This window comes from Musa acuminata, chromosome BXJ1-9 (genome assembly GCF_036884655.1).
Source record: "Musa acuminata AAA Group cultivar baxijiao chromosome BXJ1-9, Cavendish_Baxijiao_AAA, whole genome shotgun sequence".
Taxonomy (NCBI): Eukaryota; Viridiplantae; Streptophyta; class Magnoliopsida; order Zingiberales; family Musaceae; genus Musa; species Musa acuminata.
This window is the reverse complement of record NC_088335.1, coordinates 12,166,125-12,307,947: the sequence shown is the minus strand read 5'-3', so window position 1 is coordinate 12,307,947 and position 141,823 is coordinate 12,166,125. Positions and strand designations below refer to the sequence as shown.

At 37.1% G+C, this 141,823-nt stretch overlaps 12 protein-coding genes and 1 long non-coding RNA gene across 25 annotated transcripts; 8 read left to right on the top strand and 5 right to left on the bottom strand.

The window, feature by feature from the left end:
• The first annotated feature begins 7,532 nt into the window (after positions 1–7,532).
• LOC135593277 (uncharacterized) lies at positions 7,533–14,468 on the top strand. Its single transcript, XM_065083181.1, has 2 exons — positions 7,533–7,685; positions 12,467–14,468. Exon 2 carries the CDS (start codon positions 12,496–12,498, stop codon positions 14,410–14,412), a length of 1,917 nt encoding a protein of 638 aa, XP_064939253.1. The 5' UTR covers positions 7,533–7,685; positions 12,467–12,495; the 3' UTR covers positions 14,413–14,468.
• Positions 14,469–18,985: 4,517 nt separating this feature from the next.
• On the top strand, positions 18,986–22,563 carry LOC103998219 (uncharacterized). The gene is made up of 8 exons (XM_009419628.3): positions 18,986–20,020; positions 20,115–20,209; positions 20,304–20,407; positions 20,530–20,630; positions 20,714–20,814; positions 20,890–21,327; positions 21,440–21,571; positions 22,162–22,563. The coding sequence occupies exons 1-8, from the start codon at positions 19,754–19,756 to the stop codon at positions 22,313–22,315; spliced, it is 1,392 nt and encodes a 463-aa protein (XP_009417903.2). The 5' UTR covers positions 18,986–19,753; the 3' UTR covers positions 22,316–22,563.
• Positions 22,564–23,517: 954 nt separating this feature from the next.
• Positions 23,518–31,317, bottom strand: LOC135584001 (probable protein S-acyltransferase 17). 3 transcript variants are annotated; one of them, XM_065083177.1, is made up of 10 exons: positions 31,076–31,317; positions 28,991–29,084; positions 26,524–26,618; positions 26,272–26,439; positions 26,114–26,186; positions 25,884–25,936; positions 24,418–24,509; positions 24,286–24,338; positions 24,075–24,200; positions 23,518–23,991 (listed from the first exon to the last, which is right to left on the bottom strand). In XM_065083177.1, exons 1-10 carry the CDS (start codon positions 31,285–31,287, stop codon positions 23,719–23,721), a joined length of 1,239 nt encoding a protein of 412 aa, XP_064939249.1. In that variant the 5' UTR covers positions 31,288–31,317; the 3' UTR covers positions 23,518–23,718. The 3 variants fall into 3 exon arrangements, with proteins under 3 accessions (XP_064939249.1, XP_064939251.1, XP_064939250.1); XM_065083179.1 differs by lacking the exon at positions 24,075–24,200 and having other exon boundaries at positions 23,518–23,982; XM_065083178.1 differs by lacking the exon at positions 24,075–24,200 and having other exon boundaries at positions 31,076–31,313.
• A 2,404-nt stretch (positions 31,318–33,721) lies between these two features.
• Positions 33,722–49,056, top strand: LOC135593273 (squamosa promoter-binding-like protein 9). Its single transcript, XM_065083176.1, has 10 exons — positions 33,722–34,478; positions 37,286–37,461; positions 40,383–40,621; positions 40,739–40,813; positions 40,915–41,022; positions 41,615–41,732; positions 44,285–44,420; positions 45,002–45,185; positions 46,101–46,664; positions 48,406–49,056. The coding sequence occupies exons 1-10, from the start codon at positions 33,919–33,921 to the stop codon at positions 48,709–48,711; spliced, it is 2,466 nt and encodes an 821-aa protein (XP_064939248.1). The 5' UTR covers positions 33,722–33,918; the 3' UTR covers positions 48,712–49,056.
• Positions 49,057–55,667: 6,611 nt separating this feature from the next.
• LOC135593269 (sugar transporter ERD6-like 5) lies at positions 55,668–65,687 on the top strand. Of its 2 annotated transcripts, none has more exons than XM_065083171.1 (19): positions 55,668–55,788; positions 55,909–56,072; positions 57,223–57,285; positions 59,018–59,107; positions 59,209–59,268; positions 59,444–59,509; positions 59,906–59,971; positions 60,042–60,117; positions 60,926–60,990; positions 63,588–63,680; positions 63,764–63,844; positions 63,927–64,011; positions 64,594–64,640; positions 64,712–64,774; positions 64,878–64,937; positions 65,020–65,073; positions 65,153–65,212; positions 65,294–65,408; positions 65,496–65,687. In XM_065083171.1, the coding sequence occupies exons 2-19, from the start codon at positions 55,932–55,934 to the stop codon at positions 65,618–65,620; spliced, it is 1,410 nt and encodes a 469-aa protein (XP_064939243.1). In that variant the 5' UTR covers positions 55,668–55,788; positions 55,909–55,931; the 3' UTR covers positions 65,621–65,687. The 2 variants fall into 2 exon arrangements, with proteins under 2 accessions (XP_064939243.1, XP_064939244.1); XM_065083172.1 differs by having other exon boundaries at positions 55,669–55,821.
• A 2,486-nt stretch (positions 65,688–68,173) lies between these two features.
• LOC135593268 (branched-chain-amino-acid aminotransferase-like protein 1) lies at positions 68,174–94,615 on the top strand. The gene is made up of 19 exons (XM_065083170.1): positions 68,174–68,334; positions 68,514–68,612; positions 68,922–68,993; positions 71,355–71,447; positions 72,587–72,724; positions 76,890–76,948; positions 78,939–79,041; positions 81,474–81,662; positions 81,755–81,855; positions 81,967–82,021; positions 82,174–82,260; positions 82,382–82,433; positions 82,652–82,737; positions 88,334–88,387; positions 88,499–88,582; positions 88,664–88,735; positions 89,872–89,952; positions 93,350–93,385; positions 94,333–94,615. The coding sequence occupies exons 1-19, from the start codon at positions 68,251–68,253 to the stop codon at positions 94,465–94,467; spliced, it is 1,680 nt and encodes a 559-aa protein (XP_064939242.1). The 5' UTR covers positions 68,174–68,250; the 3' UTR covers positions 94,468–94,615.
• A 1,026-nt stretch (positions 94,616–95,641) lies between these two features.
• On the bottom strand, positions 95,642–102,075 carry LOC135593270 (glutamine synthetase leaf isozyme, chloroplastic-like). 3 transcript variants are annotated; one of them, XM_065083173.1, is made up of 14 exons: positions 101,905–102,075; positions 100,127–100,407; positions 99,813–99,852; positions 99,580–99,683; positions 99,457–99,505; positions 99,234–99,340; positions 99,003–99,090; positions 98,168–98,296; positions 97,666–97,740; positions 97,313–97,366; positions 97,198–97,235; positions 96,376–96,535; positions 96,201–96,261; positions 95,642–96,115 (listed from the first exon to the last, which is right to left on the bottom strand). In XM_065083173.1, exons 2-14 carry the CDS (start codon positions 100,381–100,383, stop codon positions 95,976–95,978), a joined length of 1,302 nt encoding a protein of 433 aa, XP_064939245.1. In that variant the 5' UTR covers positions 100,384–100,407; positions 101,905–102,075; the 3' UTR covers positions 95,642–95,975. The 3 variants fall into 3 exon arrangements, with proteins under 3 accessions (XP_064939245.1, XP_064939246.1, XP_064939247.1); XM_065083174.1 differs by having other exon boundaries at positions 100,127–100,398; positions 101,905–102,064; XM_065083175.1 differs by having other exon boundaries at positions 100,127–100,389; positions 101,905–102,051.
• Positions 96,443–101,533, top strand: LOC135593272 (uncharacterized). 2 transcript variants are annotated; one of them, XR_010479482.1, is made up of 3 exons: positions 96,443–96,582; positions 96,708–96,844; positions 100,759–101,533. It is a non-coding gene; the product is annotated as an uncharacterized LOC135593272 (long non-coding RNA). The 2 variants fall into 2 exon arrangements; XR_010479483.1 differs by lacking the exon at positions 100,759–101,533 and having other exon boundaries at positions 96,708–97,516.
• Positions 102,076–102,724: 649 nt separating the features above from the next.
• LOC103998262 (uncharacterized) lies at positions 102,725–105,372 on the bottom strand. The gene is made up of 2 exons (XM_009419684.3): positions 103,379–105,372; positions 102,725–103,164 (listed from the first exon to the last, which is right to left on the bottom strand). Exons 1-2 carry the CDS (start codon positions 105,221–105,223, stop codon positions 102,736–102,738), a joined length of 2,274 nt encoding a protein of 757 aa, XP_009417959.2. The 5' UTR covers positions 105,224–105,372; the 3' UTR covers positions 102,725–102,735.
• Positions 105,373–106,787: 1,415 nt separating this feature from the next.
• LOC135593266 (endo-1,3;1,4-beta-D-glucanase-like) lies at positions 106,788–111,972 on the bottom strand. The gene is made up of 7 exons (XM_065083169.1): positions 111,730–111,972; positions 111,548–111,569; positions 110,173–110,299; positions 107,833–107,923; positions 107,561–107,650; positions 107,367–107,467; positions 106,788–107,174 (listed from the first exon to the last, which is right to left on the bottom strand). The coding sequence occupies exons 1-7, from the start codon at positions 111,878–111,880 to the stop codon at positions 107,019–107,021; spliced, it is 738 nt and encodes a 245-aa protein (XP_064939241.1). The 5' UTR covers positions 111,881–111,972; the 3' UTR covers positions 106,788–107,018.
• A 1,009-nt stretch (positions 111,973–112,981) lies between these two features.
• Positions 112,982–115,697, top strand: LOC135594280 (organelle RRM domain-containing protein 2, mitochondrial-like). Of its 2 annotated transcripts, none has more exons than XM_065084681.1 (5): positions 112,982–113,323; positions 114,575–114,643; positions 114,752–114,858; positions 114,955–115,014; positions 115,237–115,697. In XM_065084681.1, exons 1-5 carry the CDS (start codon positions 113,077–113,079, stop codon positions 115,444–115,446), a joined length of 693 nt encoding a protein of 230 aa, XP_064940753.1. In that variant the 5' UTR covers positions 112,982–113,076; the 3' UTR covers positions 115,447–115,697. The 2 variants fall into 2 exon arrangements, with proteins under 2 accessions (XP_064940753.1, XP_064940754.1); XM_065084682.1 differs by having other exon boundaries at positions 112,989–113,323; positions 115,328–115,697.
• Positions 115,698–122,759: 7,062 nt separating this feature from the next.
• Positions 122,760–130,135, bottom strand: LOC135593265 (endo-1,3;1,4-beta-D-glucanase-like). Its single transcript, XM_065083168.1, has 7 exons — positions 129,875–130,135; positions 129,693–129,714; positions 128,316–128,442; positions 123,807–123,897; positions 123,535–123,624; positions 123,341–123,441; positions 122,760–123,148 (listed from the first exon to the last, which is right to left on the bottom strand). Exons 1-7 carry the CDS (start codon positions 130,023–130,025, stop codon positions 122,993–122,995), a joined length of 738 nt encoding a protein of 245 aa, XP_064939240.1. The 5' UTR covers positions 130,026–130,135; the 3' UTR covers positions 122,760–122,992.
• Positions 130,136–130,656: 521 nt separating this feature from the next.
• Positions 130,657–135,566, top strand: LOC135593264 (glycine-rich RNA-binding protein 4, mitochondrial-like). 6 transcript variants are annotated; one of them, XM_065083163.1, is made up of 7 exons: positions 130,663–130,973; positions 132,194–132,262; positions 132,372–132,478; positions 132,575–132,634; positions 132,948–133,136; positions 134,089–134,277; positions 135,230–135,566. In XM_065083163.1, exons 3-7 carry the CDS (start codon positions 132,471–132,473, stop codon positions 135,420–135,422), a joined length of 639 nt encoding a protein of 212 aa, XP_064939235.1. In that variant the 5' UTR covers positions 130,663–130,973; positions 132,194–132,262; positions 132,372–132,470; the 3' UTR covers positions 135,423–135,566. The 6 variants fall into 6 exon arrangements, 5 of the variants coding, with proteins under 5 accessions (XP_064939236.1, XP_064939235.1, XP_064939239.1 ...); XM_065083167.1 differs by having other exon boundaries at positions 130,666–130,973; positions 135,164–135,566; XM_065083164.1 differs by lacking the exon at positions 132,194–132,262 and having other exon boundaries at positions 130,657–130,973.
• The last annotated feature ends 6,257 nt before the right edge of the window (positions 135,567–141,823 follow it).

The window sequence follows — 141,823 nt, the reverse complement described above, 5'->3', positions numbered from 1 at the left end:
ATTCTGATCATTTTGGGTTGCATAGATCTGGACCTTGCACTAAGGGAAGACCAACCCGCTTCTCTTACGAAAAATAGTACTCATGGTGAAAGGAGACTATATGAGAAGTGGGTCTAATCGCATGAGTCTCATGATTATTAAGCATGACATTCTGAAAGCCTTTAGGGGTGCGGTATCCGAAGAGATTACAAAGGCCAAAGATTTCCTTATCAAAATAGAAAAATATTTTCTTAAAAACAATTAGGTAGAAATAAGCACTCTACTTCAAAGCTTGATTTCCATCAGGTACAACAGCAAAGGAAATATAAGAGAGTTCATCGTGGAGATGTCTAATTTTACTTCAAAGTTTAAAGCATTAAAATTTGACTTATCAAAGGACTTACTTGTCCATTTGGTTTTGAACTTATTTCATATTGTGTGCCAAAAAGAAGAAAAGTTGAAGCAAGAAAAGACCGAAAGTACCAACTTGGCCAGCACCTCTAAGGACAAGGGCAAGAAAAGAAAATACAAATATGGAAAGAATGAGGCTGATAAAGGTTTAATATAAAAAAAATAAAATAAGGATGATACTTGTTTCTTCTACAAGAAATCTAGGCATTTGAAGAAAGACTATGCCAAATATCACTTTAGCGTGCTAAAAAATGTATGTTCCTTACTTTGGTTTATTCTGAAGTTAATTTAACTTTAGTACCTAGAAACACTTGATGGTTAGACTCCGATGCAACTACTAATATCAGTGTTTCAATGCAGGGTTGCTTGAGCTATCGAATGCTCAATGATGTTGAGAGATGCATTTATGTGGGAGATGAAAAATTGATAGATATGAAAGCTATAGGCACATTTAGATTGTTATCGTATACTTAGATATTATTTGGATTTGAAAATATTTTTGTTGCACCATCATTTGACAAATCTAGTTATTCATTTCATTTGAAAATAATCAGTTTAATTTGTCTTTAAATTCAAATACGATTGGAACTAGTTCACTTATGGTTTATGACAATCTATATTTGCTTGATACTATAGTATTCTATCATCAATCCCGAAATATAGAATTGTGAGTTACTAAACATAAAATTAAAAATTCGTTCAATTATGTTTGTTTTTTTTTGCTTTTCTTGCCTTTTCCTCTTCACAGTATGCACAACACACGGTATTAGAGTTCCTATTGTTGTTTATTTTCATGTTGCAATGCATAAACCTCCTTGCTGCAGCGCATCTTCAAATTTATTTATTTTTTAACACCTTTGGATTTCATACAATTAATTAAATTCGTACAAATTTAATTAATTGGATAAAATCTAAAGGCATTAAAAAAAATAAATTGGAAGATGCACTATGTTGAATCTAAAATTTTGATGATGAAATCAATTGGTAAATTATTTGATCTAATCTATGTGTTAAGATAAGTGTGCAAGATTAACTACGATAGTGGTAAGGCATAAAGCATATGATGGGCCGAAATCGATGATTCGAACGATGTACCAGGAGTTTGCTGGAAGATCGCCAAGAGTTCGTCAGAAGTTCACCGAGAGTTCGTCAAGAGTTTGATGAGAGTTCATTGGAGTTCACTAGAAGCTCACTGAAAAACTTGTCGAGAAGTTCGTCGGAGGATCGTCGAGAGAAAACTCGACATACCGGATAGAGATTGCTTGCCTTAATCGTAGTTAGTATATTAGTTGAGTTAGGATTGGAAAGTAATCCTACTAACTCAGTTAGAGGTCAACTGGGCCCTAAACAATGTTGAATTAGGCTGGTTGAACAGCCCATTCAGCACCTGAAGTCACAACCGGCTGTGGCACCACTTGGGACTCAGTCTTCTAAGTGTTCTAGGCGGTGGTACCGCCCGAGCTTGGTCTCCGAGCTCTGTCAGGCGGTGGTACTGCCCAAATTGGACAGTGGTACCACCTAGTGTTAGTTTACAGGTGATAGTACCGCCCAATAATGGTAGTGGTACCGCTAGTACCCCGAAATCCGAGGATATGATACTTTTTTACTCCAATTCTGAAGTCATTGGGGCTTATAAATATCCCATCATTTTCTGCATGAAAGGACATGAAAGTGTGAACATAATCTTAAATTCTTCGGGTGCTAAAAGTGTTGTAAAAGTATAAAGAGTCCTCCTCCTCCCTTTCTAAGTGTTGAGATCATTTAAGAGAAGTGTGAGACTTGTAAGGGTTATCTCCTAAACCCGTGAAAAAAATAAATCATCGTAAAGAGGTGGTTGGTCTTTGCCTATTGAAGGAAGACCATTAGTAGACGCCGATGACCTCGACGAAGGAGGAATCATAAGTAGATGTAGGTCACAATGACCAAACCACTATAAATTCTGGTGTGCTCATTTCCCTTCTGCTTTTCATTACTGTCATTACTTTCTTAAATAACTACTAGTTCTTTCATTCTAAAGCCAAGCACTTTCCAAATTTAGTTTTCGACGAACGAAATATTTTATAAACTACTGATTTTCTCCGCTGCACTAATTCACCCCCTCTCTTAGTGTCGCTCTTGATCATAACACACTATAACAAAGAGGTTTATGTTAACTAAGAAGAGGGGGGCGGGGGGTGTGAATTAGTACTTCTGTAAAAATAATGATTTAGAAAAACTTCGTTCAATAAAGCGCATATCGAAAACATGCTTAACTTGAAAACATTCATAGAATGTAATGAGCAATAAAATCAATAAGCAATATAGGAAAATAGCAAATGAAAAGAGCACACCAGATTTATAATGGTTCGGTCATCGTGATCTACTGTCATAGATTTAGCTGGTTTAAGTCGTGTGGTACCATTGTGTGTCCATCCGTAAAGGTCAGCCTCCCTGAGACCTCCTATAATCCCTTAGAACCTACGAAAGAGAAAACGAGTTAGAGAAAGCGCCTCACTCGGGATACATAAGCAATCATTTCATAAAATATTTCATAAATAATGTAAATTATAAAAATACTTCATAAGCTCTGAACAGTCACACAACAAAGGATCTAAAATGGTCCACTACAAACCAAAATCTCCCATAAGTATCCACATGACACAACCTTTATTTATAAGCCTAAAATGATCACTAAACCCAACTAAATTAGGGCTGTTAAGCCTTCGATCGTCCCTCTACGTGTTGTACAAAGCATGAACAAACCAAAAGACACGGACATATATGAGCATTACATTAAACACCCTGTTTACAATTTTGTCCATGACATTCTCCTTTACTTATTCCTTTGACGTCCTCGTCAAAGCCTTTGCCGACACTACAACTCTTTGCCTTTGCTAAGTCTTCAATCTTCTACTCTAGTTGCAATGCGCCTCTTGGCTCCTAGCAGTTCTCTACTGTTGTTGTTGAGTAATCGAACTTTTGATCCATCATGCTGCTTCAACTCGCCAATGATTCTGACTCTAGTGTGGGGTTAGCTGAGTTGTATTAATCTCTGTTGGTTCTTGCAGATCCTTTGGATGAAGGAAAAGACTATGCTTACTATGCGTTAATCTCTCAAATGCCTCATGCTGCTTGAACTTGGTGGATACTTGTTGGAGCTTTAACAAGCATTACCTTGTAAACTTTTGAAGTTTTTGGGTCTTTCCTCTACAAAATTTGTCGATCAACTCTTCTTTCATTTAGTTGTCACTTCCAAGTATGTTCGTATCACTTCCGTTTTCGATTAGCATTCTGTTGGGAAATGAAGTGGATAATCTACTCTCAGTAGCACTGATCACCATTGGTGAGGATTTGACAAATGTTGTCTTCCATTTGGTTTCTTCGAAGGGTCTTTGAACATGTGCAAAGCTCCTCTACTAGATAGATAAGAGAATTGGGGTACTCAGTTTGACCCATTCTCTTAAGAGTAGAGAAGACAAAGGTTATTTGACTTCGCTTGCCTCCTTGAGGGTTGTACTACATGCATCGAGCTGGTTACTAGCCTTTGCCTGCTCTTTGCTCACACTTCTAAAGCACTCGAAGTGTTTGCACTCCTTGTGTTGAGTTAGCTACTGTGATTCACCTTCTTAATGCCATCGAACTTCTGGAATGCAAGAAGTTTTTACCCCAACTTGGAATAAGTCTCTAATAGTTTTGGCCACCTTTGGGATTATACCGTATCTCCATCAACCCTACCGCCTACTCCATTGAGTAGCAAAGGTATAACATCATATACTACCTACTTTGTTCCTTTGTCATGTACTCTTTTATGACCCGAAGTCATTCACTTTTGACTATCTTGATGAGAAGCTCGTTGACACCGGTCTTACGAAGTTCCTTGGTCTCTGCCCTTCAATCTTGTCTTGGTACTTGAAGTTTGCCTCCGTATGCTCCACCTCCTCAGTCCCTTTCACGACCAAGCACTCTCCCTCCATGAGAGCAATGGATCAATGACTTCACAAAAGTCTCACCTCTACAGTACCATGGCGCTGCCATGCCCATGGCCCTACTATCCGTCGCCTCACATCTGTATCCATTTCTTTATGATTAGTAGATATGTCTCTGTGGCACTCCTTCGAGTCCATCTCTATTCTAATCGATGCTTAGTTTTGGGTAGCTAAGTCCCGATGGACTCATCGTCGCTTCTTCACCCCTTTTTACCCTCTACTTCAACACCTATATGTTCTATAAGCCCTTGATCAATAGAAAAATAGACTGCAACTCTCATATATGGCCTTTGCCATCATGTTATATGGTTTGCACTTATTCTATTCTTCTTAACATCCTTGGTAGCAACGTTCGCTTATTCGGCCTTGTCCTTTGACTTGTCAAGCTCCCTTAAGCGAATATGAGCTATAGAGCAGTCCAACTCTCCAGTTACTCTGATTATACCTCTACATAATCAAGTTCCTCCCATGGGACTTACTGGTACTTGCATTCGAACTTTTCCCTCAGTGATACATAACCCCCATATGCTGATGACCAAGGCTTTCATCTGATGCAAAATTCGATGCACATACGGAAGACCTGCCTCTATAGTACCATGACTTTTACTCATTGAATCTATTGCCCTTCTTGTCGTCATGCTGTTCACCGAAGTAGAGCTCTCAATAGCTCCTGATCATACCTCTATATGATATAGTCTCTTACGGGACTATATTTGTGTGTATCGCATTATCATGAACTATTCCACCATGATCTATTGTACCATGTCACCTCCTAGTAACATCTCCATTGCATTCTGATCATCATGGGATGAACTCAGATTGTGATCCCTCCATTTGTGGCCTCTACCAACACATTACAGGGCCTTTTTCATCTTCGATTGTATTTGTTCATTTGACAATCGACCTTCATCCACCCGCTCTCGGGTCACTCCTAGACGAAACACCGCTCTAGGACAATCCATCGCCTAGTAGCTCCCGAAGTCCACCGACTTCTCTAAAATTAATGCACCATTCTTTGGATCCTGGGTCTCTGTCCCTACCAGCACAATCTCCGCTGTACATCACATCCTTCATGGCAACTTGAATGGTAGCATTGTGACATATTCTTCAAGAGTACATGCCTTTGTGTCCTCTTGCCTCGTGACAAGGTCTTTTGAACCCAACTTCGCCTCTACAAGTTGAGTCGCCTCAGTTCCTCTGTCAAATGCTTCTATGAGGTAAGGTGCATATGCCTCGAAGCTCCCTTCATCTTTAGCACCATGCAGGATGGACCCGCTTCATCAGAATGAGAGACCCATGGAACGATATGATCCCGCTCTTGCCTCTATAAGAGTCCATGTCTTTGACCTCTATCGAAGGAAAGCTCTGTACCTCTACTCCATATTTCATCTTCTATGTCAGCTCCCTTCATGCAGCTTGGGTACTTCGCCAAGTTACACCCAAGTTGCTCCACTCCTTAATTTGCATTAAGTTGATGATGGTCCTCATGCCCACCATTCCACAGGTCAGCCCTCCATTGAGTCTGATCTCCATATCGACTCCAAGTGTACCATCATTTGTGTTGCCTTGAATCACTCCCCCACTTGATCTCGCAATGCATCCCTCTAATGCACTATCTCAAGCGAGATTATGCGATGACTCCTCGTCACTCGCTCAGTATGTTGAGCTTTATGAAGTTATTTTTAAGGTACTCCTTCTCAACATATGCGATCAATTGCACATGGTTCTCCCTCTGGAGAGCTGGGACTTATCCCTCCTAGATATATATCCTATTGGAGCAACTTCTCTTTTCGCTTCCTTCTCTCTGAAAGTTTCAGAAACTACCATCCCCTTATTCTGCCTCTTGCAAACGCACATGCTAAATTATGACTCCACGTAAATACAACCCTTACTGCACCCCTCAAGGCCTAGCAACATACTGAACTCGCTACACACTTTAGTCTCCTATAGACGTATCCTTCTCATGCTGAAGAGAAAGTTTCAATGCTCCATAGAGCCGAGTTTCGGTCGCCTTGGGATGACCACAAACACTCTATCGTTCGCATAAAAGCCTTTGTATGAGTACCAAATTCTTCAAGTTAGCAATTTCCCTCACCTCTGTGAGCTTTGCACAACTCTTTCGATCGCTGAACAACTCATTCCACCTTACATGGTCTCATCCTTTACCAAGTCCCTCGCTTGTCTTGAGCACTATCAAGTATGGTTGCCAATGTTGAGATGTAGCTCAAACTTAGCCATCGCAACCTTTATGCGCAATGCATTCTTCCCAGCTTGCTTGTCCTCATGGTACCTCTTACGTGAAGGGTTGGTCATTCCTCTGAATGTCAATCTCATATGCCTGCTCCTCTGAGCGACTCCTTTTTCCCTACATCTCTATGCCTATTTTCCCCCAAACGGTCATACGTGTTAGCTACCCTCAATGCAGCCCCATTAAGTCCCCCATATTAACATGTCAAGTGTTTTTATAAATAGTATTTACTTTTTATTCAAGATGGTGTGATCTATATCTTTTTGTTAGCCAAAATTTTTATTTTACAATTGTGTCTTTCAAGGTGTGAAAGTGTTGCCAAATAATTTAATTTTTCTAGGGTTAAAATTAAATTTTTTTAAAGATATTAATGCCTTTCGGTTATCGAAAAAATATATTTATCTCAAATTTATATATATATATATATATATATATATATATATATATATCCATGACTAAAAATAGTTAATATTAACTAATTAAAATAAAACGTAATATCCGTCAACCACAATGATACATAGCGAATGAAGATTAACTAGCAGTAATATATCTTGTAATAAATATATATTCAACTAGAATCCTAAGGGATGAATATAATAAACTCATGACTAAATATAGTAAATGTAACTAATTGAGTTGAAAATAATTTAAATCTAATATTCATATAACCAAAATGAGATTGTAAAGGTTACTAATGTCTTTTAAATAACAGTTAGTGAAATGATAATTAGCTAAAGAAGATTAACCACAATGACTTGTTTATTTTGGTGGGGGGATATATATATATATATATATATATATATATATATATATATATATATATATTTTTTTTTTTTTTTTTTTTTTTTTTTGCCCCTAAATTTATTTCAAGGAAAAATCCGGACCCCAAACTTTCTCTCTGTAGTTGCGATTTAATGATCCCCTCACGTCCGTGCGTCGCCACCAACAGCGAAATAGGAGCGGGCGAGGAAGACGAGATCGAGAGAAGGAGCTTCGCTCGTCCCACCCAGTTGTCCCATTCGTCGAAAGCCCCTAACTTTGCTCCTCAGGCGATCGATCCCGTCGTCAGACCCTGCCCCCAGGTTTACGTCCACTCCTTTCTCCTACCCCGTTCCTATTGCGACGCATTGATCTGCTCTTGTTTCTTTTGCTATGGATCTTGTCTCGATTTCCGTTTAATTGCTAAGGGTTGTATTTGTTCTGCGTAGATTCTCGGTTCCATTTGAATTACGCCTTTTCTTCTATGTTTCTCGTGAGGTTCATCGGGGCGGATCCTCTTGGGGAATCTCAATTAGGGTTTGGATTGTGGGGGCGTGGGGCTTTAATTTGATTAATTATGTTGATTTGAATTGTTGATTGCTCGAATTTCGATGGTGAATCACGGTAAGAAAATTTCCATTTAGCGGTTGTTTTCTTGACGTTTCGTGGTGTTTGGTCTTTTGGGTGTGACTGTGAAATCTCGTGGCTTTTGCTAAAGAGGTTCCTTTTCCTGTGTCAAATGGTTAAGTCGGGATGTGTCTGCATCTACGTTTAAAATATGGTGTTCAGGGCTCTATAAAATCCTTTCTGTTTGTGATAATTTTTTGCTTGTTTGAATCATAAAGATTTGTCTATTGGTGTGTACACATGCTTCATAGTTTCGTCCAGAGTGGTTGTTAGATGCCGTTCAGCTCTTTGTGCTTAGATTTCCGTTCAAATTATGTGTATCCGACATAGAATCTTTACAGCTGGATATTTTGCATTTCGTAATGACCACTTAGTGTATCTGTTTATTTAACTTCACTGAATTGTTACTGATTGATGATGGCTGTGGAGTTTGATATCATAACTTATGATTTAGCATCTCTCTTTTGTTTTTCTTCTTAAATACCTTGCTTTCTCGGTGCTCATGCTTTGATGTGTAATAGTGATTGATTGACACTCATGACATGCACAATGAAGCTTTGGCAATCTATAGATGTAACCATTTAGTAAAATAATTCTGTTAAATATCTTTTAAACTTTTGCTTTTACTAGGGAAATTGGAGATTCCAATATATATAGTGAACAATTAAGAAATCTTGACTCCTTATTTGTTGATGCAGTACAACTTGATTTTGAAAGAAATGACATTTTTTTATGTTAGCCATTTGAATTAAAACGTACATTGTTTGTGGATTTGTCTGCTTTTTTCTCACAAATTATTTATTTCTTGTGCAAGTACTTTTAGTTCTTGATTCAAAAAGTAAAATGTGGAGAAGTATGTTAATAGAAAATAAGCATTTTTAGTTCAACATGGCTTCAAAATATCCAAAGTCCCTTTGCTCCTTTGCAAATATATTACAAAGTAGGTAGATATATGTTCGTGAAACATTCAGCATACTTAACATTATCTACATAATTGCTATCCATTTACAAACCTGCTTATTGATCGCCTTTGGTGTAATTCATGTACGATTCTGTACATATATTTCTTTTTCTTTCTGTCCACTTATTATATCCTTTCTTTACATGAATGGGATCATTTGAAGAAAGTATCTGTCATCTTTGAGATGCAAATAGTTGTTTCTTCAAAAATTTTTGGATCTCTTCTCCAACTAGTTTATATGACCAAGGAAATGCTAAGACCCCAAATGAGAAAGAATGATTAATTATTTTTCTAGGACTTGTCTGAGCACATTGCATCAACTCTTGGACTTTCACTATAAGTGCTTCTGTGGCAATAACCAATTGCTTTGGGTATATTCTTCTTTGCTGTAAGTATTATTCCAATCCAATCATGAATCTGTGTGGATCCCAATTGTCCACAGTTCATTTTGTTTTAAATGTACAAATGCTTTGAGTTTATCTATGCATGTGTTGTGTCTGCCGGTGACTCAATTTTTCCAAACCTATTTATCCACATTTAATCTCATTCTTATCAAAAAGAATGTACCTAGTGCACAAGGCTTTCACCAACATGGGATATGCTATTTTTGTGACTCAAACCTTAAGTCTTTCCGGTCGAAAATGAACAACTTTACCATTGTACCAAAGCATGTCCTCTAATTCAGTCATTTAAATAGGGGCTTGGGCGCTCAAGCAAGGCAAGGCCCGAGTGCCTCGTGTGTGGACCAGGCAGTGCGCTTCAATGAGGCACTGCTAGGGCGCTCGCCCGAACCCAAGTGTTAGGCGCGTCGGGCGAGCACCCGGTTCAAATAAGGCCACCGATCCAGACTTTTTAAGTTTGGTTCAGTTCAACAGTAGTTAGTAATGCAGTTCTTACCCTCAAAAGCCACCCTTCATGCTCGCGACCCCGAGTCAACCCTAGCATTGCTTCTACCTCCGCCGCCGACACTTTCTATCGTTGCCTCCGTTGCATACACAGCAGATCGAGCCTTCCTCTGTCGCTGATGGACGGGTTCGACGGCCTAGCAAGAGCCTGTAACTTCCTTCCACTGTCACTTCGTGTGCAATTCCTTCCATTGTCGAGGGAGAGGATCGCAGGTTCCTTTGCCGCCACCGACGGACGCCCTCTAGAACTTCCACCGTTGTCGTTGCTGCTGTCCGCAGGTTCCGTCGTTGCCGTTCTCAGTGTTGCCATAGCTGTCTTAAATTAATCCTCCACCATTACTGCTGTTAGTTTCTCAACGCTGTTGGTACCACTTTCCATTATCGGTTTCCACTGTCAGTGACCCTTTTATCCCCCTTTGTTATTGTTAACGATTCTTTTCTCCCCCTATAACTACTATTAACAATAAGTAATATATTGTTAACATTAGATTTTTAATTTACTGTTATATTTTTATTTAAATAATCATATTTATTTAATTATATTATATATTTTTTATATTTTAATATTTCAGAGAAACTTGCTTCGCTTGGGCGAGCGCCTAACGCCTCAAGCGTTTTGGGACCTTGGTGTCTTTTGACGTTTAGTGCTTTGTAAATCACAACCCTAATTTTATTCTTGTTGTTAAACACAAAAAAGAAGAAATCTAAAGATGGGCCCTTGCAAAATTCTCTTTTGATTTGTGAAACAAGAAGAGGATGAATTTAAACCAATTGCCTAATGCATGAGGCTTCCGTCAATCGAGGGGTCAAGGGAGGGTCAACATATGCGGTCTTTTAGGTGCACAAAGACGTGTTGTTTTTATAACCTCGCTTGTGAAGAAGAAACCCTTACTGTAACTTGAGTTGGTCATCCAAGTCTTACTTGGACTTGTTTCATCTTTAAATGACTTTGTCAATTATGATAAGGTAGGAAATTGTTAGGACCATTTCGGTACTAAGATGGGGGGGTTAGTTAGTGCTTTCGTAAAAATTATGTTGATTCAAAATTTTCGTTCGATAAAGGCCATATCGAAAATGAGTTTAACTTGAAATGTTCGTAAAGTAATTTTGTTTGATAAAGGTCGTATCGGAAATGAGTTTAACTTGAAACGTTTGTAAAGTAGTGAGCAAGTAAATTAGTTAGTAATGAGAATGAATAGTAGAATAAAAATGCAAACCGAGTTTATAGTGGTTTGGTTGTCGCGATCTACGTTCACTCCCGATTCCTCTTCCGTCGAGACCACCGGCGTTCATTAACGATCTTCTTTCAATGGGCGAAGATCAAATACTCTCTTACAACTCTTTTTCTTTTTCACAGGTTTAAGAGATAACCTTTACAAGTCTTACACCTCTCTTAGAATGATCACAAAACTTTGAGGAGGAGAAGCACATTTAGCACTTTTTCATAACTTTTCAACTTAGAATCACAAGACTTTTTATTCTCTTTTCATGCTTTTTCAAGCAGGAAAGAGTGGGGTATTTATAGACCCCGAATGATTTCAAAAATAGAGCCAAAATATGTCTCATCCCCGATTTCAGGGGTATTGGCGGTACCACCGCCTGCACCCTTGACAACTAACGATACTATCGCTTGACACAATCTAGGAGACTGTGTCTGGGCGATTCCATCGCCTGACACTAGTGGTACCACCGACGTGTCTTTCGAAAAAAGTACATTTCGTACTTTTCCAACTTATAGACGGTTCGATTGCCTGGTCTGGCGGTGCCACCGCTTGACCTAACCCTGGGTCACTAAATGGGCCTTCCAATGAGCCTAACTCAGCCCCAAATCAAGCCCAAAGGGCCCCTAATTGAGTTAGTAGGGTTACACCCAAAACTAACTCAATTTACGACCTAACTACGACAATTAAGACCTAACTATGACAATTAATACTTCAACAATTTTGAGACATGAAATCTAAGTTGTTCAGCATGTCATTTGTTCATCCGAACTCCTGGCGAACTTCCGGTGCGTCGTCCGAACCTTTGGCTTATCGCCCGACCCATCGGCATGTTGACTCTCGCAATGTTCGATCTTGGCACAATGTCCGATTATTTCGTTCTGATGCTTGATCTCTGACTCTGGCCCAATGTCTGATTCTACTACTATAATTGTTTCACCTTTTTATGATCAAAATTAGTCCTACATTACTTTTCTCAATGGACAGATTAGATCGTAAATTCATAAATTGATTTCATCAGTAAAATCCGGGATTCAACAGAAACTTGTTGAGCAGTACTTACAGCAGGACATTGTGTTCTACTTTTTCTTTATATGCTATGTAAAAGATGCCCCATTGTAGCAATTCATCTTGCCCTTATTCTCTATCTCGTGTGGATTAAAGAGTTGTATTGTGATTGTGAAAGAGAATGGGTGACTGTATCATTCATTCTTTTTTGTGTTGTGTTGTCTTTTTGGATGCACTCATTTCACTCTAATTTTTTTATATATGGTTGAACATTTGGTTGATATCCTTTCCTGTTCCTCTGTCAGGGTCCTTGTAGTGCTAAGTGATTGAATCATTTGAGGGTGGCCCAGTTATTAAGCAAATTATCCCTATTCTTTTTGCAGGAAGTTTACAGTGGTTAAAATCATTAGGAATGTCGCCAGCATCCAAATCTAAGTCAAAGGACAAATTGTCCACCAAGCCAGCCAAGGAACAAGCAAAAGTTTCTTTAAAACCCTCTGCTGCTCCTCTTAACTATGGAAATGGTGCTCCTTCAAGTGCATACAATCCAGATTTAGGGACATTCCATGCTTTTGATACAATGATCTCTGGTTCCTTGACAACAGGCCAACACAATGGATGTTTTAGGATCATAGATGAAACAGAGGAGCATTCTTGTAGTTCATTTGGTACAGCAGGTGACTCTGACTCAATGTCTAACCATAATAGCTATTCTGGTGAGTCAGAGGATCAGAAGGAGAAAATTACAACTAGTAATGCAGCTCGCATAGAACCTGTAACCGATTGTGATACTGACAAGCGTGAGAAGATTCGACTGAAAAATGAGAGAAAGCATCAACGTCAAAAGGAGAGACGGGCACAGGAGCTACACGAGCGTTGTAGTGGGTACCTCATGTCTAGGAAACTAGAGATGCTTGCTCAGAAACTAGTAGCAATGGGCTTCTCTTCCGAACAAGCAACAATGGCGCTTATTCAAAATGAAGGACGTGTTGAAGAGTCCATTGCTTGGCTCCTTGAAGTTGGGGAAGAGAGTAAACAGCAAACCACTGTGAACATAGATGGTGGTGTCAACTTGAAAATTGATATCACCATGGAGCTTGCAAAAATTTCAGATTTGGAGGTGAAGTTCAAGTGCGCGAAGCAGGAGGTTGAAAGGGCTGTAGTTGCATCGGAGGGTGACTTGGAAAAGGCTGAAGAGACTTTAAAGACACATAAACAAGAATCAAAAGCACTTCCATCAAAGTTGGAAGAATCAAGTGACCCTGTCATAGCAAGTGGTCTCGACAATAAAACCATAATTTCTGTCCAAAATGCAGCTTTAAGACCCCAGCAGAAGGAAGTGGCTTCGTTTCGCACTAAGCAACAGAGAAGAGGTGAGCGAGATCTAAACCATATCAAAGCAGTGGCTGCGGGAGCTGTGGAGTCCTCAAATAAGAATTTGCAGTCTTTGAGAAAAATACAGCCTAAGGCGGACTGGGGAAAACCACAAGTTGCTGCCCCGATGGAGAAAAGGTGGCCGAGTACCGCCTCTGCTCCATCAATTTCAAGCTCTTCGCCCTCTTTGCAGGTAGCCGCACCTCCAACTAATCAATGCGCAATGGCAAGCAGTGAAGCAAAGGCCATCATGCCAACAGGAACATTGAGGGAGCCTGTTATTGTACTGCAACGCCCCCATTCAGTCACAGCTAAGCAAAATCCCTCTTCCACAAACCTCGGCAGTGCTTCCCCTCCATCTTCCACAGGATGGTATTCAAATGGTATCTCCAGCATGGAGGCAATGAAGGTGGCGAGTAAGGGTCACGGACAGAACTTACCCTTCATGGGCTTGAATGGTTCTAGCGCCCAAGAATTCGCTCCCAAGAACCATTTCCAAACTTCCGCTACTAGCGCTGCGGAATCATTTGCGACAGGAGGGGGTGGCTCGTCGAACAACACAAGTACATCACCAGCATCACTCGCAGCGCCATCTTCACTTGGCCTCTTCACCGGGTCTGGGTCCTCTGTGCCATCGCCACTGGATTGGAGTTCGGGTGGATATGCACCTTGTGACTACACCTCCATCGACTGGAGCTTGGACATGACGCTATTGAGGCCATCCTTGAAGAGCAACCGCTTATCCTCTACATGGTCAACGATGTTTATGGGCGGAAAAGTTGCAAGGCCAGTTATGAGTGTAGCAAGCAGCGCCTACATCCCAGGGTTGCAGGACGGTAGTGGCCATGTAATGGACTCTTCATATCCATCAGGGTCGCATGAGTGGTCATCCCCTTTCGCAGGGAAGGACCTGTTCAGTGTTCCCCGACAGTTTGTCACTAATTTCTCCCTCTAGGAAGCGAGAGATGTATGATGCAATAAAAATAAAATGGATGTGGCTGGATCCGATGCTGTTGGTTCTTGTTGCTCTTTTGTTTGAAAGGTTTCATGGTTCCCATGATGATTCTGTGCGATTGGCATTTTTGATACTCGTGGGAGAATGATGCAGTAATGCATCTTATTGATGCGTACGTTGAGCTGTTCTATATACCCGTCGGTTTGGGCAGTTTATTCAACTACCACGGATTGCACGTGTTCAAGCATATGGCCCTATATAAAGGTAACTGATATATTCTTTTAATTATCCTCAAATCTTATATATATATATATATACATATAAAAGAAAAGATATCTAGAAAAACTGATACATTGTAGTCTTTTAAGTACCCTCAAATCTTTTACTTATATATACATACAAAAGAAAAGATATCCAGGAAAACTGATACATGATATTCTTTTAATTATCCTCAAATCTTCTTTTTTTATTAAAGAAGATTTGTTGAATACTTTACATTACATTAGTTATAGATCATAATGTATAGAAAAGAAAAGGGAAAGGGACTTACTTAGTTAACATGATCATAATGTAATACATTACATTAGTTATAGATTTGTTGAATACATTAGTATGTAATGTTAGTTCAAAATATTGTAAAGATGTTATTGTCTCAAACTATGGCCTAAATGGTCGAGTTGATGTATGAGCATTATGAATACTATTTCATATAATATTTTTTTAATTAATAAAAAACACTTAATGATCGAATCTAAAGTAATAAATAGTCCACAGTTTGTAGCCCTAGAATGGACTCGTCAAGTGAACCTCTTCATCTCCTTAGTTTCTCTTGTTTGCTTCAAAATTATGTAGCATTGCAAGCTACTATGCTTCTCCCACATCCAACACAATGGACACATTGAAGGCAGAGACGTCGGCAGTTCAACTATTGCTGCAGTGCATCGAACGAAGAACGCGTCACAGCCGTCACATTCAATACCTTTTTCACAAGCTTCCTTTTCAAGAACAATGTTCACGAGTTTTGTGACGAATTGGAGTTGTTTGAATAGCAGAACGTCCAAAGTAAGTTATACATAAATTTAGTCTACATTTCCAAGGTTGGGTGTTTGACTCCTAACAAAGACAAAAGTTAGAACCAAAGACAAGATGTCTCGGTGGGGAAGAACAATGTAGCGGTAGAACAAAGGACAAATTTCTTTTCTTGTTTTGTTAGTCTAGAATTTAATTTGGGGTTTGTTTGATTGGCTGCAAGTGTTCTAAGTCAAAGTGATACGACCTCACCAAGAATTCGGTTGTTGTTGGTTGATGAACCTCCATCTTTTCTTTCTTTTAACGAACAAAACTAAGAAGGGCTTAGTGATCATCTCCTGAATTTTCAATTCCATAACTTTCCGACACAAAGATCATTCAGAATATAACCTTCCTACTCATTTTTGTTTAAATGTTTTCAAGTTTTTTTATCTATTTTCAAGATGAAGATGAATGAATGAATGAGCTTTTTATTTTGTATGGCACCTCCACCAAGTCCTTATAATACAAATTTAATTATTGTCTAATTTCCGATATAGGCTAGACTAAGGGTGTTATGTCTATTTTATTTATTGGTTTGTCATTGGAAATTAAATATTACCTTTATTCAAGTAAGCTATTTGAGATAATGCGGATTAAGAAATTTACCAAATGAATCAATCAATAGTATGTTGTTTCAAAAAAAGAAAAAATTTACTATATCAAACTCAATAATTGAAGATTAAGTAAGAAACCTAACTCTTTAATCTCATAGAGTGTTAACTGACATTAACATGATTCTGAAACCAACCAAGTGAATCAATGGACTTTTTTTCTTGTCATAAATAGGTTGGTGGAAGCTGCTCCTTTAATTGGCACAAGAAATTCTTCTTGTCCTTGAAGAATTTTGTTGCCATGGCATTTATTGATTGACACATATATCATCATATAAATTTCTTTGTCAGAGGAGGCAGCAAATTGACCATGGAAGAAAAATCTTCAGTGACAGATGATTAAATCCATCACAGAAATAATTGTGCCAGCCAGAGATTCCTGACAAAGTTGGCTGAAACAAGATAAGATTACAATATCCACATGCTGTTGAATGTTTCTTAGCTCTCTGCATGTGGTTGGTGATTTGATGCTTTATGTGACCTACCCTTTGACACTAAAATGAATGTCTAGCCTATTCTGGAATGTTCTACCTATTGCAGAAAGTAGAAATCTTCAAAAAGAAGAAATATATTATTGGTCAGTGATTATATTAGAAGTTGCTGCAAGTGTGTCACTTGACAATGGTTTATACAGATTCAGATAGATTAAATGACAATGTCAACCTTCCAAAGTGGAATCACACAAACAAGAGTTGGATTGGAGCTGAAATGTGAGGATAATATTTGGTTTACTGAATCTGTATATATTTTTTCTGCACCAACAGAGTTGCTGATGAGCACTGTTTTCTGATCTTGATACAGAAGTCATATCAGGTCATAAAAGCATGTACAGGTCATGTAGAAGCATTCTGAATTGGATCTTCACATATAGAAAATGTTTTTGACTCTTTAAGAATAATCCTAAGATTGTTTTTAGTGACTCATAGAGCTTAACTAAACTAATTCTTCAAGCAACTTATCTCTACTATGTGTCAAAGAGAGAGAGAGAGAAGCAACCAACATGTGATATATAGATTCTTCTTCCAATCCATCTGATCCTGTTATGGAAAGCTGCATTCTGCAAACAAAGCCTTTCATGTTCCATTATGGCATCACAAGATGGGCCATGTTTTGCCTGCAAAGATAACCTCATTTTACAGCAAATTGGAATCAAAATTAACCAAAGTCTAAAATAAGGTAAGCAAACTTCATTGATTTTTCCCCTTTAGATATGGCAAGAATCTTAACTTGCTCTCCTACTTGCATAGATTGAAAGGGATATGGTTATCTGTCCACATCTATCAGAATCAGCAAAGCTAAACTTATCTGCTATTTCAATCTCTTAAAAACAGAACTTTATAAGCAACATTTGTGCCTTCTTTCAATGGAAAATTAAACTTCCACATTTAACACCAAACAAAAGGGAAACAAAAAAACTGATTTGAATGGCTCTCTCAATTTAGCTGCCAAGAAAGCATACATACACCTCCACTTGTTGCCTGAAGAACTCATCTGGCTCACAAACACAGTAGGCAATAAATAAAACAGCATCCACCATTATTAGCTGTGAGGATAAGATAAAGCTGGAGGATGGGGATTGCTTCTGACTCAGGTTTACCCCCCCACAAAAACCAGACAAGCAAACAAACACCATTATGTCCCAATCTTTGACTCCCATTTCCAAACAAACACAACTGGTAATCTACTAGAGAGTTAAATATACATACATACATACATACATTCTTCTCTTCCAAGAAACCACCGTAACAGAAAAACAAAGCCATCCTCATAATTTTGGTAGATATAAACCTTGATATTATGTTTACAAGTAAAAAGAATTATTTTGATGACTCAAAACATTTATATCGTAAATGACTAAGGATAAATTCCCGATAAAATTGTATATCTTAACTATTTTTTTAAAAACTAACATCCTATTTTCATTTTTTTTTTAATATAAAACATCATTTTTATTAACTTTTCAACCTTACCCCTCAAAGAGTTCCTCAACCTTTTTTTTTTTTTTTTCATTTTTGTGTCTTTTTCTTGACTTGATTCAGTGTATGTTTGATTCAATAAATTTCAAATTGGTTCAAATAAATTCAAGGTAGTTTGATAATTTTTATTTATATAAACCTACAAATTATTAAAAAGAAAAATTTTAAGAAATAAATTTTATATTTTAACATAAGAATAGTAAAAAATTATAAATTGATTTAGTACATATCAGAGTAAACTTTAGATATTTATATCTTGAAATAATATTTTAGTACAATGCCTATAATTTTTAACAGAATTAAAAATATTTCTAATAGTTATATATCCTTAAACGTTATTTTAAAAATAAGGACTTGGATTATACTTTTTTTATGCTTTCGAAATAGTTTCTAATGTTTGTAATTTTTAACAAAATTTCAAATTTATTTTTTTTTTCATATTATTACATTTTTATTATTAATTTGGTTCAGTTTAATTTATTGGACTGATTATTAGTGCCTCGAATCTGACTAAGAAAAAAGCTAAAAAAAGAGAGGGAAAATAAAACACAAATATTTTTCAGATCAGAAAAAGTAGAAACGCTCTATGGATAAAGAAAAAAATAAAAATAAGATGTCATTCAAAAAAGAATAAAAATCCGATAGCTTTTTCTTGTCGAGAATTCATCCAAAGATTCAACAAAAATCTATTCCCACACTTTCGATACCAAATCTATTGAATGGGCGCACAATCTTTGGTTGTTGGGTGCAAGAGATAGAGAGACAGAGAGGCATCGGTGGGTGCCACCCATGACACATGCCATACTGGCCCACAGGTGGCTGCAGCCAATCACTGACCGAGCTGCGGGAATGATAGCAAAAACCAACAGAGCAATTGAATGGGAGAGGGGGGAGAGAGAGAGAGAGAGAGAGAGAAAGGTTGATTGCTGTAAGGATTGTGGCAGAAGGTGTGCGTGTTTCCTAGCTTCCCACCCTCCAAAGGCCATGCTATATATAGAAGGTAGTCGTCTCTCTCCTCCCACCTTCCTAGCTTCCCATGGATGTGCTATGAATAGGAGGAATAGTTTTCTCTCTCCTTCCTATCCCAAAGGTAAAAGATGTTGTGTGATGTGATAGGAGAGAGGGAGAGGAACGGCAGGAAGGAGGAGGAGGCAGAGGTGGAGGAAGTCCGTTAGCCATCTTCCATTTCTCTTTTCATCCTCTCTTCAGTGCATTCGTTGCCACAAGTCCTTGTTGTGGGGAGGAGGAGGAGAAGGAGGAGGAGGCTTTGCGGAAAGAGAAGCAGGAGGAAGAAAAAGGAGTTATTTTATCTCTCTTTACCTCCTCTCTTTATTCCATTCATTTCAAGGTGGAGCTTTATCGACTGATATCTTGTAGAATTCTTTTGAGGAAAGAGAAGCAGGAGGAAGAAAAAGGAGTTCTTTCATCTCTCTGTTCCTCCTCTCTTCAATCCATTCATTTCAAGGAGGAGGTGGAGGTGCTTCATCTAGATATATCTTGTAGGATTCTTTGAGAGAATAGCAGGAGGAAGCAAAGGAGGAGGAGGACTATTACCCTTCGTTCATTTCGCTCTTCCTCCTCTCCTCGATCCATTCGTTCCTAAAAAACCTTGTTTTCGGGCGGAGGAAGAGGAAAGGTGGCATTTTGCATAGGGAGACAGAGAGTAGGAATCTTCGAGGAGAAATGGCGAGGCTGTCGATCGGCGTCCTCGGCCTGACCGAGCTCTTCGTCAGCACGGCAGTGCATGTGCTTTTCGGCTTCTACATATTTAGCACCGCGGTGGCATCCGACCTTTCTCAGGTCCTCACGGACTGCCTCAAGCCCAACGTTTTCGGCCTGGGAGCCAAAGAGATGGAGGAGCAGAGGACGACGAAGGAAAAGGTCGCAGTGTTAGAGGGCTCGCCGCCGCCGATCGTGTTGGTGCATGGGATCTTCGGGTTCGGCAAAGGGGTATTCTTTGCTTGTCCATGTGGCATCTCTTGAATGCTTAAGCGTGTCTCTCCGTTCTTGCAATGGCGCTCACCTGTTCGTCACTTGATCGCAGAGGCTTGGAGGTTTATCCTACTTTGCCGGCGCGGAGAAGAAGGATGACCGTGTTCTCGTGCCGGATTTGGGATCCTTAACCAGCATCCATGACAGGTAAATGTGTTTGTAGTGGATTGGAAGGCTTTCCATGGCTAAGAGCTAATCATTTTATCCGCTAGAACAAAATTTCTGTGCTCTATGATTCCAGGGCAAGGGAATTGTTCTACTATTTGAAAGGAGGGCAGGTGGATTATGGAGAGGAGCATAGCAGAACTTTTGGGCACTCACAATTTGGGAAAATCTATGAACAAGGTGAGATAGAAGCAAATCTTTGCCTTATTGTAATCGATGATGTGGTCATGTAGAATGGCATGGTCATTAGGCCTCAGAACTTCATATTTTGTTCATCCTTTGCTGTGTTGATTGGGGTGCAGGGCACTATCCTTCATGGAATGAACAACATCCAATCCATTTTGTTGGGCATTCAGCAGGCGTGCAGGTCATCAGGGTGTTGCAGCAGATGCTTGCCGATAAGGTGCTCCATTTGATTCACTTCATTTCTCTCTCATCTAATTGCTGGCAATAGTAGGCAATCAAGAACATGTATGTTGTGGACAGGCCTTCAGTGGCTATGACACTTCTGAGGACTGGGTAATGAGTGTTACTTCCCTCTCTGGTGCACTCAATGGAACCACTAGAACATACTATGATGGGATGCAGTAAGTACACGCTTTGTTTTGGCGAATTCAACACACAAACAGTTGTTCATGAATTCTTCATGAATTTTGTTTCAGGCCTGAGTGTGGAAGATCAATGAAACCGATATGTCTGCTTCAGCTCTGTCGCTTAGGAGTTATAGTTTATGACTGGCTTGACATTGCTTGGTTTAAAAACTACTACAACTTTGGATTTGATCATTTTCAGATGGGGTGGAGAAAAACTGGCATTACAGGTCTAGCTGATCTACTCCTGGGTAACACCGGGCCTTTCGCTTCTGGCGACTGGATCCTTCCTGACCTCACACTGCAAGGTTCACTTGAGCTCAACTCCCGACTGTGTACCTTCCCCAACACATTCTATTTCAGCTATGCAACTAAGAGGACAAGAAGGATTTTTGGATTGACTGTTCCTTCTAGCATTTTGGGAATCCATCCCTTGCTCTTTGTTAGAGTGTTGCAGATGTGCCAGTGGCATTTCCCTACCAATGCATCACCACCCTATAAAGGATACAGGTTCGTGATTCTTCTTGCTACTTGGACTCATCACCCAGAGATGGAAATTCTTGATAAGTAGATTTTCATATTTGAATGCTCATGTGAGATCTATCATGGAGTGTTGGCACAGGGATGAAGATTGGGCAGACAATGATGGAGCCCTGAACACAATATCCATGACTCATCCTCGCCTACCTATTGAACATCCAAGCCTTCTTGTTGTGGATGACTCAAAGTGCCATCCTCTGCAACCAGGAATTTGGTTAGTAGTCCTGCTCATCATCATTTTTTTTCATGATAGCATCATATGTTTCCATAAATCCACAATCTTAGAAAGCCAAAGTACACAGCTTTACCTTTCTGTACAACATTGCAGCATCCAAGTGATCTTCTGCAACCTTAGAGTAAGCCACTTCTACCCATTGTAGTTTTATGTTGTTGAAGATTTCCAGTATATCATCCAATCTATCTTACATGTAAATTCTTGATTCAACTCTCTCTCTCTCTCTCTCTCTCTCGCTCTCTCTCTCTGTGAATCTGTCTTTGGGGAAAGGTTGAACAATAGCCATGCAAGTTAAACTAGTTTAGAACTTGCGATTCAGTGAATTTCATCGATATGATAAATTCCACAGAAGTTGTGCAGGTAGAAGCATGGTTACAAGCATTACTGCTTTTTATACTAAAAATCAATGTGTTCAACTGTAGAAGTCATACTTTAGTTTCACTTGTTTGATTTTCTTCATAAACAATGCTTTTCGAGTTCTTTTTTCTTTATCAAACATAAACCATTTTGGCTTGCATTAACAACTGATTCCATAGGTAATTTGTATCAAGCAAAATTTGTTCTTGCAGGTACTACAAAATCATCGAAGCTGATCACATCTTTTTCATAGTAAATCGGGAGAGAGCAGGAGTACAATTCGATCTTTTGTATGATGGCATATTTCAGCGATGCAGAAAGCATGTCGTCAGAAGCAGCACACCGATATTACCAACAACACACTGAAGCTATTCAGATGATACACATTTTCTCAGATGAATTTCCCTGAAGCTCCAGTGTATATCTATGCCATCGGCCGATTTCCCCTGCATAATTTCCTTGAGTGTTTCACATACAGTGGGTTCTTTTTCCCCAATTTTACCTTTAGCAAATCTAGAGCTTTTGCAGAGCACATGTACTTATTTTTGGCATTGCCTTTTTGTACATATATCATTGTTGAATCAAAAGCTATAAAAGAAAGCCTTTCAGTTGTATTCTAGCTGGTAAACCACATACTTTTATATGTACAAGTCTTTGTCAAATTGTACACCAATACTCTTGGCTTATTTCTTATAAGTTGTCCTTTGCTAGGGTGAACTTAATAGAGCGTTCACCAGTGTCATGCCAGACAAAAGGGCAGCAGAACAATTTGAACCATACAAAATGCCAATAATGGTGAGCAAGAAGATGTCTTTGTTTGGTGGATAGCTGTCATTTTCTTTCATTTAAACAAAGGAAAAGAACAGCACAGAGTTGAGCCATGGCATGCTAAATCAATCCCCAGTTTCAAACTGGCATTACATGTGCATTACTTCATGTTGTGTCTGATTATTTTCTTTTAGTTTCACAAAGGCTTTATAGATCTGATGGATGTGCCACCTCCAATTTACTGATGCAGAAGCTCATCCACAAGATGAAATGAAAGCTTAAATAATCCAAGAACTGGGGGGTTTTAAAGGTAAATCAGTAAATTCCACTGATGGTTCTTTTTTTGGAAATGATCCCTCATTAAATTCTACTAATCCTTGCTGACAACTGCATCAAAGTAAATAAACCATTCTTTGAAAATGTAATGGCAAGAAGAAATATTATCCGACTCACAAGGGTAAAGGAATTCTAGGGACCTTAGAAAGAAATGGTTGGAAATAAGAACAGATCTCCTAGTACGACTCACCTTGTATTCCTTTGGCACTTCCATCTACCCTTGTGTTTATTCCAAGGAATAGAACCCATGCACTTGAAAAGCATAAACTGGATTTGGGAACATTAGTCATTCCCATGTACCATCTAAAATCTCAAAGGCTGGACACCCTTAAAGAAAAATCAGTTGGCTTCAAACTGGACTTCACTAGTCAGAAGTTGGATGTTTTGCTAGAAGGATTCCTAGGTTTCACCATCAATCTCTGCAGTACTTCTAAATTCCAAATATTTCGTATGAACAGACACAATGGCAAACTGTATTCCAACTTCTTAACAAGATAGCATATCAATTTTGTCAATATGTTGAGACACTGTTTCAATTGCCAACAAGCTACAATCTCTGTAGTATATGACTGGCCTCAAGGGAATGTTGAGACAATAAAGAGAGAAATTTACATTAGGTGATAACTTTATCTATCATATAAGAAAAAGAATCTACAACAACACTCTTATTCTGATTTCCTATGAGAAAATGACTTCCTGGCAGATGGAGGGAAAATGATCTCACAGACATTACTGATTATTCCCCGATCATACAAGTTATTCTTAACAATCACTTCTTCAGTCTGCAGTGGAGACTTGCGGAAAAAAGCCCTCCATTTGCTTTCAGGAGGTTTTGCTTCTCCAGTGATTGTCTGTATGCTGGCCTTCAGTGCTGCAGCACTTGCCTTGGCTTCATTCAGTTTCCTCTTCCAGCTTATGTAGTCTTGCCACTTAAAAGTCTGCTAGCTCAAAAACATAAAGCATCTGTCAGAAATTAGCTTAGACCAACTTTCTGCTGGAGGGAAGGTAGAGAGGAGTCAACCTCATTTGTAGTAGTATTCGTCAGGCAGAGATGTGCATGGTATCCAAAAAACCCAGCCAGCAACAATGAAATTATAGCCAGAAACATTATTAGAAGTATTTGTGTGTTATAAGAACCCAGCAGCCACTGTAATATTCCATTATCATTTTACAGAAATTTTCATAACAAGAAACTCAATAGATCACGGGAAAAAATAAAAGTCAAATCTTACCTGTACTACATGTGGAGATAGTCTGGAAAAGGAATGCTCAACGCCATAATAAACTGAAAACGATGGGTCATCAAGTAAACACAACAGAAACTTGACATACAAGCCAAATGGATTAAGCAAACATCATAGTACCAGTTAGAATGTATATTATATTGTGCTCTTTCAACTGGCCAGCAAGTATTAATCCAAGAAGAACTGCTCCGTACAGACAAATAAGAAAGTGCCTGCAAGTTCACCAGATTAAAAAGAAGAGGATTCTGTAGTGGAGACCCCCATGTAAACGGAATTGACACTTACATTTAGTAAAGCAATACTACAGAAAGTTTAGAATGTTCAGCTTTTCACCAGCCAGGGATGGCCAATGCCGAAATGTTCCACATTTGAGTAGATTAAAAATATTTATCCACGGAAAACAAATGACGACAAAGACAACAAATAGATGAAAAGCTTAATGCCTAAAATGTAAACAAACAAACTTCTACATCAAAAGAATAGGCAACTGGTTGGCAAGTTCGCAACAACAATTTGTCCGTAGACAAATGCTTGAGATTGTAATTTTGACCTCATTCTTGTTAGGAGTTATGCTAGTAAAGAGGAATAAAAAAGCCAACATTTTGACAAAGTATTTAGCAATAAGCTGGAAACAGAGAGGAGGGAAGATAACAAACTTATGTGTTATCATAACGCGTTGTCATGGAACTAAAATGTCTTTCATAAAACAAGAAACCTTGAGTAATAATGGCCGAAAAATTTTGAGGAAGTCACAAGACTGATCTTGACCAAGAATCAACAAACTGAATGGACCGATACATACCAGTTCGTCCATGGACCAGAACATGGATTGTGCAATTTTGGGCTGTTCACAGGTGAAATAGGGCTTCCTCCCCATGAGCCTGTGAACCAAACGAAACAACCAATTTTTTTCTTTAAAGCCTAATAAACTCTCTCTCAAGCAAGTAGGATTCTCATGCCATCCACTGCTGTCCGCCACTCCAGGCCCGCTAAATGGTAGAACCGGTATTCTACTCCTCTTCTTCTCCACTGCATCTTCCCCTCTTCTTCTCCACTTTCTCTTTTCCTTCTTCCCCTCTCCTTGTCTATCCCGTCATCATTAACACTTGGCCCAGAACAAGTTATTGGTATAATATGTCCTAAGGTAAATAGACTAAATATTTACAGCAAAGCAGCAGAAAAATCTGCTGTAACTTAAAGTTTCTTGAATAAGAACTAGTGGAGATGCATAATTTGCCAACGAACTTAAACAAATGATGAACATTTCACTGGGCAACTTAGTCAAGAATGAAGCAATGTTGTGAAAGAAGGTTCAATCAGCAAATTATTAAAAAGAACCTTTGTTGTAAGGGATAGCTTGTTCAACACCAACAGATTATGTAGCAGATCTCATTAACTCATGAAGTGAAAAAAGTGTGTATGGATATTGCAATAAGCAAATAGAAGAAACAAGATTACTATCCGAGAAAGAAAAAGTAATTAGGCTGTCCAGCAGAGAAGACTGTTTCAAATGTAGATTATGTATGAAGTAACTGGCTGATATACAAGATCCCAGAATATCCAACACCAGTTAGGTAAATACTAACCAGAGAAGAAAGGCCATGAAGTAGCGTGTGTTTTTCTCACCAATGCAATTATTCTGCATTCCAAATGAACTATGTTAGCAGGTGTTTTTGTCACAAATGGAACTACTCTGCATTTTAAGATAAACCAAGTTAAAGCATCTAATATTGCACAACTATTCTTAGAAGTGGCACAGATATTGTCGGACAAGCAAGACTATGATGTCAAGGAATGTTATAGAGTAAGAGCTAACCATCCAACCGCAATGGTGGTCGAATCGGGCAACACATCTATTACATATACCACAATGTTTAGATCTAGCAGGTCTGCATTTTAGTGCAACTCCTGTTAGGTAATATAGAATGCAAAGAGAGTGCAATGGAAATAGTAGCACAAACACCATAATCACACTTTAGGATCTTGCAAGTTGAACATTCTTTCTCCACATATATGATCTCATCATAAGGAAAGGCAGAGATGTATTTGGAGACATTCTCAGCTGTCACAATTCCAGGATCCGAAAAGCTAGTCAATAGAAAAAGGAGAACACCCACACCTACAGCTATCATGCTTGTGTACCTGCAAGATATGATTTCTTCTGCAGAGAAAACTCAGAAAGCTTTATGTCATCATACTAGTTGCAAAAGGTACTACAGATATTACCAGTGAAGTTCACTGACATAATAACCAGGAATGTATCTGAAGGACGACTTTCCAATGATATAGTATGTCACACCAAGGATGACCAGATACAATATCTGCAAATATCATGTTCATGGTCACTGTAATAGAAATTACCAAAGCAAAGAAACATTCTTTTCATCTTAATATGCCGTCATTGGCAATGGTCAGCTAGCACTAGCAGATACTAAAATTTACTAAACTAAAGCAATTAACAACTCAGAAAACAAATATGAGAATATGTGGACCAGAATTCATTGAACAAAAACAAAATTAGTCCTTGCTTCCAATAATAGCCTAATCAAACACATGGCAAAAAAGAAATTTATTCAAATCTTACCACTACTGTGAAAGCTTACTTCCACCTATATTTTCAAGCAAAAACAAGCTAACAGTTATATCATCTCATTCAAGATTTCTATCTAGATGCTTGATTTTATAATTCCATAAATGACAGTAGTGGTTCAGTTTCCCTCAAAAATTGTGAAACAACTACATGCATTTGGTAGATAAATTTCACACTGAACTCTTTTTGGTGTACCTTCATACTATTAGAAGCAGATGATGGCTCCCTTCAACCAAAGAAGGCTCAGATATGGATATATGCCTTTGGTAGTAGAGCTTTTTATTTTTAGTTAAGTAGGTGACACTCGATAAATAATGCACATGATGACTTGATTTATGAAGAAGATTCTGAACATAGATCAAATATGAAATCAAGGTTCACAGAATCTGAATCAGTGGCATAAGCCACGGAAATTGGATTGAGTCACCAGAATGGAATTTCAACCTGCCCAAGTTGGATATGCAGAATTTACAATTTTCAAAGACCAAAAAAATATCTCTGGGACATGTGCACATGTATATTGTATTCTTATGAAAATACGCACATCCTAAAGATCCAACATTTTCATGAAAATGGTATTCCAGGCTTTGCAAGGATTAGTTCAAAATTTCAGACTTTTATAGGAATATAGTATGTGAAAACTATCACCTCTTTTTCTTCATCCTCCTCTTTGGTCCTCTATCTATCAATCATACACAACAAGTGGTAGCAAGAAATTATCTATAAAAACATATTCTTAATGAATTAGTTATTTTTCCTATACCTTTTTCACCTCTATCTCCTCTATTCGCTCCACATTCCTTGTCTCCTTTTCTCCTTCTCTTCTTCTGCCTCTACTTATTTTCTTTTGCTTCTTCCCCTTATTCTTACATCTCCTACTCTGTCTTAAATCCTCTTTATTGAATATTGTTGCTGATGGCCAATTGAGTCAATTGCATTATTGGCTCCAAACTCAATTTTACTGAAATCAGCAATTTCTGCTGATCCATGCCAATCCAAATTGAATCAGCCAATATTAGGATCAGTTAGTTTCAAATGGAATTGACTGAGTTGGACAGATATCGGATGAGTCCACTTAGTTGCAAAAATGTCCAAACCATAAATCAAAATCTCAGTCCAGAACTAGTACCAATTGTCCACCAAACTAGTACAGTACCAGTAACATACAATGTGCTAGATGTCAATTCAGGTTGTTACAGATCATAACCAACATATACAGCGAGAGGAGAAGGAAGTGAAGGAGGCAGAGGAGTTGTACTATGCGGTGGATGGGAGGTGATGCGACACAAATGTGCAAGGAGTTTACACCAGGGGCAACAGAAAGGAGGTGGTGATGCAGAAGGGAGGAGGAGACAAAAAGCAACAGAGGAAGAGAAAGGAATAAAGAAAAAGAAGGATGAGTACAGGTACCAGCAAAGATTCACATATCGATCAGCCCAGTCCTTGGATCAATAAAAACCAAACGTACAAACCACTACGATCAAGATTTGAATCCATAGTCTAACCAACATCACAAGGGCTGATGCTGGACAATAACCACAGTTAAGATGGAAAAAACCAATTGGGGTTGTTCTGGCCTAAAATTTAAAAGAAAAACAAGTGTAAACAAGCACAAACCTAGAAATATCATACAGAGTCCCGATCAAGAATGATTTCCAGAAGGTCTCACAAAATATGCATTTTTCACCTGTAAAATAAAAAATTTCCATATCAATTACTCAGAGCCACTACAGACTGATATGTGCCATTTCACTACAACCATTATGGTATTACAGATTCTGCAAAGGGTGCACCAAGCCTCCTGTGGTAATATGATTGTCACTTGTACCAGTCAGGACAACAATGTATCAGTCCACCCAAGAATCAGTGCATTATAAGTAGGCAGCACATGAAACAGTAATGAGAAATATATTAAAGCGATAACAATATAAAATAGATTCAATAACGTGACTGGATTTATTTTAGTTCCTTGATATCACCAACATCTAAAAAAGAGAAACAACTCAAGAGCTTAGGAAAGTTCATGCATATCTAAGGAATTAAAGAGTGCATATTATACTGAAGGTAGTGAAGGAAAAATTGAGAACAAAAGAGGTCAGGTACCTGTAAGATTGGATTTGGCCGTTCACAACAATAATGCTCAACTGTGACAAAGCAATTTCTGCCGCTAGAGCCAAATACCGCTACAACAAATCGTCTGCAAGAAAGTGAGAGGATGGTTAGCTCAAAGGGTGAGCATGCAATCCTTTAAGCATACGAAGTAAGCAAAATTTTTTAACCACGTAAGGTCACCAGTAAAGATCAGAAAACTTCTTGATTTCTGAACCTTCAATGCTAAGTAATAAATGACCATTTCCTACTTTCACTATTAGTAAATATTTGATCCAAACCTAAGATGAAAAACACATTTACCCAGTGAGAAAAATATCAAAAAAAATAAAAGATGCTCAAGTTCTGATATTAGAATGCACTAAGAATGAACTAAGTCCCTTATAAACAAAAAAGTTTGTGGTGCCACCAATAAAGAAACAAATGATTTAGAAAAAAACATTTTTACTGACAGTTAGTCTACAAAATATATATCAAAAGAAGAAGTGCCATCAAATATTAGGAACATGGCATACATGTGGCAAATGTAAAAGAAAGAATGGTTGAGATCTTAGATAAAAGTTTGTGAATGGATTTTCTATATGATGCTCGTTTTATGTCAAATCTGGAGTCCATTATCAAATGATATCCTTTGATCTATCTTCCTGCTGAATTACCATTATCTGAAACAATGCATGTTCTGAATTGTAATATTCTCAAGGGATGTGACACACCACTTCGCTTGGCCCATGGTAGATATAAGTAAAATTAGTTAGTTTGCAACTTTGCGTCATCAGACACATTAAATTACTAGCTAACGGACTGCTTACAGCATTCTGTATCCAAGTCATAGCAAAGAAACAAATAATAGATGTATTTAATCCTATCCAAGTGAAGTAGGAGAAGAATGTTTGTTAATGCTAATTCCTAATTGCTTTGTACCCATGGCAACAGTCGGACAGAAACCTGTTCAGTTCTTAATAAATTATTAGAAAATAAAGGACTGTTCAGTCGTTATAAGGAACTCTATTTTAATTTTCAGAAAAAAATAAATTGTTTCCAGTAGTAGTCATCTGAGAATTGTTTTTGAAACCTACTTTCTAACAATAGTGATCACTTACTGCAAACAAATTTGAGTCGTTCCCATGTTCTCAGATTTAACCAGAAGTAGGAGCACATTGCCTCTCTCAACCAAGAGTCACGGCTCATCACGTCTGTCAACCAAGAATTGCAAGTCATTACATCTCTCAACCAGGGGTCACAATCCATCATATCTCAAAGTTGTTCCCAACAGGAGTCGTGAGCCATTCCATCAAAATTGCTACGCTGAGAGCTGCCCCATATCATGGACGCCAACTTAGGCAGAGTTGTTCTCAACTGGATTTGTGATCCATCTCATCGCCATCACCTCTTTAAGGCAGCCCAACTTTGTGGTTGGTCTCTTGTTTAAGCCCACCGCTACCTTCATGAAGACTACTGCCGCTGCCACCTATACCCTCTCCCTCCTAATCTGTAAGCTGGGGAACAGCCACACCCTCCTCCTAAAAGAACTGACAGCACGAGCAGAGGTCACCTGGGGTTATCCTACCTTCCCACTACCACCTTGCCCAGACCCTATGCGGCCTTCGACCCCTCTCTCAATAACCATTTGAAGCCTTTTAAGTTTCCAAGGCAAGATAGAATCCCTCCCCCCAAGAGACATGCTTGAGAACAATTCTCAAGAACCATTTAATTTGAAGTTCCGAACAGTCCCTAGTTTCTACGAATCCTCAGATTTCAGATAGCTTTGCTTCCCATGTCATCATTTCCATTTGCATCCAAGGACAATGGCCAAAGAATTAGAAAAGGGTCCAGCTCGACAGCTTTCGTTCAACGGGGGTCCAACCAAAAGCCAGCACTTGCTTTCCCTTGCAAAACATTTCAAGCAATTCTACATATTTAAGCCCCAAATAGGAGGAAAAAAAGGGAAGCAAGCATTCGTATCAACTTAACCTGTACTTCTCTTCAATCCAGACTCCATTAATACAGAAAACGAGATAAAGAAACCTAAATAAAGGTATCAAAAGTTCAAGAAAGAATCGATCTTTAGGGGGGTCTCACAGGAAGTAATCGTAGGCGCCGAAGGTGAGGAAGTAGTGGATTTTCTCGACGAAGGTGCCGCTGAAGATGGGCCAGTGGCCGCAGAGGAGGGACACCACCACCAGCATCGTCACCACCACGTGTACCACTAGCACCCACTGCACCGCCATCTCCCCCGTTCCTCCTCCTCCTCCTCCCACCGATTTTTGTTCGTCTTCTGGTCGCGATCGCATCAGATCGAGAGAGCCATCCGAATGGACGAAAGAACATTAAACACAGTAGCCAATATTATTATTATTATTATTATTATTATTATTATTATTATTAATGATTTTCCTTTGATAGCTCAGTACTCATATTGATTTTTTTTAATTTTTTTAAAATGACAAAACTAACCTCAATTATTATTTTTTTCTTTTTACGTCATTTTCAAACTCATTCAATTTAATTGGTTGAATCCATCCAAAAACTTAAATTGCTTCAAATTAAATATTATTAAATTATCTATATATTTCATGAAGAAAATTATATTATTAATTGGTTATTTATAATAAAACTAACAATTTTTTTTTGGTTCAGTCTGATGCCAATGGTTTTATGTTAGAAGATAAATTAAACTAAATATATCACAAAATCAGATGGATGATTAGTTACATTACAGATATAAAGAAGCTGACTTGGACTTTATTACGTTACAGTGTCTGTTTCTCCAATTCTGCCATCACGTTCCATGCTATGTTTGTTTCACATCGTCTTCGTTCTTTGAGATATCTTTATGTCTTTATTATTCAACCTCCCCTGTTTTTGTGTGTGTGTGAGTGTACGTTCTGAAAGGGTTTTCCAGTTTATCATAAACTTGGTTTCCAGTTCTGATGTTCTAATTTTCTGCTTCATTTGGCTTTCATCTTGCATTTTTGGTCTTCAACGTTATCCAAAAAAGCTAAATGATGTCTTGGGGGCGTCAAGAAATCGAGTGTCCTCACCTCTGCATTTTTGGCAGCCCATCAGGTATGCTGCCAAGTAAGTGTGGAAGGACTCCTTTGTTGATATATCTATCTTCTCCTACAGGAAAGCTCAGCTGTTCTTGTTGCCCGGAGGAACTTTCTTACATCCAGTGATGGTTTCTGGATTACATATTATCAATAAGATGGGAAGTAGTTGTGATGTGAAGCTGTGGTTGGATTACTTGATGATGGTCATCCATCAGGTTCATGAACCTGTGTTCATCGGCCGTCTTATTGATATAATTGCTTGGGATCATCACTGACACTGACCGAATACGACTAAAAACAAGCTTAATTTGAGGTTGTGTTTTCTCTACTCCACAAGTGCTTCCTCTGCCACCTGTTCTTCCTTAGAAGTCAAACCATGTAATGTTTGCCTTAACGATGGAAGATTGATTGCAAAGGTTGCTTTGGAAGGCAGATGTCCCAGAAAAAGGTTCCTTAGTTAAGTGCTAAATGTTTGAGCAAACATTTATGTGGATGTTGATCTTTTGTGAACTATTATTGTATGGTAATCTAAAATTTTATTTTAAAATAGTTAAGTACATATTACTTTTATGATATTATACAATTCAAGAGAATCCAAAACACTAAGATGATCAGTGGATTTAACTACCAAAGTCATCTCTTTATTTAGTAAAGTCCCCTTTTTATCAAAAAACAAAAATAAATTGCATGCTATTGTTTCATATATTTTAAATACTTACTATATCACATTTTTAAAAGTAATATCAATAATATACGCTATTATTCATATAATCAGAAAATTAATTTGAAAAAAAAGGTTACAAATTGGGAAATAATTTTCCAAATAAATATACGGAGGAAAAAGTAAACTGGAAAATGATATCTTAACTATTTGCCCCTAATTGCAATCATCAAACTAAAAGTTACCTCGTGATTAGGGATACTAGTAGGGCCACTCCGGGACCCACAGTGGGAACCACTGTTGCCTCCAATAGTAAGACAGGTGAGTTAGTGGTTGAGATGAAGGAAGTAGTACTTGGTTGTCAACTTCTTGCTTGCAACCACCGCCACCACCACCCAACACCCTCCGTCCTTTTTTCGTAATTTTATTTACATTAAGAATCATATCCGCCTGTACAAACTCGTCCTTTCCTAATCAAATCACGTTGTGGTCGCCACACGCCGATCCATAATTTTACTGCTTAAATTACATATATAGCCCTTCGAAATTAATGATTTCTTTATCTGCACTTTAATTTTTTGTTTAAATTAAATAACCTCGCAAATTCAAAACTGTCATATGTATGACACGGTCAGTTATTAAAACTTTATTTTCAGTATCTTAATCGGAGTATATTATAAATAGATGTTAGCAGAAGAGGATATACCAAAGATATAAATATGTTAATGTTTAGGGGTAGATATGTAATTAAATTTAATGAAATATTTTAATCCAGTTATATAATTAATTTTTATTTCGTAGTGTTGATTGAAAATTAATCTATCCACACACACACACACACACATACACACACACACACACACACACACACACATATATATATATATATATATATATATATATATATATGATTTGTTCCCCTCAAAAATCTACCCACCTAATAGACGAGTGGACCCCGCTGAGAGTGATGATTGGATAGCCTGTTCGATCTCGTAGAGAGTTCTCCACCCCATCCTTTCGGACGGCCAAACCTTAGGCTTCAAGATTCCACCCGAAAGGGATCCACACTCCTTTTCTTCCCAAACCACCGCTCGGCTTTTTAGACTCTTTTGTCTCACCAAATCTCGAATTACAGAGGCAGGCCTCCAAATCTAGACCTCGTGGCCGCGGCGAAGCCCTCTCTCTTCCCTAACTCTCGCCGCCTCGCCCCGATGGAGACCTCTCCGGCCTCGGAGGCGGAGCCGGTTGCGCCGGCGGCCGACGACCCCGCCGCGGCGGCGCCGATGTGGGACTGGGGAAACCTCCTCGACTTCACCATATACGATGACGAGCCCCTGATCCTCCCTTGGGGCGTCACCGAAGAAGCCCAGACACCGTCGTCACCTTTCCCCGCGGAGCTGCCCCCGATTCCTTCCCCAGAGCTGGCGCCCTCGCCCTCGACGACCCCGGATGGGACGAGCCGGGTGAGGAAGAGGGACCCGAGACTTGTTTGTCCAAATTATTTGGCCGGGATGGTGCCGTGCTCCTGCCCCGAGGTGGATGAGAAGGCGATGGAAGAGGAGGAGGTGGCGGAGGTGGTGACCGGGACGAGGAAACGGTCCAGGACCGGCGGGGCGTCCCTCGTGGTGAGGTGTCAGGTACCCGGGTGCGAGGTGGATATCAGCGAGCTGAAGGGGTATCACAAGCGTCACAGGGTTTGTCTCCGTTGCGCGAATGCTTCGTCAGTGGTTCTTGATGGGGAGCACAAGCGGTATTGCCAGCAGTGTGGCAAGTAAGTTGCAACATGGTCGATCTTGCTATTAATTTCTGTTAAACGCTTTATATTTGTTAGCAAGCCTGTAAGACTTTTCCTGCATAAGAATAATCCATCATACATATTCTTTTTCCCAATGAGGGTGGTATGCGTAATTCTTGCTATTTTGTTTCTTTTAATAACCTCGAGATCTTGTATTTTCCATCATGCTATTATTTGATCATCTAGTTAGTTGACGATTTCAAAAAAATTTCCTGCATATAATAGTCAATTTTGAATTTCAAAACATTTTATTGTGGTAAAAAACTTATGGTTGCCATAGTGCCATTCTGACCATATTTTCAATTTCAAGAGGCACTATTACTAATTTATTTTCAGTAATCACTTTGGGCACCAAAAGATGAAAATAATTGTCTCCTGTGGAGTGCATACTGACTGCCTCCACTTCTGTCGGCTTGGTTTTTTTTTGTTATAATTTTGTTCTGGTTGATTCTTCATTTATGGTAACTCAGAAGATTATAGGTAATAGGATAATATGTTTGGCATTGACAGTTAGATTCACTGAGTAGTTTAATGGGCAGACCCATGTGCAAGGCTTTTGCCAATGTAGGATTTAGGGAGAGTCGATGTACACATTCTTATATTTGCAACTAGAGAGGTTGTTTTCATGACTAAAACTTTGCTTGCCTAGATCATAAGAAGCAATTTTACCATGACCGGAGGAAATATATTGACAGTGGATTTGCTGTTCTACCATTTTGAATCCAATATTGTAAAAAAAGATTACTGATGTTATGTACATGACCACAGTAAAATTCCACAACTTTGACAACTTTTATTGCTTCTACTCTGGCAATGTTATGGTGACATAATGTCACGAACGATCGTCGCGCACCCGCAACAACTCTGTTCAACGAACCGTTCGTCGCTCACACCTGCATGTACAGCTGCTTGACAGCATGTTTTCTCATAGTTTTGGGTCATTTTGCTTGTAAATATGTAAGTTCGAACAAGCTGCAGCGTTGCAAAGCGACCGCTCACCGAACCGAGCAAAACAACCCCAAAACAACTCCGTTTTCGCGTGCCGCGAGAGGTGAGCGGAGAACTGCCTCCGCTCACCAAAACGTTAGCCATCTCAGACCCCAGGAACCCGCCGGGTGGCACAGGGCTGGATGGGGCTTCGGTTATATACCGGGCGTTGAGATCTCTTTCGCAAGTTCGCACGTGACCTTTACGGGAACTTGTCTTTGCGCCCGGGACCAGGTGAGCGGTTGTTTGTGGGCTTGCAGCTGTTCGTTCATCCTTGAAAGCCTTGTTTTTCTCCCTCTCCCTCTTTTCTCTTGTGCATACAGGGTGTTCGTCGAATTGCTTGTAAAGCTTCCCTTTTCGCGAGACTTTGGGACTTGTCCGTTGCTCGTTCTTTCAAACTAACTTCTTTCTCTTTTACAGGTCCTTAGGGACTTGCGAGAGGTTACAAAGTGGGCTGATCCCTGCGGAGCAAGATCGCAAGGGCGAAGCGCGACTTAGGCAACGCAAGCTAAGTTTGCGTCTTTGCCACAAGGGTGAATCGCGACTTAGGCAACGCAAGCTAAGTTCGCGTCTTTGGCCGCAAGGGTGCCTCACACCTTAGGCAATTCCAGCTAAGGTCGTGACATTGTGGTATCAGAGCGGGCAAGCTCTTCAATCGAACAGCGAACGAACTTCGCAACTTCGCCATGGCAAAGCATCGTGGCGAATCAAGCAAGACGGGGCAAGCCGGACCCTTGCCCCAAGCAGCCGTAGGTGGGCTGCATGTGCACACTCGCTCTCATGCTGTTGGAGCCGCTCAAGAGGAGCGTGGCAGCGAACAAGACGAGCGAGAAGTTGGCAACTCTCCGCGAGCGGAGGAAGCGCAATCTGGTGCGCTAACTGGGAAAAAGAGTCATAAGGAGAGACTCACGACGGCGGAGACCCGCATGGATGTTCTGGAAGCGAGCATGGAGGAACTCTACCATGACCAACAAAGACTTGTTGGGGTAGAGAGCTCGCAAGAGGAAGCAGAGTCTAGGATCGACAAGGTCGAGGCCCTAGTCGATCGACTGTCTGATGACACCAAAGACTCCGTGCAACACTTACAGGATGTTGTGGCGGAACTCACTGCAAAGGTGACCATGCTTACAAGAACACTAAATGCGGGAGGAGGCAACACCCGCGCGGCACCGCCACAAAATTTGAGGGCACCTGAGCCTCATGGATATGGAGGGGCCAGAGATGCCAAGGAGCTCGAGAACTTTCTGTTCGACATGGAACAATACTTCCGAGCTACAAGGCCCGATTCTGAAGATACCAAAGTTTCTATAGCAACAATGTATCTGAACGGAGATGCGAAATTTTGGTGGCGAACTCGTTGGGAGGAGATCCAACAAGGTCGGTGTCGAGTCGACACATGGGAAGACTTGAAGCGGGAGTTGAGAACTCAGTTCCTACCGGAGAACACAGAGTTCGTCGCAAGAAGGAAGTTGAGACAACTCCGCCAAAGTACCACCATCCGAGACTATGTGAAGCAGTTTTCTGTATTAATGCTGAACATACAGGACATGTCCGAGAAGGACAAGTTGTTCAGCTTCCTCGATGGTTTGAAACCATGGGCTCAACAGGAGCTAAATCGAAGGAATGTTACCGATGTGGTCGGGGCAATTGCTGCTGCAGAAAGGCTCACCGACTTTGTTTCCTCTGAAGACCCAGCGAGAAAGAAACAATCTTCAGGAAATCGCCCTCCAAAATATTTACTAAGTTCCTCTTGCTATAGCCTATAATTTTAATGGTTCAAACTTTTGGTTTTCCAGGTTTCATGTTCTGCCAGATTTTGACGAGGGCAAACGTAGCTGTCGGAGAAAATTAGAACGGCACAATAAAAGAAGACGAAGAAAGCCTAATGATTCAAACAGTATAGTGGAAAAAGATTTGGAAGCTCAAGAAGACTCACTGCCTGATGGTACTTGCGATGGTGAACCCTTGACAGGTTTAATTCTTACTTCTCAAGTATTAGAGATATCTTGTTATGTTTTGGTTTCTGGGTTTATTAGATGGTAGACAGTGACATGCTTAGGTTTGTAGCAACACTGTGGCTAACATCTGTTTTTGTGAAATAGATGTTACACTGATTAGTGGAAGCGGTCACTTTGTATAGATGTGTAATTCTGAGTCCACCTAACCTTGAAAGAATGCTCGCAAACTTGATGCTTCATATAATGTGTGAACATGGTAAAACTGTGATGCCAACACATATAGTCAAATCATTACAAGTCCAAAACAGAAGTAATAATGCAACAAATTATGATTGTTGTACACATGGTCACTTTGGTGATATGGAGGTGTGAACTAAGTGCAATAGAGTTGTGCATTAATTTAACTACAATGTACAGTATTCTGATCTGACCTGGCTGAGTTCTACCTTATCCAGATTAGTTGGTCAATCCCAATTGCACCAATTGTTCATGTAGATCCTTATCAACTTTTGACCGATCTTGGCAATTAGGTTAGTTCTTGATCGGTTGATCCTTCTCATTCCCTGTTTCTGCAACTGATCATGCTTTTCTAATTTGGTTTCTAGCGAACCTTGCTGACTATTGGTTATTCAGGAATAGGAATAGATTTGATCCAACCAGCTGATCTGGTCGATCCGAATCAATCCAGACCCTATTCCATGGCTAATCCCAAATCCAAATCTTGATCCCATGAATCTTGGTTCTTGTTGCTTTTGCACTTCTTTTTGTGCATCATATCTAGCAATACAATCATAGTTGTTGCTTGTGTGTATTCTCCTCCAACCTAAAGCAACTGTAATTTATTGTAATACTATGTAATTTTAGGGTTTCACTAGGTATAATTAATTAGATTAATAATTTTTATTATTCAGATTAATAAGTAGATTTATTAAATAATTAAATTTAAAGAGACAATATTACCTCTAATGACATAAATTTAGTAGTTGGACAAAGGAGTTTTTGTTTTTTTTTTTTTTCAGTTAAAAAGACCTCACACTTCTCTTTCTTCGTCCTAGATTGTGTTGGAGTCATTATTATTGATGCTTCATCCTTCTCAAGACCAAGGAGCTCCAGAGTTAGAGAGGGAGGAAGCATAGCCCTATGGCCCGTGGAGGAGATTGATAAGATTCAATACCCTCTTTTATAATATTGTATTATTGTTATAATAATTAAAAGTGATTATTATAAAATAAATCTGCTTCCTCTTAGATTTTCCAAGTCTTGACCAAGGCCAAGTGTGTATATTATGATCAGATCTGAGGCCATGTTTAAGGCAAGGTATGTAATTTCGAATAACACCGTCCAGTACGGGCGGGTACATACTGGTCTGTCAGCTTACCGGTACACGGATCGCTCGTTACCGGGTGGAACGGAAAAAGAAAAAAAAAAAAAAAAAAAAAAAATATATATATATATATATATATTATAAAATGCGACGTTGCTTTTTTCGGCGACGCCGCCTTATATATATATATAAACGAGGCGACGTCGCCCCGTGTGGGAGAAGGAAAAGGCGATGTCGCCTTTTATAATATATATATATATATATATATATATATATATATATATGCTGAGTGGTATACCGAACGGTATACCGCTCGGTATATAGTTTCGTACCGTACCGAGCGAACGTCGAAACTTCGGTACGGTACGAAATTGCATACCTTTACTTTAAGATATCATATATGAAACATATGTGGCTGTAGGCTTGTGCACAGTGCACTTGCTAGTTATGCACATGGATCATGCAAATCTGATTAGGACACCTTGCGAGATGTGTGATGCATGATACAATAACTCTTTGGCTTTGTCTCTCCCTCTCTATTTGATCAACTGTCCTTAAAATAAATCCTCTAACAGTAACATATTTGAACTAATTGTCATTTCAAATCAATGCTTGAATAAGACTTGAATCTGAGACAATAATCACAAGAGGCATATTCCTTCAAACTATTATATGAATTTTAATAATCCTTTTAAGATTATCTAAAGATAGAAAACCTTAAAGGAAAAGATTTTATTTGTTTTATTTTTGTAATTAATCATTTTTAATTATTATTATAAAAGAACGGAATGGAAGCTTCTCAATCTCCTCCTAGTAGCATTCTCTCTCTTTAATTTTGGGCTCCTCGATCCTCGACGATGATTCGACATAATCCAGGAAGAAGAAAGAGGGGTGCGAGGGTCTCCATAAATAGAAAAACTCTAACCCCATTTTTCCAATATCACCCTTACCAATCTCCGAACTCATTATAGGACCATGGAGGTAATATTTTCTTTTAAATTTAATTATTTATTAAATCTACTTGTTAATCTAATATGAATTATTAATCTAATTAATTATACCTTGTGAAACCCTAAAATATTAGTAATTATTAATCTAATTAATTAGATTAGATTAATAAGAATTATTAATCTAATTAATTAGATTAGATTAATAAGAATTATTAATCTAATTAATTATTATTCTAATTTAATTATACCTAGTGAAACCCTAAAATTTCCTAGCATTACATTTATTGATCCACTTTGTTCCTTTTTACCTTGCATACTTCTCATCTTGATAGGTAGAGACACTGGTTCAAAAGATCAGCGGCTTCATTTTGGATGACTATATTTCTTGAACAATCTCATTGAAATATAGTTGTACAAGCTCATTCAGTTAAGCACTATTGTAATTTTCACTTTACTTTCTTAGGCATGATTTGTTTGAGCAGCACCAAAGATGTAGAATTGTAGATTAATCTTGTTGTAAACATTAGTGGCAATAATCAATAAAGGTTTTGTGGTCGTTAGTCTATTCTTCTTGTTTATCATGTTTTCCTTTTTTACTCTAATGTAGCATAAAATTGGCCTTTCTTTTCTACTGTCTCATTCTGATTTAATGGCTTTCTAGAAATGTTGAATGACTCTATATGCCACACAACTGAGACAGTTGTGAGCATCAAAGTTCTGGCCAGAGGAGCAGTAGTAGAGTCTGAAGGTGGGCAAGGTTCTCCCATTGGTTCACATCCCAGCTTTAAAAATGATGGGTTAGCAACTTCCTGTGAAGTTCAGAGAGCTGAAAAGATTACTAATTCAAAGTCTGCCCTTTCTTCTCCTTTTTGTGAGAACAAGAGTACTTATTCATCTGTGGTAGGCTTTTTGATATCTCTTGGTTTAACAAATTCTGGTTTCAGTTGGTGATTTATGTATGTTGCTATCAACATATTGTTACATGTGTTTGGATTGTGATGCATTACTTTATTGTAGTGTCCTACAGGTCGAATATCATTCAAGCTTTATGATTGGAACCCTGCAGAATTTCCTAGACGATTGCGTCATCAAGTACTCTTTTGTGTTTTCCATGAAATGTAGCTGAGAAAAGCTAGCTTATTCATTTAATTGTGAGTGAGACCATAAGCTGTTGTTTTTCTTTAATTCTTCAGATATTCCATTGGTTGGCAAATATGCCAGTTGAGTTGGAGGGTTATATTCGTCCTGGATGTACGATTTTGACTGTATTCATTGCAATGCCACAGTTCATGTGGGAGAAGGTATGAAGTTCTGCTTTTAATAGTTCTATTATGCTTAGTAATGTCATTTTTGTTCTTAGAGTCACAACAAATGCAATGCTCTTTTACTGCTTTTTTTCAAGTGTATTACTAGTTCAAACTTCAAAATTAGAAGTTTGCTTCACTGTTGGCTAAATTGCATTGTATCCAGTATGAGTTCCATGTGCTATTTGTGGCTAGCATAGTGTAGACAATGAAAATTTGGACTTAAAGAAGGAGAATCTGTATAGATGTGTAGACAATGTGGATTAAGATTTTTTTTCGGCAAAGGATCATCTAACTAAAATTTTGCTAAACATATTCATCATAAAATTGTGAATTCGCTTTGCATCTTGTAGTAACTTGATGTTCTAGCTTGCCACTTGCTTTATTCACACTTCTCAACAGTAAATAATTTTGGTTAATATGTTGCACCAGCATGAATTTTATGCTTTTCTTTTCATTTTAGGATGAAGATTCTTTCATTATTTTGGCATGATCTTCCAGTATTGGTTCTCACCAATAGGAACTTCATGTGTATTTGTCAACTGGCACAGCTAGCTTTATTGACAATTATGTTCATTTTCTCTAACAGTTATCTCAAGATGTGGCTCATTATGTTAGAGACTTGATTAATACACCTGAAAGTTTGCTGTTTGGAAGAGGCACTATTCTCATTTTTCTTAACAATATGATAATTCATGTTCTGCAAGGTGGGATTTCTTGGCCCATGCCTAAATTGCTATATCAGTAAATTTAAGCTTCATTCAACTTGCTAGTTATCTTGTCTTTAGTAAGATAATGGCAGTCTGTTGCTGTTTTTTTTTCTTAATATTTAATTCATTGTGGCTTGGCAATATGGCATGCTTTATTTGAATAATCAGTTATGTTCAGTTGTTCTTTTTCATTTTTTTATTAGAGATGTTGTTTTGGTGTGGGGGTACAGTGGTATGAATCTGCATGTGTGCTGATTGGATGACCAATTGATGTTGTTTTAGAATGGTTTGGTTGCCCACCTAGCGAAGGGTGTGGTTGGTCATAGGCTGTTCAACTTTATCCTGAGCTTGTTGCTTTGGGTTGATGTATATTGATGGTTGTTTAAGTCTATAGGCAATGACCAACTGGCACATTTAAATGCGCTCCTAAATGTTGTAAATGAATTGGACTGTGTTGATTTGACTAAAAGCTTTTATATTTGTTAACCCATAACCATATAAATTATAAGATGCATCAACTTCTCTCCCCATGCCTTTCACTGGTATCTGAAGTTCTAATTGTAAGTGATGGAATGATGAACAAACAAGTTATGGTGCTTTTCAACTGCCAATTAGTTGAAGGCTCTTCTTCTTTTTTGTTCTCTGAATTTTTTCCCTTGCCAATAAATTAAAATTCGGTTCAGTATTAGTACAAGAACCCAGTTAGATCATTAGAATTAGTTGGTGTGGTACAAGTATCGATTAGTGCTTTGGTCAAATCTGGTTGTCCCTAATGTTGGATGGTCAGAGGTAACCTGAGCTTCTTTCCGTGAAACATCTGATCCACTTTTGAAGATCTTGAACCAATGACCTCTCAAGACGGAAAAAAAGGAGGGTTGGAATTAGTTGGTGTGGTACAAGTATCGATTAGTGCTTTGGTCAAATCTGGTTGTCCCTTACGATAGATGGTCAGAGGTAACCTGGGCCTCTTTCCATGGAACATCTAATCCACTTTTGGACCTTGAACCATTGACCTCTCAAGACAAAAAAAAAGGGAGGGTTGGAAATGTTCCCAGTGGGTCTCCCTTTTGATGCTAAACAAGGTTGGACAGTGGGAAGTGAAGTTGCAGAGGAAGTGTGAGTTAATGGAATGAATCTTTATCCATATTTTTACCTCATGTGTACGAAAATTTCTATGTACTATGTGCTGGACTGTGGGTTCTCATACCTATCCGGATGAAACCACAAGTTGATGGTGCCATGGTAGAGGCAAGTGCTTGGGATGGTAATGAAATGCTGATGCCACATGGGGACATCACTGTGTGCAGAAGAGAGCACCATGTGTAGGGTTAGAATTAGGCCTGCAATGGGCTTATTGTCTTTCTTGGGATTGCCACATTCCATGCCAAGATTGGGTTTTGAAGGGATCTATTATGAACTCTTATCAAAAGGTACACATATAAATAATTAATAATAGTTTAATTGTATTTGGTTGGTAGTTGGTAGTAGATAGTTGATACCATGGTACACAAGTGTACCATTACTGGGTTGGACAGGTGTGTACCAAATGATAAGCCTGGTATAAGATGGTCTTTAGTTCCTTTTTGCTTTCAGTTCTTTATTTTTTGAAGTTTTATATTTTTGTAATGTGAATGGTTGTTCTGTCCTTTGCCATGAGAGAGAGAGAGAGAGAGAGAGAGAGAGAGAGAGAGAGAGAGAGAGGTTGGGGGGAGCGCGGGGGTGAGGGCGAGGAAGGAGGGAAAAAACCATTCAAAAGGGTCAAAAGAGTAAAGATAGCCTGCCAAAACTAAGAAAAAGATTAAATTAGAATTGAACAGGATCTTTCTAGTCAAAGAGTAAAGAAAGCCTGTCAAAACTTTAGAAAAGATTAAACTAGATTATTTTTGAACATGATCTTTCTAATGCTTTAATTGAGGGTGGGCTTACTGCCTGGTTTAGGTCCGATAACAGGCAAAAACTGAATGACAAGCCTGTTTCTGCTGGTTACCAGACGGTAACTATCCTACTAGACTGGACCAGCCAAAAATTCCTAGTCCACATGCCCATTTAAGGCTAGACCGGTGAATACTGTGTTGCGAGTGAAACCATCAAATAGTCAATCTATTAAACTTAACAAGTATCAGAAATAATGAAATATATGCAACAGAATTACATATTTTCTAGGACAAGGATTGGGCAAGAGTAGTGATGGCTTGAGAAAGTTAACATTCTTCTTGAATTTGTTAGGTAAACTTATTGTAAATTGGATCTGAATGGTTCCTGAATTTGTAACTGGTAAAATTTTAATAGATCCATTCTGGATTTGGGAAACATGTGGCAGTAGCCGGATATGAGAACCTTTCTTTCAGGGCATCATGATGCAAGTCATTTGTTCCTAGTTGCTAGTTGTACGGTTGAGCACATATGCTGAGATTTTTTTTTAATTCCTTAGAATCAAATGCTTTCTATGTGCATGCTTTTGTAGTATTTCATTTTTTCCTCCTTAAACTATTTCATCAAGGGTAAGCATATGTGAAAAAGTTTCTAAGGTGTTTCACATATATGTTCAGATGGAACAACATTGACAAATATCAAGATGGAGGTGCAGGCACCAATACTTCATTATGTTTATCCTTCTTGTTTTGAGGCTGGCAAACCTATGGAGTTTGTTGCATGTGGCAGCAATCTTGAACAATCCAAGTTTCGGTAATCTATTTCTATTTCCAGTTTTCCTATAACTATTTCAGATTATCATGGTTGTAGTAATTTTTTTTTTGCAATACTAAGGTTTCTTTATGCTTGAGATCCTCTGCAATCAATATATCTAATGTTTGCTTCTGCTTGACTTTGTTATAAGGCATATATAAGTATATTGTTTGATATGCTGATATGCAATCAATATATTCTGATATGCTTGTCTATTTTTTGTATTCACATTTGGACATGCATCTCAAATCATGTAAAATTTCAGTTTGAATACTTTTTACTTATACATAATATTCTCCACCTGTTCTGTAACCTGACTTCAATGGAACTCAAATTGTTCCTGCTGTACACTATATGTATGGCAGGGAAGAAAAATCTCCACAAGAGTGACGCTGGGTTGCATATCAGAATTTTCCCAAGGATTGCTTGGCTTAGATAGCTATAGGATACAACCTCAGTTGCTGTGTGACATACCCTCATGTTCTGCCATTATATGTGTAGAGATTTAAGTGTAGTCAGCAGAATATTTTGTGTCTTGGAGAGAGAGTAGCTAGCCTTATCATGAATGTTTATTGTGGCAGGTTTCTGGTATCATTTGCCGGAAAGTACCTAAAACATGACTCTATGCGTGTTACATCTACTCGAAAGTCCAGGTCTTATGATGGAAATGATGAGGTGGAGTGCATTGAAGGTTCTGAACATGAGATGTTCATGATAAAAGTAACTCACATGGACTCTGAAATTTTTGGTCCTGCATTTATTGAGGTGAGTTTGCTTAATGAAGTTTGCAGACTGAAAAATTATGTTCTATATTTGTTCTTTACTAAATTGACTTAATTTAATGATTGCCATTATCTAGCAGAATTTGATCTATTCATTAGTTATTATTATCTCTCTAACTATGGTCTTCCCTTTTGTTTCTTGTTTTTAATTTCAAATGTTATCGTCTTATATCTCTATATGATGTGGAAATCAATGTATGCAATTTCGTACCGTACCGGAGCGGTATATCGTTCGGTGTGTGTGTGTATATATATATATATATATATATTAATAAATATATATTTATATAAAAAAGATTATATATATTTATAAATATATATTTTTTTATAAAAGGCGACATTGCATCGCCTCGGCGACGTCGCCTCGTTTATATATATATATATATATATATATATATATATATATATATATATATATATATATATATATATATATATATTTATATATTTATATATTTATATATAAAATATTTTTATAAAAGGCGACGTCGCATCGCCTTTTCCTTCTCCCACGCGGGGTGACGTCACCAAGGCAATGCGACGTCGTCGCCTCGTTTATATATATATATATATATATATATATATATATATATATATATATATATATATATATTTCGTTCTGTCCGGTAACAAGTGGTCTGTGTACCGGTAAGCTGACGGACCGGTATGTACCACCCGTACCGGACGGTATTATTCGAAATTGCATACCTTGATGGAAATTGCCTACCAAACAAACCTATGTGATATTGTCGAATCTGTTCAGTCAACAATTTTAAGTTGTTGACGATTGAGAAAAGATTGTATATTTTCATCTTATTCTAGTTGGTATAATATCAAAATCATTTTACTTGATTAAAAAATTATCCCTGCAGCATTACCATTCCATCTACTTTTGTAGGTTGAAAATGTATCTGGAATATCCAACTTTATCCCTGTCCTTGTTGGTAACAAACAGATATGTTCCGAATTTGAGAGGATGGAAGGGGTTTTTGCTGACTCCTATGCCAGTAGCATTATATCCCAAAATGCGACTACTGATTCCTCTCCAGGCTCATGTGACTTTTTTGCATCCAGGCAATCTGTGATGTCAGCACTTCTCTTGGACATTGCATGGTTAATGAAGGCACCTCATTTGGAAGATAAGGAAGCTTTTCGGAGTCTAACAAACGTCCAGAGATTAACTTCTTTGCTAAAATTCTTACTCCAGAATGAGCTTTTTAGTGTTCTTCAAGTAATAATGCATCATCTGGATAGTATTGTTGATGTCGATGGCTTTGATAAGCTAGACAAATGGACTGATGTTGACCAAAAGCTATTTCATGAGTACCTTAACCATGCAAGAGAGATTCTTTATGAGAGAACACATGACATGAGATCAGAAGCAGAAATGAGAAATCCAATCTGTGGACTTATGCCACAAAGCTCTCAGAGTAATATGTGTGGGGAGATTTATACAAAGCAAGTAAGTTATGATGTTTGCTTTTTATTTGTGTTATTCTGAGAATTATGTCTTAGTTCCAAGATTTTAGTTGAATGTTTTCTGTATGCTTTACGTGGTATCTTGATTCTATTATTATTCATTGCAAGCAAATAATGCTAAATCATGATTAACATTGGCAGTTATTAAAATAGATTAAAATGCATTTATGTGAAACAAATCTAGTTACAGCTATGCTAACTGTTTAGATAATGTATAGGTAATCTGTTGCCTATACAAAGATAATGGTTCCTTTGCAGATCATGCATAAACATCTAATTAATTGATTGATTTCTCTTTCCTATCTCGTAAGGACAAAGTCAAAAGCAACAATTCCAAAAAATTTCTACTTTAGTTTTCTAAAGCCAGATGGCCATTTATTATTTGGAAAATTTTTTATTGTCTGAACCAACTATGCAGTTTCGGATACTAGACTCATGTAGCAGTACAGATCCAGTCCATGCCAGCATATGGATCCTTGGTGTTATCGGTATATATACCATGACACGAAGAGGAGGGAGGAGAAGAACCAGGACACTCATGAGTTGACAAGTGATAAGACAAAGGAGAGCAGCGGGTGGGCACCATCACAGGTGGCAGACCCGCCCCACATGTGTTGCATGCAAACCCTAAGGCCTAAATGCCTAAGCAGCATTTAAAAAAATAAACCAGATTGGACTATCTGAAAAGGGGCAGTCCTTGTCCCAGTACATGCACAAACTGATAAAAACAGGCTCGAACAAACTGGTCTGGGCAAAATGGAGTTCCATGGTTTGAGCCATTTGTGCAAATAATAGGCAGTCAAATTAATTATCAGGATTGATCTTCTTTACTAGATTGACCTTTTTGATGCTCTTGCAATTCATTCATATGAATGTGAAACATTTGAACAGGCCTAATATGAAATTTGCTCCTCCCGAATGTTCAATAAAATGAGCACATGGAGTAATTGTATGTGTCTGCATTCACCTAATGTTGTTTCTTCCATTTTAGCTTTGTCTAAAATCTATGCCTTTTCAGATCCTTATGTGTCTAGCTCTGACATTGTTAGGGTTACAAGACATCAGATGAAGAATCTTGGCATTTTTATGCTCAGATTATGCTGATGTCCCTTGATCATACAGCAAAACTGATTAAAATATATGCTGTTCCCTGATTCTTTAAATATTCTCATCTTGTAGTCATGTAACACATGATAATTTATCCCTTTGTGTAGGATATTTGCTTGACAAACACCCTTAAAGATTCTTCATCTTTTAAGGCAAAAATGTTCAAACTTTAAATATAAAAGGCTTTTCAAGTAACCAAAAATTGAGTAGAATTCTTGGACAAACTAGAAAAACCAACTTTTGCTTCTGCTTGTGTCAATGATCTATAGGTAACATCTATATCTTTTTTAACTCTAGTATGTTAAAATTTATGGGTTCAAATTCCATGTTACCTGCTCTCCTATTTTTAGAATCATGTAAACTGTGGGGCATGCTGAACCTGCAGAGACTGTTTTCGGTTCTCTACGTCGCACCCAAGAATATCTAACGAGTGAAACTAGGTTTATTAGTAATTTTGCATGAGAATATTGATTCGTAGGACATAGTGTTGGTAATACTAGATAAATTAGTAAAGAATCAGGGAAATGCTATTGAAGATTACTGGAAAATTTCATTCTTTTCAATAACCATTATCCATACAGTAGCTAAGAAAAAGTGTCTGACAAATCATATTGCAGGGAAATGAAGCAATTAAAGATTGCTTATTCTTAGACTCATTTCAGCCGGCTGTGGAGCATGATGTGAATGTTCTGCTTGTGAACGAAGAGATCTCCCACAGGCAGCACTGTCACCATAATCTGGGCAAGAAATGTGCTTTTGATGATATTTTCTCAAACAAGATCACGAGGACTCGCTTTCCTTTGTTTGTAATAGTTACCGTTGTTTTGTGTTTAGCAGCATGTATCATCCTCCTCCACCCACACGAGGTGGGGGAGATTGCAGTTTCCATTAGAAGGTGCATGTTTGGTGGCTCCCCTGCATGAAATGAAATTAACCCTTTTTGTTTCACTTGTGTCCTATGTACAGTGTAGAATTGTTTAGCTTGCACTGTTTGCAAGCGGCATTCCCCAAATTCTACGTTCCATTATTTGAGTTCAAGGGAAGTCTGAACTGAAATAGAGAGCACATCTTGCAATATGATGCTTTTGCCTTATTGTAAAGGTTTAGGTCAAAGAATCATGAGTAGGTCTGATATAATCCCCATGATTATTGTATCTTTAGGGAGACTAGAAGTCTTATCAATTTTACTTGATAAGAATGCCAGTTTTCTTGTTGATGAGTGACAGTTTCATCACTTTGATCTATGTTTTATCATGTTCTTTCTTAGATGACTTCTGAGTTATCATGATCAAGATAGGCAATACCGATTGATACCGTCTGATACGGGTGGTACGTATCGGTCTGACGATATGTCGGTACATGGATCGTTTGTAACCAGATGGAATGTTTAAAAGCGTCTTATATCGGATGATACGGGATAATATCATGCAGTAACGATCGAAATTTCGATCGTTCTCGCTCGGTAATGATCGAAATCGATCGATACTGTATTGTAACAGTGCTATAGTGCTCCAACGGTCAAATTGATCGTTGGAGTCCTTTCTCATAGTATTTAAATCTTTTTTTTTTCATATTTCAGTCCATTAGATTCTCATGCTTTTTTAAATTATTTCAAACTTTTTTTTTCTCCTAAACTCTACAAAACAATGATTTGTGAATTCAATCGAGGTTAATTAGAGAAGATTAAGAAGAAGAATTTTCTAATCAAGAGGTATATATTCTTTTTTTTAATTAGAGAGTAATTAAGATCTTTAATATTATGATTAGTGTGTTTTATACATATTAAATATTAAAAAATATTTATGATATTACGATTTATCATTTTAATGATAATTTAATCAAAATTTATTCGATTTTATGTTAATTTAATGTGTTTAATAACTATTAGGGTGTTTGTCATACTTATAGTGTTGAAAAAGAAATAATTAAGTAAAAAATTAACTATGTTAATCATGTAATCAGTATATCTAATGATGATTTTATCATAATTTGAATCATATTGGATCAAAATTATATATTTAATGTTTCTTTTATGTGTTTAACATATATATGATGGTAAAATATGTTTAATTAGGTTTAATTATGTTTTATTAAAGTTATTTAATGTTGTTATTTTAATGATGATTTAATCAAAATTTGTTTGATTTTATGTCAATTCAATGTGTTTAATATATATTAGGGTGTTTGCCATGTTTATAGTATTAAAAGAGAAGTAATTAATGAAAAATTAACTATGTTAATCATGTAATTAGTGTATCTAATGATAATTTTATCATAATTGAAATCATATTGGATTAAAATTAATATTTAATATATTTTTTTATGTGTTTGACATATATATGATGGTAAAATAAGTTTAATTAGGTTTTATTAAAATTATTTAATATCATGATTAGTCATTTTAATTATGATTTAATCTAAATTTGTTTGATTTTATGTTAATTCATTATGTTTAATACCTATTAGGGTGTTTATCATGTTTATAGTGTTGAAAGAGTAGTAATTAGTGAAAAATTAATTATGTTAATATTATAATTAATGTATTTAATAATGATTTTTATCATAATTTGAATCATATTAGATCAAAATTATATATTTAATGTTTCTTTTATGTGTTTGACATATATATGATGGTAAAATAGGTTTAATTAGGTTTTATTAAAGTTATTTAATGTTACGATTAGTTATTTTAACGGTAATTTACTCAAAATTTATTTGATTTTATGTCAATTCAATGTGTTTAATACTTATTAGGGTATTTATCATATTTATAGTGTTAAAAGAGAAGTAATTAGTAAAAAATTAACTATGTTAATCATATAATTAGTGTATCTAATGATGATTTTATCCTAATTTGAATCATACTGGATCAAAATTATATATTTAATGTTTCTTTTATGTGTTTGATATATATACGATGGTAAAATAGGTTTAATTATATTTTATTAAAGTTATTTAATATTGTGATTAGTTATTTTTTATCGATATTTGATCAATTTAATATGTTTATACTTTATAGTCTATTTGATTTAAATTTAATAGGATCATGATAACAAAGTAATAGCCACATGATGATGTATGGGCTCATGCCCGAAAGATAGATGAGAACCGTTATTATTGGCAATTTATTTATTGTGACTACATTGACAAGTGTGGAGGAATAACTCGGGTGAAAATGTATTTGGCTGGCAGGTATCCTGATATTGCAAAATGCAAGAAGGTTCCGACGAAGATCCGTAAATTATTTCAAAGCAAGCTACAACAAGCAAAGGAAGATACATTAAAATAGAAGGCAAGAGTTGAGGAAGAATATTATAGGGCTACACAAGAACTAGTTTATGATTAGTATGAAGGTTGCGGCGATCAAGTCGACTCGGATCTCATAGTTGGGATTTGTGCATCATTGGAGCATCAATATATGGTCAATGAAGCAATGAGGCATCGACGACTTGACTCACAATTGGAGCATGATAGTGGTAGTGGAATCCAGAGGTCGACTAACGTGAGGCAACCAATTGCTCCTTCTCAGTTAGGTCGAACTAGTAACATGAGGTATAGTGGACTCCGTAGTTTTATGATATGTCTTAGTAAAAAGTCTGCATCAGATGTTATTGATATTGATCCGTAAGCCTATCCCCCACAAACAGCGAAACAAACACGGATTGACGATGTATACACAAAAGAAAAAAACAAGATATTGGGAATGCAATCTCAAATGGTTCAACTTCCACAAGATTCCAACCAACATAGCCCAAGGTCCATATTATCATAGTATAGTCTCTTCTATTCAAAAGTCTGGCATGAGGATCCAACCTCCAACACCGAAAGAGATTTACGACGTGTACTTAGATAAGGAGGTGGCAGAACTAAAGGATTGGATCAAATCCTTCAAGAGGCAATAAGATGAATATGGGGTGACTCTGATGAGTGACAGTTGGACATGACCAACAAGAATGAGTATCATCAACTTTCTTATTTATTGCAATAGAAGAGTGGTGTTTTATAAGTTCGTTAATGCTTTTGAAAAGATCCAAGATGCAAACTACATTGAGAGCTTGATGGACACTATAGTAGAGGAGATTGGACCACAATATGTTGTCCAAATAATAACCGACAATGGAGCGAATTTCAAAAAGGTCAGTTTTAATTGATGGAAAAAAGAAAAAATTTGTTTTTGACTCTATGTGCAGCTTATTGCATATATCTAATGCTGAAGGATATTGGTGAGTTGGATGTAGTCAAGAATTGTGTAGCTCGAGCACAATCAATTATAAAGTTTATATATAATTATTATTGGGTCAACGCTTTAATGTAAAAGTATATAAACGGTGAGATACTCCGACATGGAATTACTCGGTTTGCTACCAATTTTATTGCATTAAAGTCATTATAGCAAAAAAGACATAGCTTAAAGGCAATGGTCACCTCACAAGAATGGTCTGAATCTAGATATTCGAAATTGAGTGATGGAAAGAAGATAAAAAAGTCTATTCTTTCCTCTAGATTTTGAGAGACTACGACAGAAATCATAAAAGGTGTGGAACCACTTTATATTATCTTCCGTAAAGTCGATATGGATAAGCGTCCATAGATATCGTATCTTAAATATATGCTGATTTCAACAAGAGAGGAGGTTAGGAGAGCATTCAAAGATTGTTTTAAGGTCGACCAATACGTACGAATCATTAATCATCAAACCGAAGTTCATATGGATCAACTTATCCATAATGTAAGTAAATTCATATTCAGAATAATTTAATTTATTATTATTTAAATAATAAAAAAATCATACTAATAAAATTATGTCTTACAATATATTATCTAAACCCGGTAATTCAATATCGATTTGCTCTCAAAACGTAAAATGATTTCCTAACGACACTACGAAATGTTATATTTCGGCTCTCGCTAAACACCTACTGATGCAGCCGATGCTCTTATGGAGGGTCGATTATTTTGAGAAACAGTTGGTTTATTCTCCAATGTTGTAGTTGTATCGTGTCATTACACTATAGATCCTAGTGAGGAAAAGTTATACATATTGATTATCAATTATATTTAATATTAATTATTTGTTATGCTAATAAAATCTTTTTTATATCTTTTTGCAATCGAGTGGTGGTTATAATTTGGAGGGGATGCACCACATTTAAGGAAGGTTGTCATTCATGTACTTTCACGGACAACAACATCTAGTGGTTGCGAACGTAATTGGTCAACGTTTGTATTGATTCATACGAAGATCCACAACAAACTCTCCTATAGACGGTTAGAGAAACTAATATATGTTCATTATAACATGCGGCTAAGATTGCGATGTGCTAAGTTGGATAAGGAGCTAGAGGAACTAGATATTGATCCCATTGACCTCCAATTCTACAACGAAGATTCAGAGCCAATGTTAGATTGGGTTAAAGCAGTAGAGAACCAAGAGGATCCTCTACTTGATTAGGCGGGAGATCCTTAGTGTCCTTCATGTTTTATCACTGAGGCAATAGAAGAAGAAAAAGCACAACCCCAACAGGTGGAAACCCCCCCTCGATTACAACGTGGCAAGAGTCGAACAACATCGAGTCAAACTGCTCGAGGAAGTACAAACACCCAACGGTCACAGTCGTCCGCCCAGCATACAAAGGCAAAGGGGAAGGCAGTAGCATTAGTTGCATCGTTGGAAAGAATTGAGTCGAGCGACGAGACACATTCATAATCACATTCAATAACTCGCTCGGTCGAAAGAAAGACATGACAGTAACACGGATAGCAGTCCTTCGACGGATGATGGCGGTGATGCCGAGCAATCGTTGGTCTCGTTTACACAACTTAGGGTGGTGTATGGACTAAGGAGCAATATTTTACACATGCTACCCAAGATTCAGATTATGGAACTCGATAAGGTATTGGTCAAGTTTATGCGCGGAAGGAGAAGAGAAAGGCAGTGGATGAATTTGAGCAAATGCGACAAAGCCTACATGATATAGACACAGAAAAAAGCTCATCGTATTCACAGCCATCGTATTATGGAGAATCATACGGGCAACAACAGTATGGTGATAATTGGTCATTCTTCTTTTAGCAACAGTATGATACGAAGCAGTAGATTAGTATCGAAAGTAGAAGCTATGACATTCACCAATATATGCCTCAAGAGCTGTCTCGAACAAATATGATTCATGACAATCAGCACCACATTGATGCATCAATGGCATACAGTGTATCAATACACTATGTCATGTGATCAATTTCATGATTGGGTCCAACAAACATATCATATTGATATGCAGATGTATAGGATCGAGGACCTCGATCCACCACCCGTGGAGGCCCATCGTTCGTTTTGGTGGTAGAATCAACAATCAGGTATATCTACATATGTGATTATTTAATTTATTTAAATTTTAGAGTAAAATAGTTTAACAATTTAAATAATTTTTTTTGTAGATATTTCAATATTTATGTAAGAACAATTCGTAACAGACTGAAATACGAACTTGGTATAAGACTATTTCTCAAAGCCCAAAAAAATTATGTGATACTATTCTTACCTAATTTACATTGATTTTGCTAAACTTATACTATTACTATATTTATTTCTAACTTAAAAACTCTATCCTAACTTTTTTTTTTCAAATAATTTTGGAGGGTTTTACGCTCTAAATTAGGTGTACCGCTCGGTACACGATATCGTACAATACAGTATTGAACCAGCCTCAAAACACTAGTATGACACGATATTGCAAACCTTGATCATCACAAACTCAAAAGTTGGGTGGTGGCTGAATAAACAGATCAATATTCCGCTTTGACAACAGATCAATCATCAGTTACTGCAAGAAATGCTTCATCCATCCCTAAGTTCGTCACGATTGGATCACAATATATTTTTGTCCAGTCCTAGACATCATAGATCGGATACAGATCTGGAAAAAGATTCCAACTTTGAATGGAAACAAGCAACCAAAAACGGTAGCAAATATAAAATTTCCCGAACTTGAAAATGCCAATCCTCAGGTACTGCTTTACTTCATCTGCTTGCCCTAAAACTGCTTTGCTCAAATCTCCATGTTTGGATGAAAGATCTTTTTTCTTTTCATTGTTTAAGAAGATCATCGATTCGATATAACTCGGCGGGGTTAAAAAACTACCATATAATTGGTATGAATCGAACGATGAATATCGCTTAAGAAAAAACAAATCAGATATTAAAATGTTCCATTTTTAATTAAAACCCAATTATAAGCCATCTTCCTCTCTGTCGCTCTCTTTATCACCCACTGCTCGTCGATCCGCCCGCCGACTTCTCGCTCCATTGGTCGTTTGTTATTCTCAGGTATTCCTCCTCCTCCTCTCCTCTGTTTTCATCTTTTCTTCTTCCAACTTCTCGTTTCTTATTTTCCTCTTCCCTCTCCAACGCCTCATCGATGCTATAGCATATATATCCATATATCGGTATTGCAAGAAAAAAAGGACTCACTTTTAGAGTAAATTTACAATCTCGAGGTACTTGGCAGACGATACACAAATGGAAAAATACCCCCAGAAGATAGTCCGGCCTCCACCTCTGTTCATGTCCATGGATTGGACCCAAATCTAAAGAAAGACGAGGAGGAATTGTAAATGAAATCATATGTAAAATTTCTCGAGACTTGAATCCATCCAACCAAACGGCAAGAATGTGACACGACGATCCAAACGAAACGACGCCAAGATGAGACGGCCGTGACATGACGTATGTCGTTGCATCGACTCGAAAACCGGATGGGCACGAACCGGTCGCATACCGGTCCGCCATAGAACAGCCCGTTGAGAACGAGTCGGACCGGTTCAGACATGACCCAGGTTTGTACATTGATTGATAGGAAAAAGAACTCCGATAGGAAACAATTGACTGCGGACGATTCCGGCCGGTTCAGAATTCCTAATTATAAACCCCCCAGTCTCTGTCTTTGTCTCTCTCTCTCTCTCTCTCTCTCTCTCTCGGTCGTTGTAACACCGGACTCGAGGTACTGGGCTTCTCTTCCTCCTCCACAGCTCCCGTACGTTGCTACGTATATCTCTTCCAGGCTCGTGTGACGGGGACACTTGGTCTCCGATACACCCAGTTCTCATTCATTTATTCGCAGGAAAGGGGAAGGCGACAGCGAAGATGGAGGCGAATGAAGAGGGCGAGATGGTGGTGAAGCCGCTGATGCAGCGGGAGCGCGGGAGCTCTTCGCCCTCGTCCTTGTGGATGGTGGTTGCCAGCACAGCCATCGCCGTCTTCGGCTCTTTCGAGTTCGGCATATCGGTACGCCAAACAGTTATTGTGACGGAATATTGCGAGTTAGTCGAACCGATGCGAGTCGGGTTGACTTCTTGAAATTGAGAGTAGTGTTCTTCTCCTTTTAAGACCATGCTTAACATGAGAACGAGTTGAAGCTAAACATTACTGCCAAATTTGAGATAAGAACATGAGGAATGTTCATGCTTGATAATGACATGACTAACATGAATATTCATTCTGTTCTTTTAATATCATGATTTTCGTGATAACATGAGTTAGAAATGTCAGTACATTATTTCTTCAAACATGAAAACTATTATGAACTTGAGGTAATTTTAATTTGTGAAAGCATGATGTTCGTGATTTATGATTATATGATTAACATGATTGGTATAATATCCCGATTAGTTTTATATCGAAATTAGACAAGATTAAGATAGACTTATAAAGGTTTTATTGGTGTATCACTATTAACTTCAACTTAAGAATTTTGACCAATAGTTTAGGCCAAACGAAGTAAGCCAATTATCTTATCATGTCAAGTCGTGATATTTGGTATTGGAGTGACTACGTCTCACGTGATGGGTGGACTATTATTAGTTTTAGCATAAGTGTTTTGGCTAGTAGTCTGGACCAAACGAAATTTATAAACTAATTATCCTATCAGGTCGAGTCATGGTAATTATTTGTTCTTTCTCTAATACCATTATTAATCATTCTTTTTTTAATACCATGATTAACATGAGAACATGAGTTAAAGCCTACTACTATTGGGAAATTTAAGATAAAATAATGGTCAGTATATTGTACAAAAAAGTTGAAACATAAATTTTTTTGCAAACTTGAGGTAATTTTAGTTTTTGAAAACATGATGTTCATACTTTACAGTGACATGATTCACATGATTGTTCAGTTTTTGCTTTTAGCATCATGATTACTGCGATAACACGAGTTGAAGCTTACTATTATTGGGAAATTTATGATAAAAAATGTCAGTATATTGTAGAAGAAAGTTGAAACAAAATCTTTGCAAATTTGATATATTTGAAGCCAAAAACTCAATTTCAAGCTTTACAATGACCAGAGTGCCAATATGAAGCTACTTGTTTGGTGACACTTTGTAGCTTCTACGTTTTCCATCAGCAATGCCTCATCTTTTAGTTTATCCTTTCAGGTGGGATATTCTTCACCATCACAGTCTGGAATTATGCATGATCTTAACCTTTCGTTGCCCCAGGTATGTTTTCAATCAGCAGATGCACCAAAACATTAGTTGAATATATGATCACTTTGCATTATGGATTTTATATCAACACATTTTCTTTTTGAAGCAAGATATCCATAAAGTTCTTTATCCTTAATCCATCCATCATTGTTTCCATTGGATTCACATGACAATTTTAAGCACTAAAAAGGATGTTATAGAAAATGACTCCACAATGGATTGAAATTGAAAGCCATGTGGCCCAATGGGTTCTCAGCAATCGGCATAGTACCCCTCGAAGCCCAGCCTACTTAAAACTGCATGCATGGTTGGTACTGGCATGACATGATATCTGTGTTTGCTGGTGAGCAACACATAACCCTTACATGATAATCGAGGGCATGATATTGGTCATCCCTACTATGCTATGAAGGCCTGGTTTTTATAACATCAGCTTCAGATTTGCTGTGTTTGTGATAGTCTTCTCTTTGTCCAAATAGCTTGCAGAATAGTTCTTTCTAAATTTTATTTGGTTAAGAGCTCAGTAAGTTTTAATTATATTGCTTACCTAAAACCTCTGGTTGGAAGGATGAAGGCATTCATATTATTTTTATTGTTATTAAGTTAGTTTTCCCTAGTAGTTCTTCAAGAAACTCAAATTTTGTTCTATTAACTAGTGAGTTCTATATTTGACTTAGAAACTTTTTCAAGGATGTTCTTAAACTCTGAGCATTATGTTCTGAAATGTCTAGATCTCCATAAAGTTTTCTTATGGTTGTCTTAAGCTGTAAAGGAATAGTATCTATCTGAAAGGAAGACAAGCATGGGAGAAATGGAAAATCAAAACTTGACCATCAAAGTACTACACTAGGACATTAAAGTTGAATCGGTTGGTGACAGATCTATACTTTGTTTGGTGCAAGAAAGGAAGATGATAAAGACAAGTTCTTGAAATGAAAAAAGAGTTTCTCTGTTAATCCATTTTACATTTCAGCAATTTAGTTGTCTGCCACCTATTTGCCATTCTTGTTGCATTGTCTTGGATTTTTCTTCAAGCTTGTCTCTTCTTCTAGCTATTAGAAAGCCCATATCAACAAATGTATCCTCACTGTCTAGACACTCAGGAATATGAATGTTGTGGCAATCCATTTGGACTAACCAGAATGAGGTAGCTATCTGCTGCCACATAGTTTTTATAGCAGCAAATAGAATATAAGCAACAAAGAGGAGGAACTTGAGATGTCAAGTGATGTTAGTTTACTTGAAATATCAAGTGATCCTTTAGTACTGAGTTTTCCAATATTTTGGATATAACCTTGATGCCTCGTTTTGGATCGCTTGATCAGACTGATCATAGTCTTGATCTCAATATTTTCTTTTCTTTTTCTTAATGAACCATCCTGAGCTAGTTTCCTCTTAATAGACCGTGATGCTACAGAAAGTGCCAATGTGGCGCTCTCTTGGTCATTTAACTAGTTCCATACATGAAATGTTACTGAAATTGATGTGACTGATGCTGGTACTCAACTAGCATGGCATGTGCAATTTGACACGGACTACCATGTCTTGCATGATAATCCATATAAACTTATCAGTTATCTTCAGAGTAAACAAACTAAAATTGCTATTGATGTTGGCATCAAATGTAAAGGAATTGGTCATTATATGAACTGATCACCATTTTCGGAGGATTCATGCAAACTGCAAAGCATAGTTTCTTGTCTAATAAATTAAAAATATTCATTTATTATAATTGGCTATGCAGTACTCTCTATTTGGTTCAATCCTTACAATTGGAGCAATGATTGGTGCTATACTGAGTGGCAGAATTGCAGATTTAATTGGCAGAAGATGTGTAAGCTAAACATTCTTTCATTTTTCTCAAGACTGATTGATATCCGAGAAGGCACAAAATCCTAAAATTGATTCATTTCTTTGTTGCGCCATGTAATGCAGGCAATGGCAGTTTCAGATATTCTTTGCATCATTGGTTGGGTTTCTATTTTCTTAACAAAGGTTCTTATTTCCAAATTATGAAACTCATAACTGTTTTGTTCATTTCTGAGTTCCAAAAAAGATACACTCAGATAGTTGTTATCGATATCAAATACACCTCTCACATTTTATGAGCAATTATGAAAATAATGTTCATGATCTTGAGTACTGAATATAACGAGGTTATTATGTATAGGATATCATGTGGCTTGATCTTGGAAGACTTTCAGTTGGATGTGGTATTGGTCTTCTTTCCTATGTGGTAAGTTCACCTTATTAAGCCAAAAGTATTGCCTTCTTTTCTGAACACATCTTATATGTTAACTGTTTTTTGTTTTTTGACAAAGAAAGTGGCGAAGCCACCTGTAGAAACATGTGAAATGTAAACAAAAGTATCAGGACTGACACAGTACACAAAATCGCTCTATATCCATGCCATTTATTATCTTTTTCAATTATGCTATGAGCTGCTCATTTTTGTTTAGTATTGATTATCTACCAGTCTAGATAATTTATTTCAACCACTAAGTGTTCTTTGAGGTTGATCATGATTATGCAGTTATAGTGCATATCTATTAGCAGTACTTCATGAACATTTATGTCTGGTAGAATAAATATCATTATCAATGTTCAGATAATTCTTACAAATTCTAAGCAGGTTCCAGTTTACATTGCTGAAATAACACCAAAGAATTTAAGAGGAGGATTTGCAGCTGTGAATCAGGTAAAGGAAAGAAGCTGGATTCTACAAAAGCATTTTTGTGTGTGATTCTTCTGATAAAATTCTATGGCAGCTAATGATATGTTGTGGAGGATCACTTGCTTACTTGCTTGGAACAGTCCTGACCTGGCGTATACTTGCAATTATAGGTAGGACAATTTCCTTTCACAGTAAAGGATACTTCTTGATGCTAGAAAGATTGTTTATTCCTTATGTTAGATTTGTAATTGCAATTATTCCTTATACAACATTGATCTCTGCATGACCATTGCACTCTAGGATGTAAACATGAGAGTTTTGGTTCAAAGACTTGTCTTGAGATGCAGATAGGTAAATAGCTATGAGTTCTATGTAGAGGAGAAATCTGGTCCAAATTGCTCATGGGCAGATCAGTCTGGCATAGTATGGGCTTGCACCTAGCACTGCCTGGCTGCTATAGTAATGAGCCATGGTTGGCATGAGCCAAAATCCTAAGTGACGTTTAGAGGGTTCTCTAGATGCATGGAACATGGGCCCTCTGCAAAGGGAGGAGTCATTGAATCTTTGATGGTTCTCGCAAAACCTGAGAGCTGTTCTTTGGAGATGTATTCTTGGAGTGGAAGCTCTGATGTCTATCACTTGATCGCAGTCCCTCTTGACTGTGTCATATTAAGTTTTTCTTTTTTTTTTTCTTCATGATGTTTTAGTTCTGTTTTTTGGTGTAAATTGCTATCCTTTATCCTGGTATTTGCATCTCATTAGTAGACCGAGGCAGTGCCTGTTTCTTCAGAAAAGAGGAAAAAAATGGAGAACTGTTCTTTTAGTCTCCTTTAAGTAAGATACACATTCTCCTTTACAGAAATAAAGGATGAGAAAGAAATTTATGATCCCCAAGTGAGCAACAATGTTAGGAAGTTTCAGACCATTTCCTTGGAGTTTTGAGCATGACACAAATTAACTGGAGAATTTTCTTTTCAGGTACTTTTCCGTGTTTTCTACAACTTCTCGGTCTCATCTTCATTCCAGAGTCTCCAAGATGGCTGGTTAGTCACCTGGACCTTTGTCATAATTTTGAAGTGTTTTAGTGAAAACTAATCTTGAGGTCTAAGCGTATATGAGCCACATGAATAGAAGAACTAGTTAATCTAAACTCCTCAATCACCAGCAATGTAAAATTTCTATATAAGAGCCTTAGAAATGTATCATGTCTCTGTATTCATAATTCACAAAAGAATATGGAAACTTTATCACAGTGCTTCATAGACATGCATACAATCGGACAACATAAAAAACTGTTTTCTTTTGTGTTTTTTTGTTTGTTTATCCTCACTTATTTGTATAAACAGTTACAGCTTCAACAGGTATTTGAATCCTTAAACAGTATGATGAATGCTTGTGTATGTTACATGTTATGATTAGTTAGATAATCCAAATTTTCATCTTTAATTGGTTATTATCCGTTTGTATCTTTAGTTTTTTTTTTGCCAAGTATATTACTACAAATATTCATGAAATTGATAATTTTAAAATTCATAAAACAAAATTTAAACAAACAACCTTAAAGATCAAGTTAGGGTTTGCATATTTTGGCTGTGGTAGGTGGTGGGCTCGATTGATTTGTGTTAAAATTTTATAGATTGATTTGTGTTAAAAGCAAGGATTGAAATACTGTATTGTATCGGTGTTTCGAGCTTGGCTCGGTATGGTACGGTACCGTATACCGAGTAGTACGCTAGGGCATACTAAGTGGTACACCTAATTTAGGTGTAAAATCCTCCAAAAATATCTGAAAATAAAAAAAAATTAGGATAGGGTTTTTAAGTTAGAAATAAATATAGTAATAGTATAAGTTTAGCAAATCAATATAAATTAGGTAAGAATAATATCACATATCTTTTTCGGGCTTTGAGGAATAGTCTTATGCAAAGTTCGTATTTCAGTTCGTTATGGATTGTCCTTATGTAAATATTGAAATATCTACAAAAAAATTATTTGAATTGTTAGACTATTTTTTTATAATATAAACTCTAAAATTCAAATGAATTAAATAATCAGATATGTAGATATACCTGATTGCTGATTCTACCACTAAAACGAACAACGGGCCTCCACGGGTGGTGGATCGGGGTCCTCGTTCTTATACATCTACATATCAATTGATCCCACGACATAGCGTATTAATACACCGTATGCCATTGATGCATCAATATGGTGATGATCGTAGGTTGATCGTCATGAATCACATTTGTCCGAGGCAGCTCCTAAGGCATATATTGGTGAATGTCAGACCTTCTACTTTCGATACTGATCTACTGCTCTGTATCATACTGTTGCTCAGAGAAGGATGACTAATTATCACCGTACTGTTGTTGCCCGTATGATTCTCCATGATATGACGGGTGTGGATACGATGAACTTCTTTCTGTGTCTACATCATGTAGGCTCTGTTGCAGCTGCTCAAATTCATCCACTGCCTTCCCCTTCCCCTTCCCCTTCCGCGTATAAACTTGACCAGTACCTTGTCGAGTTCTATGATCTGAATCTTGGGTGACATGTGTAAAATGAGACCAACGACTCGGTCTATTGCTCCAGTACCTTGTCGAGTTCTATTGCTCCTCGGTCTATGCACCACCCTCAAATTGTGTAGACAAGACCAACGACTGCCCGACATCGCCGCCATCATTCGTCGAGACACTGTTGTCCGTGTTGTTGTCATGTCTCTAGATCGAGCGAGTTACTAAATGTGATTGTGAAGGTGTCTTGTCGCCCGACTCGATTCTTTCCAACGATACGACTGTTGAAAACCTATGAGAAAGGGCTCTAACAATCAATTTGACCGTTGGAGCATTGTTATCGAGCGGTAACGGTTGAGTTCGATCGTTACCGAGTGGTAATAATCGAAATCGACCGTTACCGAGCTGTGTCGAGCGGCAACGATCGAAATTTCGACCGTTACCACCCGATATAACCCCATATCATCCTATACGGGGCGCTTTTAAGCATTCTGCCCGGTATGCTGTTGGACCGGTATGTACCGGCTGTACTGGGTGGTATCATTCGAAACTGAATACCTTGGTTAAAAGTAATAACTACTCAGACAAAAAAGTTGCAAAGAACTTGATATCAACTAATGACATTAGCAATCATGAAATATCTCTATTGCACTCTTTTCTGAACTATTTTGCTCTTACTGGCGAAAAATTCTCATTATTCTTCATTATTAAATGGCTGATACAAGGTAATAAAAATTTGATTGTTGTTTCTTAGTTCCAGCTGCTATTTTCATTGCCAGGTTAATTTTACTAAATGTTTAACTCATATAATCAACAATTTTCTCCTTTATTTAAAATTCTTGCATTTTAAAGTCTCTCTCCATATTCTAGAAAGTATAGTTTATTTCTACTCATCAATTAAAAAAATTAGGGAAAAGGAGAAAATAAGAAAATTAAAAATATTATTATTTAGAACAAGTGAAATTACTGGTTTTTAGACCTTAAAGATGAAATGTTTCATCTCCTAAGGCCCCAGGGCATAATTATTTTTGTTGAGGTGGATCATTGGGTATCCAAGATTGGACTGTTCAGTTCAGTAAAAATTTACCGTTGATTAAACTAAATCCAAGCATGTGTACATCATGCAGGCTATGGTAGGTAAAGATCATGAATTTGAAGCAGGATTAAAAAGACTAAGGGGGGAGCACTCCGATGTTTCTCAAGAAGCAGAGGAGATAATGGTACTGTGTTTATCTTCAAACAAATTTTCTACACAGTTACACAATAATTTATGTATTATAAGAATGGAAGATTGTTGACCCAGGAGTTCACAGTAAACCTTCAAAAACTTCCTCAATCTGGTATGCTGGACTTGTTTCAGAAGAAATACCTTCACGCAGTCATCGTAAGTGTTCATCATCTTCAATACATATGGGTGATGCTTTAATTTTGCTTGAGGGTTTCTTAATATTTGAATTCAATAATAGGTTGGAGTCGGACTTATGGTGCTTCAGCAATTTGGAGGAGTCAATGCAATCTGTTTTTATGCAAGTGAGATATTTGTCTCAGCAGGTAAAGTAATAATATCTCTCTCCTAATTATTCCAATTAAGAGTGTAACTCTGGCCTCATCTAGCAGCATTATGTTTTTCATGTTCCAGAGTAAGCAATAGAAATTTTCATTTATGTTTTTCTTTTCTTTTTTTATTAAACCAACTCTGGTGGTTCCAACTACTATCTTTTGATGGTGGGAGGTGGTTATTCATTTGAGAAGAAGAGGTCAAGGCCACAAGTATGACTATCAATTGTCTGGGATCTTATGCAATTTTTGCTTCTGAAACTTTTAGGGAGCAGTATTTTCTTCTTCTTGAGAAAAAACTGGCATGAGTTTGCCCATTGCACTAAAAGGTCATCACAGATACAAGCTCCACAGAGCTGAAGGCACAGTCAATATACAAAGAAAACATCCTGCAACACTACAGGAAGCATCAAGTGTTTTTACCTCCAGAAGCTTCACAAACAATGAACATAATGAAAAACAGAAACAATGTCACCAATTCTTCATGCCTCGAACTTTTAATTTTTGTTTTTCTGGGTGAGAAACATCAAATAAATTTAATTCCTATAGGGCACTAAAACTTTGTGATACTTACAGGTTTTTCATCTGGTGATACTGGAATGATTGCAATGGCCGCAGTTCAGGTTCATTTTCTTAAACATATTCTACTTTGTTCCTTGATTTAAGACAGCATAACAGAATTGCTATCTTGCAGATTCCAATGACCACCTTAGGGGTACTTTTGATGGATAGATCTGGAAGAAGACCACTTCTAATGGCAAGAAACTGCATAAGCAATTTAAACCCGTCCATTTCAGCTTGTCCTTTCTTTTCTCTAAAAAAAGGATTCACACAGTTTCTCAGTAACTTTTCGATTCCAGATTTCTGCAGCAGGAACATGCATAGGTTGTTTCCTTGTTGGTATATCATTCATGTTGAAGGTCTTTACTAGAACCTGCTACTCTCTTGAATAAATTTTACAGAGAAAAAGAAAATCTCGTACTGATTTCCTAAGGTCAACAGGGACATGAATTCTCAAAGGAATTGAACACCGTGCTTGCTCTGGCTGGCATACTGGTACCTATATTCCTGTTGTTGCATAGCAATTGAAAGTGTAACTTTCATATTTATACTTTCATGTTTCTTGTCATATCAGACATACACGGGATCATTCTCGCTGGGTATGGGCGGAATACCATGGGTCATCATGTCAGAGGCAAGTCACCTGAACTCGAAAGAATTAGATAAAATTATATCCTGAAACCATAGGTTCTGATAATTGACATTTTGGATACAGATATTTCCTTTGAACATGAAAGGAACAGCAGGAAGCCTTGTGACCTTGGTTAGCTGGGTGGGTTCCTGGATTATCTCATACACTTTCAACTTTCTTATGATGTGGAGCTCAGCTGGTAATGAGAACCAACGTAGTGTCACTTATCATCTAATATATGACACGCCTTTGATTCGATGCATATTAATATGGACAAAAATCGCAGGAACCTTCTTCATCTTTGCAAGCATTTGCGGTCTTACTGTTCTATTCGTGGAGCGGCTTGTACCAGAAACCAAAGGACGAACTCTAGAAGAGATACAGGCTTCGATGAGTTTGATTTTACAGTGACCATACAAATTGTCAAGTTGGGACAACTAAATCATCCAATAAAAAGAAAAACAATAGCTTTCTTCCATGATAAAAGCTTCTCTTTTCAAAAATGTTTTGAATACTATGCTCTGGTACCATATTTATCATGATTCAAACCCAAAACCGTATGACTTTGGGAGAGTCATATACCGTCACAAGAGTTGCTCACATTCAATGTGAGACTATCATTGGGTCTTGGTGTTCTCAGCTCAGGATAACAGTTAGCTAAATTAACTTTTTGTTGATTTATTCCATATACTTTCTTCAAGCTTTTACCTCATAAGAGATTCTAATCAGAGATTGAGTAAAAGGTTGCCATAACCCTTTTTGATTTCTAGTTGGAACATCTTAATGACTCTAGTGATAAGTTTGTTATCAGAATCTTTTGATCATTTTCACCACTTGACTCTAATTTGTTTTCCAGGCTTTTGTAGATTTCTGCAGGTCCTACTCTTGAGCACACTTGGAATGGATTCATTGCTGTCCCCATTGTCCTAAGACTTTGGATGATCTTTCGACTCTGAGATGCCAATTTCAACCTTGGTCCAGAGGTACATCGATTCCATTTGATCAGATTGGACTCGATTGGCTTTGATTGAAAAAGGAGGTATAATTTTCAAGAACTGGTTCGAATTAAAATGGTTTCAATAATTTCATGTTGAGATTTTTTTTTCTATTTTATAATAAATATAATTCTTAAAAATATAATTAATAGTGTCAAATTTCTTGATTTGGGTTGAGATGAAACAAAAATGGTTAAAATTTTTAGTGGGACGGGGAAAGTTGGAACATATTTCACCTCTTCTAAGCTTTAAAATGGCTAAAATGCTTTTATTTATTTATTTTAAAATGACTAAATCTCTATCATCTCTCCTTTCACCTCTATTTACTTTTTTTTTTTTGAATTGGTCCTCTCTATCTCACTTGTTATCATCCAACTTAGTGTTCATATTTTTATTCCTTTGACCAATAAATCTTTTTTTATTCTTTGAGACGGTTTACGTAGACAATTTTACTATAAACTCTCTCTAATATATGTTCTATTATAACTTTCGTCATAATATATATCTATATATTTTAAAATTTTAACATTATATCTAGGAATATTTTGTTTTTAATTTTTAATAAATCAACAATGTATTTTTCCTCCTTCCTCCTCTTCCTCTTCATCTTTCCCCTATCACTTTTTCTTCTTCCTTCTTTTTATCTTCTCCGTCGTGTTCTCTTCTTCCTCTTTGGTATATACTGTCCCAGAGATACTCGATAGAATAGTAATGTCGGTATTACGAGATTGCATTCCTTGCTACAAAATTTGTATTAAGTTCCAAATATTGAGTTCCTTATATTGCAATATCCATTATAACAAAATCTCACATCTAATATGAATTATCAAAAAGTAAAAGAAAGACCAAAAACATGGAAAAACAAGACGAGAACGTCGGGGGAAGCTCACACTCTAAAGATGCATCTGATTGCTTGAACTATCTATCAAAGGAAAAAAGAAGAAATGCTCAAAATTTAAGAGAGTTTGTTGAAGCCTCTTCAGATCTGTGACTTTTGTTTTGTAACCTTAGTGGTTTACTAGACTCGATTTAAAATCTCATTCAATAAATTTTATATCTAAAATATTAAGAGTTATAGTTAGTAAATGATTTATGATGTTGGTGTACTTGACCGGCTTATCAAAGATTAAACGCTTAAAACATTATTAAAACCTAAAATATTGATGTGTACTACATCAACTCATCTAATAAATTTACATCTCATCCAATAAATTTAAATCACAATCAATAAATTTTAAATGATATCATTGGCAGTAAGATGGATATAGAATGTCGTATTTATCATTTAATGTTTGCAAAAACATTAACAATTTGATATAAAATATATAAATATATTTAATTTTTTATAATCATAATAGTTTTTTAAAAGAAATTAATTTTGTTTTGGAGTTTTAACGAAGCCAAATAAAAACATAAGTTATTACATTTTATAAGGATAAATAAGAAAATCACTTAAGCTCCACTATTTTATGGTTTCTTCTTTGAAGGTTAATCCCATTTTTCGATCGATCAATTTTAATGGCACTCACAAAATTATTATCCATTTCAGTTCTGCTTCAGGTTTTCTATTCCTCTGGCACGTGCTCGGGAGGGTGCCTGCAGTCCCTCTATTAATCTAATTATTTGTCTTATATATATATATATATATCACATCTCTGATTAATACATATATTTGTGGCCATACATATAATTAAAATTATTTAATTATCATTTATCACAGTGATTTGTTGCCCTTTAAAAAAGGCATGGCAGCATAACTTTCTTGGATCTCGGATTCCAGCTCATCCAACTCTTCTCGTCCTAGGGAGTTGGGAACCCGCTTACGTACACCGTTTTTTGTTGGTCGTTACTTGTAATTGCATTGGACCCACATTTTCTATCCAGTGGATAGAAAGGTGAAGGAAGCGGGGACGAATTTAAAAGGCCACGCCAGGCCCGATTCGCTACGAGACAAAAGGAGCATGACAACAACGAAAGGGAGGAGGCATTGACAAGGACGCCGCCCTCGTCGAGCATCGCCATCGAGCTCCGCCCCCATCGACGGCCATGGCGACGGAGGAGGTGCAGGTGATCCACTCCTGGTCGGCCCCCAGGTCCCTCAGCACCAGCCTCATGTACTCGTTCGCTCAGGTTTCCCCCGCTCTGGTGCTCCCCTCCGTCCAATCTTTCTTCTTTTCTCTGTACCCGCCAAGCGTTCGATCGTGGTCCGGTGGTTGGATCGACTCTTTTCTTGATTCTTGGGCACGTTATTTGCATTGCCACCGGATTCTGATGGCCTGCCGGTCCTCATTCTTCTTTTCCTGGTCCAGAGGGACGACATGGAGGTGGTTGATGAACCTCTTTATGCAAACTTCTTGACGGTCACTGGCTTGGAGAGGCCCTACCGCGATGAACTCCTGTCCAAGATGGTAATGAAGAGAACCCTTTTTATACTTTTTGTGAGGTGATGAAAGATCCAGTGCTAGGCATTAAAGCATGGGGATCGCCTTTTCCTCTGTGGTTTGTTCTTCGGAGTTAATCGAATAATAATCTTGTGTGGAATCTCTTAAGTAGTTCTATTGATTATCCATCTTTTAGCAATATTTCTTCTTCCGTTGGTCTTGCATTCATTTATCCATGCCTTCTTTTTGGCTTTGCTAATGGCCTTCACGTTATTCTGTTAGACGATTGATGTTTTGTTTCTGTTTCTTTTGTTAACCGCTTCGAATGTGATGTAGGATTCCGATGGAAATAAGGTAGTCAAGGAAGTGATTTTTGGGCCCGGAGAGAAGAAATACCGGTACTGCAAGGTACCATAGTTTCCATCGTTGTCACCCCCTGCATCAAACTGCTAATTAAAGTTATGTTGGACCTTTTGAAGAAAATTCCATCTTTACTTGCTACATATATTAATTTTCGAATTATGTTAAAAGAATTTGCTATAATTTTCAGGGTGACCATGTTTTTACAGTTTATATTGCAGGAATAACTTGTATTTGTCAGGTAAAAGAAGTTAATGTTATGACTTTATGAATAATATCTATTATTGTTTATTATCATGGATTTTTCTCATTACAGTGGAGTCAGCCATAAAACAAAACTTGTGAATCTGAAAAGGTAGAAATTATGAAGTTGTTAGAGTCGAGTAATGCCAAAATTTTGAGCAATAAATTTTACCTCTTGGTTATTTGAAGTTATTGTATGTTTAATGAGCACTGCTTATGTGCCTTTTAACATGGATTAGAATGTATGAGACAACATTATTTACAATTATTGTTTGTTTCTCATTGCAACTATTGGTTAAAGTTTCAAGAGCATCTTACATGACATTTCATAGTTAGATTGTCAAAGATATGATGATTGTCAAAGATATGATGGGACAATTTGAGCAGCATATTCAATGTTGTTTTCTATTTTATGATAAATAGTGTTGTAGGCTACTGTCATCCAGTTTGTAAAAGAATCAACATCAGCTCATGAGAAAGGTGAAAATGATATGGGACATGATGTTTGATTTCTAAAGAAAGACCCAGTCAATAAGAATTGCATGCTTTGTTTGTCTCAAGAAAACTTCCAGATAAGCTAAGAATGTCTGAATATCATATTCAGTGATGTTGGATGAGAAGAATTCTAAGATCAAAGGGAGGACAAACTTAATGCAAGGAAAGATCATAAGGATTATAAAAGATAGGAATCAGTGGTGACCATCTTCAATAGCATGAAAGGAACGACATAAAGTTGATGGCATCCCCTTTTTCTACAACTAGCTCCTAACATATTGGTTCACTGCTAAATTTCTCTTTTCCCATTGTAGGAAAACAAGTGATTGAACCATTGAATACAATGGATGTGACTGCAGATTCATCCAATCCTACTAAATCTATTGATAGCCACTTTTTTAACTATACTTTTCTATTGATAGCCACTTTTTTAACTAAATCCTGCTAAAAGGTTGGACTAGAGAATTCTAAATATCGTTTGACATCAATACAGGATTTACTTCAGAACATGGAAGTCTAAGTGAGTATTAAATTGAGGCATGACCAAATGCTAGATAAACATATGTTAAGCCTATTTTCATCATGATTTGGATTAGACTCTACAAATGGATGAGATGAAAGTTCATCTGATTTGATTGTGCTTGATATGGATTGACCTTTCAATCTCATAATCCAATTAGTTGTACATTCAATCACCCAATTGATAAATCAGATCAGATATAGATTAATGTTTCATTTGGATTAATTATTCAACAAGATGGAAAAATTGATGAAGATACTCGTCAGAGTAAAAACTGGCGTTTCATGTACATTGAACTTGAGAAACTTCAATCTAGTCCCACAGAATCAAAGGCCAAAGCTAGGTCCCAGACCAAGTGCAAAAGCGTGAGGTGCAGCAGCATAAGCTTGGCTTGTCTTGTCCAATAATTTATGAGTTTTATGAGAGTGCGTTGAAAACAGTAAACATGTCTTAGTTTTTGTCTACCTCAAAATAGAGTAATGCATCAATCGATTTGAATTATTTAATATATCTTATGCTGCGATATAATCATCTATTTACATATGCTCGAATGACCCATCCTTATATAAAAATGTAGTTAGCACTAGTCCATATATTTATTTTGCAACTTGATCATTACCATCCAGCGGGTTCATTGGAGCTTACATATGATATGAACTTCATCAAAAAATGAGAAACATGGCCCTTTGTAGTTAAGTCAATAACTTTCTTCGCCTATTTCTTTAACCGGCCGAAGAATTTGGACCAGCCTGACCAACAAACTGGTTTACAAATTAACTGTTATGAAAAAATGATTCTTCTAGTTGACTTTGACTGTGAAAGGTGATGGATGTATGCATGCTTTCTCTTTAAAGAAAGCACAATTGTATTTTCTTAGGTTTATCCATATTGGTCTTTAATTAACTCTTGCGATATGCTTACCAACTAGAGCAAAAAGCAGTCATGTAACTTAATGCTACTACAATATAGTGTTTGAAATGAACTAATTTGATAACCTTCTTCGAAAAGCTTTCAAGTTCTCTCTATATACTTGTCAACATGAAATTTCTAACTTGGCTAGTGGGATTTGTATCATGAGTTTTTTTTGAAGTATCATTATCTTGTTAGCATCCAATTATCATGGTTCTTATATTGATTCTCTGTTTTTGTAGCATATGGCAAAGCAACGACTTCCGAATTTGTCGAATGATTTGATGAGGAAAGGAAAGCATTTTATATTGATACGTAATCCTCTTAATATCTTGGTAAATATCACCTTGTGAAACATGACTTTTCCTTTTGGCCTAGCCATAATTTTCTATGCAATTTTATATTACTCCAAAATCTAACTATATAAGATGTTTGATTATTGATTAGAGAGGATTTACTGAAACTGGTTGATACTAGTTTTTGTAACCTCTTAGACCACCATGATACTGGAATATTTTTGCAGTACACTGACATTTACCACCCAGTATTACCAAATAAAATGATGAAAAAATAAAATGTGAATGACCTTATACTGGTAAACTACTTGTTTTGATACTGATATTTGGCCAGATCATTAAATATTGGTTACTATTTATAAATCAAAGGTTGTGTAGTTTCCAGTATTGCCTGTCATCTTTCAGCAAATTTCTCCTTAGGAGACTCTATTGGAAGGATGTTTTAGGTTAGCCTAAAGGTCCAGTGTAACTATAACTCGATATCGTCATCTCATGCTCATCGTGGTTGTAGGGACATTTGTGTTGTTAAAATTGGTGGTCATATGCTTGTTATATTGGAATCCAAAAGCAACAGTATTTTTCTGAAGGCTTGCAGCCATCCTGTGCCTTTAGAGAGTAGGCTTGTTCAGGAAATTTCAGAACATCAAATTTGGAAGTCAGTGGTATTATGTGATAAGCCACTATATTGAATTAGGTAACTTCTTGTGGCATTTCAGATATTGTATGAGTAGAAAACTATCAATATTTTCAGTAGGAATATGAAATTACTAAATTCTGAGAGGCAGATCCAAGACACGATGCCCATTGTAGAGCTTTACATAGTAACTAACAATGAAACATAGATTATTCAAGTTATTGAAGCTATTGAACAGTTCTGAATTAATCAGACACTGCATTGTTGTCTCTTGAACATTATTCAAGTTTAACAGAGAGTCTTTCCAGGTTAGAGTCCTTTTAATAATTACACATATTGGTTACTTGTCTGAAGATCTATAAACACATTTCTCAGATATGCTACACTGGATTTATTTTAATTGCAATATAGGCTATTTGATATTGTGATAATTGATTACATTTTAATCAGTAATGATTGGCGTGGATATATTCAGGAAACAAAGTTTCATCCTCTTAATATGTTTGCCTACTCATTTGACAGTGTGGTTTTTGTATGTCATCAGCAATCATTCAATAAAGTTGTATCACCTTCATTTCTTGAGCTGGGTTTGGGAGATCTTGTATCGATATACAGTGAGCTTTGTGAATTGAGTAAAGCTCCACCTATAATAGATGCTGATGATTTACAAAAAGATCCTGAGGTTAGTTTGCTTCTTGTTATTGTGTTTTTAACATAAACTTATTCATCATTTGTTTAGTTATAATACTGTAAACTATCTTAAGGGACGTGCCTTTGGTGATAGTACTTATTGTCTTTTTTATCTTGTTTAAGGAAAGAAAGGCAGGGCCAGAGATATTGAGATCAAGGTATACAGTTTCAAATGAAATCGCCTGGTACGGGCGGTACATACCAGTCCGACAAAAGTCTAGTACTTGGACTACTCGCTACCGGGCAGTATTTTTTTATTTATAAATAATATATATATATATGTTATTTATAAATAAAAAATATATTATTTATAAATAATATATATATATATATTATTTCGGTGACGTCACCTTGCCTAGGGAGAAGAGAGGCGACATCGCACATTTTTTTTATTTTTTTATATATAATATATATATAAATAAAAGATTATGTATATCAAGGTTCGTCGAACCGTACCGTACCAGCGTTTCGACGCTGGCTCGGTACGGTACGGTACGGCGTACCGAGGTGTACCGCTCGGTACACCTGATTTCATCGATTTATCCCTCCGAAAATACCTGAAAATTAAAAAAAAAGTTAGGATAGAGTTTTCAAGTTACAAATAAATATAGTAATAGTATAAGTTTAGCAAAATCAATGTAAATTTGGTAAAAATAGCATCACATATCTTTTTCGGGCTTTGAGGTAGTCTTGTTCGAGGTTCGTATTTCAGCTTGTTATAGATTGAAATATCTATAGAAAAATCAGTTGAATTGTTAGACTATTTTGTTACAATATAAACTCTAAAATTCAAATGAATTAAATAATCATATATCTAGATATACCTGATTGTTAATTCTACCACCAAAACGAACGACGGGCCTCCACGGGTGGTGGATCGGGGTCCTCGATCCGATACATATCAATATGATACGTTTGTTGGACCCAATCATGAAATTGATCCCATGACATAGTGTATTGATACACCGTATGCCATTGATGCATCAATGTGGTACTGATCGTAGATTGATCGTCATAAATCATATTTGTCCGAGGCAGCTCTTGAGGCATATATTGGTGTTGTTCTGTATCATGCTGTTGCTCAGAGAAGGATGACCAACTATCACCATACTGTTGTTGCCCATATGATTCTTCATAATACGATGGCTGTGAATACGATGAGTCTCTTTCTGTGTCTATATCATGTATGCTCTGTCGCATTTGTTCATATTCATCCACTGCCTTCCCCTTCCCCTTCTCCTTTCCCTTCCGCGCATAAACTTAACCAGTACCTTGTCAAGTTCCATGATTTGAATCTTGAGTGGCATGTGTAAAATATTGCTCCTCAGTCCATTCACCACCCTCAAGTTGTGCAGACGAGACCAACGACTGCCCGGTATCACCGCCATCATCTGTTGAGGCACTGCTGTCCGTGTTGCTGTTATGTCTCTGGACCGAACGAGAAAGAGAATGTGATTGTGAAGGTGTCTCGTCGCCCGACTCGATTCTTTCCAACGATGCAACTGATGCTATTGCCTTCCCCTTTGCCTTTGCACGTTGGGTGGACGAGTGTGACCGTTGGGTATCGGTAGTTCCTCGAGCAGTTTGACTCATACCTCTTGATTAGAAAGTTCTTCCTCTTAATCTTCCCAAATTTACCTCGATTGAATTCACAAATCGTTGTTTTATAGAGTTTATGAGAGAAAAGAAATGTTTGAGAGAGAGTTTAAGAGTGTATAATGAAATAGGGGAGAGAAGATTAGTTTAAATAGGAGGAGAAATGGCTCCAACGGTCAATTTGACCGTTGGAGCACTGTAGCACTGCTACAGTGTGGTAACTTCGACCGTTACCGAGTGGTATCGGGCGGTAACGGTCGAAATCGACCATTACCGAATGGTACCGGGCGGTAACGGTCGAAATTTCGACCGTTACCGCCCGATACAGGCTTTTTTTGGTGTACCGCCCGGTAAAGGGCGGTCCGCGTACCGGTCGCCTCTCGGACCGGTACGTACCGCCCGTACCGGGCGGCACACATCGGTATGGCGAACCTTGATATATATATATATATACCAAATAATATACCGCTCGGTATACAGTACCATACCGTACCGTACCGAAAGAAGGTTGAAATTTCGGTACGGTACGATATTTCAATCCTTGATTAAGAGATCCTAAATTCAAGCTAGCTGGAGATTCCACCTTCAGCTTAGCTTGAGAAATTTAAAGATATTACATATGATTTAAAGAAATTAAAGATACTGGTGATAGTTATTTGGTATAAAACTTCAATTTGGACCAGAAAAAATACTAAGAAATATTTGGCTGAACAGTGAAAAACTAGTTGATGGACCAGAATCAGCATCTTTGGTAGATTCAATCTTATTGTTCAATGTAACTGTGAGTCTGCGATAGTATCTAAAACAATATTGTTAAATATTTTTCTTTCTATTTTTATTTGATAAATGGATGGATGATAGAAACAGAGAAAAAAAATATCAATGATATATGATTCCAACATGTATGGTCTATGAATTACCTCATATTAGGAAATGTGATAAAGCATTAATACTGAATGACTATAAATAATAAAATGATAAGAATAATAAAGAGCCTTGGGTTAATAAAAGTTGTGGAGATCGATTCTCAAATTTGTTGGGAGCTCCATCAAAGAGTTCAGAATTAACCATATTAATGGGGAAGCTACAGAAACAATGAAACCTCTGAGCATAGGATCTTACTGAAAATAAATCCAAATAATTCATTGGGTGGGATTGTGGAGCATACCGAGAACAAAATTGCTTATTATGAGTACTCATGAATTGAGCTAGGAATGAAACAATAAAGAGTCAATATTTGCCCATGAAACCTTTATTTTTTGAGATTTCACTATAATATTTTGACATCATTTGTTGAGTAAAAATAAAGGAGCTCGTACATACTTGATAGTTCCGCTTATGAATACTCCACTGATATGAGAGGTTCTTAAATGTAAGTTGAGTCCCTGGTTCCCTAATTGATTGGTCTTCTCTAAATTTGACCCGGTTGCCATGAGTAGGACTCTGAACATAACATAATTGTCTGATCAAAGGTTCTCAATTTCAGTTTATATTGGTGTATCGATGTGTACCGGCATTATGCCCAAAAAGAGTTGAAAACAAATACCTGGAGGTAGTGGTCCAAAAATGTCGATCGGTATGCCTCGGTAATGGTCGAAATCCGGGGCGTATCGATCGGTACACCTCGGTAATGGTCGAAATCCATGGCATACCAACCAGTACGTCTCGATAACGATCGGATTTCAACCATGTATCCCATATCGCCCGATACGGGGTCAAAGATCACCCAGTAGAGGGCGGTCCGCGTACCGCTATCCTCTTAGACTAGTACGTACCACCCGTACCAGGCAGTACACATCGAAATTGCGACCCCTGGTCTGATCCAAGATGCACTATTGCAAGTAAAGGGATTTAAATACGAATTGGTTGTGCTCGAAAATAAGCGTCAAAGAAAAACCAACTTATGTCCACTTTTTCAACTCGACCTTTCTTTCACCATTAGCTCAGCTTCTCTCCACTTGGAAGGCCAAGCTGATGATAATCACAAGTGCTTTTGATGGACTAGAGTGGTAGTTATAGGTTTGTGATTACCACAATGCCACTTTATGTGACAGAAAAGTCTATTCCAGTGAATTGGTTGCTAGTAGTAAACATCAACTTTTTCATTTTGGGATTGCATTTGGAGTTTCTAGACTCTAGAACACATGGAGAAGTTCAATCTAATTTCCTATATTTCTCTTTTCTGGTTGTTAAAATTATTTGTCTATTTTAACAAAATGTTCCATCTTAATATGGAGAGACAGACATTCCTTTTATAATCTAGATTTTAACACAATGCTTCAACAACACAAGGTTTTAATTTTATTTTCATATCATGTTAAACTATTAACACAGGTGGCAGATTATTTTCTTAGCATGCTTTGCAATATTCAAGTGCTTTTAGAAAAGATGGGCCACCCTATATGGGTGTCACAACTTACATTTAGTTTCAGATGAATTTGAACATGTCTATCACTAGTTTCTCAACCATCTCCGTGGTGTTGCTAAATTTCATGATTTCATGACAAATATTTGCCTTATGTTAATCATTCTTGATGGAATTTAATTTCACTACATTGCAGACTGCCCTGCGTGGTCTTTGTCAAGATTTGGATATCCCATTTCAGACATCAATGCTCAAGTATGGTCATATGGATTTTTGAATTCGCTTGTTCTGAGTTGTCATTTATCAATTATAATTACTATGATGATGCTAGAAGTATATACTCTTGCAAGTATTTAAGATTACAAGCTATTGTAATATATTTTTTTGTAAATTAAAATCTGACTTTTTTAGTTGTAATGCATAGAAATTTCAGATTTTAGGCTTACAGTGTTAAACTTCTAATGTACAATGTAAAGGTTCAATTCAGAAGAATGAATTGGTGTACAATGAATAATATTTCATGTTGTAGGTGGCATTTCATACTTCATCTTTGGCTCCCATTTGCTTGTCATATTCCTTCTTTTCCCTTTTCTCTGAAATGACCATTTAGGTCTTTTCCTATGAAGGTCTGTCTTCTAATATATTTTTTTGCCTTTAAATGTTCCATCTTTATTTTCTTAAAAATATCCCAATGACTGTTGTCAAGATTCTATTTGAAATGCATATCCATTAATGCTATTAATTCTTTCTTCACTATTATTAATTATAGTAATATATAGCTATTAGGTAGTTGCTTATAACCTATGGCTTTCTATTTAGTGTTGGCATCACAATTAGGGTGCTTCTATGCGACCTAGATGACCTAGGTATGAGTCACAAAAACAGCCTTTTCTCCTTATGGGAGTAAAACTATATGTACTGATCCTCCCTAAACCCTGCACTGATAGAAGTCTTGAGCGTTGGACAATCCTTTTCTTACCTAGAATGAGAACCTCCTCGTTCTTATGACTTCATTCCTTGTCTATCAAATTATCATGTATAACTTCAGATTTGTATATTACCAACTCATCACTTGTAGGCAGGCTAGATTATGACATTCCTGTAAACATATCGACCAACTTCTGTCCTTTCTCATAAAAGCACCAAATGTGGAAGTTATAATCTAGCTGACAGTCTTCGATTTGCTTCACTAGCCTAACTCATCTAAAAATGATGCAAGAACCTTTTTGGTATTTGAGCCTAGTGCGATGAAACTTAGAGAAACAATTTTAAAGTGTGGCCTTCCTTTATTACTTTTCTTGGAAAACTATGTAAAAAATTTTACAATAAAGCATTTAGCACATATACATTCCCTACTTGTACTCCATCTTTTGACCCACAACTATTTGTAACAATTATTGAACAGAATTTAACTGCCAATTCAAAACTTGGATCCAAACATGAATACCTTAAGACATAGATTTGATCTTCTTAAGGAAATCAACCACTTAATGAACAGGTACATAGTTTTTTTATGTTTTTGCGTAAAATGTTATTGAGATCACGGTTATTGTATAAGATGATATTGTTTTAGAAACTATCGCACGCATCTATCTGAGGGAGGTGGAGATTTGTTTCTTTCATCTTTGTGACCATGTTGAAGGAAACAGTGCAGCTACCCAGAATTAATTCACGTAGATAGATGTGTTGTCCTCTATTTTGTGACCACTGAGGAAGAGGAAATAACATGAAAGTTAATTGTCATTTAATTTTTTTTACTTTGCATTTCATCATTTTTCATTTATGAACTATTTCTTACCTTCTAAGTTAGTCTACTAAGATTATTGTTTTTGGTTAAGATATTGGACTTTACTCAAAGTAGGGGAAAAATTGCTTAAGAATATGTGTTTGTATGTAAACATGAAGAAATAATCAATCTGTTGTGTACTGACATTCCACCTCCCACTTGGTTGCAAGAAGAAGGCAAACTTGAACATAAACTTAAAACCTTTGCCTTCCTGTTGCAGTCTATGAAAAGGCAGAATTACTTTCTTTATATTTTTGTACACCATCACTCAGATATAAAGTATCATGGTTTCCATCTTAAAGAATAAATATATCTTGCTTTCTCAAGGTTAAAGTATGCTTAGGAAATCTTCACTGTTTTTTTAAATTCTAAAATAAGAAATGTATGTGTATTCTTTTGTCATTTGATCTCTTCTTCCTCATATCATGGAGTCAATTCTTAATTTGCCTGGATTTACAGGTGGGAAGCTGGTCCAAAGCCAATTGATGGAATTTGGGCGCCTTGGTGGTATGGGAGTGTGCACAAGTCGACAGGTTTCAAAAAACCACACCTGTATTCTGTGGTAAGAATTCCACTTTCAATGTCTATTGGAGAACCATGTTTCTGTATAAAGATAGTTATTTGTCCCCATATTTAAATTTGTTGACAGCTGCACTTGTGTTGATGCAGCTCATATTGAAAAATTGTTTTGATAGGGAGATTTAGAATATCTTTTAGTGTATTTGATTGAGTTGGATATACCATTTGGAAATGTGCATAACCTACCGAGAGAAGGATGGCATGGACAGTAGAAACTCATGTTGAAGAACTCTAATTTATTATGCAGAAACAAGTACAATGAGTGTAGTAATACATAATGCCACAAGAGGATGGGCAGAGATGTAACTTCAAGATTGTTTATGATAGCCCAACGAGCGAATTTGGTTTTGCTGATTGTACAAGAGTTTCAACCAACATAGATACTATGATGAAATGAAGAAATGAGGACCTAGTTGTTGACAAATCTTGGCATCACATGATATTTGGTATTTGCAATATAAACTGATTAATTTTTTAGTTTGTAGCAAGTCAAAAGATGTGGAGACAAATAAACCTGCCAGTGTCAAGAGGCACTTCTAATGGTGTACATGCCTTTCATAATATATAGGTGCTTGTAGTTGGTTTAGCATTTGTGAAAATTTCATTTCGTTCCTATTTTTCTTGATAACAACTTCCTTTATTACCATTTTTTTTCCGTAATTACATCTTTCCCTTATGCCAAACAACTGGTAGACAAAAGATAATATTTGCTTGAGAATTTTTTTGGCATTTTTTGTAAAGCCACTGAAAATATAATATGATAAAAGAATCTTCTATTTTATAATTGAAGCTACACTCATCAGTCAAGGACAAGATTTATTTCCATGCACCCCTAGTCTTCTTCTTCTCACTTCTGCTCCACTCCTCTTCCTCACTTGTAATTAGTGACCCTTTGTTTTCCTCCCCTCTTTGTTCTTTCAGCTCCTCTACTCATATCTGCTCTCAAACACACAATTTGCCTTTTATTTTGTAGTGAATGGTATCTTCCTGCTAGTAGTTTGTTGTGACTTCCACTGTTTTTATTGCAATTATCTGAAAATAAAAGTTGGTCTCTGTAATACATTTGTTTTGTTGAGTACCTACTGTTAGTTACTTGTGCTTCAGCATTTTAAATCATATTGGATTTAGCTCTATCTACCAAGAGGTTAAGGTTTTGATAATCAGCCACAACCCCGTTTCATCAGGCAGCTGCATTTTACATGCTGCCAACACTTAAGGACCAACTTCATGCAGAAACAGGAGTTCTTAAAATTCTGAGACTAGTGACTCAAACACAGAGCTGTTAATCATCCATCCTCTTTTACACTTCTTCGGCACCCAATCCTCTTTTCTGATGATATGAGACACCAAGCAGATGAGGCGATGCAAAGCAACGATTGTTATCAAAGCTCTAACTGCATGAAAATGTAACCCTGAAGTGGGTTTGAAAGCTCGAGACTGTTGGGACTAAGCAGTCATGTTCATGAGGAAAAGACTGTCAGTTTTACATTTTAAACCCTTTGCATAATGAGGATGGGCTTGAGTAGTTGTGGATCATATGGGTGAACTATTAAATTGAGAACTTTGCAGTAGGCTACTTGGTCATGTAGGCTGGGTTGCTCTATTAGTCTATATAATGTGTGTTTTCATGAATGTTTAAGGGCGAATTTCATTTTTTTTTCTTTACACAATTGTAAAACTACTTAGGCATAATTCTGAGCAAACTGCAATTAAACTTATTTGATTAAAACACTCTGAAATACAATTTATTGCTGAGTCAATCCCCACTTCTGGCCTACTACTGAATTATAGTGTAATTTGTATGGCGATTAAAAAATAAAAACTCTTCTGTGTTATCTATGCATAGGTTCCATGGTCACTTTGCTTCTGGATTGATTCAGGATTTATGTCAACTTTTGTTGCCAGCTACAGTAAATAGAAACACCTAAATCATAGTTTGCATCAAATTCTGTTAACTGTTCATGCTTTTTTAATAAGTGGCCATAGTCCTAAAACCATTTCAAATTATACTGTCTTGTGTATTGCTGTACATAATATGTATTACTGTCGAACAATTTGTTGATTCATTCTAGTATGGTTGAAATCAAGGTTTGTCATATCGAATCGTACCGCCTGGTATTGTAGCAATGTACTGTAGTACTGTAGCAGTACAGTGCACTATTGCACTGTTATAGTGACAGTACTACATCAGTATACTGTAGTAATACTACAGTGCTCGATGCATCTGGTTGTGCTGCTTGGTACACCGTACCATACCGGTACCGAGCCCAGGTCGAAATACCAGTATGGTATGGTATTTCAAACCTTGGTTGAAATATTGGTATCATTTGCTGTAATGCTTAAGACCATTTGTCCTTTTTTTCTGACATTTAAGTGGAAAATTTTGGATGTTTCTCATGTAAAAAAACAATGCAGACTTTTCCAACTGAGTTATATGACCTGCTAGAACAAAGTCTGCCTTTCTACAACATGCTCAGGCAACATTGTAGGAGATTGGTATCTTCTCTGCATCCTTCATTACCTCTTCCTCATCTTCCTGTCCCAGCCAATGAAAAGTTGCTTGTTTGGGTTGGTGATCAGCTCTTACCTCGTGAGAATGCCAAGGTGTTGGAAAAATCCTGATTGTCAGTTCCTGTTACATTTATTCAAACTGCTTATTTCATTGCTTTATCTGTCTAATCATGTTGTTCTTAAAGGTGTCAGTGCTTGATTCAGTTGTACAAGGTGGCGATGCAGCATGGGAGGGACTTCGTGTATACAAGGGGAAGGTTTTTAAGCTTGATGAACATTTGGATCGGTATGTTTATTATCCAGTTTACTTCTAAGTTCTAAGATCCTTTCTTAAACAAGGTGACAATGGGTGCTTAGATAATATGTTCTCGTTTCTCATTTTCACTCTGTATACCAGATTGTTTGATTCAGCCAAAGCTTTAGCCTTTAGCAATGTTCCAAACCGAGAAGAGGTGATATTTAAAACTTGTTGCTGTAATGCTATGCTGTTCAACCTTATAACAAGTGTTATTTTTATTAAAATATTAATGGTAGCTTTGGCATTTTTTGGAAACAAAATAGAGTTTACTTGACATGTTTACATCTTTTTGATTCACCCTTTCAGATAAAGGAAGCTGTCTTCAAAACACTCATTTCAAATGGGATGTTTGATAATGCTCATATTAGACTCACTCTAACACGTGGCAATAAGGTAATTGCCATAGTGAGATTTCGATTATCCAACTATACTTTAGATATTAAATGCATCTAGAATTTATTACAGTTTATAGCCAGAATTTATCTTTAAATAATGTTGTATTGATCTCCCATAGGTTACATCTGGAATGAGTCCGGCTTTTAATCTTTATGGATGCACTTTAATTGGTAGGCTTCAAAGTTTCTCTTTTAGCATCTTTATTTCTTGGTGTTCATTTTGCATCATCTTTATAGTTGTTCCCATTTATTCTCTTGTTTTCTACCCTTTGAGGCCTAAAATAAACATGAACTGGTTTTTATGTGATCAGAACATTTGGGTTTTAATGCCCATGTAATGAAAATTCACAATCTTAATGTATCAGAAATTGTTTCTTTGGGTAATGCAGTGCTTGCTGAGTGGAAACCACCAGTCTATGATAATTCAGGCGGCATAAAATTGGTTACTGCAACCACTCGTCGTAATTCTCCAAATGTAAGTTAAATATAATATTGTGGTGTTGTTCGATTTTATTAGATGTGTCCTTTGCTGAATCTTGGTTTCATTTAGTGCACTAAATAATTTGAAGTATTTAACCTTTCAAGTTAACAAAACAGATTGAAACAACTCCAAGTTGTTCCAGTGATCTACGGTGAGCATGATAAATTTGCCAGTACTTTATACTGTATAAGCACAGATATGTTCAATTAATGTGTTACTATCATTAGTTCTTATTGCATTGAAATGGCAGGGCTTCATTATAAAAGGGTGATGATTTTTCACAAAATTATTGCACATCTGCAAATTTTCTTATGTGTTTCTGTAATGTTCAAAGGGATGTGATCATCATTGTCACCTAAATCTTTTCTTATGTGTTTCTGTAATGTAGTGCAACCTCAAAATTTTTGGTTCAATTTCTTATTTTCTTGAAACCTACCAAACTGCATATTTATGTTTTACATTTTTGGTTCTATTTGTACTCAAAGCTCAAGTTACAGTAGTATATTTTCTGTTTTCATCAAATTTTCACCATTCTCCTATCCATTATTTTATGAGAACATTAAGAATTCTATTAAAAAAGACACTATAAATTATATTATGTTGATAAACAAATTGAATGGATGATGATTATATCAAGTTCAAATAAAAGTAAAATGAATAAGCCATAAAAACTGGACACACCATAATATTTTTGTTTGTCTTGTTTTTGTTTGGTTTCAATTGTAAAATAGTTTGGTTGGTTCGAAAAATTCTCTAACCATTTTTATTGGTATAGAAATTCTGAATGATCATGCCAAACCAGACAATATTAATGTAACCAGGTTTTAATCCTACTTCATTAATAATTAGAACTGGTCCAGATTGTTAGGTTTAGGACTCTCTCTTTTATTTTATTGTATTTTAGGACTTATTATTGCTTGTGAAATCTGATTTGTTATATCAGGATCAGGTATTATTGTCTATAAACTATTGCATTATCAGTTATCAGTAATTTGTTCTAGTTTAATTCGAAGTTTATTTGGAAAATCTGTTACATTAAGTTTTAGACTAATTTTAAGTTTAATTGGTGTGACTGAAAATAGTCTGTGGATCACAAGAATCCTATCCACGCAACAGCAGTGCTACAGTAATATAGTGTGCGAGGTGGAGTTTCATATCTTATTTCTGAGGATCCAACTATTGAAAGGAATTAAATTCCCCATAGAAAAGTGACCAGGATCAGATTAGCCTCCTTGGCAACTACCACAGTGTATGGATGTATAATAAGAACACCATCAACACCAAAAAAACAGTTCAGCTTGATCTCAGAAGCATCATCAATGATCAAACAATGGAAAGGGAGGAAAGGAATTTAATTCTAGTTAGCCACCTTGTCATGCAAACGTTGGTGAAATTTGGTTCATTGTTGGAATCAAAATTGGTAGCAGAACTAAAAAATCTTTGAAATGAGAATCAAAATGACCAATTCTATGGCAAGTTTGGTTTGTGTACTTTGAGATTGAAATGAAATGGCCAAGTTTACATATTTGGTTTATGATAATCAGTTTCAAGATCTGACATATATTATCAATTTATTGTATTTTACTTTTCTATGTAATAAGTTCATATCATTGTTATTGCATGTTATTATATTTTGTAATATTTATGTTTTTTCTATAATTATAGCTTTTATATTCAGGCAAGGTTTGCAATACCGATGTGTACTGCTCGGTATAGGCAGTATGTATCGGTTCGACAAGGGACCGGTATGCGGACTGCCCTCTATCGGGTGATACCATAACCTGACCCCGTATCAGGCGATACATGATCTGTATTGGACAGTAATGATCGAAATCCGATCGTTATTGACCTGTACTTATCATATTTCAGCCATTACTGATCAAGGGCTGAGATTGTCCTATTTCAAACGGTTAAATTGATCATTTAAACCATAGGAAAGGGTTTTCAGACCCTTTCCTCCCCCCTCTTTCAACTCATATCACTCTCTCAGTCTTTCACTCTCAAATTCATTCTCACTCACATCTTTCTCTCATTCTCACATTTTCACTCTCGTAAACTCAATAAAGCTACGGCTTGTGGATTGGATCAAACTTGGGAGATTAAGAGGAAGATCCCTCTAGGTCAGAACGTGGCGGAAGGAGTCAGGCAACATCAAGTTAGACTTCTCAAGGAACTAGAGACACACAATCGTCGCAATCGGCCGCCTAGCGTGCAAAGGCAAAGGCAATAGCATCAATCGCACCGTTGGAAAGAATCGAGTCGGGTGATGAAACACCTTCTCAATCGCATTCAACAACCCGCTCAATCCAAAGACATGACAACGACGTGGACAGTAGTGCCTCAACTAATGATGGCTACGATGCCGAGGTGTTGATGATCCCATCTACATAATTTGAGGGTGGTGCATAGACTAAGGAGTAGTATTTTATATATGCCACCCAAAATTCAAATTATAGAACTCGATGAAATACTAGTCAAATTTATACACGGAAGGGGAAGGGGAAGGCGGTGGATGATTTTGAGTAGATGCGACAGAACCTATACAACGTAGACACAAAGCGAAGCTCATCATATTCAAAACTCTATTCTAATTTATTTTTGCTAAAATTATACTATATTTATATTCATTTCTAATTTAAAAACCCTATTCTAAATTTTTTTTTCTATTTTTTAGGTATTTTTGGAGGTTTTTAAGCTCATTTTGGGCATATCGTCGGTATTCCCTAGTATACTGTTAATACGCCTCTGTACGTACTGTACCGAGCAAGGCTCAATACATTGGTATGGATCGAAATTGTAAACCTTGTATTCAAGTTTATATTATCTTTTACCTATACTCCGTTCTACCTAGGATTTGTTGTACCAATGCGTACTGCTCGATACGGGCAGTATGTATTGGTCCGATAAGATATTGGTATGCGGACCGCCCTCTACTAAGCGATATCAATCACTTGACTCCATATCGGGCAATTCGGGGTCTGTGCCTAGCAGTAACGGTCAAAAATTCGATCGTTAGCAACCTATATCAATCAGTAACGATCGAATTTTGACCATTACCAATCAAGGGCTGAGATTGCCCTATTTTAAATGATCAATTTGATCATTTGTAGCTTAGAAAAGTGTTTTTAAATCCTTTTCTCCGTCCTCTTTCAACTCATTTCACTCTCTCATCACATGTGGTTCATGATGATTAGACTACGACTATCACCACATTGATGTACCAATGGCATACGGTATATTAGTACACTATGTCGTGAGATCAATTTCAGGATTGAGTTCGACAAACATATCATATTGATATACAGATACATATGATTGAGGATCTCGATCCACTACTCGTGGAATTCCATTATTTTTTTTTGTGATAGAACCAAGTATATCCATCGATTGATTACTTAATTCATTTGAATCTTAAAGTTTAAGTATAAAAAATAATCTAACAATTCAAATAATTTATTTGTAGATAATTCAATACTAATGAAAGGACGATTCGAAATGTACCAAAAAACTACTCAAAACCCGAAAAAGATGTGGCACTATTCTTTCCTAATTTATATTATTTGCTAGAATTATACTAAATTTATATTTATTTCTAACTTAAAAATCCTAATCTAACTTTGTTTTTCTATTTTTTGGTATTTTTTGGATTTTTTAATGATTTTAGGCATACTGTCGATATGCCTCGGTACGTACCATACTGAGCAAGGCTCAGTGCATTGGTACGGACCGAAATTGTAATCCTTGGTTCTACGATTTTGTTTGTTATTTATTATTTTTTAGGTTTAAATTATTTGAAATTATCTTTTTTGTATATATAATATTCTGTTTTTATTTGTTTGTATTATTGATTATATTATATTATATCTACATTCTTATTTTTTTATTTTCACTTTATTTTTTAATCTATAGTTGTTTATTTTATATTATTTGATATGCACATTGTGTTATATTATTTAATTGCATATTATATTTTATGTATTTTTAAATTTATATTAACCTGTACTTGTGTTATTTAATTTTATATTAGTCTAATCATATTGTAGGGAGGGTCTCAATATCATAATATAATATTTCTCTAATCATAAAAATTCCAGGTCAAAAATTAGAGTTTGGGTTCTAAGGGTAATTTGATTTAGCTTCTTTAATATGAATGAGAATGTGATGACCTTAATCCAAACATCAATAGTGGGAAATAATGATTTCCATTTCCATTTCTTGTCCACTTTTCATTTTACAAGTTCGGCGATCCTTCTATGACCACATTATATCCTTGTGACTAGGTTTAGTGTCAAGATATAATATAATATAATCAATAATACGTACCGGTTTAATTTTGAATAATACTATCCGTACCGGTATTATATTCTTAATTTAGTTCAATAGGTCTGTTGGCGTACTGGTACATATCGCCCGGTACAGACGGTATTATTCGAAATTAAAATCGTTGGTCAAGAATAAGATATAGGTAATACTGTAATATATTTATCATCTACAGTTATGTTTATTGTTTAACCCCCCAAACCCCAAATAACACATTTAACTTGTCAGGCTTAGGAGCAATTAATTTTTAAATAAGAAAACATTTAATTTTCATTGACAATGTTCAGAATCTGAGCGTCAGATCATAGATTTAATTGACTAACCTGAACAAACATATCTTAGAACCATTTGTGTTCCTATTTACTTTCCATTTTATTAAACAGAATCTTAGCTAAATCTCAGAAGCATGATCAAACCAAGGGAAATGTATCAATGATATAGACTCCAAATTTAAGGAGTTTGTTTTGGGCAGCTAAGATCCTATCCAGATGCACCTAAAATGTTCAATTGGTTTGAGATAAAGTATATGAATAATATCTTTGGGCTGTGGACGTATCATATGATGAGAGTTTTGGTATCATATGATGAATCAGGGTAGAGTCATGGCCTGAATGTCTTTTACATCTCTCTTTTTCTTTTGATCTCTTGTCCCTTCTTTCTTTGACACCTTCTTCTGCATCATAAACACAGCAACACCTACTGACATCGACTTTGAAAACTAAAGCCTAATATCTGCATAGGCAAGTTTAGGAAAAGGCTAATTGGTAGGTTGAAGATCTATCTTACAAATTCAAATTGGAGCTTGAACCCAAGAAACAGCTCTGCAGAATTCCTGGAGACTCTATAAGAATCTATGAGCAAATGACAGGCTTAGTCTAAGGGAAGCAAAGTTCATCTCAAAGGGGTAAAATAAGCAAATTAGCCAACGAACACAATGTTCAGCAACCTTTTGAAGTATTGCAATTTTCTTGAATTTTATGGTTTTATTGTTCTGGGAGATTTCTTTTCATTATCTATCCAGTGATGGAGTTTTACTAGGTTACAAATGAAACTTGAAAATTGATTTGTCATTGTATTCTGCTGTGGGTGTATAATGATAATTACAATGACTGAAGAAGCAAACCACTGTTAGTAATTGGTATTTCCTTTCTATCCTTACTCATCATAAATTTTTTGTCTTCTTTCTTATTAACATTATATAATTTGAACTAAATTCTTTCATCTTATTATGTTTTGTGCTTAAGATAATCTGTTTGCACCTTTCTTCCAGAGCATAGACTCCAAGATTCATCACAACAATCTTATCAACAACATATTGGCCAAGGTTCACTTTTCCTTTGAAATTCAGCAGCACTTCTCTAGTTGTTTTTTTTTTCAGACCACTTTTCTAGTTGTTAATTCTTGGTTTGGTTTAACTAGCTCCCATATTCTACAGATTGAAGGCAACCTTGCCAATGCAGATGATGCCATCATGCTAGACAAAGATGGTTTTGTCTCTGAAACTAATGCCACAAACATTGTGAGACAGTTTTTAATTAGTAGATGTATCTTAATTTTTTTATATACAAACATATTAAAATGCATCAAATCTTTTTTGCAGTTTATGGTAAAGAAGGGGCACGTATCCACACCTCATGCTGATTACTGCCTTCCAGGCATAACTCGGGCAACTGTGAGTTCCATCATATTTATTTCTGAGCTCTGCCAATTGTTAGTTTTCAAATTGAAAGAAGCCTCAACATGTGGAAAGACAAAAAATTTATTTCATGGGAAAAGCTTTCTACAGAGATGGGATAAATGTTTCGTGGAAAATCTTTTATATCAACTATAAAAATTATTAGGGAAACCTACTTCATGTAGAAAGATAGAAGTGCTTTTAGAGAATTATAATGTTTATTCTTCCATAATTTAAGAAGATGGGATCATCTTTCATATTATCAGACCTGACAGTCAGCATAGCACTTATATAAGTTCTGTACCAAGCATTACCTAGTAAGCTTTACCCAACTAGGTAGCCCTGCAGACATCCCTAGTTAACTCGGTTATTTGATATGACTAAATGACATCTGCATCAGTCACCTAAGATTCTCTCTCATTATGCGGTATGATTTATTTGATATGTTGGAAAATGAAAAGATCCAATATAAGATACCCCAATTATTTTCATAATGGTCCCATCAAAAATAAATTAAAAATTGAATACGAGATTATATGATGATCTCTGTCTCAGAAGTCTCATTTTAAAATATACCATCAAACCTTAACTGCAACTTTACATTAATGGTTATAATCAAGGTATGCAATATCGTATCGTATCAGTGTTTTGAGGTTGACTCGGTACGGTACCGGCGTATCGAGTGGTACACCAGGGCATACCGAACGGTACACCAGGGCTTATCGAGCGATTTCCTCTTACTATAGCAATATAGCATTATTACAGTGTAACACTGTAGCACTGTAGTACAGTCCGTCCGGTAGCGGGCGATCCGCATACCAGTATGCCGTCGGACCGGTATGTACCGTCCGTACCAGGCGGTACCATTCGAAATTGCATACCATGGTTATAATAATTAAAACCACTTTACTTGGATAAGCTAAGACCGCTTCATTTTAGAATATGTAGTCATATAATAAAAATATTGAGCAGTTTGATTGCTTGAAATCTTTCTTGTCCAGTCTTGAGGAAGATAATATTCAGATGTTCTACTGATTCTGATACTAGTAATGCATAAGAAGTTTGGGTCAGAGAACAATTTTGAACTAGCATTTATTTTAGATGTATATCATGATTTTCCTCCTTGATTGCAGGTTATGGATCTCGTTATACAAGAGAATCTAATTCTACATGAGCGACGCATAAGTCTATCTGAGTTTCATGCTGCAGATGAGGTATGCAATTTTTTATTTTCAGAAAATGAAATATTGGTCCAAGTGTCTGATATTTCTTTCCTTTTCCTGAGTCAAAATGACTGAATAACCATATCAAAATGGTTTCTCCATTTTGTAATCACCTGAGTTCCATGCTGTAGATGTGATATGCAAATATGAAATCCAGAAACTTAGATAAATTCAATCAAGTGTTTAATTTATATTTCTTTAGTCATAGTGATTGAATAACCATATCAAAGTGGTTCGTCTTTTATTAGTTTTACACCTTGTCAGCTATCAAGATGATTATCCTTCTAATATGTAAATTTTATTTTTCTGTTATTTATGTTTTTAATACCTTTATTTCTTTGTTTGCTTGAGTTGAAAGCATTAAGGCAAATATACATGTTAATGTAACTGTGTGGCGATCACCAAACTGAATCTGCATTTACCAGCCTCATATGAAGATTTTATGGTCTCCTACATTAAAGAGTGCTGCAAGAATAGCAGGAAAGACAAGTGTTTTAAATGCTCTATTGATTGGTCCCAGATGCAAATAATGCAAAAGTCAAATCCCCAAGGCACATATAGAAGCTAAGGATATTAAGGTGAATAAATTAGTAAACCTTGGAAATTTTAACTTGAAAGAAATATCACAGGTAGTAAAAAAGCTATGGTTGTGGGCCATGTGACATCAAACTAGAACTTAACATTTGTCTATACAGAAAAATTCTTGAGCACGAAAAGGGCATGAGACTCTCATAAATGTTGGGTCTGGGGAGGGTCAACATGCGTAGGTGTGATTTAATTGACTCGAACCCTGGTCTCCTAGGTTGCATAGGTGCAACCTTTGGTTGTCCCAAGGTTTGTCCTCTGAAAACTACCTTGGAACATTGAGAGGAAATGTGTCATAAAGAAATAATATCAAACAATTTGAAAAGTTGATTGCGAAGGTTTACAGGTTTTATTCAATAGAATCTCAAATTCTCAACCATGTGGTGGAGCAACTACATGATTTTTGTGTTTATAGGGTGGATTTTCATGTTGCCACTGCTCTTGTGTGGTTCATGTGAAGTACATGCCCAGAAACAAAAATGCATCTTTGGACAGATGAGCTCAATTTGAAAGCCATCTTAAAACTCTTGATCTTATTTTTCTCCTTGTATGGACTGTGATATTTGGTTGTTTCCGTATTGATGGAAAAGGTTTACATTAATGAGTTAATGATATCGATGATAGATTGCAAAACAGATGTAGTTCTCAGTCATGTAACTAATGAATGGTTATCAAGTATTCAAATGTATGCAATCATCAGGAAAAAAATAAAAGCTCTTTGAGGTGAACTGCAATGTGATTAGACAAAGTCACTGTGGACTCTATTGTTCCATGAAATGATCATATTGCATGTTAATCTAACTGGCATGAATTGAATGTGGTGCTTGTTCAGTATGATTTGAATAGCATAATCTATATTTTCTTCACATAAGGTGATTAGGTTGCTTCCTTCCATGTGCATACTAATTGAGTTTTTTTTGTAATATCAATTTAAAATTGCTACCAAAAGCTCTACTGGAGAGCTTCAGTGCACATCTGGTTGTGACCTTCAGTACTCATAGCATGCGTGTTATTACTTACTTAAAGCTCCAAGTAATTCTTATATGAAAATAGTAAGCCTTTAGGTTGGTGATTTGGTTAAAGAAAAATGTATTTTTTCTAACAACCAGTTTTGCGATTTTATTGTCATGATCTCCTGCTTAAGTATGATCAGAAATTGAGCTGTTTGAGGATGTCTAGATAGTGGTTATCTATTAGGCTTTGGCTTGTGTCATGCAATATCAAATGTCCAGTTACAGCATGTTACTGTTAGAATTGAGTACAATGTGAAGAAGGATTATGAATTGGGATTATTGGAAAAATATTATTGTTTAATGTTACTGGAAACTGCATTATGAGATAATGGTTATTGAATAACTTTATAATGGATTGTATCCACCAGAAAGATATAAGAACTTTAAAAGTGATTTGATGTTGAAAAAGTAGCACACAAATTCAGAAATGAGGACTACATAAAGTTTGATTAGCCTTAAGCCTCCTCTGTCTGTTAGCAGGTCATGTCTTTCCAGTCAGGATGTGAGCCCATTTTAAATAGTTCACATTCAATTATTTGGTCCAATTTGAATCCACATAAGTCAATAAAATATGCACTTTTGATGAGTTCTATGAATCATATCAATTGAAGCTCTTGAAGCATGTCATGATCTAGAAAATCTAGAGCTAGGAAATCTCCACCTTGCCACTCCTCTCCTGAAATAATTATTTGTGGCCAGACCACTTGCATGCTGATAGGAAATAGGAAATAAAATAAAATTTACAACTTTGCTAATAAAACCCTCCCTGGGTGAAACATATTTGGCAAAGCAACACCTAAGTTCATAGTGTGATACAACCAGTGTTATAAATAACCCATGGTAGCACATAGGTGGTAGAAGATCTTCAAATCAAATGGCTATAGTGGGACACTACATGCCCAAAGTGCACAACTAATGTAAATTGTGATTTATATCACCAAGGAAAACCTAGTAACTTATCAACAAAGATTCAAACTCCAAAAATCAACCGGTGCATGGAAAGTAGATGTCATATATAAAATTAGTAAATATGTGACATGATCAACATCAAAATTTTATATAGTCATCCTATTTTTGTTTAATCAGTGTAGGCTGGTGCCGTGGAGTGGTAGTAGACAACGGTCAAGGTTCAACTGTTTGAAAAACAGGATACTGTGGAATTGGGCATGAAGCAGTAACTATACCAAGTAGCACAATTGGTACTATAGTAGTCACTAGACTATCACAGCAGCTGCTATCAACTTAAAGCTCTTTAGTGCTTACTGTGGTGCCTGACCCTCTAAAACTGAACTATGCATGCTTTTCAGAACAGTGGTCGGGGGACTCTGGACCATGTGCTTTTTGGAAGCCAATATTTGACTGAAATTGTTGGTGTTAGGGTTTTTTTTATTTCATCAAGGGTTTTCTGGCATATGCCAATTTAATGACTCTAATCCTAGTATTTTGCAAATAATTATCAAATTATTACTTATGAAATGTAATGTTTTACCATATTGTATCACACCAACAACACAATTTTATACTCTGTTGTATGATGATATTTTTCTTGCACATTATTTTGTTGACTTAGTAATGACCCTTTTTCATCACTTTAATTGCCAAACTTTCATTCTTGAGTGGTTATTTCCTGTTGTCCTCTAATAATCTTTATGACTTGATAAATATATCTTCAAGCTTTTTACCATATTATATCACTCCATTATTCTTTTTTTTTTCAAACTTTAAGAAGATTGGATTTAGTTGTTGCTAATGTCAACTCTGCTTGATGACTTTGTATTTATCATTTGTAGGTTTGGACAACTGGAACAATGGGTGAACTTACACCAGTAAGCTTATATTGTATCTAATTTATTTTGTTAAATTTTATTCTTCAAAAATTTTATTGACAATTTGTTATACATCTGTTGGTTGTACAATTTTCTAGCTTGCTTTTCTAGTTTAACAGTTTAGTAGAAAGACTTGGATACACTCAGGCGTTGACAGGGGAAAAACTGTTCAGTTTAAGCCTGGCAGACATCAATGAAAATTAGAATAAATCGATTTTAAGTGATGACCCTAAACTCAACCAGTTCTGAAGCTCCTTGCCAGTGTATCATAACAAGGGCAAATATGAACAAGATCAATAATATACTGCTTTAAGTTCGATGTATGACACTTAAATTGGGGTTCTAGATAGTTAATCAGTATCCAAACATGGATAATATACAGAAAAAATATATTAGTTTCTGCATTCTCCTAACCTGTAATACAAGGCAGAATCTTGTAGCTTTAAGTTTAAACAGATTGTTTTGGGATAACTTGTTTCCCAAGAAAGAAGAATATTTGTGTGAGACTTGCAATTGGATGATGAGATATATAATATGTCGATCATTGTCGTTTATCCCCAACATAAAAGATAAGACTGAAAGCATCTGTTCTAGGGTGCACTTGAGTTTAGCCAAATCTACATACTTTTTATGGACTGATTAGTTAATGTTGGCCTACAAGTTTCGCATTTTTGTTAATATTTTATTGGAATTTAAGTTTTATAACCACACAAATGGAACTCCAGTGATTTTTTTTCTTTTTCTGTCAGCTCAGTGTTCACTGTGAATTTAAGAATGGAATTTAGGGACCAAATTCCTTTCCTAGGGCTTAATTGACTTGACTGGTCATAGTTTTACCTTTGAGTGTCCCATATGTGGTCTAGATCAAGTTACCTTTTCATAATGGTTCTCAGAATAAATAATTCATTTTACGTGAGAAAAAAAATGACAGGAGTTGCTTGAAACAGGTGGTGATGATCGATGGCCGCGTGATTGGCAATGGAGAAGTTGGTCCGATCACGAGAAGAATACAAAATGCCTACAAGACCCTGACCGCAGAACTTGGTGTGCCAATACCCACGCATGCAGATGCAGAGGGATAATGCCATTAATCTGACTGGCTCTGTTGTAGTTTCTCTTATAGTAGCACTTTTGGTTGGGTGGTTTCTCCCCCACAACATTGAATCCTGCTATTAAACATGGATAATGCTGGGTTGTCTCTCAATCCTAGTTTGTTTTACTCTTTTTTCATCATCTGTTATGAATTCTTGGATTCCTTGACAAGGCTAGAATGTATTATAGTCATGCACCTTGTATTAGGATTTGAGAGAGAGAGAGAGAGAGAGAGAGAGAGAGAGAGAGAGAGAGATAACTCAAATGCTTTTTTCTTTTCTTTTCTTTCATTCTTTTCATTCCACTCTTTCCATATTTTCCACCATCTTCATTTATATTCATGTTTCTTTTGCTTTTTTTTTTTGACTGATTAAGTAACCATTTTGTTATTTTATTTGGGTTTAGTAGTTGCAGTCCTAGTCTCGGTTCTAGAATCGTGGGAACCACCATCGGTTCTGTTGGACTATTTGGGTTTCGATTCTGAACCTGAATTACCTATTTGAATTTTTAATTTTTATATTTTTTCTAAAATATCTTTCCGATTAGTCGTTTGTTAAGTTATTAGAAATGGTAGATTTATCATTTGGAGGGACATTTGATATGTAGATTTTTTTTTTATATTTATCTCATCGATTTGGAATCAAACTAGAATTGTGTTTTAGATTCTAAGAATCGAAATGGAACTATTCGAAATCATCAAACTATTGACCTGGTTTAGTTTTAATTTTTGACCAATTTAGTTTTGATTGGAACTGCAGATCTAAGTGGACTTGGATCTTCTTTGGAGGAATATGAAGAACTTCTCAAAACTCCCTCTTACACTTCGCCGTCCACCCTTTTTTTTTTCCCCCTCTATATATTATTGCCTGTTTATATTGCTCAAGATTGAAAAATATATTATTTCCTGTTTTTATTGCTCAAGGTTGAAAAATAGATTATTTAGTCTCTTTACGTTCCGGCTCGAAGGGGACCTCGGTGTTTCAGTTTTGTACAAAACAAAAGACTTAAGTCTAAGGATCGGTTTATTTTTTATTTTTATTTTTATTTTAGAAACAAAATTATCAGTTTCTTGTGTTAAAAGTAGGATTATCTTACACCTTGGTCTTTCTCGACCAACACACATGCCCGAGTTCGTTCGTTGCGATCCAGCAAACCAAAGAAATGTGAGGTTGAATATTTTGTTTATATTCTGCAGCATGATGGTTGAGATTATTCCGTCCAACCTATCTTCTTCCCTTTCCTCCATCCTCATTTTAGATTTTGCCAACCTAAATTTACGTGTATAATATGGTAACTAATTCTCCGTGCTTGTATGGAACATTCCCGGCGGCACCTTCTTTCACTGCAACTCCACGAGACAACTCTATTTACTGAACACCGGGGGAACGTTCGTTATTGACATCCAAAGGAGGGATGCAGAACACACGATAAGAAACGCCTTGGGAAAGGGAAGCCAGACGAGGTGGTGATGGGTGCCATTTTGTCGAACATGTGATCTTCACACCTGCAACTGCAACTCCTTGGCGGCACGCGCCTCTGCTTCCAGGGATGGCTGCCAAAGGATGGTGGTCTCGGCCAGAAGCGACGTCACCACGTAGGGATCCATGTTCGATGCCGGGCGACGATCCTCCAGGTACCCTAAATCATCAACAACCACACCCAAACAACGTCGGTCAGCAATTCCCGCTTCCGGCTCCGTCTGCTAGGGTTCCAGAGACGCTACCTTTGCCTTGTTTCTCGGTGTCGCGCCCTACGCGGATGGAGCAGCCGCGATTCGCCACTCCCTGTTCGGGGGCAAATAGAAAGAAAGAAAGAAAGAAGAAGAAAGGGTGAGTGAAGTAGCGGAAGATTTGAAGGAAGCGGAAGGAAGGGGGGGGGGGGGGGGGGGGACGGCGTACCCAAGAGAAGGTGTTGATGTTGGCGGTCTCATGCTTCCCGGTCAAGCGTCGCTCGTTGCCTTCCCCGTACGCGCTGATGTGATCCATGTGGCGGAGCGAGAGGTTGAGGATGGCTTTCTTGATCACCTCGTATCCACCTTCTTCCCTCATGCTCTTGGTGCTGCAGCATGATCATGTCAAACTACATACTCGAACCAATCTCATCTGGTGAGACCGATTCAAAAGTAAATTCTATATGATGAATTCATTTATGTGAAATTTTACAGAGATGAATTCATTTATCTTAGATCAATGATTCAGACTCAACAAGATAACAGTTTTTTTTTTTGCAGAACAGAATCTATCGAGCATCTGTAGATCTTCAATAGAAGAAATGGTGGAAGAACTGAAGACTTCGATGGAATCTATTACCGATGACGACGCCTCCTATCTTCATTGGTGACAGTAGTGTCAATCAACAACATGCAAGGTTAATATTCTTCTCTGTAAAATTCCATCTCTTCTTCTACAATTTACAAACACCGTTGCTCTTTCTAGATTTCTCCTATAAATGCAATCTCAACAAGCTATTCACGTTTTCCTAAAGGCAGTTCTTTCAGCCAACCATTTGAATGCAGCTTTTCATAACCTTCATGCAAATAATAGACAATTACTATCGAACTATTTCGATGATTTTAGTTAACTTCACTATTGCATCATGACTCCGTAACTACTGTCTCCTCAACTATATGTCAGCTTTCCTAGTAACTACTATTTTGATGGTCATAGATGAGATTGACTACAGTTCAACTACGGCACGAATAAAAAAGAAGAGCATGTTACCTGAAATTTGTGTGACAACCTGCACCATTCCAGTCCCCCTATCCATATACTAAAAAGACTCAGAATTGTTCAAGATATGCAGGTAATTCTTGTTTCTGCATTACGACGCAAGTACCTCGATTGGTTTTGGATCAAGAGAGAGTATGACACCCGCTTGCTCCGTGATTCTCTACAGAAGACAAAACGAAAACATTAAGATTGTTGAGCTCAAGGAAAATTGAAATGTTCCTAAAAGGAATGGCTTGGGCATTTTTTTAATCTATGTAAAATTACAGATAAAGAAGAATAATGACTTTTTGAGGCTTGAATTGCGGCCACATATCCACTTAGCATATTTCTCAGAAAAGATCATTCTTGGACAAATAAATTCTCAGAAAGTCAGATAAATGATAATTTATAATAAATTGATATAATTTTCTTTCTTCTTCCCTCCTGTTTTGAAACCAGAAAGAGATTATGGAAGATTACCTCAAGAATGTATCTCGAGCACCATATATGATCTCCTGCTTCAATTCCTACACTTGGCCCAACCTGATATTCCCACTGCACAAGAACAGTTGGAGTCATCAGCATGATGAAGTTGACGGCAACTAATATGTTTTAGAAATTCAAGAAATTAAAAGCTCATGTCAGGACCACAATTATGATTCTTATTCTCCCTAAAAGTACCTGATGCAAGTGCGTATAAGAATGTATAAACAAGCATAAGATGGCACATAACTTCCAAACTAGCTTGGAAAATTATAAAAAAGAAACACATATCATGTTATCAAACAACATATTAAAGGAACCATGTACTAACTAACATACAATATCGAAACAAAGAAAACAGAATAAGGATGCTGAATTCCTTACAAAGCTCTTGCATGATCTCAATGTTGGTCAATAAATTAAAGAGGAACAATACATGAACAAAAAACAAGGTAAAGCATTCTGACATGCAAAAAACAGGAAGAGAAAAAAAAAATACCTGTCCAGGCATAACCTCTCCATTAGTGCCGCTTATGTTGATTCCAGCATACAAACAGGCCTTGTAATGAGCATCTGAAATATCACGACCAAATGATTTGTCTGCACCTACTGCACAGTAGTACGGCCCCTGAAACCTCCAATGTTTGTGATCAGTTTTATGCTATTTCCTATCAAGCTACCAGATACTTGTAGGAGCATGATGAACACGGAGGTCATTTCCTTGTATCTCTCAGAGGTTTTACAACTTGGGCAAACACCAATGAAGAGTTATGTACAGATGCTCTAGGTTTTCAACCATGATCCAGTTCTGTGATATATACAGTACTCAGTGAACTGGGCCAAGTGGTCTTTGGAATTCAATATTAGGACTTTGCTATCCATAAAATACTGTCTTTATCAGCTACTTCAGCTGACATCTTCAAGAATTTGCCAGATGAGGTTTCTGACATTCATCCTTTGGCAGGTCAGTGAATCTGATACACAATTACTATAACTTTGGTAAATAATTCTGATACACCACTAGATCAATATTTTAAGGAAAAAATTTACCAATTGAGATCTCGAATGGTAAGTAGATCTCACAATCACTAGACTAGACCAATATATTAGGTGTAACATTAAGTAAAAATTGCAATAGCTCACCAAAAGGCTGAGAGCAACAGATAAAAATTTCATGTCCTACTCGGTCTGCGCACTTCTAATGAAGTGTTGAAAGTTATCCAAGTTTTTTATTAGTCAAACCACTACCATTACTTGGACTAAGGATCCTCTCTTCTCGCTCACTTCAACACTATGACTTGAAAGCCTGTGAGGGTAAACAAGATAAATGTTACCTGAGGACCTGGGTATCCTCCCACAGGCCATCCAAGCGGCCACTTCACATTCGTCTGTAGTAAGGTGTACTCCTGCTCTATTCCATACCTAAATGTTTTTACAAAAGAAGCGAAAGAGCACCATTTCTACTTAGTTTAACATAATGACACAGATATAGCTACACAACCAAATGAATTGGTAACCTCAAATGGGTATGTTAACTCTAAATCTTCTACTTTAAGTAAACTCACCAAGGAACTTCATCGATGACCTTTTGCTCACTGAATATCTGAGCAGCCCGATATCTCTTGTTTGTAGGGATGGGCTCTCCGCTTGGGGTATATGAATCACAAATTACCTTCAAAGAATGAATGTCATTATTCTCTAAGTTATTTGGAAATTTGAATAACTGAACGGTGAAGTTTTCTGCCTGTTTAACAAAGTCTTGAAAGCCCTTCAAGATAGACAACTTACCAAAATATTGTTCCCTCCTCGAAAAGGGTCCTTGAAAACAGCTTGAGGACTGCAGGTAAAAGTAATAGCTTAGAACGAAGAAAACTGTCATCTTGCAAACTTTATGGGAAGTTCAGACCATACTATAGAATGACTTCACTGTCTTCTCCAGGAGCTTGCCCAGTGCTTGAACCATCATAATTCCATTTTGGTAGCTCCGATGGGTATTCCACAGGCCTTGTTATTGTCTAGATTATTAATCATGATAAAAGAGCTCTCAGCAAGGAGGAGAAGAATATCTTCCACACATTTTTTTTACATGATTTATTCCTTTATAGGAAAAGTATTTGACAGTGGACATGAATAAAAAATCATACCCGTGATTTGCTTCTGATGTCAATGCCAGTTCCTCCAATCCTATATAAAGCATGAAAACATTTTTTTTTCAGTCGAGATCGACAGACCATATCCAAAAATTTATCTCTATCATTCGTGTAATGTCGTCTTTTTGTTTGAAGGATTAATTGTTTGAGCATATAAACTAAAGAGAAACAGAAGAATTAAGGCTTTGATTTCAACTTCTTTTGTTTCCACTCCATGATATCTCGTCTCTTAGTCTAGCTCCCATGATTCAGAAATGCATTGCCAAATTTATCTATACGGACATTTCAATTCAATGTTGTCACATTACCAGATGTATTCTGCGATGATTTTATCAGTGAATGGGGCCATGTCCAGCTTAAGTAGATCTTCCAATCTCGACACGACGCCGTTGTCAGACTTTACAGCAAGCACTTTGAATGCAGAAACGCTCCTTTTGGTCTTAAACCTTTGAGCATTTAACAGTAGAGAATTCCACATCTTTGATGTTATCATGGGCTTTCCCTGAAGTGATTTGCTTGGAAATCTGATTTGACATTGCATAGGTGACACCATCATCTGAGCCATCTTTGCCTGCTACCTCTCTTAGAACTTCAATTCAGATTCAAGATAAGGGTCAAATACAATATGGAAAAACCTTCATGCTTGTGACTTGGATGGTAATGACAATGAATTCCATTTTCCTTTAATATATAGGCATGTTTGCAAGTTCAGTTTTGTGATAGCTAGTTAACAAACATTCCTAACCTTTGAAAGATCATGCCTTTGTTCGTCAAGCAAACACAAAATAGAGCACAAAGTTCTGAATTTAAGTTGTTCAATGCTTGTTCAAAAATTAGCAAAAATAGTCAGTTCTTCGAAATTTTCTATCGAATAAAGTACCTTGGACTAGAAACATATATCTTTTTTTTAACTCAAGTATATTCCTTGGAGCTACAAAAGGGCAAAGGTAGAGATTCAATGATGATCACACCTATAAGCCATGGGAGGCAGACTGCCAAAGGCAAGTGTTCGACTGGAAAAACAGTAAGTCCAATGTGCCTATGCATTTTAATTAATTTCTGACTCCAATCTCTCCTTTCACAATGTGAATTGGTGGTATTTTGTATTCCGAGATATATATTTTGGTCTCTTAACCCTCTGATTTGGTTTTTTTTTCCCTTTTCTCTTTGTCCTACAATGTCTGCCGCCACAAACCAGCAAAATGCACATTGGATGTGACTCATAAATTGAGGGTCTAATGATCCAATCCTTTTGTTGAAGAAATGGATGCCAAATAATTAGATGAAGCACGCTAATGCCTGCAAACTGTTTTCTCACGGAATTGTCTGTTGTTTTATTGTATGTATCAATTGATCCCTGCTTTTCTCATTAATGTTACATTTCGACCCTAATATTTACCTCCATTAATTAACTTGAAAGATTCAAGCCTAATCCAGTGAATATTTTTTACCAAACATGTTATCTCTTAAAATGTTTTAGGTTCAATTATTCTTCTTTTCTTAGCCTAAATCTTCTTCATTTCTCGCTGTTATTTTTCTTTCTGATATACAATATGAGCATAGTTTTATCAGCATTACAATGCTGATTGATATAAGACCCTAAATCTTCTTCATTTCTCGCTCTGTTATTTTTCCTTCCGATATACAATACAAGAGCATAGTTTTATCAGCATTGCAATGCTCTTATTAAACATCAATTTCCACCAAAAAAATAACAGAGCGTAGTTTTACAAGAGCATAGTTTTATCAGCATTGCATTGTAAATAGTCCTCTATTGATGGAACACAAACACCAGAAACCAAAATTATCAACAAAATCCACACAAATCGTAGTATCAAACATCAACAAGACCTTACAGAAACCAAAAACATCAACAACGTTCACACAAATTCTAAGATCCGATATCCAAAACACAAGACTTACAACATCTACTACAGGAAGGAGGAAAATCAGATCAATGTGTCTGTGGAAAGAAGCACATTCCAAACCCCAAAAATCTCAAGATGTGCAAAGCAAAAGAAGTAGCAGCACCCACTACAATGGCATAGAGTGGCAATCTCACAACATCGAGTGAAGACAGGCTTACCCAAGAGGCAAGAGTCGAAGCAGGGAGGAGGAGGAGGAAGGAAGCGCGTCAGAAACGAGGGCAGTGGCGTTGTCATGTCATATATGAAGGGAGGTTGGCTTTTGCGGAGCAGATAGGGTTAGTTTTGTCGGGTGAGGAGACTCGTCGATGGCGCTTTGGGGGCAGCAAGAGACCATAGGGTGCACAGGAAAAGGCGCTCTCTCTCTCTCTCTCTCTCTCTCTCTCTCTCTCTCTTCATGATCAACTCTTCTAGCATCCTAATCCCACATCGTTGACCAAGTTGACCCTCTTTCTCTTTACTTGACGAATGTTGACTTGCATGTTGACCAAATTACCGCCCTTTCATTCACAGCTATTACTTGATCGAATGTTGACTTGCATGTTGACCAAATTACCTCCCTTTCAGTCACAGCAATTACTTGATCGAATGTTGACTTGCATGTTGACCAAATTTCCTTCCTTTCATTCACAGCTATATACACTCGAAATGCTTCACGTGGTGTCGTCATCACAGGGTTTCTTTTCATAATGGTTCGTCGGAGTTCTTCCCATGCTTTCCATCTCAAGAACAAGCAAAGATGCTAAATGCAAGTCTTCTGCTGTATGAAGTATATAATAATACCACTTAAATCAAAAGAAGAATTATACAACTTAATCATGCGAAAAAATAGAGAAGATATGTATTACTTAATCAAACAAAATATTCTAAATGCAAAGAAAGATTTGATGTTAAATGCAAGAAGAGTCTTCTGATGTATGAAGTAGATCAAGAGAAATGATATCTATGGAATTACAATTTGACTGGTAATAAATCCTCCTGCTTAACTTGTTTCAATCTTCTGCTGTCATTAGGTGCAATGCTGTTTCTACAAGAGATGACAAGGTTTTACTGTGCCTGCTCAGTCCAACACCGCCGGAGAAAATGTGGAAGCACTCGAGCTCGGATGTGGTCTCTGCTACAGCCTTCAATAACCTCTCCATCTCCAATTGCTCGAAGAGCTGGATACTGTTTCTGTTGGATCTCATCATCCAAATAGCTTGTTCAATCACAAATCTCCTCATTCCTGGAACCCTGATTTCCGGATATCTGTATTCTTTCAGCACTTGCACAAGCTTCACTACAAGATCAGTTTCTTCAATGGCAGCTTTCTTGAGGAATTCAGCAAATTCATCAGGATCCAGGAATTTGCAGATCTCTGTGGTTAGATCAATCGATGCCTCTAGTAATCTCTCTTTTGCCTCCATAATCACTTTCAAAACCTGTTTCGAGAACAAGAATGTTACTTGGAGCTTGCAATTCCTGTTAGGCTAATCGTACGGTTTTCATCTTAAAGGTTTGATTAGGACTAAAGATCTAATTTAATCCACGAAGCTACTTAATTTAATTTATCCCACCAGATCAATTCGCGAGACGTTATGGTTGTTGTTGTTGTTGGTGATGATAGTATAATAGAAGTTTGAGATAGAAGCTTACAGTGGGCATGGCAGCAGTAATCCCCGATAGCCGATGAGAGCATTCGGCTCCGCCGTAGGCACACAAATTGCGCAGAATCCTCGAAGCATTTATCTGAAGAACAGCATCGGTCAGTGCTTCCATGAGCCTATCCACCTCCGGCTCCTTCACGATCCGATCGCAGTTCTTCTTGCTTTCCAATGTCAGCATCGCCAGCGCCTCTCCCGCTTCATCTCTGAGCGAGTTCTCAGCCTCGGTGAATCCTGGCTCGAAGAAGATCGACAGGAGCAGCTTGATGACTCCACCTGTGCTTCCAATCTTCTCCCTTGCGCTCTCGTCCATGGCGAGGCTTTTTAGGATCTCGATTCCCAGCTTTTGCAGAACCATGTGGCTCTCTCCGTGCTGCAGGATCTCCCTTATGTTGCTCACCGTGAACACGATCTCAGAGACTTCCTGTCGTAGAATTTGGCCGATGTATCCGGTCGTGCTCACCAGCTTCTTCAGCACTTGCAGCGAACTCATCACCGTTCTGATCTGGGACTCTGCTGCATGATCATTCCTAAGCAGCGTTTTCCTCGCACTGGTGAGGTCGATGATCTTTGGCAGCAGATCTCTGGTATTGCCAATCTTCCAACAGTCCTCGTGGTCTGATGCCAGCTTCTCGAGGATGGACAGTCCCAGCAGATTGAAGTCCGAGGAGTCATCGACGACGAGCAACGATGACAGCGCCTCCATGGCTCCTGGAATTGCAGCAACTCGAAGCACGTTCCTCCTCTTCTCTGCAAGCTTCGACACGATCTCCGCCGCACGCATCCTGATCTCTTCCTCTTCGCCCGTGTTCTTCCAGTTCAGCATCTCCACGAGCCTCTCGATCGTCCGCGTCGAGCTGCCGATCTTCCTGAGCGTGTCGAGGGAGAAGCGGTCGATGGTGGCGAGCTTGTGCAGGACTCGGACGCCAATGAGCTGCTCGTCGCGGAGCTCAGAGACCAGAAGTTCCTTGGCGAAGGTCACTAGGTTCATCTTGAGGCCGTCGAAGACGCTGCCTTCGATGCACTTGGAGTAGGTGTCGTAGAAGAAGCGCCTGATGGAGACTTCTCCGAGATCACACTCTCGGCTGACCTTCTCCAGCAACTTGTAGAATGAGATCCTCCATGACCAGTATGCCTTCTCCATCAGGAAGATGAGCGCCTCCGCGAGCGCCAGTCCGTAGAAGAGATTGAGAGCTGGGCTCAGGTTCCTGCGATCTCGCCCGACTACCTCGCCGTAGTCCTGCTGAATGAGGCGCATCAAGGAGAGCACCACGCAGGCGAGGGCGGACGAGAGCTGAAGCCATGAGAGGCCCCTGCTGAGGTTCTTCGACACGAAGATCCAGCCAGCGAAAGGAAGCAGGGGAACGTCACGAGAGCGCCACGTTCGTCGGCCATCGACGTCCTCGACGACGCGGAAGCTGGACCTTCCTGCACCTTCCGGCGTCGTCCAGGCCGCCTGATGCTGCCACTCCAGCTCGTGGCTGCGGCCGAAGATTCTGGTGCTCTCGGTGACGAGAAGCACGGTCACGATCACGAAGTCCTTCCTCACGAGCGCCGAGGAGAAGCCGCCGAGGAGGACGACGGTGGCCCAGACGAAGGCTAGCGTGCCGAGACCGCTTGCCGACTTCTCTAGAATCCCGAGGCGGAAGGCGAAGAGCGTCAGCTTCTTCTCCGGTGCTTCGATCGAGCTGCCAATTCTCGCTGTCGGAGTCGGGTCCCTGGGATCGGGATGAGGTGCGAAGACGGGGTGCTCGCTGCCGCCTCGCACCTGATGCCGGGCGACGTCCAACATGAAGCTTCGATCTCCTTCTTCGTTTTGCTCGCTGTTGAGACTCATCTCTCGATCTCCGGGACTTGGGAAGGGAATTGTTCTACGTCTGAGTCAGGTGGAAGCATCCGCAGACCTGGAAATCTATGAGTTTATTTCTGTATGGCAGCCACTCATTAATTGCTTGGGAGTCGTCGAAGGCCTCTTTCTACGTGAAGTGCAACGTCGTATCGTAATCTATGAGAAGACGGCTCGCAGCGGTCAAACTTGAGCTCCCACGGAGGCCATTGCGTGGCAAGGGTCAAAGGTGAACCACGTGGTCAAGCGTCCAATTCAGACACGTTATCCATGATGGCAAGCTTCTCGTCATGGTCCAAAAGTTAAACCCATACATATCAGCAATAGACCAACTGGATCAGCAATAAACCTAAAAAAAGATCACTTGGGCTGTTGATAACCCTATATTTATTTTATTTTTCTTTGATTGCCATTGGCAGCCACTGCTATGATCATAACAGTGACCGGAAAGAGATGTTGGGTTGACTTTATTATATGCAAGTCATACTCCTTTTTTTTTGTTTCTCTTTGGTCGAAGCCCGGCAGTTACCAACCAAGTTCATACCCAACCAACCATTCCAGGTCATATAACACATGGTAAATGACTAGCGAGAACATGCAGCTGCAATTCGAGTGGTTCAGATTAGAATCATCATTTTATTTATTTATTTATTTTTAAATTTACATTAATTTTAAATATAAAAAATTATAATTTTATTTTAAATAAATTTAAAAAAATTAAAATCAAAGTAATAATGTAGATATGAGTTTTGTAAAAGTTTAAAAAATCTCTTATGATTTTAAAATGTTAAGTTAATTTATGTAATGATATGAACATATGATAAATATTTGTTTTTGTGATTATCTAGAATACCACACTTATGGATTTATAAGGTGATTCTTGTTTTAATGAGTTGGTTTTAGATTTTATTATTCAATGTGGTATATGAATTTAAATTGTACAGATTTTGTGAGTTATAGAATTATGATGTGAAAGACTTAAATATTTTGTCAATGTCCTGTTTGAATCCTAGACTGTTGATCTGTATTATAATATTATCAATTTAAGATAAGATAATTTAAAAATTCAAGAGGGCGTAATAAAGAAGAAACCAAAATCGAAATCGAAATCACAAGTTCAATAATTGACGATTCTGATTTTTCAAATCTAAGAACTAAAATCGAATCCGACCTATCCATAATAAACCTTTGCTGGCAAATCATGGGTTAGCAATAACCCAAAAGATTAAGCCGTGAAGAAAGGATTCAATATATTTATAAACTTCAACAACATGAATAAGCTTGGGAAGCACAAATCCACGTTGGCCCTGTGACTCAGCCACCTGAACAACTTGATTAAAAGAAATCCAGCTTGATATGAAACCAAAGCCTCACACTTTCCTGATGGAAGAGCCGAAGTACAAAGGAAACTAAGCATGCTTGAAACAGAGGTATTCCTCAAACGGAATTATAACTTCTGTAAGACTCACTCTATGGATACTAAACATTTGAGGCAGAAACATGTAAGAAGCAATATGGAAATCCTAGCTTTCGGTGACCAAGAACAGCAGAAAAATAAAATAAGTTGTGCTATGATCAGATAAACGAGTTGAAAATCTTTCATTTTACAGGGGACAGCTATTTGCTAATCCCCATCATAGGAATTAGACTTCAGAATTTACTAGTAGTTTCAACCAGTCAGGAAGAACATCCATCTTCCAAAGCAACAACCATAAGTTTCAACACAAGGTCTGAATTACACCTTAATAGACAGTCCGACGAGACCATTGAGTGAATAAGAAGTATTTTAGTTCACATGTTCTTTCTTGACGTGTTGGATAAACCAGTTCAGCATGTCCTGATGTGCCTCTTGAGCGCGCTTAACAGCTGCAGCATCATCGGCTTTGTGTCTGACAGTCCATCCATGAGCAACCCCAGGAAATATCTTTACAATGTGTCTTTCCTGACAAATCATGTGGCCCAAAATCATATTGGATCACAGAATGTTAGCATATATTTTGAGGGGTCCATTTAGCAGATTAATCAAATAGATAAGCTAACATTATTTGATATTACATTTAAGATGCATGTTCTGTAATTTAGAGTCCAACAACATGACTAAATTGACCTGAAAATGCTGCCATAGGTGACTTACCTCAGATGTTGAAGATAAAGCCTGCTCAAACTGCTTCAACAGTTCAGGCGGAGAAATATGGTCATTCTCAGCCCCAAGTATTGAAATAGGACATTTAACACCTGGTAAATGGTGAAAACAGATCGTCTCAACTCTCAACAATAAAAACATGTTAAGAAAGCATGAGTTTGACCAATTCTTAAAGGAGGGAATACCCTTCACATCATCAACATTTACAAAAGAAGGATGGCAAAGGACAGCAGCTTCAATCTCACTGGACCTTGCTAATTCGAAGACAACTTTGCCTGAGATACAAGAAGTTGTATTTCAGTCAATAACATAAGTTATTCAAGTGTTTAAGGCTAAATAAAGGTCTAGGACTACATTTTTCAGATCCAAAAGATACAGTAATTTTCCACTGTAATAATATCTGGGTCTTCACAATCGGAGCTCAAAGTGCATGCATAAAATATCACGTGAGACTCACCTCCCCAGCAGAAGCCAGCGGCCCCAACTGCAGATATGCCTTTGTTCTTTAGAGCTGCAATAATTGGTTTTGCATCTTGACAGCCTTTGTCCTATGAAGGCAAAAAAACCTTGTTGTTTCCATGCATCAATATTTATGTTAAAGCAATTCAAAAGTGATCTAGTGAAGATGTCATTTTGTATTCTTTTCAGTCAAACATTATATGAGACGATTTTTTATCCATTGTCCACATTCTGAATTTGTATGCTGAAACCCCAATTGTACCAGTACCATAGGAATTAGAGTGAAAGTAAGCTACAATCACCTAATAGGACACTAAAGGAACAGGAGACAGTACCGGGCTGAATGCACATAACATGAGCCAAAATCTAGTGTTCTAGACAACGTATGGATAAACTAGATCATGATATGCATGTCCAATTTTTCTTCTCCAATAGTGTGTTTCAGATATTAATGGCAAGCAAGAACACATTTTGTGCCATACTGCTCTATGAACCATTCCAGTGAGAATGGGATGCATACTGCCTTTGTACCAGGGGTATCCCTGTCCTATGTCGAACAATAATATACTATTCTGTAATTTAAAGCAACTCAACATCGAAACCAACCCAAGCCACTCAAACTGGCCCAGTATATATCCGGTTAGGTTCGATAAACATCACATAGCCTGCACAGACCAGTCTAACATTATGTAGTCATAATAGATTGGTAAACATCATGCAGCCTACACAGACCAGTTTAAGATGAAGTCATAATAGACACTTGCCGAATTGGATTAGGCACATAAAGAAGAGGAACAAATGGGGTATAGCTGTCTGCCTCCAGCCATTTTTCTCTCCATGATATTTCTTGGCTCTTTCTCATTCCTTTATTTTCTTTTTCTATTCAAGTGATATGTGTCAGTACCCAGTATAATAAGGTAATACTGGGTCCAGTATTAAAAGTAGAATCCTTCATCACTTGGGTGCGATTAATTTTAGAAGACTAGTTCAAGGCCACACCGCAAAAAACCCAATAAACATAGGAAACTATAGCCATTGCTGATCCTAAGGTATCAGATCTGATCAGCTTAGACCACGCAGGAAAATAACAAGCAAACAAATGCTGAAATGCTTAAGCAAAATATCTACAGCCAGCAGAAAATTAGAGGCTTCAGAGATGACAAAAGAAACTGCTCAAGAAGACCCGCTAACACTAAAGATTGAGATCCATATTCCATAGAAGATTCAACATTCATCGTGAAAATCTCAAGTACCTCGAGAAAATCCACACATCTATATATATATATATATATATAAACTTATACCATATCTCAAGTACCTAGAAAAATCTCTTGTTGACTCTTGCAACTTCCGATCTCCTTGGCGTAAGGTCCGATCCTTCGGCCCAATGTCTGAACTCATGGCACGAAGCCTTCTGTCAATATTTCGATCGATCCAATGGTTCGACATCCAATCTTCTAACATATTTCACTCTAGCAAATGTCCGATTCCTTCTGCTTTAATCAATTTACCTTTTTTGATCGAAGTTAGTCCTGCGTCACTCAAAACGCAGATTAGATCATAACTTCATTAGTTGATTTCATCATCAAAATCCAAAATTCACCAGAAAGCACCTTATCTAGGGTCTTTCAAGGTCTTGTTTCGCCTGAGTATCTAGGTAAGCACTAGGATGCTTCATAACAACACTAACTTATACACACACACACATACATATATATATATTCATTCTCCTCCCTTTTTTCTTGTCATTACTCATTATCTACGTCTATTTTCTCTTCTATCTACTGCTACTTGAATCAACAGCATGTTGGTAATTATTTTCAACTCGTTCAGTCCAAAATTTGAATTATTTGTATCAACTCAATCACTTTTGCCCTAAAATAAATAAGCCAATTCAATGTGCACCAAGGTGTAACTCAATAGTCCTTTATAAGTACAAATTCATCTTATCTCACTGTGGCAGTTGTGTTCATGATAATACTGTAGCATGCACCACAAACCATGTTCTAATTGATCTCAAAAGAGTTCCAGAAGTGCAGGATGAAATCACTCAGTACAAAAAGAACTTTCAGTCTCATGATAAAAACACCCTAACAATAAAAATTGGAGGATTATGTTTTTCCTTTGGTTATCCATTCTATTCATTCTTTTTTCCGCTATTAACAATTTTTCAGATGAATAACAAACACAATTTTTTTCATTAAGATCAATGGGAAATTCTTTCATTCATATAGTGTTTGTCAAAATATAGTGCCAGAACAACTGGAGAAAATTACCCAAACAATGATTTACTCCCCTTGTACAGGGAGAAATTCAGGATGCAAGATAAGAAACCAACCGGGGAATGAGACTGTATCCAAATCGAAATAGGCCTCTCAGGATTATCAGCTGAATAGGGATCGTCATATAAGAGATCTGGTACCACAACAAAGAAACCTGAGGTGGCAATTTTATCTGCAATTTTCCTTTACAACCAGACATTGCAAGTGTAAGCATTAAAAGTTCACAAAATCTTTAATGCAATAAAAGGAAATAAAATGAAGATGTAAATGTAGATAACCAACAGAAAACAACCAACAAAACATTACCAACCATCAGAAAAAATAATACAGAATCCTAGGATTATCTCCAATCCAAAATATAAATTTTGTTTGAAATGACCAAGAGTTCACAAAGAAATATCATAATTTTGTAGCCTGGTGGTGTTACGATACAAACATTTGAAATGGGTTAAAACACTAAAAAACGAACAAAGCAGTCCATGCTGCCTGCAAACAATGATGGTAGAACAGGCTTTGTGACAGTCCACCCTACTGGTTTATGAAATTAGTAATAGCAGAGATTATCGCATCCGTGTTCTGAATTTTTTGGATAATATCAGCAAGAATACAGAATATTTTGGTAAGAAATATTAAGTTTCATGTAGAATTACAAACGATCAAACAGCCTTTCAGTGATATAAAGAAGATGATAGGGGAAAATAGACACTCGATATAATGTGAACAAGTACAAAGACATAAATTTAGGGCCACAGTTGAACAGAAGCAGTTCATCATATACAGAAAAGAGGCAGAGGCACCTATGATTAGACCAATCATAAACACAGCCAGCTAAAAAAAGTAAATAGGATGTCTTTCAGCTTTCTTAACTATCAGTGAGACTTGGGAACTACTTCGGCTTGATCATGTGATATGAGCTTATGATTCCACCAAATTAGCCCCTAGCACTGCCTAGCCACATAATTCGACCATTCCATTGATCGTTTTTCTTGCTATTTTGTTATTGAATATATATATTTCCAAGGTATTGTACGTTCATATACTTGGCTGTATAAGCTTTTTTCAGCTGAAAATATTAGTGCATGATCGATCAAAAGCTCATGTCTCATATTACTAACAGTCTCACGTCAATTAATATTTTGTACCACCATCTGTTTAGGTCTTAATCATATGATTATTAATCCACCATACTGACCAAAGTCAGAGAACTTTCAAGGTCAAATAAGTGCCTCAGGTCTTCCCCTCTGTTTGCTGTACTAAGAAAGAACCGACATGGAGATCACAGACCACCAGCACGGTTTACCTAGAAGATGCCCTCAGAAGTTTCCTTCTAATGTCAACGTGGGCAAGCCAATAAAACACATGGAAGACAACCAAATCGGAAGTCACACAAGTGACGGCCTAAACACAAACGCCAATAAATGAAATCGGTACCTCAAATTCGGCGCTTCGAATCCTGCAAACATTCCATCGGACGAAGCATGTCAGCGACACAACCGTAAGAAAGAAAGAAAGCACAAAGGCCCTAGAAACCCTAAGCATACATACGGACGGAAGGAGAAGCGGGAACGGGCAAGAGACGGACGGAAGCTTAAGAGAGGAGCAGAGTACATCACCGTATACGTCGGAGATGAGGAGAACGGCGATCTTGGAGTTAGGGGAGCCGGCGGTGTACGCCCTGACGCCGCCGAGGTCGTCGACGACGATGCCGTCGCCACAGGCAGGGCTTAGAGTCGGCGGGTTGGCGCAGCACTGGGGGCTCGCCATCTTCACGGCTTCTTCTCTCCTCTCTTTCCTGTGAGATCTGTGCCGAGGGTGGCGAGTAGTCCAAGGACGGGGGAGTGGAAGCAGTAGCTACAACAAGGACGCACGAGGTCCACATGTTCGCCCCCACCAAACCTCTTTTTATTCGAAGAAATATCGTATATTATGTACGAAACAAACTTAGCCGAATGTAATGTTTTTAACTAAAAAAAAATTCATCAACCACAATTATTTTAAATTAAAAAAATATATTATTTAAAATATAAATATAAAACTTCCTCACACCTATGTGTTCTTTTTTTAGTTATTAAGTTGAATGTGCACTATTGCCTTGCCAGTTTGAACGAAAATGTATGTGATAGGGTACATTTCGGTAACCTGCCATTATCCCTAGCCACATCAGTATGAAGGACGATACGTCGAATCGTACCCCATGGTCAATGCCATTCTGTAAAAGTCAAATGATGTCAATTGAGTACGGCACCGTCTTGTGAAGATTGAGTTGTCGTCAACCGAGAACCACGCCGATCCTCAAGAGTCTGGACGGTGCTGACCAAATACAGCACCACCCCATGAAGACTGGGTTGGCGTCGACTAAGGACGACGCCTTCCCATAATGATCGGGTCAACACCGTCCAAGTATAATACCGACAATCATAAATATGATAAGTACAACTGATCTCCTAGCGGAAGAATAAAAATTCCGTATGGGACCGATAACAAGGGACTTCGGCTCATTTTTTTCACTCAGTGCTAACAAGATCTTTTGAGGGGTCGAAATCGAAAACCCCCTTCCCAACCCCGACCTATATATAGGGATCGAAGATAGAGAGGCAAGCGACCACCCAATTGGAGCTTCTTCCATGAATGAAAATGTATGATATTTATAATCCAACTCAGATCTCAAATGTCACTAAACAAAAAAAATTTGAGATGCCGAGGTATAGAAATATATATTATCGTTAAATATCATAACGATTTCTTTTGCAAACACTACACTGATACAAAAGGGAGTTTATAATTAAATTTCTAATTTTCAAAACATGGAACTTGTGAAAATTATCTCTTTCCTCTGGCCATTGTCTTTCCACCCAAGCATTCATAAATCTAAAAGAAAATTTATTTTTTACTTCTAACTTAATATCAGTTTTATTTTTCTTTTTTAGAAAACAAAATCACGGCATCCACCATTGTTCGAAATGGCTACGCTTCACCACCATCGGCCCATTTCACTGTCCGTTCTCCCTCCTCTCTCCCGGCTGAGACCTTCTTCGGCTATCCCCGCAACGCTGTTCTCGCGCCCACCGCTCTCCGGACTGCCGTGCGCTCCGATATCTGCTCGGGCCATCCGCGATAAGCGCGTCCTTGGACCCGTCCGTGGATGCGCGACCTCAGATTCCGCGATTTTCCCCGGACCTCCACCCTCGTCGAGGATCTTTATGAAAGGTATTCACTTTGTATGTCTCGTCGGTTATAGAATGGATTCGAAACGTGTTCTTGCCATAAGAACCAGAAATTATCAACGACTATCCGGTTGCAGTCATTGTGTTCGACGGATTGCCGTTCTGAAAAAGTAATGACTTATACACGTCATGACCTACACTATATCCTTGCAAAGTTGATTATAATATAGCATGCATGCATGTTGCTTGAAATATGAAGATCCTCGCAATATACCTCTCCTGTTAACATAAATTTGGGAAACTCAGGTGTTTAACCAATAGTTAGTTTGAAATTTTCTAAAAAAAAAATTAAAATGGATAAAATTCTCTTAATATTTTTATTATCATTATAGTTTTACCTTAATGTTCTACTGCATAAAGCAAGTTTTGTAGTTTTGCAAGGACACACACACACACACATACATATAAATATATATATATAAATATATATATAATTAAATTTGGAGGGGTGAAAGCAAAAGTAAAAGTTATTTTGGATGGACCTGTACGTGAAACTTACCTATTTATATTTTACTTTTTTTGCAAAAGTATCAAAACATGATTCATGCTCAACAACGAACTTATAGTTTTAAGAACACCATTGTATCTCACATAGGCACAAATGCATGATCTTCAGCTAAGACATGGCACATTTGAGGCCCATGGAACAAAGCTATCTTTACATCAAACAGTGTGTGTGTGTGTGTGTGTGCATGGGATATGCAGATTGCATTTGGCCCATGGACACAGAGTCTTCTTAGTTTTTGCTCCAAGGAGGAGAAGTACTTGATATCCATGTAAATCAGCTTAATAATTTGTAATAATCAATTGGAGGTTGTGGTGGTGTTGTTAAGTTTGGAACAAACAAAACAAATACTAAGGTTAATGAGGAAGTCTGAATCTCCAGAATAAGAATGGGCAAATGATGCATTTGATGGAAAAGATCAACTTGTAAAATTCTAGCACTTGTAGGAAGATAATAAAAGAGAAATTGGCATTAATAGATCCATCATAACATAGTTCGAGTATGTCAGGTTTCTCCTTCAGAAAATATGGCCTTTTCCTAAAAATGATACATAAATGTTAATATTACGTCGTTTCTTATATGATTCATTTTTACAGTCCTCTCATATTAGTCTTCAGGTTCTATATACTGTGTGCATTGTCTAAAATAGATTATGCAATAAGAAGTGTCTTTGCTCTGATTCTTTAGGTCTATCATATAAATCCTAATGCTTTAGATATGACAATACAGGATTATCTCGTTCAACATCTGAGGGATTCTTGGCAAAGACCTTTTCATCCTTTGGAGAAGTCAAGAAAAGTAAAAGAGTTAAGATGTTTAAGTCAATTATTTGACGAGAAAGGGAATAAAACTTATACTACTTGTTTGATAGCACTAAGTACTGGTTGTCCCTCTGCCATTCTGCAGTAAAGGTAATTACAAGCAAAAGTTCGAAACAGTCTCTGGGACTTGCATTTATATGGTTTGCCCGTGAACAAGATGCACTAATGGCAGTAAAGGAGATGAATGGAAAGGTGGTTATATTTTATTTAGCATTTAACTTTCAAATTCTAAAGAGCTCTGTACGTCTGCAATATTTCTATTCTTAATTTTGACCCTTTTTCTTGTAGTTTCTTGATGGCAGGTTTGTTGCTGTCACAATTGCAGAAGCTGAATCTCCTTCTAAACAGGTAAGAGCCAAACCATACATATTTTGACTCAAACACTTGTGAAGTTGCTTCGAGAGGTACAGGAAGACATGGTTTCATTAGAGTTGATCACAAGTTTATGTAATTTGGTTTTAGGTGTATAATTCTTTGGTTACAAATATCTTTCGTAGTTTTGATATGTGATGTACAATCTATTTTTCTAATATATTGCCTTATATGAACACTAATTTTCATGTTTTCTAGATAATGTGTACATTTATTCATTCAGTCATGATTGACTGGGCATCCATGGACATGTCTATTTTCCAATTTTTCAATCCAAATAATTTCTCAGAGAAAGGTGGACAAGGATACAACATCAATGGTGGCATAGCATCACTAATCAGTTTCACCTTGTGTCCCACAATCTTATCCTGGTCACATCAGAAAAATTGCGGAATACTGGACCACTAGATCAAACAGGGATGCTGATGCAGCTGATTGGCCTCTTATCTGGGGTGATTTCTTCTCGTGCAAATCTAAGGTGAAGTCTGTGTTGTTAATTGCACACATATAAATGCATACAGGATCAAACTTCTTGATTTTTGGCTGTGGGTTTTCATTTCAGATGTAGTGTTTATGGATTTAAACTTCTTGATTTTTAGTTTACTGATGCTCAAACTTTGTATAAGACCTTATCAGAGAATTTAGTATTAGAAGTCCAAGTCACTCAGCATAACTGGTTCCCTGGTGGATCTTTCTAAAAGACCCCTGGGGTTTCCATGTTTTATTGTTTTGGAGTTTGAAGAACTGGTTTGGCTGCTATAACATCAATCCTGCAATTATTCAGTTCTTGAGAAAGCAGCCTGAGCTTCTTGCCTTGGAACTTTTGCACCTTCTTCCTGGCATTAGAGTTGACCTCATGAACATAAACCTGATTAAAGTGAGGTTAATCAAGTTAAGATAATCCAAGTTGATGCATAGGTAAGATTTCAAATATGCTTGGCACTGGTTTAAACAGGTATCTGATATCAGTCACTAAGAGACTTAGTTTCTAAGTAATAAGAAGCGAGTCCTGACACACTTGCAACTATATATATATAACCAATATATCCTTTATAAAAACAAGATAGTCAATGTCCGTTGACCCCATTTGACTCTGGGTTTTTTTTGGGCTGAATGGGTTTGTTTGACTTAAATCAGACTAGACTGGTTCAATAAAAGCGAAGTATTTGATTCTTTCCTACCTTAATTGTCTTTCTTTTTTTCTCAAATTACCCTACATTAGGTCACAATCAGCTAATGCAATAGCAATGTCTCCTAATCTTTTTGTTGATGGTGGCCACCATCATCGCGGTCTCTATTTGTTGCCTAATCTTAGGCCTAGCCTAATCTAGCGTGAATACAAGCTTTAGCTCTTGCTAAAGCAACTACATGCCATCGTCATAAAAAGGACAGAAAGGGGTCCATTGTGATGGGGATATAAACAGGAATAACCTTTGTATATGAACAAATACTAGAAGACCATAATACACAGCAGAATTAAATGTAAGCATAATCAAACAGAACACCAAGATATATGTGGAAAACCCCTTCAATGTGAAGGGTAAAAATCACGGGGCAAACTAGAGATAATCCATTATGAGAATAATGAATATATGAATCTCAATCTCTTGCCCTAAACTCTAGCAACAACCACAATAGACTAACTGGGATACAAGGATCACATCACTGTCCACAATAGTTAAAACCTCCCCAAGTAATCACAGCAAGAGTCTACTGTAGATTTGATCTAACCTGAGATGAGAACACTACTAGATGATTGAGAACAGTCTCTTTACGTTTTCCTTGTCTTCTTCCCTTTCTTTCTCTTCCTTTTCTGTCTTGTTCTCCTTCTTTTCTTTGGAATCCCGTGGCTGTTTTCTTCTGCCTCGTTGCTGCCTTTTTATAACCTTTTTCTACCTCTAAAACGTAGCCACCACACCCCCCTAATGTTAATTAGGGTTAGGTTAAGAGGAGGGTGAGATGTGGGTTGAGAAAGCCCACATTGGGCTGAATATGGGCTGTCAACCCAACACATTGAACCTCGGTGATGACACTATCACCATTGGCTTCGTACCCCATCATTAAAGAGGAGATGAAGGGGTCCCATTGAGACTCGGTGGTGGTGGTGTCATCATCGTGACTTCTTACGATGTCGTCATCGTAAGAGGTTATCATAGTGGTCGCGGTCATCGTCGCCAACGGGGCAAGCGATGATTGTCACTTTCTTGCTTGCAGTATGTCAGCCTTCCCACCAACCATATGTCAACTTTCTCACTAGTCATCATGGCTACGACCATCAGTTGAGCCTTAGTAACGAGTGGTCACCAACATCAACTTTCTCTTTTCCACTAAAGTCCATCGTTGTCGTCATCAATGAAGCCATATATTGAGCCTCGGTGATAAGTACAACAATAGAGTTGTAACTTAGTGATTGCCAATGTCCTCATTCTTATTGGTCATTGTCACCTTCAACGAAGCCTTGTAAAGCCTTGATGATTAGCAGTTTATCATCATAACCTCATTTAGCTTGCAAAGAGTGTGAAACAAATAGGCAATTTTAGATTTAAAAATCTAATGATAAGATTACCTTACCTCCAAATAGTATAAAACAATTAAGTAAAAGGAAGAAGACTGAGACAGATATAAGACATAATGGCAAGATGCCTAGAAGGTGTTTGAGGTATCAATAATTAGGTCACAATTGATGATCATATAAATTTTTATTAGTTGTATAAGTTCACATTCTCAAATGGAAAACAATGTGGTATCTTCCATTTTTTATATAGCTTAGTTTTGATTAATTTTTGTTCTCTACATTGGCTATATAGTTTTGATTTTTTTTTATATAGTATGCCTGCATAAGTCTACATATATAATTTTTTGGCAAGTGAGTTGCAACATTATGAAACATTATAAACTTGTGATAATTTCGAATCTTGATTTATCATTTTCTAATTGATGTTACAATCCTTGTTATATTTTTTGTTTTTGATGATTTGCAGAGTGGACTTTAATTTAGGATATTTTTATGTTGAGATATGTTTTGTTCATATCATCGCATGCCAAATTCTATTAATTATACTAAAATTATGAAAAAAAATTAAAAAATTACTATTAATCAACGTAGAATCATGTTATGGAAGTTCTAGAGAATTTGATTCTGATTTGGGTGAATTTTAACTTAAGCTATACTTGAGTTATGGATAGGACACGATTACAATCTAACATTCGATCATTGCATGTCAAATTTCATTAATTACATTAAAATTATAAAAAAAATAAAAAATTATGATTAATTAACTTAGAATCATGTCATGGTAGTTCTAAAGAATTTAGTTCTGATTTGAGTAAATTTTAACTCGAGTTACAAATAGGATAGACTTATGATCATGGCCATGTCAAAATCCTATTAATTATACTAAAATCATATAAAAATTAAAAAATTGGTACTAATCAATTAAAATCATGTCATAGTAGTTTTTGATAAATTTCGATCGATTCTATTTATTGTAATTCGAGTTACACTCGATCATAATTTCAGTCCAAGTCATAAGTGTAACAATGCCCAAGAGTGGTGGTACTACTAGATAGACAGTTGTACCACTTACACTCAATGCTCTATTGACATGGTGGTGGTGCACAGTAGTGGTGATGCACATATATATTATGAGGTATATTGTAGAAGTGGATATGTGATGTGAGAGTATACATTTATATTATAACGTGTGCGATATGTATATGTTATGATATACGGTGTAGGAATATATATATATATATATATATATATATATATATATATATATATATAATGACGTATGGTATGAGAGTGCATGTATATGCTATGACGTGTGGTATGAGAGTGCATGTATATGCTATGACATGCGGTATGGATTGGACGTATATATTACGATGGCGTACGGTGTGAGAGTGCATGTATATATTATGATATGAGGTGTAGAAGTTGATGAATATACTATAATTCCTACATGTGCATATAAGCATTTTAAGTTATTTTATAAAAGAATTTTATATCTTTATTGTGCATATGTTATGTGTTGGGAAACTTGGACAGGGTATCATATGTATAGCGGAAGAATAGAGAATAAAATATCAAATTTCCTAAAGAAAAAAGTTCTCGTTATCGTGCGAAAATTAACGCACAAATCAAAACACAAAATCGAAACCGCGCGTATCAAATGAGATTTGAGATTTGTTACTAAGGGAGATCGTATATCCTTGTAAAATCCTAAATATGTAGGAGTGGATGAAGGAGGTCAACTGTCCTCCTCTCTAGTAGTGATCCACACAGTAGATGCGGTGAAGACGCACCTCAAATCATTGCACGATTTTCCTCTTCACGTGCACCACATGATCAAGAAGGGGTCAGCCCTTCTTGCCGTCCACATGCCCTAAATTGGGGTTGTTGACTAAGGAGGGGAGGGAGGGAGGAGAATAGGAGGTGATAGCAAAAAATGGTCTAGCTTATGCCTCTTTGGTTCCCTCCTATTTATAGAGATCCCTATTAATTTAACTCAAATGAATCATGTTCTATTGAGTACTGGATCTCCATCCAACTATCCAAGCCTCTTGGATTAGTGGATTTCTACCCAATAATCTCTCATTGGCCCTTATTAGATTTTATCCACAAGATCCAATAATTCATGGGCTTACTGGATATCCAATAAGATATAGGCTCCAACATATACCTCTATTTGTCGCAACACCTAGCATATGTGTATGACCCTCTAGGCCTAATATCGAGTTAGTCATGAGTCATACCTATCAGAACTCCTTCTGACTCCGTGAATTATCATCTCCATAATAAATCACTTAACTCATCAACTACGGACGTACTAGGCCACTACGCTATAGTCCCCAGATGATACAAGGGATTGGGCCGGAGTGAAGAATTAGATGTTGGGCCGGAGTGAACATGTCAGAAAATTAGACGTTGGGCTGGAGGATCGATCGACGTGTTGGTAGAAAGACTTCATGTCGTGAGTTCGAGCATTGCGTCAAAGAGATCAAATGTTGTAGAAGGTCAATATGTCGATTGGGCAATACACCGAAGGAGAGGACGATGCGCTGAAGGATCGGACGAAGCGTTAGATAAACCAATGACATATCATACAACATAGGATTCATGCTTGTAATCATTTGTCTAGATCGAAATAGTTTAGGGGGCTAATTGAGTTAGTTTTTGGTGTAATCATGCTAACTCGATTAGGAGTTAATTGAGCCTAAATTGGGATTGTTTTGGGCCAAAAGGAAGGCCCATTCAGTGACCTAAAAGTTGGGTCAAGCGATGACACTACCTATGAGTTAGAAAAGTCAAAAGCCCAATCTCTGAGGTTGTCAGGCGGTGGTACCGCCTAGTGTCAAACTAACAAGTGGTGGTACCGTCGGTACCCTGAAAACCCAAGATGAGACCATTTTGGCTCCAAATTTGAATCCATTTGGGGCTTATAAATACCCCACTCATCCCTACTCGGTTCACACAAGAACTAAGAACAAAAAACTTGAGAAAACGCTATTGTAATCTTGTGAGAATTCCCCTCCTATTCTCTAAGTTTAATTTCAGTTTAAGGAATGGGTGAGTGACTTGTAAAGATTATCTCCTAAACCTGTGAAAATGAGAAAAGGGTTATAAAAGGGTAGTTGATCTTCGCCCGTAGAAAAGGGTTATAAAAGTGATGATGATGATGATGATGATGACCTTGAACTCCTCACAATAAAATTTAAGAAATTCATAAAACAACAATCTAAGAATAAAAATGAACTTAAAAATGATAAAATAACTTACTATGACCGGAGTAGGCAACTCTTGCCAATCACAACTCTTTGTGATTCTCGTCCTATTTAGCCTTCGAACCACCATGGCCTCAAGGGACTTGACCAACCGTGATGCTTGGTTAAGTTATTACCATTATTGCAAGATGAGTCTGATTCGATGATATGCCTGTAGGGAAATCTAGGGGCAACATCGCATGCGCAACATAAGAACATAAAATAAAAACTCTAAATTTCCCAGAAAGGCGTTTGTCGTCATGTGAAGATTGGTGCGTAAAACCCACGAAACTGAAAACCACGTGTGAGATAGTTGTGTTACCTAGGGAGATCATATATTCCTGAATTCCTACATATCTGTGAGAGAGGATGAAAGATGTTAAGTGTCCTCTTCTCTTGCGGTGATTCACATGGTAGGGGCTGCAAAAACACTCATCAACTCGTTGCTCAAATCTCTAAACCTACTATATGAGGAAAAAAATGGGAAAGGAGAATAGGAGATAACAACTAAGAAGCATATGACCTATGAGTTTTTGGTTCTCTCCTATTTATAGAGATCTTCTATCTACTTAACCCTAATGGATCTTGCCTTATTGGGTTTGGATCTTCATCCAATTACCCAGACATCTTAGATTAATGAATCTCTATTCAATAATCTCTTAGGATCTAATAATTTAGGGGTTTATTGTATATCCAATAAGATAACGACTCAAACGAATATTTTATATCCGAACCTCTATTAATTTCAATGCCTAGGCTCAATATCATATATGTGTGATACTCTAGGTTCAATATCGAGTTAGCCGTAAATCATACCTATTAGTATCTAGCTTAGTAAAATATTATTTTTATAATAATTAAATCAATTATTATGAATAATTTTAACAATTCAGACACGTTATCCATGATGGCAAGCTTCTCGTCATGGTCCAAAAGTTAAACCCATACAGATCAGCAATAGACCAACTAGATCAGCAATAAACCTAAAGAAAGATCACTAAGTTGGCATGAATAATTTTGGCTTGATGGTTGATATCCCTGTGTTTATTTTATTTTTCTTTGATTGCCATTGGCAGCCACTGCTGTGATCATAACAGTGACCGGAAAGTGATGTTGGGTTGACTTTATTATATGCAAGTCATACTCCTTTTTTTGTTTCTCTTTGGTCGAAGTCCGGCACTTACCATTCCATTCCTGGTCATAGAACATATAGTAAATGACTATCGAGAACCTGCAGCTGCAATTCGAGTGGTTCCGATTAGAATCATCAATTTTTTAATTAAAATAATATTAAATTTAAAATTAAAAATTTATTTAAAAAATAAAATTAAAAAAAATAAAATCAAAGTAATTGAGGATTTGAACCTAAATCGAAACCGAAATCGTAAGTTCTATAACCGACGATACCGATTTTTCAAATCTAGGAACTAAAATCGAACCATTCCCGACGATTCCGATTTTTCAAATCTAGGAACTAAAATCGAACCATTCGATTCGGAACCGATGAACCATCGGATCAATGCAGTCCCACTTTTTCGAGTTCGATTCTGGTTCCAATCGAACTGCTGTCCACCTATCCTTAATAGACCATTGCTGGCAAATCATGGGTTAGCAATAACCCAAAAGATTATGCCGTGAAGAAAGGATTTAATATATTTATAAACTTCAACAACATGAATAAGCTTGGGAAGCACAAATCCACGTCGGCCCTGTGACTCAGCCACCTAAACAACTTGATTAAAAGAAATCCAGCTTGCTATGAAACCAAAGCCTCACACTTTCCTGATGGAAGAGCCAAAGCACAAAGGAAACTAAGCATGCTTGAAACAGAGGTATTCCTCAAAAGGAATTATAACTTCTGTAAGACACACTCTATGGATACTAAACATTTGAGGCAGAAACATGTAAGAAGCAATATGGAACTCTTAGCTTTCGGTGACCAAGAACAGCAGAAAAACAAAATAAGTTGTGCTATGATCAGATAAACGAGTTGAAAATCTTTCATTTTACAGGGGACAGCTATTTGCTAATCCCCATCATAGGAATTAGACTTCAGAATTTACTAGTAGTTTCAACCAGTCAGGAAGAACATCCATCTTCCAAAGCAACAACCATAAGTTTCAACACAAGGTCTGAATTATACCTTAATAGACAGTCCGACGAGACCATTGAGTGAATAAGAAGTATTTTAGTTCACATGTTCTTTCTTGACGTGTTGGATAAACCAGTTCAGCATGTCCTGATGTGCCTCTTGAGCGCGCTTAACAGCTGCAGCATCATCGGCTTTGTGTCTGACAGTCCATCCATGAGCAACCCCAGGAAATATCTTTACAATGTGTCTTTCCTGACAAATCATGTGGCCCAAAATCATATTGGATCACAGAATGTTAGCATATATTTTGAGGGGTCCATATAGCAGATTAATCAAATAGATAAGCTAGCATTATTTGATATTACATTTAAGATGCATGTTCTGTAATTTAGAGTCCAACAACATGACTAAATTGACCTGAAAATGCTGCCATAGGTGACTTACCTCAGATGTTGAAGATAAAGCCTGCTCAAACTGCTTCAACAGTTCAGGCGGAGAAATATGGTCATTCTCAGCCCCAAGTATTGAAATAGGACATTTAACACCTGGTAAATGGTGAAAACAGATTGTCTCAACTCTCAACAATAAAAACATGTTAAGAAAGCATGAGTTTGACCAATTCTTAAAGGAGGGAATACCCTTCATATCATCAACATTTACGAAAGAAGGATGGCAAAGGACAGCAGCTTCAATCTCACTGGACTTTGCTAATTCCAAGACAACTTTGCCTGAGATACAAGAAGTTGAATTTCAGTCAATAACATAAGTTATTCAAGTGTTTAAGGCTAAATAAAGGTCTAGGACTACATTTTCCAGATCCAAAAGATACAGTTATTTTTCACTGTAATCATATCTGGGTCTTCACAATCAGAGCTCAAAGTCCATGCATAAAATATCACGTGAGACTCACCTCCCCAGCAGAAGCCAGCGGCCCCAACTGCAGATATGCCTTTGTTCCTTAGAGCTGCAATAATTGGTTTTGCATCTTGACAGCCTTTGTCCTATGAAGGCAAAAAAACCTTGTTGTTTCCATGCATCAATATTTATGTTAAAGCAATTCAAAAGTGATCTAGTGAAGATGTCATTTTGTATTCTTTTCAGTCAAACATTATATGAGACAATTTTTTATCCATTGTCCACATTCTGAATTTGTATGCTGAAACCCCAATTGTACCAGTACCATAGTAATTAGAGTGAAAGTAAGCTACAATCACCTAATAGGACACTAAAGGAACAGGAGACAGTACTGGGCTGAATGCACATAACATGAGCCAAAATCTAGTGTTCTAGACAACGTATGGATAAACTAGATCATGATATGCATGTCCAATTTTTCTTCTCCAATAGTGTGTTTCAGATATTAATGGCAAGCAAGAACACATTTGTGCCATACTGCTCTATGAACCATTCCAGTGAGAATGGGATGCATACTGCCTTTGTACCAGGGGTATCCCTGTCCTATGTCGAACAATAATATACTATTCTGTAATTTAAAGAAACTCAACATCGAAACCAACCCAAGCCACTCAAACTGGCCCAGTATATATCTGGTTAGGTTCGATAAACATCACATAGCCTGCACAGACCAGTCTAACATTATGTAGTCATAATAGATTGGTAAACGTCATGCAGCCTACACAGACCAGTTTAAGATGAAGTCATAATAGACACTTGCCGAATTGGATTAGGCTAAAAAAGAAGAGGAACAAATGGGGTATAGCTGTCTGCCTCCAGCCATTTTTCTCTCCATGATATTTCTTGGCTCTTTCTCATTCCTTTATTTTCTTTTTCTATTCAAGTGATATGAGTCAGTACCCAGTATAATAAGGTAATACAGGGTCCAGTATTAAAAGTAGAATCCTTCGTCACTAGGTGAGGTTAATTTTAGAAGACTAGTTCAAGGCCACACCCCAAAAGACCCAATAAACATAGGAAACTATAGCCAATGCTGTTCCTAAGGTATCAGATCTGATCAGCTTAGACCACACAGGAAAATAACAAGCAAACAAATGCTGAAATGCTTAAGCAAAATATCTATAGCCAGCAGAAAAATTAGAGGCTTGAGAGATGACAAAGGAAAATGCTCAAGAAGACCTGCTAACACTAAAGAATGAGATCCTTAGAAGATTCAACATTCATCGTGAAAATCTCAAGTGCCTCGAGAAAATCCATATATATATATATATATATATATATATATATATATATATATATATATATATATATATATATATATATATATATATAACTTATACCATATCTCAAGTACCTAGAAAAATCTCTTTTTGATGGATCATTGAAAAGATAGAATCAGTCTCATCATGGATAATCATTTAAGATCTAATTAGTATTATAGAATAGATGGACTGACAGAAAGTAATATCATGCATTGGTAACATGGAAAAGCTCCATGAGTGGAAAGCTCAGGTGAGGCCTAAGCGACTGCCTGAGCAGCTAGCACCTCAACTGAGGCACTCGCAAAGGCAGTTCCAAGTTGAAGGTGTTACAACCGTGACGATACTAAGAGAGGGGTGGGGGTGAATTAATGCTATCGTAAGAACGATGTCGATTCGGAAAACTTCGTTTCGATTAAACCCGTATCGAAAATGCGTTTAACATAATAAGGGTGTAAAGTGCATTGTGCAGCCAAATCAGTAAGCAATATAAAGAGAAGAAGAATAAAAAAGGCAAAAAAAAGATTACACCAGATTTATAGTGGTTCGGTCGTCGTGACCTACGTCCACTACCAATTCCTCCTCCGTTGAGGCCACTGACGTCCACTAACAGTTTTCTTTCAATGGGCGAAGACCAACTATCCTCTTATAACCCGTTTTTCCTTTTTATAGGTTTAGGAGATAACCTTTACAGCCACTCAACCCTCCCTTAAATAGAAATTACCCTCTTAGAGAAGAGGAGGGGAACTCTCAAGATTACAACAACGTTTTCCCTAATTTATATTCTCAGTTCATCATATGCTATACACTTCATTTCATAGGTCATCAAAGACCCGATAAGTTCTTCAAGCGAAAAGTTATTTAGGTCCTTTGCCTCTTGAATTGCAGTTATTTTCGAATCCCTATTTTTAGAAAGAGACAATAAAACTTTATTAACAAGTTTAAGATTCGAAAAACATTTGCCAAAATCTTTTACGCCATTGACGACATCCGTAAAATGGGTGTATATGTCAACAATGGTTTCGCTTGGCTTTATTCGAAACAGTTCAAAATCATGCATCGAAAGATTAATTTTAGAATCTTTAACTCTACTCGTGCCGTCATGTGTAATTTTAAGTGTGTGCCAAATGTCATGTGTAGTTTCACAAATCGAAATACGATTAAACTCATTTTTATCTAAAATGCAAAATTAAGCATTCATAGCTTTAGCGTTAAAAGAAAAAGTTTTCTTCTCCAAATCGTTCCATTCGTTTATAATATGAGAATGAAAAGCAGAATAGAAATGCAAACCGAGTACATCGGATTTATAGTAGTTCGGTCGTCGTGACCTACGTCCACTCTCATTCCTCTTCACTCGAGACCACCGGCTTCCACTACCGATCTTATTTCTAATGAGCGAAGATCAACTACTCTTACACTCTTTCTCCTTTTCACAGGTTCATGAGAGAACATTTACACCCTTTTTTTACAAGTGTTCCCTCACACATCTCCCTTAAGACTATCACTTAGCTCTTGGAGGAGGGACTCTATACTTAAAAGAGTTTACAACCTTGGAATCATAAAGTTTTTTCTCTATTTTGTGTGTATTCCAAGCAGAAATTTGTAGGGTATTTATAAACCCCAAATGACTTCAAATATTAGAGCCAAAATTCAAATCCCCGGGTTTTTGGGATATTGGGCGATACCACTGCCTGCCAGACTGACAACTGGTGGTACCACCGCTTGTCAGTCTGACACTGGGCGGTACCACCGCCAGTTTGACACTAACACTGGGCGATTTCATCGCCTAACACAGTCTTGAAGACTGTGTTTGGGCGGTACCACCGCCTAGTCTGGGAGACTATGTTTGGGCGGTACCACCGTCAAACCCTACTATAGGTCATTGAATGGGCCAACAAGCAGGCCCAAATTAGCTTTGATTCAGGCCCAATTGACCTCTTATTGAGTTGACGTTGTTTCATCCCAAAATCGACTCAATTAGTCCTAAACTAACTCAATCTAGACATAATTGATTACAAGCATGAATCCTATGTTGTCCAGCATGTTATTGGTTCATTTCGTGCTTCGTCCTTTCCTTCGGCGTATTGCCCAATCGACATGTTGACTCCTGCAACTTCCGATCTCCTTGGCGCAATATCCGATCCTTTGGCCCGATACTTGAACTCATGGCACGAAGCCTTCTGTTGACTCGTCGACCGATCCTGTAGCTCGACGTCCAATCTCTTAACATGTTTCACTCTGGCCTAACGTCCGATTCCTCCTGCTTTAATCGATTTGCGTTTTCTGATCGAAGTTACTCTTGCATCACTCAAAACGCAGATTAGATCATAACTTTATCAATTGATTTAATCATCAAAATCCGAGATTCAATAGAAGGCACCTTATCTAGGGTCTTTCAAGGCCTTATTTCGCCCGAGGATCTAGGTAAGCACCAGGATGCTTCGTAACAGCACTAACTTCCACACACACACACACATATATAACTCAATCACTTTTGCCCTAAAATAAATAATCCAATTCAGTGTGCAACAAGGTGTAACTCAATAGTCCTTTGTAAGTACAAATTCATCTTATCTCACTGTGGCAGGTGTGTTCAAGATAATACTGGAACATGCACCACAAATAATGTTCTAATTGATCTCATAAGAGTTCCAGAAGTGCAACATGAAATCACTCTGTGCAAAAAGAACTTGCAATCTCATGATAAAAACACCTTAACAATAAATATTGGAGGATTATGTTTTTCCTTTGATTATCCATTCTATTGATTCTTTTTTTTCACTATTAACAATTTTTCAGATGAATAACAAACACAATTTCTTTCAATAAGATCAATGAAAAATTCTTTCATTTATATCAAGGTTCGTAATTTCGTATCATACCGAAGTTTCGACGTCGCTTATATATATATACATACATACATATATATGTATATATGTATATATATATTTGTATGTATATACATACATATGTATCTGTACATACATATACATATGTATATGTATATATACATATATATATATGTACATATACTTATATGTATATGTATATATATATATATATCATTCCGTCTGGTAACGGACGATTCATGTACCGGTCAGCTGACGGACCAATATGTATATTCGAAATTGCATACCTTGATTCATATAGTGTTTGTCAAAATATAGTGCTAGAATAACCCGAGAAAATTACCCAAATAATAATTTACTCCCGGAGAAATTCAGGATGCAAGATAAGAAACCAACCGGCGAATGAGACTGTATCCAAATCGAAAAAGGCCTCTCAGGATTATCAGCTGAATAGGGATCGTCATATAAGAGATCTGGTACCACAACAAAGAAACCTGAGGTGGCAATTTTGTCTGCAATTTTCCTTTACAACCAGACATTGCAAGTGTAAGCATTAAAAGTTCACAAAATCTTTAATGCAATAAAAGGAAATAAAATGAAGATGTAAATGTAGATAAACAACAGAAAACAACCAACAAAACATTACCAACCATCAGAAAAAATAATACAGAATCCTAGGATTATCTCCAATCCAAAATATAAATTTTGTTTGAAATGACCAAGAGTTCACAAAGAAATATCATAATTTTGTAGCCTGGCGGTGTTACGATACAAACAATTGAAATGGGTTAAAACACTAAAAAACCAACAAAGCAGTCCATGCTGCCTGCAAACAACGATGGTAGAACAGGCTTTGTGACAGTCCACCCTAGTGGTTTATGAAATTAGTAATAGCAGAGATTATCACATCCGTGTTCTCACTTTATTGGATAATATCAGCAAATAGAATACAGAATATTTTGGTAAGAAATATTAAGTTTCATGTAGAATTACAAACGATCAAACAGCCTTTCAGTGATATAAAGAAGATGATAGGGGGAAATAGACACTCGATACAAAGTGAACAAGTACAAAGACATAAATTTAGGGCCACAGTTGAACAGAAGCAGTTCATCATATACAGAAAAGAGGCAGAGTTACCTATGATTAGACCAATCATAAACACAGCCAGCTAAAAAAAGTAAATAGGATGTCTTTCAGCTTTCTTAACTATCAGTGAGACTTGGGAACTACAACGTATTGATCATGTGATATGAGCTTATGATTCCACCAAATTAGCCCCTAGCACTGCCTAGCCACATATTCGACCACTCCATTGATCATTTGTCTTGCTATTTTGTTATTGAATATATATATTTCCAACGTATTGTACGTTCATATACTTGTCTGTATAAGCTTTTTTCAGCTGAAAATATTAGTGCATGATCGATCAAAAGCTCATGTCTCATATTACTGACAGTCTCACGTCAATTAATATTTTGTACCACAATCTGTTTAGGTCTTAATCATATGATTATTAATCCACCATACTGACCAAAGTCAGAGAACTTTCAAGGTCAAATAAGTGCCTCAGGTCTTCCCCTCTGTTTGCTGTACTAAGAAAGAACCGACATGGAGATCACAGACCACCAGCACGGTTTACCTGGAAGATGCCCTCAGAAGTTTCCTTCTAATGTCAACGTGGGCAAGCCAACAAAACACATGGAAGACAACCAAATCGGAAGTCACACAAGTCAGGGCCTAAACACAAACGCCAATAAATGAAATCGGTACCTCAAATTCGGCGCTTCGAATCCTGCAAACATTCCATCGGACGAAGCATGTCAGCGACACAACCGTAAGAAAGAAAGAAAGCACAAAGACCGTAGAAACCCTAAGCATACATACGGACGGAAGGAGAAGCGGGAACGGGCAAGAGACGGACGGAAGCTTAAGAGAGGAGCAGAGTACATCACCGTATATGTCGGAGATGAGGAGAACGGCGAGCTTGGAGTTAGGGGAGCCGGCGGTGTACGCCCTGACGCCGCCGAGGTCGTCGACGACGATGCCGTCGCCACAGGCAGGGCTTAGAGTCGGCGGGTTGGCGCAGCACTGGGAGCTCGCCATCTTCACGGCTTCTTCTCTCCTCTCTTTCCTGGATCTGTGCCGAGAGTGGCGAGCAGTCCAAGGACGGCGGATAGGATATGGTAGGTACAACAAGGACGCGCAAAGTCCAAATGTTCGACCCCACGAAACCTCTTTTTCTACGAAGAAATAATTTTATATCGTATATTAAATTATGTACGAAACAAACTGAGCCGAATGTAATTTTTTTAACTAAAAAATTCATCAACCACAATTATTTTAAATTAAAAAATATATTATTATAAAATAAGAATAAAAATAAAAATATAATATAATATAAAAAATCACACCTATATGTACTTTGTAGTTGGTAAGTTGAATGTGCACAAAGATTATTGCCTTGCCTATGGAACGAAAATGTATGATATTTATAATCCAACTCAGATCTCAAATGTCACTAAACAAAAAAAAATTGAGATGCCGAGGTATAGAAATATATATTATCGTTAAATATCATAATGATTTCTTTAGCAAACACTACACTGATACAAAAGGGAGTTTATAATTAAATTTCAAATTTTCAAAACATGGAACTTGTGAAAATTATCTCTTTCCTCTGCCCATTGTCTTTCCACCCAAGCATTCATAAATCTAAAAGAAAATTTATTTTTTACTTCTAACTTAATATCAGTTTTATTTTTCTTTTTTAGAAAACAAAATCACGGCATCCACCATTGTACGACATGGCTACGCTTCACCACCATCGGCCCATTTCACTTTCCGTTCTCCCTCCTCTCTCCCGGCTGAGACCTTCTTCGCCTATCCCCGCAACGCTGTTCTCGCGCCCACCGCTCTCCGGACTGCCGTGTGCTCCGATATCTGCTCGGGCCATCCGCGATAAGCGCATCCTTGGACCCGTCCGTGGATGCGCGACCTCAGATTCCGCGATTTCCCCCGGACCTCCACCCTCGTCGAGGATCTTTATCAAAGGTATTCACTTTGTAAGTCTCGTCGGTTATAGAATGGATTCGAAACGTGTTCTTGCCATAAGAACCAGAAGAGTTTCAACGACTATCCGGTTGCAGTCATTGTGTTCGACGGATTGCCGTTCTGAAAAAGTAATGACTTGTAGACGTCACTACACTATATCCTTGCAAAGTTGATTATAATATAGCATGCATGCATGTTGCTTGAAATATGAAGATCCTCGCAATTTACCTCTCCCGTTAACATAAATTTGGGAAACTCAGGTGTTTAACCTATACTTAGTTTGAAAATTTCTCTTTAAAAAAAATTAAAATGGATAAAATTCTCTTAATATTTTTATTATCATTATAGTTTTACCTTAATGGTCTACCGCATAAAGCAAGTTTTGTAGTTTTGCAAGGACACACACACACACACACACACACACACACACACACACACATATATATATATATATATATATATATATATATATATATATATGTGAAAGCAAAAGTAAAATTTATTTTGGATGGACCTGTACGTGAAACATACCAACATGATTCATGCTCAACATCGAACTTATGGTTTTAAGAACACCAATGTATCTCACGTAGGCACAAATGCGTGATCTTCGGCTAAGACATGGCACATCTGAGGCCCTTGGAACAAAGCTATCTTTACATCAAACAGTGTGTGTGCATGGGATATGCAGATTGCATTTGGCCCATGGACACAGAGTCTGCTTGGTTTTTGCTCCAAGGAGGAGAAGTACTTGATATCCATGTAAATCAGCTTAATAATTTGTAATAATCAATTGGATGTTGTGGTGGTGTTGTTAAGTTTGGAACAAACAAAACAAATATTAAGGTTAATGAGGAAGTCTGAGTCTCCAGAATAAGAATTGGCAAATGATGCATTTGATGGAAAAGATCAACTTGTAAAATTCTAGCACTTATAGGAAGATAATAAAAGAGAAATTGGCATTAATAGATCCATCATAACATAGTTCGAGTATGTCAGGTTTCTCCTTCAGAAAATATGGCCTTTTCCTAAAAATGATACATATATGTTAATATTATGTCATTTCTTATATGATTCATTTTTACAGTCCTCTCATATCCGTCTTAAGGTTCTATATACTGTGTGCATTGTCTAAAATAGATTATGCAATAAGAAGTGTCTTTGCTCTGATTCTTTAGGTCTATCATATAAATCCTAATGCTTTAGATATGACAATACAGGATTATCTCGTTCAACATCTGAGGGATTCTTGGCAAAGACCTTTTCATCCTTTGGAGAAGTCAAGAAAAGTAAAATAGTTAAAATGTTTAAATCAATTATTTGACAAAAAAGGGAATAAAACTTATACTACTTGTTTGATAGCACTTAAGTACTGGTTGTCCCTCTGCCATTCTGCAGTAAAGATAATTACAAGCAAAAGTTCGAAACAGTCTCTGGGACTTGCATATATATGGTTTGCCCGTGAACAAGATGCACTAATGGCGGTAAAGGAGATGAATGGAAAGGTGGTTATATTTTATTTTGCATTTAACTTTCAAATTCTAAAGAGCTCTGTACATCTGCAATATTTCTATTCTTAATTTTGACCCTTTTTCTTGTAGTTTCTTGATGGCAGGTTTGTTGCTGTCACAATTGCAGAAGCTGAATCTCCTTCTAAACAGGTAAGAGCCAAACCATACATATTTTGACTCAAACACTTTTGAAGTTGCTTCGAGAGGCCCAGGAAGACATGGTTTCATTAGAGTTGATCACAAGTTTATTTAATTTGGTTTTAGGTGTATAATTCTTTGGTTACAAATACCTTTCGTAGTTTTGATATGTGATGTACAATCTATTTTTCTAATATATTGCCTTATATGAACACTAATTATCATGTTTTCTTGATAATGTGTATATTTATTCATTCAGTCATGATTGACTGGGCATCCATGGACATGTCTATTTTCCAATTTTTCAATCCAAATATTTCCTCAGAGAAAGGTGGACAGGGATACAACTTCAATGGTGGCATAGCGTCACTAATCAGTTTCACCTTGTGTCCCACAATCTTATCCTGGTCACATCAGAAAAATTGCAGAATACTGGACCACTAGATCAAACAGGGATGCTGATGCAGCTGATTGGCCTCTTATCTGGGGTGGTTTCTTCTCGTGCAAATCTAAGGTGAAGTCTGTGTTGTTAATTGCACACATATAAATGCATACATGATCAAACTTCTTGATTTTTTGGCTGTGGGTTTTCATTTCAGATGTAGTGTTTATGGATTTAAACTTCTTGATTTTTAGTTTACTGATGCTCAAACTTTGGACAAGACCTTATCAGAGAATTTAGTATTAGAAGTCCAAGTCACTCAGCATAACTGGTTCCCTGGTGGATCTTTCTAAAAGACCCCTGGGGTTTCCATGTTTTATTGTTTTGGAGTTTTAAGAACTGGTTTGGCTGCTATAACATCAGTCCTGCAATTATTCAGTTCTTGAGAAAGCAGCCTGAGCTTCTTGCCTTGGAACTTTTGCACCTTCTTCCTGGCAGTAGAGTTGACCTCATGAACATAAACCCATGTTCTGAAGTTAAACCTGATTAAAGTGAGGTTAATCAAGTTAAGATAATGCAAAGTTGATGCACAGGTAAGATTTCAAATATGCTTGGCACTGGTTTAAACAGGTATCTGATATCAGTCACTAAGAGACTTAGTTTCTAAGCAATAAGAAGTGAGTCCTGACACACTTGCAACTGTATATATAAATATTAAATAGCTAAATATTTTAGTGGTTAATGTGTCTCAACTTGAAGTTTCTACGAGAGTGTTTTATCATATGGTGCTCCTATATTTAGAACATAAGATTTAATGAGGTAATCAAATCTTCTGTCTTTATTAAGAATGAAGATGAGACACAAGTTTATTTAATTTGGTTTTAGGTGTATAATTCTTTGGTTACAAATACTTTTTGTAGTTTTGATATGTGATGTACAATCTATTTTTCTAATATATTGCCTTATATGAACACTAATTATCATGTTTTCTTGATAATGTGTATATTTATTCATTCAGTCATGATTGACTGGGCATCCATGGACATGTCTATTTTTCAATTTTTCAATCCAAATATTTCCTCAGAGAAAGGTGGACAGGGATACAACTTCAATGGTGGCATAGCGTCACTAATCAGTTTCACCTTGTGTCCCACAATCTTATCCTGGTCACATCAGAAAAATTGCAGAATACTGGACCACTAGATCAAACAGGGATGCTGATGCAGCTGATTGGCCTCTTATCTGGGGTGGTTTCTTCTCGTGCAAATCTAAGGTGAAGTCTGTGTTGTTAATTGCACACATATAAATGCATACATGATCAAACTTCTTGATTTTTTGGCTGTGGGTTTTCATTTCAGATGTAGTGTTTATGGATTTAAACTTCTTGATTTTTAGTTTACTGATGCTCAAACTTTGGACAAGACCTTATCAGAGAATTTAGTATTAGAAGTCCAAGTCACTCAGCATAACTGGTTCCCTGGTGGATCTTTCTAAAAGACCCCTGGGGTTTCCATGTTTTATTGTTTTGGAGTTTTAAGAACTGGTTTGGCTGCTATAACATCAGTCCTGCAATTATTCAGTTCTTGAGAAAGCAGCCTGAGCTTCTTGCCTTGGAACTTTTGCACCTTCTTCCTGGCAGTAGAGTTGACCTCATGAACATAAACCCATGTTCTGAAGTTAAACCTGATTAAAGTGAGGTTAATCAAGTTAAGATAATGCAAAGTTGATGCACAGGTAAGATTTCAAATATGCTTGGCACTGGTTTAAACAGGTATCTGATATCAGTCACTAAGAGACTTAGTTTCTAAGCAATAAGAAGTGAGTCCTGACACACTTGCAACTGTATATATAAATATTAAATAGCTAAATATTTTAGTGGTTAATGTGTCTCAACTTGAAGTTTCTACGAGAGTGTTTTATCATATGGTGCTCCTATATTTAGAACATAAGATTTAATGAGGTAATCAAATCTTCTATCTTTATTAAGAATGAAGATGAGACACAAGTTTATTTAATTTGGTTTTAGGTGTATAATTCTTTGGTTACAAATACCTTTCGTAGTTTTGATATGTGATGTACAATCTATTTTTCTAATATATTGCCTTATATGAACACTAATTATCATGTTTTCTTGATAATGTGTATATTTATTCATTCAGTCATGATTGACTGGGCATCCATGGACATGTCTATTTTCCAATTTTTCAATCCAAATATTTCCTCAGAGAAAGGTGGACAGGGATACAACTTCAATGGTGGCATAGCGTCACTAATCAGTTTCACCTTGTGTCCCACAATCTTATCCTGGTCACATCAGAAAAATTACAGAATACTGGACCACTAGATCAAACAGGGATGCTGATGCAGCTGATTGGCCTCTTATCTGGGGTGGTTTCTTCTCGTGCAAATCTAAGGTGAAGTCTGTGTTGTTAATTGCACACATATAAATGCATACATGATCAAACTTCTTGATTTTTTGGCTGTGGGTTTTCATTTCAGATGTAGTGTTTATGGATTTAAACTTCTTGATTTTTAGTTTACTGATGCTCAAACTTTGGACAAGACCTTATCAGAGAATTTAGTATTAGAAGTCCAAGTCACTCAGCATAACTGGTTCCCTGGTGGATCTTTAAACAGGTATCTGATATCAGTCACTAAGAGACTTAGTTTCTAAGCAATAAGAAGTGAGTCCTGACACACTTGCAACTGTATATATAAATATTAAATAGTTAAATATTTTAGTGGTTAATGTGTCTCAACTTGAAGTTTCTACGAGAGTGTTTTATCATATGGTGCTCCTATATTTAGAACATAAGATTTAATGAGGTAATCAAATATTCTGTCTTTATTAAGAATGAAGATGAGATTTGTGTATACAGGAAGTTAAGTGGGAGCACTATCACCTTCTTAGTGTTATATGTGGATGACATTCTGATAATTGAGAAATATGTAGGAATTCTATTCATAGTAAAGGCATAGTTATATAGGCACTTCTCAATGAAGGACTTAGGAGAAGCATCATATATCTTGGGCATTTAGATCTATAGAGATAGATCCAAGAGGATGCTTGGCTTATCCCTGTCCAGATATATAGACACCATTGTCAAAAGGTTTGACATAGAAAATTCCAAGAAATGTCTCATATCTATGAGATATGAGATATTGTTTTCTAGGAGTATGTCGCTAAAGACTCATGAAGAAAGGATGAATATGGATAGGATACCCTATGCCTCGGCGATAGGGTCTATCATGTATGTCATGCTATGTATCTGGCCTGATATAGCGCATGCTTTGAGTGTCACGAATAGGTATCAAGCGGATCCAAGCTTTGAGCACTAAAGAATAGTAAAATGTATCTTTAAGTACTTGAGAAGGACTAAGGATATTTTACTGGTATATGGAGGTAGTAGCCTCAGGATTGAAGGCTACACAGACTCAAGTTTCCAGTCCGATGTTGATGATAACAAGTCGCATTCAAGGTATGCATATACCTTGAATGGAGGAGCAGTGTACTGGAAAAGTTCCAAACAAGATACTACTACTGACTCGACCACAGAGGCGGAGTACATTGCTATAGCAGAGGCAGCAAATGAGGGAGTCTGGATGAAGAAGTTCATCATTGATTTGAGAGTCGTGCCGGGCAATAAGAAGTTGATTCCCTTATATTGCAACAACTAAAGTGGCGATTACTCAAATGAGAGAACCTAGGTCTCATCAAAAGTGTTCTGGGTAGGTTTTAGCTTATTAGAGAGATCGTGACCCGAGGAGATGTAGCAATAGAAAGAGTTTCATCCGAAGATAACATCGTAGATCTATTGACAAAGTCATTATATCATATTGTTTTTGAGCGTCACAAGGGTCTGATGGGGATCAGACACATATGTGATTGGCTTTATGTCAAGTGGGAGATTGCTAGTTATAGGTGACCCTACAAGCCAATCAAGTGAGTGATGACATATATGACTTAACACAGTCTTTTTGCTTATTATTATTTGGTATTTTATCACTTTATATTATCTGTTGCTTGAATATATTGTGATGTCCATGGATATGTGCAATAAGAATCGGATCATGATGAGATCACGATAATAAGATCGATTCACCTTTAAACACAAATCCTAAATAATCCCGGTCATAGATTACTCGAGAGGGATATCGAGATAACCGGACATACTTATGTGCTGTATACCCGTCCATATAATGGATGCAATTGTTCTCATAGTTGCTCGTGTGGGGACACTAGGGATACAATACAAATGCTTATTGTAGAATGAGTTAACTGATTGATCCGCTTACGGAATGCTGGATAGTTAATGATGCCTTATTATCAGACGGTGATTCCGTAGTCCTAGTGGTGTACCTGGTCCTTAGACTTGAGACACCAAGGATGTTCTGTATGAGTGCTCCACTCTTTGATGCCAGACTTATAGGTTTAGATGTTCCAAATCTAGCACAGTTGGTCATCAGGAGTGATAGTCAATCTTACGAGGGCTATTGAGTGTCGATAAAAGATCATCCGCTCTTGGTGTCATGAGAGGAATATCTCATGTGTTCGTGCTCAGACAAATCTCTCGCTAGAGTCATTCAGATTAAGAGAGAAAGAGTTCTCCGAGAGAATCTGATTAGAGCGAGACTCAATTAGAAACCATATGGGTCTGACAACACCATTCCTGGTATATGGTCTTTAGGATATTAGATGGATGATGGACTCTAGGTACGCGATAACTAAGGACAGACATGTCTAATGGATTGGACTCCCCTATATTGTCTAGAGATTGCGTCGTAGTGGCCTACTACATCCGCAGTCGATGAGTCGAGTAAATTATTATGGAGATAATAATTCACTGAGCAAAATAGAGTTCTAACAGGTATAATTCACGGCTAATTCGATATTGGGCCTAGAGGGTCACACATATATGGTAAGCGTTGCGATGAGTAGAGGTTCAGATATGAGATTTTCGTCAGAGCCATTGTGTTATTGGATATCCAATAAGCCTCTGAATTATTGGATCCTATGGATGAGATCCAATAAGAGCCAATAAGAGATTATTGGATAGAGATCCACTAATCTAGAGGCTTGGGTAGTTGGATGGAGATCCAATACCCAATAGGGCAGGATCCATTAGGGTTAAGTTGACAAGAGACATCTATAAATAAGAGGGAACAAATGATTCATAGGCTAAAGCCTTTTTGGATTGCCTCTCCTATTCTCCTCCCTCTCTCCACCTCAAATAGCAGGCCTGGAGTTTTGATGAGCATCATCGCAGTCCTGCTATGTGGATCATCGCTAGAGAGGAGAACGCTTGACCTCATTCACCCTCTCCTAAAGATCTGCAGGGATTCAGAGATATACGATCTCCCTAGGTAACACAATCTTTCATTTACGTAGTTTTAAGTTTCGTGGATTTTGCGCACTAATCTTCCCGCGATGACGAATACATCTTTGGGAAATTGAGGATTTTATTTTTTATGTTCTTCCACTGCGCATGTGATGTCACCCCCCAAATTTTTCAACAATTGGATTTTATCTATAGGATCTAATAATTCAGAGGTTTATTGGATATCCAATAAGATAGGGGCTCTAGCGGATATCTCATATCCGAACCTCTACTTATCGTAATACCTACCATATGTGTGTGACCCTTTAGGCCAAATATCGAGCTGACCGTGAGTTATACTTGTCAGAACTCCTTCTGGCTCAATGAATTATTATCTCAATAATAATTCACTCGACTCATCGATTGCAGACATACTAGGCCATTACACCGTAGTCCCCAAACGATATAGAGGAATTTAATCCATTGGACCTATTTGTCCTCAGCTACCATATATCTATAGTCTCGTATCCATCTAATATCATAGAGATCATATTTCGAGCATGGTACTATCAGGCCCATACGGTTTTTACTCGAGTCTCGCTTTAATCGGAGTCTTCCGAAGAACTCTTTCTCTCTCAATCCGAATGACCATGGCTAGGGATTTACTTGAGCAAAAACACAGGATATTCCTCTCATGACACCGAGAGCAGATGATCCTCTATCGACACTCAATAGCCCTCGTAAGATTGGCTGTCACTCTCGATGATCGATTGTGCTAGATCTGAAACTTTCAAGCCTATAAGTTATATATCAAAGAGTGGAGTACTCATACATGACATCCTTGGTATCTCAAGTCTAAGGACTAGATACACCATTAGGATGACGGAATCACTGTCTGAAAATGAAGTATCATCAACCATCTAATATTTCGTGAGCGGATCAATCAATGAACTCATTCTCCAATGAGAACCTGTACTGTATCCATAGTGTCTCCACACGAGCAGTTATGAGACCAACTGCTTCAATCATATGGACGAGTATGCAACACACCAATCTATCTGGTTATCTCATGTCCCTCTCGGGTAACCTACGACCGAGATTATTTAGAGTCCCTACTCAAAGGAGAATCGGTCTCATTATTGTGATCTAATCATGATTTGATTTCTATTGTACAGATCCATGAATATCACAATATATGCAATCATGCAAGATAAAGTGATAAAATATCAAATAAATAATAAGTAAAAAGAGTGCGTATGACACATATCATCACTCACGTGATGGGCTTGCAGGGCACTTGTGACTAGTAGGTTTGCTGCAGGTGGCCAGGCTAAGAGCCTCTTCTACGGCTCTCGACCAAGGTTGCAAGTAGCCTTTGGCCGACCTATAGAGCAGCAATAATTGTTGCCCTTTCTTCCTCTTTTGCATCAACAATTTTAACACCAAAATATCTTTCTAAAATACTTTTTAACAGAGAAAAGAGTTATAGTTCCAGATATGAAAACTACGATAAAAAATGATAACAATCGCGCAAAAACAATTCTATGTGATTTATCAATACATGTAGTTTAAAAATCAATTAATAGTACGAGCAACCTGACTCTAATACCACTATTAGGAAACTTAGATAGAGCATCACATGCACAATAGAAGAATAGAAAGCAAAATCGTATATTTCATAAAGAAAAAGGGTTTTCATCGTCTTGCGAAAATTGGTGAACAAAACAAAACGCAAAACCGAAACTACGCGTATTAAGCGAGATTTGTTACATAGGAAGATCATGTATCCTTGTAAAATTTTAAATCTATAGGAGTGGATGAAGGAGATCAACTATCCTCCTCTCTAACGGTGATCCACATGGTAGATGCGGTGAAGACGATCTTTAAATCGCTGTATGATCTTCCTCTAGACGCGCACCACATGATTAAGAAGGGGCCAACCCTTCTTGTAGTCCACACGCAACTATGGCTATCAGTTGAGCAAGAAAGGGAGGGAGGAGAATAGGAGGTGGTAGTTGAAAAGGATTCTAGTCCCTTTTGATTTCCTTTTATTTATAGAAGTCCTTATCAACTTAACATTAATGGATATTTCCCTATTGAGTATTATATCTCTATCCAACTATTCAATCCTCTTGAATTAGTGGATTTCTATATAATAATCTTTTACTAGCTCTTATTGGATCTTATCCATAAGATTCAATAATTCAGGGACTTATTGGATATCCAATAAGATAAGGGCTTCAGTGGATACCCCCATTTATCGCAACACCTACTATATGTGTGTGACCCTCTAAGCCCAATATCGAGCTGCTCATGAGTCATTCCTATTAGAACTCATTCCAACTTAATGAATTATCATCTCCATAATAATTCACTCGACTCATCGATTACAAACGTACTATGTCACTACGTCGTAGTCCTTAGACGATATAAAGAAATATAATCCATTAGACTTGTTTATCCTCAGTTATCATGTATCTATAGTTCCTCATCTATCTAATATCTCAGAGACCGTATACCGGGCATGGTGCTGTTAGGCCCATATGGAATCTACTCGAGTCTCGCTCTAATTGGATTCTCCCGGAGAATTCTCTCTCTCAATCCGAATGACCCTAGCTAGGGATTTGCCTAAGCAAGAACACATAGTATATTTCTCTCATGACACCAAGAGCGGATGATCCTCTATCGACACTCAATTGCCCTCGCAAGGTTGGCTACTACTCTCGATGATCGGTTGTACTAGATCTGAAACCTACAGACCTATAAGTCTAGTATCAAAGAGCAGAGTACTCATACATAACATCCTTGGTGTCTTAAATTTAAGGACTAAACGCACAACTAGGTCCACAAAATCGTTGTCTAACAATGAGGTATCATTAATTATCCAACATTCCGTGAGCAGATCAATCAGTGAACTCATTCTCCAATAAGCACCTGCATTGTACCCCTAATGTCCTCATATAAGCAACTCTAAGATCAGCTGCTCCATCATATGAACGAGTATACATCACACAAGTCTGTTCGGTTATTTTGATGTTTCTCTTGAGTAACCTACGATCGAGATTGTTTATGGTCTATGTTTAAAGAGGAATTAGTCTCACTATTGCGATCTCATCACGATCCGATTCGTATTGCACAAATCCATGAATATCATAATATATGCAACATACAACATAATGTAAGAAAATATCAATAATAATAATAAGTAAAAAGACTGCGTAGTGTGTCACACGTGCCATCACTCACGTGATTAGCTTGCAGGGCATGTTGTACTATGTTGCATTTGTAACTAGCTTGCAGGGCAATGTTATGATTATTAAAGAAGTCATAAGATGAGGTGTTTCCATTAATTATCTTATGCATATGATTTTGAAATATTATATACATGACATGATAACTTGCCTAAATAAAATTATAAAAACGTATATTTATTGAGTGATGATTCATTATAGACTTTATTTTATAGACAAATATATTAGCATCCCACTCAAGTGATTGAGC

Bases quoted from the DNA above. Each gene is read 5' to 3' on its own strand.
- LOC103998262 (XM_009419684.3), bottom strand. From the start codon at position 105,223: ATGAGTCTCAACAGCGAGCAAAACGAAGAAGGAGATCGAAGCTTCATG. The intron at 103,165-103,378 runs GTAAGCTTCTAT...TTCTCGAAACAG, and splicing joins TTACTGCTGCCATGCCCACT to GTTTTGAAAGTGATTATGGA.
- LOC135593264 (XM_065083164.1), top strand. The intron at 132,635-132,947 runs GTAAGAGCCAAA...ATATTTCCTCAG, and splicing joins CTGAATCTCCTTCTAAACAG to AGAAAGGTGGACAGGGATAC. The intron at 134,278-135,229 runs GTGAAGTCTGTG...ATATTTCCTCAG, and splicing joins TCTTCTCGTGCAAATCTAAG to AGAAAGGTGGACAGGGATAC.
- LOC135593269 (XM_065083171.1), top strand. From the start codon at position 55,932: ATGGAGGCGAATGAAGAGGGCGAGATGGTGGTGAAGCCGCTGATGCAG. The intron at 64,012-64,593 runs GTAAAGTAATAA...TGATACTTACAG, and splicing joins TGAGATATTTGTCTCAGCAG to GTTTTTCATCTGGTGATACT. The intron at 65,074-65,152 runs GTACCTATATTC...TTGTCATATCAG, and splicing joins TTGCTCTGGCTGGCATACTG to ACATACACGGGATCATTCTC.
- LOC135593265 (XM_065083168.1), bottom strand. From the start codon at position 130,025: ATGGCGAGCTCCCAGTGCTGCGCCAACCCGCCGACTCTAAGCCCTGCC. The intron at 123,898-128,315 runs GTTGGTTTCTTA...TTGCCTTCATAG, and splicing joins GGATACAGTCTCATTCGCCG to GACAAAGGCTGTCAAGATGC. The intron at 123,625-123,806 runs GTGAGTCTCACG...CTTGTATCTCAG, and splicing joins CGCTGGCTTCTGCTGGGGAG to GCAAAGTTGTCTTGGAATTA.
- LOC135593277 (XM_065083181.1), top strand. From the start codon at position 12,496: ATGTCGCCAGCATCCAAATCTAAGTCAAAGGACAAATTGTCCACCAAG.
- LOC135593268 (XM_065083170.1), top strand. From the start codon at position 68,251: ATGGCGACGGAGGAGGTGCAGGTGATCCACTCCTGGTCGGCCCCCAGG. The intron at 82,738-88,333 runs GTAAGTTAAATA...CCTTTCTTCCAG, and splicing joins CTCGTCGTAATTCTCCAAAT to AGCATAGACTCCAAGATTCA. The intron at 93,386-94,332 runs GTAAGCTTATAT...TGCTTGAAACAG, and splicing joins CAATGGGTGAACTTACACCA to GTGGTGATGATCGATGGCCG.
- LOC135593273 (XM_065083176.1), top strand. From the start codon at position 33,919: ATGGAGACCTCTCCGGCCTCGGAGGCGGAGCCGGTTGCGCCGGCGGCC. The intron at 40,622-40,738 runs GTAGGCTTTTTG...ACTTTATTGTAG, and splicing joins AGAGTACTTATTCATCTGTG to TGTCCTACAGGTCGAATATC. The intron at 46,665-48,405 runs GTAAGTTATGAT...ATCATATTGCAG, and splicing joins GGGAGATTTATACAAAGCAA to GGAAATGAAGCAATTAAAGA.
- LOC135593270 (XM_065083173.1), bottom strand. From the start codon at position 100,383: ATGGCTCAGATGATGGTGTCACCTATGCAATGTCAAATCAGATTTCCA. The intron at 98,297-99,002 runs GTAACATTTATC...TGGAGGTTTCAG, and splicing joins GAGGATACCCAGGTCCTCAG to GGGCCGTACTACTGTGCAGT. The intron at 97,741-98,167 runs GTATTTTTTTTT...GTTCTTGTGCAG, and splicing joins GAGAGGTTATGCCTGGACAG to TGGGAATATCAGGTTGGGCC.
- LOC103998219 (XM_009419628.3), top strand. From the start codon at position 19,754: ATGGCGAGGCTGTCGATCGGCGTCCTCGGCCTGACCGAGCTCTTCGTC. The intron at 20,408-20,529 runs GTGAGATAGAAG...ATTGGGGTGCAG, and splicing joins TGGGAAAATCTATGAACAAG to GGCACTATCCTTCATGGAAT. The intron at 21,572-22,161 runs GTTAGTAGTCCT...TTGTTCTTGCAG, and splicing joins CCTCTGCAACCAGGAATTTG to GTACTACAAAATCATCGAAG.
- LOC135584001 (XM_065083177.1), bottom strand. From the start codon at position 31,287: ATGCGATCGCGACCAGAAGACGAACAAAAATCGGTGGGAGGAGGAGGA. The intron at 24,510-25,883 runs GTTAGTATTTAC...GTGAACTTGCAG, and splicing joins TTCATGGCCTTTCTTCTCTG to GCACTTTCTTATTTGTCTGT. The intron at 24,339-24,417 runs GTACTATGATGT...CATCGTTTTCAG, and splicing joins TATAATATACATTCTAACTG to TTTATTATGGCGTTGAGCAT.
- LOC135593266 (XM_065083169.1), bottom strand. From the start codon at position 111,880: ATGGCGAGCCCCCAGTGCTGCGCCAACCCGCCGACTCTAAGCCCTGCC. The intron at 111,570-111,729 runs GTGATGTACTCT...GAATGTTTGCAG, and splicing joins CCTCATCTCCGACGTATACG to GATTCGAAGCGCCGAATTTG. The intron at 107,651-107,832 runs GTGAGTCTCACG...CTTGTATCTCAG, and splicing joins CGCTGGCTTCTGCTGGGGAG to GCAAAGTTGTCTTCGAATTA.
- LOC135594280 (XM_065084681.1), top strand. From the start codon at position 113,077: ATGGCTACGCTTCACCACCATCGGCCCATTTCACTGTCCGTTCTCCCT. The intron at 114,644-114,751 runs GTAAAAGAGTTA...GCCATTCTGCAG, and splicing joins CTTTGGAGAAGTCAAGAAAA to TAAAGGTAATTACAAGCAAA. The intron at 114,859-114,954 runs GTGGTTATATTT...TTTTTCTTGTAG, and splicing joins TAAAGGAGATGAATGGAAAG to TTTCTTGATGGCAGGTTTGT.